General features: G+C 42.7%; 2 protein-coding genes across 5 annotated transcripts in view; both read right to left on the reverse strand.

The window, feature by feature from the left end:
• Positions 1 to 9,562: 9,562 nt before the first annotated feature.
• On the reverse strand, positions 9,563 to 74,301 carry PITPNB (phosphatidylinositol transfer protein beta). Of its 2 annotated transcripts, XM_035017263.1 has the most exons (12): positions 74,214 to 74,301; positions 69,677 to 69,707; positions 66,696 to 66,841; positions 54,820 to 54,911; positions 54,174 to 54,181; positions 53,588 to 53,662; positions 51,908 to 51,991; positions 31,755 to 31,832; positions 18,156 to 18,266; positions 16,407 to 16,529; positions 12,753 to 12,838; positions 9,563 to 11,577 (listed from the first exon to the last, which is right to left on the reverse strand). In XM_035017263.1, exons 1-11 carry the CDS (start codon positions 74,231 to 74,233, stop codon positions 12,791 to 12,793), a joined length of 816 nt encoding a protein of 271 aa, XP_034873154.1. In that variant the 5' UTR covers positions 74,234 to 74,301; the 3' UTR covers positions 9,563 to 11,577; positions 12,753 to 12,790. The 2 variants fall into 2 exon arrangements, with proteins under 2 accessions (XP_034873154.1, XP_034873153.1); XM_035017262.1 differs by lacking the exon at positions 12,753 to 12,838.
• A 53,747-nt stretch (positions 74,302 to 128,048) lies between these two features.
• The window catches only part of TTC28 (tetratricopeptide repeat domain 28), a 628,656-nt gene continuing 612,525 nt past the window's right edge, over positions 128,049 to 144,179 (reverse strand). For 2 of the 3 annotated variants that reach the window (XM_035017264.1, XM_035017266.1), the window contains 7 exons: positions 143,312 to 143,436; positions 140,965 to 141,196; positions 140,374 to 140,450; positions 138,769 to 138,792; positions 137,863 to 137,992; positions 134,642 to 134,749; positions 128,049 to 133,456 (listed from right to left, as the gene is read on the reverse strand). In XM_035017264.1, coding sequence (XP_034873155.1) covers positions 131,820 to 133,456; positions 134,642 to 134,749; positions 137,863 to 137,992; positions 138,769 to 138,792; positions 140,374 to 140,450; positions 140,965 to 141,196; positions 143,312 to 143,436 — 2,333 coding nt within the window. In that variant the 3' untranslated portion in view covers positions 128,049 to 131,819. The remainder of the gene's footprint in view (positions 133,457 to 134,641; positions 134,750 to 137,862; positions 137,993 to 138,768; positions 138,793 to 140,373; positions 140,451 to 140,964; positions 141,197 to 143,311; positions 143,437 to 144,179) is intronic. The other variant, XM_035017265.1, reaches the window with a different exon arrangement.

A 144,179-nucleotide genomic window follows, 5' to 3' on the forward strand; every position in this document is an offset into this window, starting at 1 on the left:
TTACCCTTGGCCCAGCTTGTTTTCTGGGCTTCCTGGTCCCCCCCTACCCAGCCTGGAGAACTCACACTTGAGTCCGTCTTCATGCACAGCTATGATTATTTGGGGAGCTGCAGACTTCCAACATTTGAAGGCACTAAGGGATGTTGAGCTGTGATAATCAGGTACAAGGCATCTGGCCTCTTGTACTTTCTGCCTGCAGAAGCTCCCGGGACGATCAAGGAAGAAAGAACGATTCCATCGTAGAACATTCGCAGTTCCTGTCCATTCCATTTTAGAATTTCTTAGATCTAATTTCTTATTTGTTCCATCTTGGGACTTCCAAGGTTTTTCTTCCTTTAAAAAATATCCTAGATCTAATTCCTGCCCTAACTAGAATTTCCTTGATCTAATTTCTAATCGAGTCCACCCCAGAACGTTGGAAAAGTATGTGGGAAACAGGTCTGGGTCACTTTCCCTACCATGAATATTTGCTTGTATCTAATTATTCCTCCAGTCTGTTTGGAGTGTCGATTGCGGGCCAGGCACAGAGCTGGGAACTAAGAATTCAAAAGTGAACGGGGCAGAGCCTCTTTCTTCTCTGGAGGGTCTCACTGTCGGCGGGGAAGCAAACACTCTACAGAAGTAAACGATGATGGCGTTTGGTGCTAAATTCATGCAAAATGTCCTATACATCCAATCTCTGCTGGGCACACGAGGGAGAGAGCATGGGCTCTGTGGGCACTTGAGGCTTCCAGCTACGGTTCCCAAGTTCAATTGTGCACCAGCGTCTCTGCTGGAAACTGATCAAAATGCAGAACCCTAGGCCTGAGCCCTCAGGGGTTCTCCTTCTGCAGGTCTGGAGTAGAGCCAAGTAGGGTGACCAACTGTCCCCTTTTGCCCAGACCTTAGGGGTTCTCTGGGACACAGGACTCCAGTTCTAAAACCAGGACAGTTCTGAGCAAACTGGGATGGTTGGTCTCCCATGACCCAGGAGTATGCATTTTTAAAACACTCCCCAAGTGATTCAAACGCAGGTGTTGCACAGGGTCTCGTGGGAGCTGACAGGAAGCCCTGAGCCCCAGTCCTCCCTGGGATAGGTGGGGTAACGTGGCCCACCTCTGAAGTCCAGAGGTAGAGTAGGTGGGGAGTTTACAAGGGCAAGTTTAGCTGGCAGGGGCGGGGGGGGTGGTGATCCAGGCAGCAGGAGCAGTCAAGACCCCTGGGAGTAAAAGTGCCAGTGGGGTCAAAGCACCCCGAATCTGCTGACCTAGATCTCCTTCAGAGCATTCCCAGCGTGGCAGGCTAGAGTGGGGAGAAGCAAAAATGAAAATGGATTGATTAGCCCAACTGGGCGGAGATGACTGAGCTTGTTGATACTGCTGAGCCAAATTTCCCAGCGGCCCCTAGCTGGGCACAGCTGAGCTACGGCTTCTGTGAGCTGCAAGATATTTGAAGGAAAGGCTCAACCTTGAAGAAATATTAATGAAAATGTCACAGGCACTAAAGTCAAAGCAGATGCGAAGCCGGCTACACGGGCAGACGTAGCTGATAAGAAACAGCCCAGGAGAGAACAAAACCTCTTGAGATTAGGTCAAGGGCAGACCAAAAAAAAAAAAAAAAGACATCCGGGGGTCCCCCGTGGCAACTCGGAGGAAGGCTGCCACTCCCATGAAACAGGCTGACATTTTTGTGCTGCTGTGTTATATACTGACATCCCGACAGGGCAGCGTTCGGAGGCCTCCACATCAGCAAATAAATATTACGTCTCCATCTTCAGCTAAGCAGAGCTGTGGTGCATTCCTATTACTTCATGTGGATTAACCATCTGGAAGTTGAATCAAGCCACAGAGTAAAGAATGGGATCCAATTTTGCATTCACCAAAATAAGCCGTACTAGTCTCAATTTATGGCAGATGGTTATGCAGTCTCAGCGGGCCAAAAAATCTCTCTGCAAAAGAATAAAGTTTATGCCAATTACCGTAATAGGAACCAGCACAACAACTGCGTGGGGTTGACTAAGATCGCAGATATCGCTGTACAGCTCGTAAACTCCGGGGGGCCGGGGGAACGATGGGGACCCAGTTAATTCATTAAGATAACGTGAGAGAAATGAGGAGCAGAGTTAGTCATAAAACAGAAATATTTCCTCGCCAAGGATGGGAGGGGATCGAGGTGGAAGGGGTCCTACCGGGATGTGGCCTCAGCCGGGCTGCTGGCGGGGGTCAGGGGAATGGTTGGTGGTTAATGGTTAAGAGAGACGGCCTGGCTGCTCCGTGGGAAAAGGCGTGGGAGGAGAGGGGTTAAACGTGGGGCTTCTCTACTCCATTCATTCAGAACGGATCTGCTCGGTGGGCAGACGCCGAGCCTGCAACGGTGGCGGCTGGTGCTTCTGGCACCTGCCCTTAGAGCACCCGGGAGGGATGCTGGCCTCGTCAGAAGGTCAAGGGAGGGGTCTTCGAGGACCTGGACCCTGGGCTGAGGCCGAAGGATGAACGGGGGAGGGAAAGGGACTCTGGGCCTAGAGGACACCGTGGCCTTTGGTCACGAGATCCTGGATCATGGAGGCGAGGGGCTAGGGTGGAGAGGGTGGCCAGGCCCAGTCAGGCACAGTGAGGAGGTTTGTCCCTGTCCTCAAAGCAAAGATGGAATGAGGCGATCCACCTCCCTTTTGGAGAGCCCCTTGGCTGCAGGAAGCTCTGCCTCTTTTCAGCGGAGGGCAGCTTCTTGACCGGTGTGCGCCCTAGTTTCCTCAAGGATGGGGAAATGTGAGAACTCCCCGCTCCCCGGGGCTGGTGTCAGGGTGGAAGTGTGAGCCATAGCAGGGGATGTTCAGGTGGAGGAGGGATTCACGCTCTCCCCCATGGAATGGGCCAGCCTGAGCCAAGTGCTGCCGGGGCCCCCAGGTCAGCAGCTCCTCCGAGAGCGACTTCCACCCAGTCTGCACACCCTACCCCGAAATCTTCTGTGCCCTATGAAGGCTGGAGAGAGGATTAGGCAGCTAGTTCGGGGGCACATCAGGCTACAAAACTAAGTTGCTTGTCCCCCATACTACGTTCGTTCGGCTTTTGTTATTTGTTTTTAAATGAATGCTGCCGGCTTAAGAATGTGGACATTTGGGGCTGAAAATAAGGCGACCCGCTGTCCCCCGTTTGCCCAGGACTGTCCCGGTCCAGCCTCCCAGGAAACTCCCCTATCCCGGGTGAACTGGGATGGCTGTTCGTCCTCACTGATTAGGAGACCAACTAAGCAGCAAATCCAATGCTGGAGAGATTTTTCACCCATTACTTATACATTTCTTGTCTCAGGGCCGTATTCCGTGTCAGTGTTAGTACCCCAACCTTCGTGGGCAGGACGCAGGGGCTCAGAGGGGCTGAGACGTACTCACTGGCCTGCGGCTCAGTAAGTGGACGTGGCAGACTCGGAATGTAGGCATCGGATGCCAAAACCCCCATGTCCATCGTGGCCTCTCGGAGGGTCGCGGGGAGACAGCAGCAGCGACCGTTAGTAAAACCCGGTGGCAGCAGTCATGGCTGCCAAGCTCCACATTCTCTGGGTAGGCTGGCAAGGAAGGGAACGAAGTTCTTCGCAAGCAACAGTCATCCCACTGTTCCTCACCTGGCCAGACGACTCCTCCGGACTCACACAAAGGCCTGAGCAAACACAGGGGCCAACATTGCATCCTGGTGGCCCTGAGCCAGGGCTGGGCCAGGCTGTCCTCAGCCACGGGTAGAGCGCCCCCCGGATCCTGGGGGCCAGGCGGCGCACAAACAGCCCCGGGATGGAGAGGACCAACGATGGGGGGTGAATTCCAGGGCAAGTGGGAGAAGCCCCTGCTTGAGGCCTGGCGCTCCCATGTGTAGGGAGCCCGCCAGCCAGAAGGCAGGCGCTGACCTCAATCACACAAGTGGAAAATCTGAGCCTGTTGGGTTTGGAAGGGGCTGGGAGGAATCCTGAAATCCCTCCCGCGACGGCTTTCTGGCACGCGCCTCGGAAGAGGAGTGAGCTCATGGGCCACCAGCTGCAGAAGCAAAAGATCTTAGCCCCAGTGATAAAAGGCACGCCGGGCACTCGCGTATGGGGAAGGCTTCCCAAGGCCTGGCGCAGTACAAATCGAGTTTTCAGTAAGATTCTCTTGTAAAGTGAAACACCGAAGACAATTCGGGGGGGTCGGGGGCGGTGGGGGAGAACTACCCACAATCGTGCCATGTTAACAAAACCACCCCGGCGGCTCCCTTCCAGATGTTCACAGGCCTCGAGATTTCCTGCAGGTGAGGAGTGACTGCAGCTCTGATTTCTCACCTCGACGTTGCAGACAATGTTTGTGTTTGCACACGCATTTCAGAGTTCTCGCTAAACCTTTTCCCCCAAATACTCTGAGGTGACGTACACAGGAGGCACGGAGACAGGAGAGCAAAAACCTTCCATTTGCATAGCGCCATCGCACAGACCAAGTGTGGGGGCTGAGAAGGGGGGGCCGGGTTTGGTGGAGGGGGAGGTGAAGGAGTTATGCCAGGAAGACTGCCTGGAGAGGTTGCCTCAGCTGGACACAAACTGCAACATGGGAGCTGCCTGACACCAAAGACTGAGGGGGAAATTCGACACTGTCTAGGAAAAAATGTTTTCTTGGCTCTGGGCTCTGGGAAGAATCAGTCATGGAAGGTTGCTCCTAAGGGGTGTTTAAGAACAAAGGGTCCTCGATAGAATTTTTATCATTAGGGCTGCTCCTTCCTTCGACTCTTGGTAAATGCCACAGGCATGGACCTCAGCGGTCCTGAAAGACAGGGAGGTGGATGGGCAGCGGCTAGGAGTGACTCCGGTGTGACTCCCTGGGTTATAACCCTGGCTCCGCCGCTTTCGGTAATGGGACGTGGCAACGTTAGTCTGGGCCTCAGTTTCCTCATCTGTAGAAAGGGGGGTGATAGCAGTACCTAGCTCACAAGGCGGTTGTGAAGATTCAGTGAGGTCATTTATGTGTCGTGCTCAGAACAAGACCTGACATGCACTCTTAAGTGCTGGCTGTTTTTTGGGGCAAGAGTCCGGAGTAGGGATTGGCAAACTATGGCCCTTGGGCCAAATGCGGCCCACCACCTGTTTGTGTAAATAAAGATTTATTGGAACACCACCACACTCGTTCGTTTACATTACATCTAAGGCTACTTTCATGCTACAGAGGCAGAGTTGAGTAGTTGCAACAGTCTGCATGACCCACAAAGCCCAATATATTTACTTATTTGGCCCTTTATAGAGAAAGTTTGCCGACCCCTCACCTAAAGAAAGGAACGGAAGGGCTCGAGCAATGTCTGCGCATGGGTGTTCTGGGCCTGATTCTAAGCCTCCCTCCGGCCTTACTTGGGAGAAGTCTCTCGTCCTACACAGTGCCTCTCTGGGAATGACATTTTGGAGTGATGGCCACAAAACACTCATAGAACCTCTTGGTAGGCTGAGTTGTTTCAGGGCTTCCCAGGCCATGGGAAAATGGGAGTCAGCTCTGAGAGAACAGGCCATCAGTATTCCAGGCTGCGGGGAGCCGGCATGCAACGGGATGCCCAGAGGCGAAGCTTTTGTTTAGCACATACATTAATAAACACTGTAAGCCACTCCTCCGTTCCACTTCATGAACCTCCCTCGGTCTGGAGTGCAAGGCAATTCTGCTATTGACTGATTAGCAGGTGGTGTCAGAATATATAAGGGATCAACAAGGCGGAGGCATGTCATGGTGCTTTACCGCTTCTCAGAAATTCAAGGAGTAAACAGAGTCGACCCGGGGTTGAGTGTCACAGACTCTGGGAAAACGGGGCTGATTTTCTAGGCAAAGGCCTGGCTTTAGCGTGCCCCATTAGGAGTCACGAAGCCAAGCTCGGGTTAACCTGTTAGCAATGGTATCTAGAGAGCCAAATTCTAATCGCGGAAAACATGTAGGGCATCTATGAGCTTTTCCGTGAGCACAGCATTCAGTTTAACAGCCACAGATGGTATTTTCTGGACAACAGACGACAGACAGTGAAGTTAACACATGCCAGTTGAGAAGTTTAGCTAACCAGCATTATCTTCATTGTATTTCAGACACCAACAGCTTTTGTTAGCCCATCACGGCTCTTACCCTTCAACTTTCGGTTGGTATGGGTTGGCAATCTGATGGCAAACAACAGCAACTGTCTTCCTATGCTGAGCGCTTTCCATGGGCAACATCCACGCTACGCACGGTCCCTTCCACCCAGGCCTGACCACCCAACGGCCAGGAGGTAGACGAGCAGTGCTGGCCCCACTTCACAGACGGCAGGAGGCGGCTCTCGCTGGCCGCTGGCCTTGGCTGCACTGCTCCGGGCCTCAGAGAGCCATGCAGGTGTTCAAGGAGGGGTGCGGCACAATCAGGGGCGTCCTAGAAAGTCACCTGTAGGTGGCACAGCCTGATTAAGGGTATCCGGGCTCTAGACCAGAGCTTGGCAAACTTTGGCCCCAGCAGCCAAATCCAGCCCACCACCTATTTAATAGTGTAAATAAAGTTTTATCAGAACAGACACACTTACTTGTTTACATACTGCCCGTGGCTGTTTTTGCATTACAAGGGCAGAGTTGAAGAGCGGTGCTACACCCTATGGCCCCAAAAGCCTAAAATATTCAGTGTCCAGCCTTCGACAGAAAGTTGGCGGGCCCCTGCCCTAGAGGAGAGGGTGGTTTGGGCCGGACCCCAGAGAGGAGCGCGAGGTGGTTATCACAGACACTGGCGGGCACTTGGAAGACTCAGGGACCACAGGCTTCCTGGCTTGGGCCGTGCAGCCAGAGATGCAGGTACCTGATGGAAGACAGTAGGCCTGGGGGAAGGAGGAAAGACCTGAATCTGGTTTAAGACTTCTTGAGTTGGAGGAGCCTACCAAAGCTCCGGTTTAGATGTCTGAAGAGAGAGGGGGAAACGCGGACCTGGAGCTCCCTCCTCTGTCCTCTCACCGTCAGCTTCCACAATTACTACATCCTGTTGCAGCTCATTGTCACGCTTTAATTCTCCTACAGCAGACATTAGACCTTGCTGATGTGGGGGCTATACTCCCCTCCCCTCTGACCCCCAGACTCAAAAGGGGCCTTGTACAGGGCGGGCAGGGATGCGCTGTGGGCGAACAGAGCAGTTTCAGAGTCCAAGTGCCCATCAGGGGAGGCGACCGGGGTTGTGGGGGGGGGGGGGGGACAACGGCGGCCCCTGCCCACAAGGAGGTCCCAAGCTAACTTGGGATGCAAAACACACAGACTCAGAAGATGACAGCATCGATTAATCTACTGAGGCAGCACGGAGTCCACAGGTGCCACATGAGGGGTGTGGGCTACTGCAGAGACTCCATCAGGTTAAGGCCGGCTGCGTGGAGCAAGTGGTACTTGGGCTTTGTCAACCGGGTAGGAGTCTGACTGCTTGGAGACAAAGCGGTCTTCTCAGTGATCTCCTAGGAAGAAGGTGGGAATTCTCTGGGCTCTCTTTCCCTGTCCTTTGAAAACAGGGCACACTGAACCCAAGCCATAGAAAAGGCAACTGGTGGGCAGCCTATACTTTAAAAGGCTCCCCCACGTGACTCTAGGGTGCTGCCAGGGCTGAGAACCTCTGGTTTACATGCACTGAATTTTTTCGAACCAGTAACCCTAACAGGACAGAACAAACACTCAAGAGATGGGAACCCCTCAGATGCCTGGGGAGAGAGTCATCCAGGGACAGATTTTAATTTGTGATTTAACTCGATGGAGGAGAAACCATGAGGAGGTCAGGAAGCAGGGGTCCTCCACTCCCCAACCCCCACCACCCTAGGGGAGTGCAAGCGATCTTGGGGAGTTGGGGAAGCAAACCGAGTTAGTCCTGAATCCCTTTTAAACAGTAAGCTGGCAACATGGCACTTTCAGAAGGAAAAAAGGGATGGGCATCGAAGCATCAGGTGCCTCCAAGTGCTGAGCACCGCTTCAAATGCCTAGCGTGGCCTCGGATGACATGGCCTTGGAATAGCCGCAATTTCTACTCTTCCCAACCCAGTCTAGTTGAAGAACTGGTTTTGAAGAGACCTGCTGTTGCTTAGCATTTCCAAGTCAGAAGACATAACCTCAAGTGACCCTGGCAGGATTCCTAGGAAGCACTCCCTGTGGGCAGTGGATGCTTGCTCCAAGCTCAGCGGGATAATCTTCCACCTGTCTCCTAGCGCTTTCCCTCCCTCCCAACCATTCTAAGTCCCAAACTCTACAACTGCCAGTGAGGGCAACTTGAAAAAAAATCCTAAGTCATCAAACATCGTAACATTCCATGGCTCTCCGAATGTCGGATTGGAGGGTCTAAGAACAGGCAGAACAACATTCACCTTTCCAAATGGTCAAGAACAGGGTATTACACACTGACCTTGTCAACGCAGCTGAGAGGAGATGAACAGTTAAGTGTCTATTCCTCAGAGACAAGACATGAGGAGGAGGCGGGGCTGTGAAACTCTACAGCTTAGCAAGTTGGAAATGGGGAGAGAGGTGAGCTTTATAAAAGCCAGGTGTTGGGGCCACTGTGATTTTAGATCAACCAGGAGGCAGTCTGGTAAAGCAACTGAACAGGAAGGGAAAGATCACAGTGAGTGAGGGCGCCCCATATGCTCAGGGACACTGACCCTGAACACCGCAGCTGGGCACTCCAGGACTCAGCAAGAGGCCAGAAGGGGTGATCCTGACCCCAGGCCCCCTGCTGGCAGTGCCCGCCCAAGAGCAACACCCTAGGCTCCTTGGGTCCCCGCCGCCCTGCCCAGCCGCCTTCGGCCTCAACGTTTGCTTTCGCATCTGCACGATGTGGATGACGTCTAAACTTTCAATTATCCTACTGAACTGTAATCGTCTGTGCGTGTGTGTCTCCCACACTGGACTGTGTGCTTTTATTCATCTTGCTGCCTTTGGCGAGACCCGAGTGCTGAGCTTTAGCGCTCAGCATCCAGAATGACAGACTGGCCCTGCAAACACAAACGCTAACTCTGAGATAAACACTACGACAATCACCTCAGGAAACAAAGATCACCTGGAAATATAACATTCTGTATGAACCCATCCATGCAGCTGGCCACCTCTCCTAATGCTGAGCAGCTCTAGAATGTAAGATGGGACCATGAGAAAATAGCTGTGAGGTGTCCCAGAACAAGAAGAGTGGAAATGACAAGGTCTCAGGAGAGGTGAAACGCCGTCCCAAACCAAAAAGCCACCATCTTCAAACAATCAGAGGCTGATGACAAAATCCTCACTGAGTGCTTCTAGAAATACTATGGGTTTTCCCTATTTTTCCCCTTGAAACATAATTAAAAAAAAAAAAACCTCTGAGACTGCTAAGAAATAACCCTTCTTTAGTTTTCTGCTTACTTTTAAAAGCAGAAAATTATCTAAGAAAGCAAATGTAACAGGTTAATATGGTATAGACACATTTCATGAATAGGAGTTTGCGGTGAAAAAAGTTTAAAAACCGTGTTTTTCCTTTATTTTTCCCACAGTGGCAGGGCCGCACAACAGAGACTTCTTGAGAAAGCGGCAGAGAAGTGGCCCGCAGCGTGCTGAACCTAGACGTGGCACTGGGGAAACAACCACTCAAGCACACAAGTGGCATTTTGTGATCAAATTTATTTTTTGTTTCAATTTCATTTACTTTGTTTTACTGTAATTTACACAAGAGACTGCCAAGTAAACTAGATATTTTACATTCACCACGCATTCCCTCAAATCTCCACAGTTGTTAGGAAAACATTAGAATCCGTGCGCTGGGCATGGATTTCCATGTGCGCCCAAGCTCCCAACGAAGCTACAGATGCCAGTGAGAGTTTAGTCCATTAAAAGAAGAGGGCGAGACTCTTTATTTCACAAAATTAGCAATAATCTTCCTTGCACCAAACACTTTGCAGACAATGATTATGCTTTGACAACACCTATCTTATAACAGTGCCCAGAGAGTAAACATCAGTCTTGATCCTGAGTACACAGAGGACATATTGACGTGGGGTTCGGAGCCAAGGCGAAGAGGGCATCGCGGTGCGGCAGTGATCCTCAACACCCTCGTCTGACTCACTGCCACCACCTCAGTGGGGACACAGGGCGCATGGGAAAATGAGGAGCAGGGCGGGCAGGACTGTCAGCAAATCAGATTACAAACGTGATAGGACTACAGGGGCCAGTGTGTTGCAGGAAGGACGAGAGGTTAAAGAAGACAGTTTGTGACCAGAAGGCTTCAACAGTATCTTTCTAGTCAAGCTTCCAGGACTCACGGGAGAAAAACCGGATTTGGACAGAGAGCTGATAAAAATCTTACCTAGCTATGGCTCCTTTCTTAAAGAAGGAAGGAGGAGGAGGACAAGGTGGCAGCGGCTGCCAACCAGCACGTTCATGATGCTCACACGTGACAGGTTCCAATGGCGTCCTACTAGAGAGCACCTCCCCATGGGCGGCGGCGAACTGGTCCCTCAGCAGGGCCTCCCAGGCAAGGAGACCAGCCTGTGCTGCCTCTGAAATTCCGCTCTCTCAAAGGCGGCGCCTCCCCCTCAGGGCATATTTCACTATGAAAAGCACAAAAAAACCAAAACAAAAACAAAACCGTCACCACTATCTGTATTCTAGCGTGTCAGCTGTGAGGAATCTAGATCATTTGCATAGTTTCCAAGCTCTAATTTCAGAAAACAGTCATTTCAGAAACAAGACTCCATGGAAGTGCTCTACTTCCAAAAGTTTTCCTACAGCCTACAATGCTATTCATTTCTTCATCAATTTCTTTGTTTGCCTAACAGGAGCCTGAAAATTGTGTAAGTGTTTATTATAAATCACAAACCACCATCTCCATTTTTGCTAGGTTTGATGTAGAAAAATATCGAAATTTAAAATACAAAAATCCAATAAAAACCAGAATTTTTTTTTTTAAAGGATTTTTTCCCTCAGGGCAAACAAGTAAAAATTGGCTGGTAACTATACTCCTTACTAATAGACATTGTCCAATTTGAATTTAAGATAATAACCATCCAGAAATAAATCGTTATAAATACATTCAGAGTTTACATTCCAGATTCACTGGAATACCAAAAGATTTTGAATAAATTTTTCTGTGGGAGTCTGTTGCTTATGGGACTAAAATAAAAATTTATAAGATTTAAAAGAACAGAAAGATTTGAAAGAACAGAAAAGTAATAAAAGGCTATATATATTGGTCCACAATTTGACATTTATGAAACATACCAGCTAGTATTACATTGCAGTCAATTTGTCCATTAATGGTATTACTCTGATAATTATTAAAATCTGTTCCAGGTATATATATTGAAAATATTTTCTTTTGCATTCTTGAAGATAGGTACAGTACTTTGGAGAAATTGTACTAATCCTTTCAGTATGTTTGTATGTACATATATACACAAGTGTGTGTATCTTGATCTGTAGCTCTACATGCGTTTTATATACAGCTACAGATATACACACACACACACATATATATACACGTGGTTGGGAACCTGTGCGTGTGAGTACATCATCACAAGCACACATCTGGGAAACGTCAACACTGCAAGATACTGGTCAGATTCTTCTTCACTCATCACTGGCGGCACTTGTTCCCCTCACTTGACCTTGATTACGTAACTGTAAAAAAAAAGCAAAAGACAGGGCAATATTAAAACAGAGACGCACAAAAAATGTTATCGTGTCACATACATTCTCCAGAAAGAAAAAAAAAATCCTCAACATGGCAAAACTTTTGCAGAAAACGTACCCCAACTACCACATTTAAAAAATTTAATCTCTTGAAGATTTTGGTTTCACTATGACATAACATTTTGTTTCAACAGGGAGAAAATAAATTGGAAGTGGAAATAAGTCACAGAACTTGGAAGAACTTAACAAAAGTAACAATAATCTTTTTTTTTTTTTTACAGGAACACTGTATTTAAAGACAGGGCTCTGGAGGAATCCGGGCAGAGTTTCTTCATTCTTATTTATACAACTACTTGTGTTCACAACTGAATACTCCATTTCTCCCCTGTTCGATAATTAAAGAGCAGGTAGCACAGTAAGGGGGCAGCAAAGAACCACAGTGAGTGAAGAGAGTGTTCTGTTTTGTTCTTTCCCTCAATACTGTAGCTCAACAGTAACAACGGGCAGCAGTGGACTGTCCCCTTGTGTGTACTCATGCTGGTTTTGGTATGTGGGGTAGATTCTGAGGCTCTTTTTTCCCCTCGAGGAAAATCTCTTATCTGAGCATATAAATTTGTGTTAGGGAAATAAAGCCACAGAAATGTTTTATATTATAGTGAAAGCCAAAGTGTATACTGTAAAGGTAACTGAAGATTCAACGTGAAGGAAGATACTGAGATGTTCGGAAAAAATTTCAACTACAATGAATCACTAAGGCTGCCCTTCTGGTATGGGATGGAGGATCTCTGGTTTAAAATGCTTTTACGTATTTCCTTACTAACCACATACGGTTCTATTGAGAAATAGGTCAAATAACTGGACATCAACGAAGAATCAGCTGGCTTCCAGGACAACACTACGTGATGAATGAGTATGCCTGGCAGTTGGTCTCTGGCCCTAACACTAAGAACTAACTGGAGATTACTAAATTCAACCTGTTCCACAGATAAAACTCTTACAGAATAATAACTTAAGTGTTCCATGTCAATCTCTAAAATATGTATCTCTTTAAATTCTAAAAATTAAACCACATTTAATACTTAGTCTCTGCTCAGCAAGTTAACTACCCATTACCAACAAGGTATTGGTTTTTAAACATTCTTTTTACCCAGGTCTTCACTTACACAGTTTGATATTGTCTCTGACCCTACAGGGGACTCATCTAGACATCAGCAGCCGACGTGCCTCGGACGGAACCCTTCTTACGCATCTAAACGTAAAATAAAATCATGAGCTGCTGAAATCACAGACTCTAAATTGGGTTAGTAAGCGAAGGCAGAAAAAAGATCTAGGAAAGATTGTGAATGACCACTGCCTGTTCATAACCACATCCACACTGAGAATGAAGTTCTGAGGCCCCTCTAGTAAAGTTGGTTATGTAAGGAAAATCCTGCAAAAGGCTTTTCTTACAACAACACAAAAAATGTGTATCTATTCTTGAATCCAGGAAACAAAAGCCTGCAGAATGATGGTATGAAATTATCAAAGACAGCCAAGGGTAAATGAACTGTTGTTCACTAATACCATGTGAGAAAATGCCCTGATGGTCTGATTCACATTTTCCTAGTCCCTAGACCAGACAGGAAGACACAAGGTGTGGCCACCTCTACTGCTTCTGAGACTAGAGTCCCTGAGAGGAGTTCTTTATGGGAAGTTTATTTAAAAGAGGGAGGACAAAAGGAAGAACAAGTGAGCATGGGAACAATGTATGAGAAACAACAAAGGACATAAGGATGCATCAGAAAGGACAGGCATTCGTAACAGCAGACCACAGACAATTCCAAAAAAAACTCAATGAGAAAATCAGAAAAGAATGGACAGAAAAAGGAACAGATGTAATAAACACATTTCTAAACCTCAACACTTCTCCCCGACCCCCAGAAGTGCCAGTTGTGAACAAACAGGCAGAAAGTTTACCCCCAGTACTTCTTTAGCAGCTGGGCCTTAAACCCATATTTCTCTTTAGGATTCCAGGCAGGGGCATTCCTGTCATGCCTAAGCTTTCAAGATGCTGTTCCTTTTCTCCAGAGCCAAATCCCGTATGAACAATATCCAAGTCTTAAAATATTTGCAAATTAAGAAGAGAATTACAATGTATCAAACTCTATCATCAGGTGTCAGGGAAATAGGACCTCAAGAAAAGGGGAAATTCCCTGGGTGGTGGAGAAGACTTGGAAGTGTTAAGCCTCGTCATGAGGCAGGTGCTTTCTGGGTAGGCACTTTGGCCTGCAGGCATGCTACTGCCCAGAGTCTGAAGATACTAACAAACCAACTGTTAGGGCTCGAGGCAGCAGCAATGTGATGGGGAATAAAGCACTCCCCAATGACCCAGAGCAAAATAACTTAAATGGGATTTTAAGTTACAATGATCAGCACAGAATGCTGAAAATGCCCTAAAATGTTTTTCAGATCTCTAATAAAGAAACGGCCATGTACCCCCAAACCCTGAACCAACAAAAGATTTCTACCAACATCATGTGGGAATCAGTCAGGCTGAGCCATGTAGGCACAACAACGATGGTATCTTCTAATAAACGGGGCTTCTGTGTAACTACTTGTCTACCTTACGGACCTGCACGGAGAAGAAAGGAGCTGAGCCTGCAGGCCCTCGGCAAAATCCCCACCTCCTCATCGGGGCACTCACTGTGTTTACACTGGGAATGCTCTGTGTCCTGAGACTGAGAACTTGGGATGGAAGTAAGGGCACTCTCCTAAGGGAAGAGGTCCCAGCCAAGTTCTGTCCGAGAAGTCCAGAGGTAGGCAGGGTTCAGAGCTCCAACCAGGGAGGGCTCCATCCCTCACCCTCCAACCATGACCTCTTTTCCTCATGTTATGGACAGTCCTCTCAGCATAAAAATCAAAACCAGGGGCGCCTGGGTGGCTTAAGTCGGTTAAGCGTCTGCCTTCAGCTCAGGTCACGATCCCGGGGTCCTGGGATTGAGCCCCACGTTGGGCTCCCTGCTCAGCGGGGGTCTGCTTCTCCCTCTCCCTCCGTGCTCATGCTCACTCGCTCTCTCAAATAAAATCTTAAAAAAAAAAAAATCAAAATCAAAACCAAAACCAAAACTCCTTCTCAAGAGCTCAAACCAAGAAAAGTTAAGTATGTTTTGTTTTATCTCAGCACTGGCAAATCCTTTTTGAAGACAGCAAGGCTATGCGGTGAGCTCAGTGAGAATGAGTGTCAGCATGCTGCTTTTTTTCTAATGTTCAGCTGAGCCTAGCAGCTCAGAAGGGCTGGGGACAGGGGTAGGTATCTCTGGGGCCTGGAGCACGTAGAGGGAGCAGAATCAGGCAAGACAGGGGAGAAGGGACTAAAACTGGGCAGGAGCAGGGGTGCTTCTTAGAGAAGGGCACTGGACTCTTGAAAAAGGGGAGACAAAAGTGGGAGAGGGGCATGGGGGAAAAAGGAAGTACCCATGACTTACTCTTGCCGGTTTAAATATTAGGGGCCAGCCTAAAACTATGGGGGTGAGGGAGAGCCCTCTATGTTTGCCATTCTATCACCCTACTCCCGAGATCCAGAACTCAGAGTCATACTATTAGTATGAGAAATGGAGGTCAAAGAGGCTTCTATTGTCTGGCCTAGAAACCGAACTCCAATTTATTATGTTGTCTCCATGGTAAAACATGTCCCAAATGCCAAAAAATCAACTTAAAACTTTTGGAACAAAATCCATTCATAAGTTGGAGACTGCCGAAAGTTTACTTTCTGTATAAGATAAGGTTAAAACATTTTATTGCCTTATAAAGAAAGTAAGTCCTAGTCCTCTCAGAAGGTTTGTATAAAGCTAATTAGAAGCAGATCTGCTGTAATCACCAAAAGTAAGCAATTTTAAACACAGATTCTTTATGATGCTGTGTGCCAGACAAATAGATTTCCTTTTGTGCCAAAGAATGATTTGCCGCGATTCTCCTGTGATTAAGTGGGGGTCCTGCCTCACACACAGGCGTTTGTCAAACACTCCCCGCCTGCAGGGCTTCCAAAACTGGGACTGCTGGCGGGACTCTGGATGACTGCATGGAAACCACTAGCCTATCCCGGACATTCCTTGGGTTCACTTGCCCCCAGGAGGGCCTTACTTTCAACTGAAAAGCAGTGTAGTCCGGAGCAAAAGCAAAACCAGATACTTAGAGGAAGTGGGAAGAATCCATCCCTGGCAGAAAGGGGGTGCCCACACGATGCAGCTGCCCTGCTCACTGGTGGTGGGCGGGAGCTTTAACTGTGAAACATGGCATGCTGACCTCCGGCCCAAGCATCACCTCAATTTCTGCCTAAAGCTTATGAAGAGCTAAGGATTCAGTGCTAGCTGTGGGAGGGAAGGAGGCATTTCTGGCATCTGTGACAGTATAGCTAGGCTTATCTTTTCTACAGAAGAGGGAAGTAGGACTTACTGTGCGAACATCAGTAACTTACAATGATAACAAAATGAGCCAAAGGCAACTTGGTCTGATCAAGTGTATGCCTAAAAGGACTATGAACCAGGTACCATCAGAGAGAACTGATGCATGACAAAGAATACAAAACCACTGGGCATCTTAGAGGTAACCAACTCTAGATCAATAAAGCTCTATTCTGCTTTCATGGAAGATGCTCAAGAAAAGAGAAATCAGAACATGCGAGGAATGTTAGTGTCTAAGAAACCAGATTTTGATGAGGGTAAATATTAAAAAACGGCTTGTAATGACACTCTTCTTAATCCTAAATCTACACTTACTCAGCACACACACAGTTTTAGAGAGTGGCAATGAGAGAATTTGCACAAACAGGGAAGTCTTACTGTTTCTAGTTCTTTCTGAGTTTCATCCTCCATTCTCCTAATGTCTTCCATTGTCAGATCAATCCACTTGTCAATCCAACAAAAAAGCTGGCGATGAAAGTTTGTAAATATCCTTTTTTCTTGCTTTTAAAACAAAGAAGAATAGTAGTGTAAGACAGCAAAAATCTAAGATTAATAACATACTAACTTTCTACGTCCCAATTAACCCATGCAATCTCCATATACCTGGTTTGAAAAGACCACTTTGTCGATTAGTGACAATCTTAGTTCCATCCCATTATCATTTTATAAAACAAAAGAAAAAAAAAATCTCCCTGTGAAATGTGAATCTTTCCTCGCAAAGGTAGCACAATTTAACAGGAACGGAAAAAACCACGGGGCGCACATTCTGATCCAACATCAACTCCTGCTAGACCTGATCTATTTTTACCTTTTTCTAAATCTCAGTGACCAAAGGTCAACTCGATTTCTTCTACTATAGACTATCCACGGTCATTCTTCTCTGCAATTCAAAGGAATACTGTGAGGTTGAATATAATGTGTACTGAAACTAAAGAATCCTGGTTCTTTGGAATAAGATGTTTATTTAAATCAAGAATTATTACACACTCTCCATCAATTTTTATACTCCCATATTACTGTCACTACACACAAACACACACAACCATGTACATAATGAGTGGTTTTAATTGCTGCATTATTTAAATTTTACTAAACTTTCCCAAGAAGAGAGAAAAATGCACTGAACAGTGAGTACTTTAATACTTTTGGACAATCTTCAACTCTAAAATTTTTTTCCACAAACAGAAGGGACTTCATCAATTACACGTGTGATGAACTAGTTGTTAATCTATTACTATGATCCAAGAGGAAGGAAGGAAGCCAACATTTACAGAGTGCCTACTGTGGGCCAGCTGTAAGCAGGCCCAAGAGTAATCAGTTTCCAGCACATTAGGACCCTTTTAAAAAAAATGTCAGAGCGGATCCAGCTTAACAGCAGAAAAGTTATGGTGGAACAGATACAAGCAGTTGTGGGTTCAGAGGCGTACCAGGGGTTTCTTAATAATGGTAATAGAAGAAATAGTCATACTACAGGAAAAGTAGACACCGAAGAAACTTTTCATGTTCCCTATGTGTTTTCAACATGTGTACCTATTTACACAGCTCCAACTCTCCCCTTTCTAGATCAAATTGTCCATGTTACTTTCACTTCAATAAAGAAGACATAAAAAAGAGGTAATCAGAATTCGGATCCTCAGATTCTGTCACCCTAGGTTCAGAGTGTAACTATTCTCAGTAAGGACCTCTAAAGAAAACACCTCACGAGAAAATGTAAAGGATGTAAGAAAGTGTATGTCAAGAGAGAGATGTGTGGAGGGGGTGAGTGAGTGGCCAGCTGAACTGGGACAGAGGAGCCCCTCAGCAGGGAAGGCCTGGCCTCTCCCTCCAGCCGATGCCAGGACACCAGGTCCCGCATGCTGTACGTGGAAAGGGCTCTCTATATAGCTGGGCCAACCATGGGGAAAGGACTTGGAACAAAAAACTCCTATGCTCTTCCCCAAAGAAAGCCCCTTAAAACCTGCTGGCATTTGTCTTTGCTGTTTCTAGGGAGAAAAAAAAGAAACACAGAGAGGAACTATACAGAAGCAATAATTTTTACCTCATAAGTGAGAAAGAGCGGTGCTAACAGAAAATACCCCATTAATAGCTACCTAAATTTAAGTCACTGCATTTTGAACAGCCCTTTACCTTCTGAATGAAGTTTTCTACTTTGCTTTGCAGTCCCCACCACTTGAATTTGATGGTCACCAGCTTATAGGCACACATCTGAGGACAGTCAGGGTTGTTTGCCAGCTCCTTCTAGATGAAGAAAATCGAAAAGGAAAAATCGTGACTTAAATATTTATGTTTTGATGAAAATTGACTGCTGTGTAACGACATCACAGACATACATGAAGAAAAGTACAATCTCGTATGTGTTTAATTCGGGTATCTGGAAATTCAAAATCATTTTAGCAAAAGCAGCGGTACTCCCCTGCTGCAAACCCTCCTTCCACAGACGAAGTTACTTCCTGGCTCTGCAGTTTAACAGGTGCATTGTTGGGACGCCTGGGTGGCTCAGTCCTTAAGTGTCTGCCTTCGGCTCAGGTCACGATCCCAGGGTCCTGGGATCGAGTCCCACATCGGGCTCCTTGCTCAGTAAGGAGCCTGATTCTCCCCCTCCCTCTGCTTGTGCTCTCTCTGACAAATAAATAAATAAAAATCTTTAAAAAAAAAAAAATAGGGGCATTGTTGTGTCTCCAACTACACTGTTCAGATTTCATATTAAATACCCAATGCGATCCACCTCGCGCCAACAGTGAGCTCGGGTGCGTCAGGATGCTCCTGACGCCATTATCACGTTCCCGCCGTGGCTGTGCTGAGGCTCCACGAAGAACCGTCGGGAAGCGCAGTCAGCTCCTGTGTCTTCTAACACTGGCACAGGGAACGGCACTGTTTGTTAACTGAGGTTGTTACGGTAAAAAAAAAAACAAAAAAGGGGGGGGACTATTAAAAAAAAAAAAAAAGGAACAAGGGAGAGAGGTGGGGGCTATCTGGATTAAAAGACTAAAGAAGTAATAAAATATAATGTCTATAATGTACTTTCAGAAAACATTAAAAAGCAATTAGAATTTGGAACTTCAGATTATGTCAACCTAGGTTCAGCCAAAAATCTTGTAAATATAATGCATTTGTGTAGAGAGAGGTGGAGAGGGAAGGAGAAAAGAGAAGAGGAGAGGGGACGGTGAAGCGCTAACAACTGGTGAATCTAGGTGGAGGTGCTCGTTGTTCTTCCCAGTTTTTTCAGCGAATTTTGAAATTTTTATTGTAAAAACTGGGCAGGGAACTGCAATCTATGTATTACTGCCCATTTCTGTGAAACTGAGTCAGGCTTCTGCTTTGGGAAGTTCAAGGCACTAGCATGTTTATTTTGAGGGAAGGGTTAAGGAGGGGGTGAGCCAAGAGCTTCATGTGGGTCTTCCAAGGTGTGTGTGCAGGAGAACGAAACCCTCCTGGGCTGAGCCAGAAGAGCGCCTGGGACAGGCTCATGCCAGTGAGCAAGAGCAGACACGGTCCTGCCTCTGGAGCTCACGGTCTGCATGGAAAGGACCATTCAGTAAACACTAAGTCCCAGGGCTGGTGTACTTACAAGATGAAAGCTATGTCTCAGGACCCTTTTGCCAAGTCTGAGTAAAACAGTGTGAGCTCCATGCTTAGCTGGGGGAACTCATGGCTTAATACATATTACTTCTCGCTCTCCTTTATTCTTCCATAGAGTAGGAATTACCAGTTTGAGTTTGCAAAACAATTTTAAATAAAATTTCTCAAAAGGGTACAAAGTCATGTGCAACACTATGGGGGCACTTTTTATAAACACTGAATTGGTGAGTGAAAAGAGAAATGCAGTCTTCTATACAAGGGTTCTTCCCCCTTCTTCACCACTGTTCTCAGCTTCACCCCACACTCAAGACACTACAATGCCAGCATCGGTCACACTGTGTGCCACTGTCCCTTCTTGTCAGCTGCAACCCATTTGCACATCCCACTTTCAGGAGGTTCACTGTCTGTGGCAAATATTCGTTCCATTCAGCCATATGTACATACATTTAAAAAATCATGAATTTCTACGTCATGTTCTAAAACCTCAAAATTATTCTTCATTTATGCAATCATAGCACCAGACCACATTTTCCCCCAAATCCTCAATAATGTTCCAGTTTCAAGGGAATTCTAAAGACAGGATAGATGAAAAAATTCTTTCTTGGTATTATTATTAATATGATTCCACGTTTTATAGAGTCCTGCATGACTGATCAACTTTTCTCAGAAAATCTGTCATAACATTTCATCCTTTTTTTTTTTTTTTTTAAAGATTTTATTTGTTTGACAGAGAGAGACACAGCAAGAGAGGGAACACAAGCAGGGCGAGTGGCAGAGGGAGAAGCAGGCTTCCCGCTGAGCAGGGAGCCCGATGCGGGACTCGATCCCAGGACCCCAGGTTCATGACCTGAGCCGAAGGCAGATGCTTAACCAACTGAGCCACCCAGGCGCCCCACATTTCATCCTATTAATGAGCTGGTACATGGGTTAAATCAGTGAGGTAGCACCATTTGCATTTAAATGAAAACATGATATATACAGCAAACTGTCCTTGTACAGGTGAGTTCTATGTCAACAAAAGAACTTGGTTAGCTGAGTTCCATTTTCCCTCCCATAAAAGAGTACTAATGTTAAAAGTCAGCATGGATGTGTATACAATCCCATACACTTTATGAACAAGCTTCATTCAGCAAGTATTAAGAGGGTGTCGTTTACAACCCTATCTGTCCTAGGTGTTGTAGAGGACACAAAAGTGGCCAGTAGAGAAATTACATGTGCATAAATAACGATAAAACCACTATCCTTGGTGCTAATGAACTCTACCAGAAGGGACACCTTTCTGTTGCTGTGGCCCTGGCCTGAGACATATTTGCAAACCCCGCACCCCCCCCCTGCCCCGCAGGCCCCACGCACTTCAGCTGGGCTCCTGTGTGTGGAAGTAGCCAGCCAGCCAGCCTTCCACAGGACACAACTAGCTTCTGAATGCCCAGCCTCACTGAAATTATCACAAGACTGGCCTTTCACATATCATTTTTTTCAATAAGCCACAAGCCAGTGTTGAGGTACTCTCTAATCCAATGAGTGTCACTGAAAACCTTCATATGAAACACAATTTTGGTATATGAAGAATATAGTACTTAAACACCTGTTAAATAGTAGTGTTAGACTAGGAATAAGGGGACATGGGTTGCAGTTCCCATTATGCAAAGTAACTTTCTATGTAAGGCAGGTAGGATCCTTAACCTCTCTGGGCCTTACTTCTCTGTCAGTAAAAGGAAAGGCTCAACTTCTCATCCTCCACTGACGTGATACTAAAAGCAAGGATGAGTGAACTCAGTTTGTCCGGGGTCGGGGGTGGCCCAGTACTGCAGGCGGTAAGCACATGTCCTTGACATCTGATAGCCTGTCTTGTCTTGCCATTTCCTTTAATTTTGCACTTGATTCTATAATGGGCTTATTAGTGCAATATCCCCCGCCCCCTCCATGCACTTGGGCTAAATTTTCTCTACGGCTGAGAACCTCTGATGCACCACGATTAGCCCTAAGATACCTTCCAGATGGAACATTCCAAGGTCCTATTAATTACAGGCTGCTGATCCCTTCGTTCCGAAACTCCGAATCATTGCACACCTCGTGCTAAACGAAAACCTTGGGTGTTTCCAACAGAACACCAACTCCTCAGAATTCTCCTACCATTTTATAAAAACAGCAGGATGAAGCATGGTTCTAATTAAAGAGTAAGCTAAATTTAATACAAATATGCCCATACCACACTTGGGCTCCAAGAGCAGAGCATACACACATGACTTTAACAATTACCTAAGTCTATTTCTCATTCTTTCTAGTGACTCTGGCAGTCTGTTCAAATCAATCAAGGTAATACTGGTAATTTACAAACTAACACTGATCTATAAAATTTAGTTTAAGTGATGGGACAAAATGAACCTGTTCTCTGAACTGTCTTCCCCAGATTTAAAATGTGTATTCCAGTCTCACTGGTTTTTTGTTTTCCATAAAACTTGTAACTATTAAAGAAAAGAAAAATTCAGGGAATATGTACCAATTAAAAAACAAACAAGTAAACAAAGAGCCTGCTGCCTTTATTTCTTGGCCTAATTCTCTATAGTATCAACACCTTACAACATAAGGCACAGAGGTGACTTACAGAAATATAATCTCAAATAACCAGAGCAAAAAGCTGAGAACAAAGAAGTTATGTTATTTTTTTCTTCAATTAATATATATGTGATATTTAAGGTCTCATTCAGTTCTTAAAATGACTCACGCAATTCCCTCTTATCTTGAGCTATGTATGGCCTTAAGACTAATGGTTAAATTTATTTGCAACGACGTGGATGGAACTGGAGGGTATTATGCTGAGTGAAATAAGTCAAACAGAGAAAGACATGTATCATATGATCTCACTGATATGAGGAATTCTTAATCGCAGGAAACAAACTGAGGGTTGCTGGAGTGGGGGGTGGGGTGGGAGGGATGGGGTGACTGGGTGATAGACACTGGGGAGGGTATGTGCTCTGGTAAGCGCTGTGAATTGTGCAAGACTGTTGAATCTCAGATCTGTACCTCTGAAACAAATAATGCGATATATGTTAAGAAAAAAAAAAGAAGAAGAAGAAGGTAGCGGGAGGGGAAGAATGAAGCGGGGGGAAATCGGAGGGGTAGACGAACCATGAGAGACGACGGACTCTGAAAAACAAACTGAGGGTTCTAGAGGGGAGGGGGGTGGGAGGATGGGTTAGCCTGGTGGTGGGTATTGAGGAGGGCACGTTCTGCATGGAGCACTGGGTGTTATGCACAAACAATGAATCATGGAACACTTCATCTAGAACTAATGATGTAATGTATGGGGATTAACATAAGAATAAAAAATTAAAAAAAAAAAAAAAAGACCAATGGTTAAATTTAAAAATGGCTTAAAAAGTCTCCACACTTAGGGGTGCCTGGTTGGCTCAGTCGGAAGAGCAAGTGACTGTTGATCTTGGGGCCCTGAGTTTGAGCCCCACATTGGGTGTAGAGATCACTTAAATAAACTTAAAAAAAAAAAATGTATCCATACTTAATGGTGAAACCAAAAATAGAGCGATTGCCTAGATGTGGTTAAGTAAAGGCTGAAACGATACTTTTGGCACCATCTTCTTGGGGTAGAATCTGACCACACATCATTACAGAGCCTTAAAGCTGTTCGTGTCCTATGTATACCACACATCCTTTAACCTGGTAATTCCACTTTCAGAGATGTATCCTAGTTCATCAGGTAAGGAAACAACAACACTACGGATTTATTTATAATTGCAAAAACCTGGACTTAACGGTGAAGTACTTCATAAACCTTCCAAACAATGGGCTACTACACATACAGCCATTAAAAACCATCTTTTCAAAGAATGCTTAATAATGTTCAAAAAAAAAAAAAGGCCTAATATGAACAGAAACAGGTATCTGTGCACGGTATAAACACTTATTAACAAAACTACATAACTCAGGAAATGTAACAAATAGCAATAATTAAATGGTGAGACTATAAGAATTTTTACTTTCTTCTGTGTACAATTCTTTATTTTCAAAACCTAATAAATATATATCATTTTGTAATCAGGAAAAAAAACCAATATGCTTCAAAAATACACTACAGAAGTTTTTGCCCTAAGTTGAGTATTTTAGGACAAAGAATTACTTTGCCCTAAATTATCTGGGTACTATTTCAAATCTTCATTCTTCTTTGACTATAAACAATCTAAATGTTTTCCTGCTTCTTTTCGTTTTGATGTTTAATAAATAAAAGCTACACAAAATCAAGCTAAAAGCTAAATTAAGATTTAAATATCTAACTTTAGTCCGGTCCATGCTACATTTTTCCTAATCTTAAACTTCTAAAGTAAAAAGGAGGTACACATGAAGAGTAAAATATGATACACTCCTCAGAGTATTATTAGAAATATTCCTGTGAAAAAATGTGTAACTTTTAAAATGTGAACAATCTCAACGGGGCAAATATTTGGGACTCCACATTCAGATGAATGTTCTAGGATCCACAGAACTCAAAGGAGCTCCAGCTTGTCTGCCCGGCTCTCAGGAGGCTCATTGGGGCCGAGCAGAACTTCCTCTCTAGCCTTAAACAATACAAATGTTTTCCAACTCTTTCCTCTTCCACCAGGCAAAAAAAATAACCCCAAGGCAAATAAAGCCAAAATCCAAATTCAGATCATTCACACATAATTCCAACGCAACTCAAACTTAACATTTCCTAACCTAAAGCAAAACAGGATTCACTCTTTCCTAAACCTAGAAGTAAATACAATTATTTTGCTGATAAATATGAGTCGTATGTAGATTAAAGCATAAAAACTTAAAAGAACAATTGAAAATAAAAGGTATAGACTGTTGGTCACCAAAAGACCAGAAAGGTCAGAAGTTTTAAATGAAAACCCTGAGCTAATTGAAGAACCCCAAATTATGACTCATCTCTACAGAATTTAAATTTCATCTGTAAAAGAGCAAGCACAAGCTAGTTGCAAAAACGTTTCCAAAATTTTATTTAGTTTGTGTATTCACTGAATTCCTTACATTTCATGTTTCTAACCATAAATGAAACCCCCAAACTCAAATTGTGTTTTTAATTTAACGATGTGTATTAGGTTACTCTGAGGTATGCGGACTGGGCCTGAGGGAGAGTAATGTATAACTGGAGCCACGCAACAGAACCAAACAAAACGCAGCGTGTCTGACTGGAATGGTGAGCAATCAGGCCACGTTATCCACAAGAACTAGTTTCTTGTATCTGTGACAAACAAATATAAACAAATGTAAAAGACAATTAGAAAAAAACAAAACAAACCCAAAGGCGCTCTGGAAACTCATGTTCTGACAATGTGGTCCTCTCATAGTTCCATGCTACACGGCAACTCCACACATACTTTTCCGGCTTAAAATGCGTTGGGATGAAGATGAAATTGGCATGTGCTCCAGTTAATCAGAATTAATACTTTGGAAGGACACAGCAGTTTCTGGTAGGCTCACACTGCCTTCATATTCTGATTTTTCAATTTAAGGCAATCTGAATGCTCAACTTCAGCTGTTGATTTCATAATGTAAGTTTCCAACCCAGATTTCACTAAGAAAGTCAAAAATAAACGCACTGCTGGGGCTGTTGCCAGTGCATCCATCAGTAAATATCAACAGAAGATTAGAGAATATATGTGAAGTATGTGTACTGAAATTTCAAGCAAAACCCAATTCCTCACTCAGCCATACCATTCCCTCAATTTTGTTTAGATTTTGGTAGCCATCTGGACAGACCTACAGTGGGCATTATATTCTTTGTAAGTACACAGCAAGTCCAACATTTGGTTGTGTTTTATTTGGTTTAAGGCAGTTAACTTGAATCCAGCAAATACTTACTAAGCCTCTCCTAGGAGCAAACCTCTGTGCTAGGCAGTGCCCCATTTAAGTAGGTCAGACACAGAGCCTATGGCTGAAAACTCAGTGTGTACCAGGGGACAAAGGAGATGGGGAAGGAAGACAGTGTGAGCACATAAACCACTACCCTGACACGAGACACACAAAGTACCATGAGAAAGGTCACCAACTAAGGACTTCAGTAGGGCTCAGAGGTGGAAGATTCCTGTCTGACTGGGCAAATGGGAAATGTTATACGGAGTAAGCAAATGTGAAATCAAAGTTCAAAAGAGTAATCACGGGTTAAACTAGTTTCATGAAAATAAGACACGAAAGCTTCCTTCCTGTGGCAGGACAATCAGTCACATTTTCCATGTCTCCAAACTTAGTGTTTTTGTAGCTCACACCCATTTTACTAATCAGAACTATGACATGTGCTTCGTGCTCGTGTCCAATTCCTTTAGGAGTGACACTATGTAAAAGTGATACCACAGGTTCACCCTTCAGATAATACTCATGAAGAAAACATCGTCCCTGACAGAGTCAGTAAGAACTCTGCAAGGGGCCCATCCTGTCAAATCACCTCTCGAACTCAAGTAAGGCACTCCACCTGTCCAAGCCTGAATCCTTCGGTGCTGCCTGAGAACAGAGGCATTCAGTATCCAAGATAAGGTTAGAACTAATCATGTATCACTCCTGGGGTGCTCAGCTTCTTGAAGACATGGAATAGCTTTTTTGGTGTCCTCTATAGGTGTTGGGTAATTCATACATACCAAGCGTTACTTATTTTTTACGATGTATTAAAAACCTAGTTTCCAAACCAGATGCTCAACAAACAAAACAACCATGTTTTAAGGTCTGCTTTATTATAGATAATCCACAATGTGGTCTAACCAGAAACTAATTATTAAGCCTCTTTATGCCACCCACTATAGGTTTTTGAAAGTGAGATTATAGGGAGGGAACACGTTTTAAACATCTTCACATCCTTCCTGGGACTCACAGCAATATCTAGATGAAGACAGGAGAGCACCCTCAGTCTCTCTCCTTGGGGGGCTATCAGTGTTCACCAGCCTCTTGAGGACTCTCTGGGCTGTTTTCTTGTCAACCTCTATCTCAAAGAGATTTCCACAACTGAGCTGTAACTTCTCCCACACCCCCACTTCCATTCTTCCCATCCCTGGCCAACAGGACCTTGAAGTATCTTTACTTCAGGCCACTGACAAGCAAGGCTTCCACCTTCTTTCCATAGATGTGAGGCAGGAGGAGAAAGGAGTCTTGGTAGCAGGGCAGGGAACAAAAATTAGCGTCCCTATACCCCACAAAGATGGCTACCCTCCACTAGCTTCAAGGATCCAGAACAGCCTCTCTGGTAATTCAAAAATGAGTCTAGGGCGCCTGGGTGGCTCAGTTGTTAAGCGTCTGCCTTTGGCTCAGGTCATGATCCCAGGGTCCTGGGATCGAGTCCCACATCGGGCTCCCTGCTCGGCAGGAAGCCTGCTTCTCCCTCTCCCACTCCCCCTGCTTGTGTTCCTGCTCTCGCTCTCTCTCTCTAATAAGTAAAAATCTTAAAAAAAAAAAAAAAATGAGTCTAAAGCAGGACTGAGCAGGTAAACAGCATGACATAATGTTATGAAAGCTCCAACTGCCAGAGCTTTTGCTCCAGAGTGGAATTAGAACATTAACCAGACATGCCTTTATGGTTAGAAAGAGCACATGATACACATATAAAGATAACATAAAAATCCCAATTTCTAGATCAGTATCCTTATTTGACCTGATCCCCTAGACCGCAATGTTCAGACACTAGATGAATCTTCCGAGACATGTCAAGCATTCTAAGGGCCAGATACTTTGGCAAAGCCTCCTACAAAGACCTTCACAGGCCTAATTATTAACTACCTCATATACGTAGACACAGAAGCTTAAGTCTTCATGAGGCGTCTGGATTAAATGAAGAAAGAAATGAGGCCTTGCCATAGGATAAAAATGACACCATAATCTTCAAAGATGGTGTTTCAATTTGTTAAAATGACAACTCTTCAGTTCAGAGGAGGTAAACTGGAAAGCTAAAGGAATCCACATGTACATTGTTTTTGATACACCATTAGAATAGGCAGCCATACCAATGTCATAATACACAACAAAGCCCTCAAAACCAAAAGAAACCAAAGCATGTACACACACACGCATGTGCATGCAGTGCCACAAAGAAATAAACATTTAAATCCATAAGAAATGCACAAATCTACCTTGAAGCAAAAATCTTTATCAGGTTATAAATCACTCTATTCGTATGCACAGAATCACTTAAATGTTGAACCCTACATAACAAAATAGAATTCATGTGCTCAGATTTTAAAAATTATCTTTTCAGAGGGAAAATGAATATATAACTAAGGCCCACATCTCTGGGTCTGTAGTTTTCAAAAAACAAAAGGTATGTATCATACCACAAGGCAAAAAAAAAAAAAGCCTGTACTCTAACCTAATTGGAAAATATGAAAATCTATTCCCTGGCATCCCCATGATCCCCTGCTAGCAAAGACTCCCTAGCCTTTATGTGGCCTCTGCTTCATGGCTGACCTAGGCCAAGCACTCATTAAACATACATAACCACAAGGGGTAAGGAGGGGTGAGTCAAGATGAGTTTGACAAACCCAGATACTAAAACGAGGGAAGCCCTGGATACTAGATAGAGACAAGGAATATCTGTGTCATAAATAGGGTAGCTTATGCACAGATGTAATCAACCCCAAGACATGAAGAGGCTTTTCATTCCCAAAGACCCAAGCTTCCTGAGCTGGGAATGTGACATTCATTACTTCATTCAGTCCTGGCAACAACCTTCTGAGGCAGTTACAACGTCCCTCACATTTTAGAGATGTGGAAACCCAGGCCCAGAGCTAGGATTAAGTTACTGAAGTCACAACTTGTGACACATGGGATAAGGGAATGGATTTCACCCACAGACTCTCTGACCATTGGAAATGTACAACTGATACTAACAGGAATTAACAAATTCTGGCTAATACCATGAATACAGAGAGCCACAAGTGCCTTGATGCAACAGGGCATAAAAGATGCACTAGTGATTGGGGAGTCACAGGCAGAATTCTGAGTCAGAAACTGCCATGTCTCCGCGCATTACACATCTCTGTGCTGAGCACTGAATCAAGTGCTGTGGAAACGGGAGGCGTCCTGCTGTGTTTCTCTGACCAAGTTTCCCATCTATATAATGAAGCAGTTGCACTTAGCTCACACGAAGGTCGTGAAGATTAAACACATCCTTGCATAGTGCCTGGCACCAAAGGAGAAGTTTCTTTTCCACTCTCCAGTCTGGTGCAGACAAGCAGTAAATACTGCAATAATTCAGAAGAACACACCAGTGTGGGATAAGTAAGGAAAAGTCTCAAAGAGATCACAGAGTTTGCACTTAGTGCTGAATACACTTTTGAGTTTGTTCTTGTAAGGGGAGTTTCTCCTGAGGGGCAATAGGAAGGAAGACTGAAGGGTGAGGGTGGGATGGCACATGGAAGGCCTCTGGAGGGCTGTGGAGCTACCAAGCAGCTCTGACACAGCAACATTCTGACATACACTCTGGGGTAAGTGGGTCCAGAACAGGATTTCTTCGTCCTTTCTGCCCTAATTACCGTGTATTCCTTGCCTCTTCTCCTACTTCAGAAGTATAGAAATCTGCAACTATCATCCAGTGCTGCCCTCAGTGCCATGAGGAGTATAGTTACTGACAAACGGGGCCTCCTTACAAGAGATGCTGAGAAGATCAAGTCAGTCCACAGTTTTCTATATGCTGAATTAGCAGTTATTTGTCATCCTTTCTACTCTTTATTTTCCTTCAGGGGAGTAAGCAGATGGTGTAATTACAGCAGGTCCCCTTTATCCATGGGGGATATGTTGCAAGTCCCCCAGTGGAGGCCTGAAACCACGGGCAGTACTGAACCCTATATATACTATGTTTTTTCCTACACGTACATACCTATGATCATGTTTGATTTATAAATTAGGCACAGTGAGACATCAACAACTAATCACAAAACAACAATTACAACAAAATACTGTAATAAAAGTTACACGAATATATATATATAGTAATCCTCTATCTGGTCTTTCTCTCTCTCAAAGTATCTTCTTATACTGAGCTCACCCGTCTTGTGACGATGTGAGATGATAAAATGCCTACACGGTGAGATGAAGTGAGGTGAACAACACAGGCACTGTGATGCAGCTTCAGGCTACCACTGACCTTTTGACCTCAGAAGGAACAACTAATTCCAGAATGCAGTTGACCACTGATAAATGAAACCTCAGAAAGAGAAACTGCAGGGGGGCGGGGGGAGTGGACGACAACACACTACTGGTTATTTCTGAGATCGTAGTAATTCAATGAAATTCAGTTAAGCAGTAACTCCATTTATAAGAGTAGCTACATCCACCATCATTTGGCTGAAGTTAATAACCAAGAGATAAAGGGGTGGGAAGGGATCACTATCAGCCAGCATCCTGTCAGAGAAATAATAAGCAACTGTCTCACACGCGCGCACGCACACACACAAACACAATGGGGGAAGAATGCTATAATGCAACCTGAAAAAATATAAATTTCACATTATTTCTAAAAACTAACTTATTCTAGAATTTTAATCACTGATTGATGATAAAAGACAAAGCAATGTTAGTTAAAAGGGTAAATCATAGGGCACCTGGGTGGCTCAGTTGGTTAAGCGACTGCCTTCAGCTCAGGTCATGATCCTGGAGTCCCGGGATCGAGTCCCGCATCAGGCTCCCTGCTCGGCGGGGAGTCTGCTTCTCCCTCTGACCCTCTCCCCTCTCATGCTCTATCTCATTGTCTCTCTCAAATAAATAAATAAAATCTTAAAAAAAAAAAAAAAGGGTAAATCATAAATAAAAAGGAATAAAAATCAAATTCCAAGTTCCTAAAAGGTTGGAAATTAGTCTTAACTTTGCGCTCTATTCCCTGTAAAAGCATCGTTAGCTAGCATTAGGACTTAATGGAGCAAGACGGCCTTCTAGAAGATAGGGCTGCCTTTGAGGTGGCCACCCATCTACTGCTCCAACACGAGACTCTTTTTTTGGAAGGCCAGGTTAAATCTCAAAGGGAAAAGACTTCTCCTCTGACTCAGTGTGAGTTCTAAAGTCCACAGTTAGAAATCTGCAAAAGGGTGGGGAAATTCTTTAAATCCATTCAATGAAATTTAGATCACACATACTGAATTTGTTCCTTAATTTATAAGTGACATATATCACTTCCTGGGAATTAAAGTTAAAAGTCTCTGGCCATGACCATTCAATTGGGAGAATCTTGAACTGAACTCTACTCAGAGAACAAATGCAAAATTAAGATCATTACGAATCATTTCTTATAGAACAAAGTCAGACTCATTCTTCATTTTAGCTGATGTGCAAGACAGTCTGCAAAACAGTCCAACACCCATGGAGAACCACTCAATGGGTTATTTGTGGTGCTGTTACAGTAATCCTCTATCTTCAAGCAACAACTAGCATGCAGATAACTTTTATCAATGATTGGTGACTGGATTCACCATGAAGAGATTGGTTACCAAGTAAAACACGTTGGTGGAAATCTGCTTTGGGCATGTTTAGGTTTTAATATTCCCCTGCTCCTGTCAAATTAACTGTAATAACTTGCCATCACCACATTAAGCCTTCTTTAAGGGTCTGTCGTTTAGTTTAGTGGCTATCTTTAAAATGCATTATATTTCTATAGCAATTTAAATGATTACCTTGACATTGCTTTTCCTACTCCCATGAATAAAGTAAGGATGTGTTCTTTGTTAGAAAATGACTATTTGCCATCAAAATTGTTCTCTGGTGTCCTGGTTTCCAGAACGTAACTACTAAAAGGCCAGGAACATGAGCTCAGGTGAATACAACTTGTTCAGTTTTTACTAAGACTAAATTAAACTATAAACCTTCATTTAACATGGACTTCTGTACTGCTTCAAGTCTCAGAAGAGAACATTACAATCCCCAAAGACTACATCACTTGTCTCTTTTAAGAGTGATCGGAAGAGCGTTATGCTGAAAGTGACAGTCTGGCTGTGTTCTGTTTGTTAATACAGCGCACACCTGCTGGCCAACTGCAACTGGCTCTAAGTCCTTATCACAAATAAAACTATTTTTGTGCCATTTCTATTTTTCACTTAAACATCACCAGCTCTTCCAGACTAGGGACCTGTCAAGTGGTTTGTTGCCAAGACTCTGCCTGTCAGAAAGGTCAGCATCCAGTACCTTCCAGTTGGGTCCCAAAGGGCCTCTCTTGGTCTTGACTGACTGGAATAATGCTGGGTCTTCATCAGCTTTGTAGTCCTGCAAAGCAAAACAAAGTCAGAGGCAGAGAAGAAACTCAGAGAAAATTATTTAACCTTGCCAGAACAGCTCTTTGCAGCTACTAAAACACAGGACAGAAACTGATTAGACTTACTGTGCTTTTGTGTAAAAGGAGCAAAATGGTTCATTACATTAAGTTTTTGGTTTGGTTCTCTTTGCTTTACACACTTTAACGTTAAGGCAAGACAACTACATAATATTTAGTCATGAAAGTCTCGATGAGCAAGCCACTGGTTACTGAACAGCTACCTCCAAGAACAAATATTCCCGCATTTTTTTTTAACAGTTTCAACATTTTGATACATATATAGTCATATTCGAGAAATAAAAGGTACTCATCCTAGTCTTGACAATACCCAGAGGTGATGACCGAGAGCGACTACTCTGGCTAGGAATGCAAACTGAACTACTAATCCTGCAACACCCCCATCTCTTCCATGGCTGGGTCTGTGCCGGATGCCTCAATGACGAGGCCAGCCTCTCCAAACCCTTGTCCAGAGACCCATCAAGCGCAAATCCCTTGGCCTGCTCATAGAGGGACTGCACTCATGGCAGCTCCTCGTTGTCACAGAAGGCGAGGGAAGGGTTTACGACTCCGTGATGGGACTACCTCAGTTATATCTTGTCACAGGGGAATGGCCCTAAGACTTAGGTTTTAAGCAAAGTTCTATAGTGTGTGTCAATTCTATTTCCCTAACATCCTTTTCCATACAGAATGGAGAAAATGAAAGAAGTAAATCTTTTTAAACCTGTCTGCTTTACCAAAGTTCTTTTGTCACTGCACACGTATCTATACACAACCCAGCAATAGGAAAAAACTCCCTTTGAAGAGCTTAAGTCCAGATTTAGAAAAACAAATGAATTTTAATGGTACCAGTGAGCAGAGGTCAGTTGGTGAGTTGAAAATCCTACAAAGGGAAGCCCTTGCCTTCTCGAGTAGAATTTCTGAGCCAAGGGTCCCTCATGACATTCATGGAAGGACCAGAGACTTTCGGGGAAATGCCCAGACCAGTCAAGTATGAAAAATCATTGTTCTAGGGAAAACGGCAAGCACTGAACATACTCTAAAGTAGAAGACAAACTTTCATAAATCAAAGAAAACATGGTGAGAAGCAGCCACTCAGGATTCAACACTTACTTAGGGAATGCACATGACATGTCAATAATTACTGACAAAGTTATAGGTAAATTGTGTGAAGAAGGAAAAATGTGAGGTTCAAGTACAAAACAAAACTTCAGAAAGGCCCCCAAGAGCACACCATAATTATTAAACAAGCACACTTAGCTGGCTACACTGGATCTTAGTGCTTTAAAATACACCGTGTGGTGTAGCCACAGGCATTAGGTCAGTCAGCATTATCCGGGAACGACAAACCTGGACGAGCCGCCTGCAAGGAGTTGGAGAACTGGAGTTACTCATGTGTCTGGGCACATCAGCAGAAAGTTCAATTACTGTCAACTAACACAAATTTTTAAATTCCGATTTAGAGCTACAACTTCAACATTAACAACTTCACTGCTGAGCAAAGAACCAAGTGGGCAGGTGGTCTCAAGACCTGGGTTCACAGTGCAAAATCGGCCCTCCTGCTAACGTAAATAATCACGTAGTGCCATCAAACATTTTCTCTAGCTCGGAGGCTTGGAACTGAAACCTGGAGACAAGCTCACTTTTCCCCAGAATTGAAAATATTGAGCATTCTATCCAAGAATCACTTTTGACACCATCTGCCTCCATCAAGGTCTACTTATCCCATAGCCACCACACGTAGAAAGCAGCACACAAGATGCTATGAGGTAGTCCAAGGGCTCCGAGGGTGTAAGGAGAACCAACACACCTACCTGGTGCCAGCTAGCTCCTACAAAGTCACAGTTGGGCTGGGAGAAAAAAAGAGAGGCAAACAAAGAAAAGATAATGGAAACCCCAGAGAGCACAGGTTAACTGCCAACAGAGAATGGAGAGAACTGTACTCAGAATCGAAATCAACCGACATAAGCCAAGGAAATGTATTCTTAAAAGGAGTTTTAACAGTATGTTTAAAGGTAGAAGAACCTTAACTGCTAAAGTATATGTTAAAAATTTTTATGATTAGGGGTGCCTGGGCGGCTCAGTCGTTAGGCGTCTGCCTTCGGCTCAGGTCATGGTCCCAGGGTCCTGGGATCGAGCCCCACATCGGGCTCCCTGCTCAGCGGGAAGCCTGCTTCTCCCTCTCCCAGTCCCCCCTGCTTGTGTTCCCTCTCTCGCTATCAATCTGTCAAATAAATAAATAAAATCTTAAAAAAAAATTTTTTTTATGATTAAATTGTAATTATCTCTACAATGCCCAGAGGCCTGGCAAGTGTTCTATATTTCATCCTGTTTAAAGGGAAAATACTTTTTTTTTTTTTTAAACCGTCTCAGGTGTGACCTCACTGTGGGTATGCCATTCAAAATGTTCTTTTTAATGCAAAATCTGAGATATTATGGAGCCTGGCCTGTGCTGAACAGTAAATATCAATTTCCCAAATCTGAGAGGCTGTCAGAGGATGCTCCACCATTTTATGTGCCATTAAGAAAGAACACACTCAGCCAATAAAACATGCCACAACTGGAAGACAAACCCTCATTTTGAATGTATTAAAATGTGAGGAAAAGAGGGCAGGGGAACCTTAGAACTGATGAAATGGAGCCTACAGAACTACTGCACGATGATGGCACCAGGGAGGGTGAAAACGAACAGATGGATCAGGCAGGCTTCATTGACGACACTCCTTCAGGCCCTTCCCAACCCAGCTCCATCCCAGGGTGACAACTCAGGGCTTCTCAATCCATATTTGATAAATTAATTAACTGAAGAACATGGAATAATGCTTCCAAACTTCTCCACTCTCTACCCAACACACTGTTGCAGTCTACTTGCCAGCCTCCATCATTAGTGCCAGTTATTCACTGCGAACTAAGAGCTCACAGAATTATACAGGAACACCCAACCTTGAAGACCATCGGAGCTGCCTCTCTGCAGATGAGGAAGCCATAGTCCCGACAAGGAAGTGGTGAGTTGAAAATCTCTCCTGCCCTAGGGCTTCAACTCAAGCCTTCTTAGCCTCTGTCCTTGGCTCACTCTAGTACACCACAGAGCAGGTGGCAGAAGAGCGTCCACAACTGCCAGATAAGCAAAACACATTTCAAAAACACCAAGCAGCAGCAGCAGCAGAGGTATCAAAGTAGATCTGCCTATAAGGCAGGAGTGTGTGCATATAAAATACTATACACACATACACAGATCTCCCAAGGTAAATCTTCCTGGCTTTTTTTCTCTTGACTAAAAAGCAGCAAACATTAAAGGTATTACACTGAAAACGTAACAGAACCCAATTATTAACAATAGCACCTTAACCCTGACAGATGAGGATAATGCATCTTGTCAAAACCTAGGAATTTTTGTGTTTTTTTATGTTGGTTTGAATACGTAAATGTTTAATCAGTTGAATTAAGTAGCAAGGTATTAAAAAGCGGGAAGCAGGTGTAGTTTTAACCACCTCAGTTTTGTACCTTTATAACAAACATTTAATTTTTTGGAACAGAATCGTCTTTGCTACAATTTTATTGTTGGGTATCTAGTTTGGTCTTTCCATATTTGAAAACTGGCCGATTTATATCTGTATCACAATGAACAAATATATTCCTTCATGTATGACAGTTTCAGCATACAGAATGCAACCTCAGCTACCAATTATAGCTGCAAATGAGCAATAGTGTGGAATGAGACAGCCTGCTGGCTTTGTTAGTATTCTGTCTCCTTTGGGATCCCATGGGGAACGGGGAGGCTCTGATGAAGAGAAGCCCTTGGCTCATGGTTTATTGTGCTTGCCACCAGCTGCAGACTTCTCATCTCATTAGTTCTTTTAGAATACTGTGGGTGAAGACAGCTGTAGCCTACTTGAGTCTTCAGCTCCTGGGTATTCTGAAGGCTGAATTTGCTATGCACTTTCTGTAATCCTTGGGAAAAAAAGAAAGCAAATTCACTAGGCCACGGAAATGTATTTTTAAAATCACTTTTAAAAGTAGAAAAATCCTATTGCTAAGGTGCACTGTGTTTAAAATTTTTATGATCAAATTTTAATTATCTGTATAATGCCCAGAGGCCTGGCCAGGATAAGGGCTTAGTAAAACCATCATTATCAAGTTAGGTGTAATGTCCCTAGACACGGCTCGTTCCACCAATACTAGTGGCCGAACAACAACAAAACACAACGGTATCAGCATAAGGTAGATTCGAATTAGTGTTAATACAACTCTATTTAATTGAAAACTCTTATTTAAGTAAAAAAAGGAGGCAAGTGAAAGTCAAGACACCCTATGGAGAACAAATAAAATATAATATGGTAAATAAATGGCTTACTGAGTCTCCATGCTGGAGCCACAAAATACATTCATTAAATTCTCATAAATAGCTGTTTTCTGTCACTCGAATACAAAAGTTGTGCTACCTCTTGGGTGTACATCTGTTACTCACTACAGCTCTCAATAGAAACTCTCAACAGAAACCAGATTCATTCTGAAGACAAAGAATATTAGTTTTATGAATCTTTTAGCATAGTGGCTGTCCCCCAAAATGCAAGTATAAAATCTGTGCTGAGCCAACCTAAATGTCCTTGAGCCCAGATTTAACTCATGATTATGAATGGGGAAGTGAGTAGGAGGTGGGGGACTTGGTAGGAGTTTCTTGACAGCTTGTGGAAAAATCGAGAAGAGCTCCAGACACCAGAAACTGCTTAAAGAACCATACATGGGTTACCACAAGTGAAGCTAAATGTAAGCTGAGGAAAAGAGTGCCCAAACCACAAGCATTAGCAACCCCACCACACCTGCTTAAAAAAGGACACACACACACACACACACACACACACACACACACACCCGCACCCCTGCAAAAAGAAACAATTCTACAGGGTAAAAATAAAAACTTGAGAGAGCTATTAGGATCCTGCAGCATGCTGTAAAATGCTTTCCTTTAGCACAAGATGATTAATTAGGTGTCTATTCAAATAGCTCAAAGATAATCACGAAGTTTAGAATGCACGGGTATTGCTGCTCAACCTAGCAAAGCGTATTTTCTCTAATCACATCCTAAAAGTAAAGACCAGGATGAGGGTGAAAAGACCAAATTAAATATGAAGATAAGTAACAAACATCGTCTATTAGCACTGCCCTTCATTTTTCAGTACATACTGTGGCACTTGGAACACAAGGAGTTCCTGGATCCTATCACCGTTGACCCTAGTACGTAACTAATTGGAGCTGACAAAATTCAAGCCAGACTGCAGAGGAGAAGCCCATTAAGAAAAATGTTTGCATTAAATTTTGCAACAGCAAGTAACAAAGGTGTAAAGACAAATAACATTTACGAACTTGTTTAAGAAACTCATTTCAACAGTTATTTTCAAATAAGCAGCTTTCTTTCCTATTTTTAATTACATCTCCCCAAGGACTCCTCACCCTTTCAGGTTCCCACAGAGCACCATTAATATAGTATAAGTAAATCTCATTAATTCAGGTCCTACCACCTTGGAATTCATAATTCGGACAGGGGCTGGACTGAAGTTTATCTTTGCGTGATCTATGAAAAAAAGATTTGCTACACAAATTAATAGAGTAACAAGATCTCAGGAGGGCTGTTTAAACAGTTCAGAAGTGTTTTAGAGCAATTCAGAAGCATTCATTTGCATATAATTATTATGCTAATTACAAATCATTCTTATCTATTCATTAAAGCAGATTCCCAAAGGACCACTAATTGTCAATAACTTGTTGGCCTAGTTTCTGTTACTGAATGTACCTCAGAGGAACAAAACTGCATTAAAAAATATTCTCTAATTCAGCCCTCTCATTAATCCTTACCGGCTTCCCACCAATGAATCCTAAAAGGAGAATTTTTAAATAACTGCACTGAGAACAGAAATGCAGTCAAACCTACAGGGCCGAAGAAAACACTTTTTTTGTGATCTTTTTAATCTCATAGAGACCCTGCATAGAGATCTGGGGTGGGGGTGAGGATGGTGTTGAGCATGGGAAGCAGGCAGAGGCTGTCAACAGAGCTCTATGTTAAAAGGTGGCCACAGCCCAGAACACAGTCTGGCTAGAGCACAGCGAGGTTAGAGCACAGTCAGGCTAAGCGCCTCTTGCATTCTTTCTCATCTTATCTGTATCTTAGTCTGAGATGGCCGACACTGTCATGCTTATGAAGGCAGACCTCCAAAGCCTCTGGAAAGTTACAAGTTAATAGAGAAAGAGAAAGAAATCAGAATTCCAGCCCTGAAAAGAAGTTACAACCAAAAGCCTAATGTGACAGGGGCACCTGGCTGGCTCAGATGCTAGAGCATGTGACTCTTGATCTAGGGGTTGTGAGTTCGAGCCCCACGCTGGGTGTGAAGCCTACTTAAAAAAATAAAAATGAAAGTTAAGAAAAAAAAAAAGCCTGATATGACAAATCCATCTCCCACAACCCAACAGGGAAACCAAATAGTTGTGCTCTAAATGAAATGTGGGCAAGTGGGAAAGGGGGTTTCTGGATAGCCCAAGGCTGGTAGGCTACTCCTCAGCCCTGCCCTCAGAGTAGGTGGGCTACTTACTGGTTTGCACAAATATACAATATGTTTGTTACAAGATATTTTATTATTATGTTTATATACTTATTAAAGCATTTTAAAATGACGATATTTTAAACTCTTCACACCAACAAGTTTTAACACGTTAACAAGTCAATTTTGTTAAAGGGGCTTGTTAAACATCACATATTTTAAGATTAAATTGCAAATGCCCGATATGTAGTATGTTCAAAAAAGTCTTAACACAAAATGTATTTATTTCCTTAAATGACAACAGATGATAAACCTATCATATTAAATTCCTTAAACTAAAACAAGGGGAAAGTCCTAATGAATATTCAGGTGAGCCCTTTCCAGCAAAATGTCCACGTTGGTCTATGAGCTAACCTTCAGACACAACTGCTCCTAAGACCCAGGACTCCAGTTAACCCATAATCACCAATTTAACAAACATTAAGTAGGAAATAATTGCAGAAAAAAAATACTTTTTTTTTTTAACAGCAAGAGCAAAATCCAATAAACAGCATCATTCTTGCTACTATTTTTGGAGAACTTACTTATGTGCCAGGCACACACATTCTCTCAGTTAACCCTCACAATGTTGGAACAAAGGTAATACCATCACTTCCGGGGGTGGGGAAATGAAATCCTTTGCCCTTGTGGAGCAGAAAAACCAAGACTCAGATGCTGCTCTGTCAACACCCAGGTCAAACACCATACTTTAACTGCAAATATGATGTGATTTACATTTTTATCATTTGGTAAGACTCAAGTACCTGAAAGGATTTTTGCTCCCTCTCTGCCTGGAGAACTTTCCCTAAGAAAGAGTAACACTGCTTTAAAAAAGAAAAGGAAAAAAAGGCGGGGGGGGGGGGGGGGGGGGGGGGGGGAGGCTTTTATAAGGAATACACTTTAAAAACTCGAGTTGGAGCCACTTACGCTAATTTCTTTCAGCTGTTCAAAAATGCATGTTCCCCCCCCCCTTCAGAAACTGGAGCAATTCTACTTCACACACACCTCACCACCTCTACCACCCTCCCTACGTTTTTATTTTTAAAATATGGAAGAGATCAAAAATAAACATTAATAGGTTCTAGTTGAAAAAGTATTTTATGCAAAACATACTGGTTCATGCAGATTTTTTAAGATTTATTTGAGAGAGAGAGGGCACACAAGCACTCTTAAGATTTAACCAAGCCATGAAATAAGGTCATGGGGTGTGGGGGGAAGAGGGAGAGAGAGACTCTCAAGCCGACTCCAAGTGCTGAGCGAGCCTGATAAGGGCTCCATCACCTGACCCTGAGATCATGACCTGAAACGAAACCAAGAGTCAGACGCTTAACCTACTGAGCCATCCTTCATACATTCAGATTTTTTTTTTTTTTTTTTAAAGATTTTATTTATTTATTCATGAGAGACAGAGAGAGGCAGAGGGAGAAGCAGGCTCCCAAGGAGCAGGGAGCCCGATGCGGGACTCGATCCCAGGACGCTGGGATCATGACCTGAGCCGAAGGCAGACGCTTAACCATCTGAGCCACCCAGGCGCCCATACATTCAGATTTTTAAGAGAAATTTAAAAATCCCTTAAGATTTAACCGAGCATGAAATAAGCAATATGATATTCTCCCACAAGAGGGCACTGCCATCCAACTATGCCTTCAAATACACTAGCACATTCTCTAAATCCATGACTGGATGTAAATCTTTTAAGAGTTCCAAAAGCTGACCATGTAAGGTAGCAGAATAAAGTGGGAAACATTTTTACATTTCTTTTTAATAAAAACTATGCTTATGTTTATTTATATCCCCTTTAAGGAGGGGGGAACCTCTATTACTACAAAAAGGATTTCGACAGTGGCTTGCTTCACAGCACAGAAAAGGTGAAAGGAGACGAGCATTGACAAGCGGAAATTTTGTAAGCAAATGCAAAATCACTGGTACCTGAAAACCTATATTTGTTTTGTTTTTTCTTTTCTTGAATTCAAGGGGGCTACCATTACAATTCGGAGCTGGGTCAGATGTCTCACCTCTTTATTACGCACACACTTTAATAAAGAGCTTTTGGCGCTCTCGCACATACATCAGAGACATGTTACAAACTTTCAAGATAGAGACTGAATGCCTCGCTTCATTTATGGCAAAAGGAAGAGGTATTCTACTAGATCAAGTCTGCTCACGCCAAAGAGAACAACTGAAACAGCGCTGGCAACCACAGGCTCTCCTCGGACTCCATGGATCTCAGCCACGGACTTCTAATAAACAAAAGCTCTCTTCAGGGCTAAAGAATTAGGTAGCCACTGCACAGCTCTAAGAAGTAGAAAGCCCTTCTTAGGAAGTAAGCGGCAATAGCTGGAATGAAAGTAACATCTAGAACTGCAGAAGCTTTTTGAAAGCTGTGAAAGATGATGAACCGGTGCTGACCACTAGCATTATCATCCATCAAAGATTAATTTGGAAGGTCTGTTAGGTTGACTCCCAAAATGTCATTTATGTGGCTCAAAAGCTGACAAATATTAACAATTCCACAAAGTCTGACCTAATACTTAGTTTTTTCCAGCCAGATTTTATGTTTTTAATTTTAAAGAAAAAAAATTAATCTTAAAAAGGTTTAGAAAGCATATTTTATGATTCTTGCATTTCTTTAAAATTACGAAGCTTTTTCTAAAGGCAGTACAGTAAAGCATATGTTGCCAAGACTATATACTCAAATGTGTAACATCTGGGCACCGTCTCACGGAATGTCTGATCAAAGAAAAAGATATGCCCAAATCCTTCCTAGAGCACCAGAAACAAGCATTGCTGAAGGTGTGACCAAAACTTACATGCCTAAATAAATTAAACCAAGTTTCATCAGCCTTCCAAGGCTGACATTCAAGAAGTCTCTTTTAAAAAGAGCAATAACTCGGGCGCCTGGGTGGCTCAGTTGGTTAAGCAACTGCCTTCGGCTCAGGTCATGATCCTGGAGTCCCGGGATCTAGTCCCGCATCGGGCTCCCTGCTCGGCAGGGAGTCTGCTTCTCCCTCTGACCCTCCTCCCTCTCATGCTCTCTGTCTCTCATTCTCTCTGTCTCAAATAAATAAATAAAATCTTTAAAAAAAAATATTTTAAAAAGAGCAATAACTAAACACAATATACACTCATGGTTTAAAACAATTAAAAAGTGTCAGACTGTTCAACACTCAAACAAGGTAAAGATGTGTTCAAAGTAAAAATGGCTAAATGCAAGGAAAAGCAGGCCTTTATATATTCATTTACAAAGGCAAATGGGATTTCAGATAATCAGGTGTTGCTTAGCATTATTTCGGCTCTCAACTAAATTGCAGCATTGTTCTGCCTACCAAAACATACTAAACAAAAGGTTCACAAACAAAGAACAAATGGGCAATGCTAGAAAGAAGCAAAAAGCACAAACTTTAAAAACCAACTCATTTGCTTTGACATCGCAATCCTTAAAAAAATTACCAAGGGATTTCTACAAATGGCTTAAGTGAGCAGTTTAGAAGAGCCCAACAATTCCATTATTATGTACAATTAAAATGGGCCAGGGCTCTTCTTTTAGTGAAGTACAAAACTCCAAGCTTCCAGGTTCTAGTCAGCCCTCGAACTCCAACTTTGGCTGCAGCCTGGAGCCCAGCACTGGTTTGTATCAGTTGTGATGGAAAAGAAAGAAAAAAAAGAAAAGGCCCTTTGGTGCAGGGGAACTTAGCACTGCACGCTACACAAGCAACCAACTCCAATTCACTTAGAAACACTTTAAAGTGTTCCATGATTAAGAATCTTGCAATCCCTTCAGACAGATACAATTATTCCTTTATCTGGAAAAATATTTACCATACCAACACAGAGCAAACAGCAAGTTCCAACAGATGTTTGCTAAGTGAACATATGAGAAAACACATGAGGGGTGTCCTCTGTTAAGCCGTGCCCAGACCAAAAGACACCTTAGTGGCTCCAATCCTTTTAGTATTCTATTGCATATATGCAAATTCCAAAATATCCCAGAGTCTAGTGGTTATGGGAGAGGGTGACCAAGGCCACTGCTGCTTTTTCGGGGAACCAGGGGAGATGGAAAGAAGAGCGGGTGGTTGGTTGTTTTAAATAAATTAAGCATGCTCTTAATATACTGTAAAGGAAGGAACATCATATGGTGAGAAGATGCTCTAGAAAGACAAAAATTAGCAGCCCTGCTTTTGAGTCCCCAACTTCCCTTTCCAGAGCTTATGTGGTTTAGAGAAGTTACAGCACTTCCCCTGGGCTCAAACTCCTTAACAGTAAAAATAAAGGTTGAGGTGAATGTTTTGGATCCTGGCCTCCAACTGAGATTCCCTCCGCTTTTAAAATCTTCGAAGAGTGCCCACTGTGCAATCTTCACCACGTATAGTGTACTAAAGCATGTCCCAAGTGAGCATGCACAGAAATCGCCCAGAGAGCTGGATGGAGCCCAGAGTGCCGCCTAGAGACTGACCAGGGTGGGAGCTAAAACTCTGCATTTCTAACAAGCTGTCCCTGGGCAAACCTAGCTTGAAAGGAAAGGGCCCCAAGCGTTTTGGCCAGAGTCCTAGCTAAGGCTCTGAGAAGCAAGCTTGAGAGTTAGTCACAACGCTCCCCAGAGGGCCTCAGGAACCCTAAATAGAACCTCTTTACTTCCAAGCAATGTTCAGAGAACTGGACCTGTGGGCAGATTCAGCCACAACTGGGATTCCCACATTTACAGACCTGCCTTCTAGCCACAGTGGGGATGTTCTCCAAAGGAAAATAAGCAAGGGGGGGGAGGGGTAAAGCCGAGTGGGCTGGACCGAGGAAAGCAATTCCAGCTACTTCGAGGAAGGGTGAGCTTGATCAGCAGCCCACCCCCTCACCTGGGATGCCTGTGTCCCGTGAGGTATCAAGGAGAAGGGCTGTGCTGCCAAGAGGTGGCACAGAGAGTGGTCCAGAGTTCAGCAGTGTGATGACCCAAGGACCACAGCTCAGGAAGTCTGGCTCCGCAGGGCAGGCATCGGGGCTGCAGGGTGGCTGTAGCACTCAGCGACCACACTGCAGGACACAACCCCCCAACGCTCCCCAGGGGGGTATTTGCAAAGGAGAGGGGCTGGGAGAAAGGATGGAGACTTGGACTAAATATGACTTAGTAACAAGAGGGTAACAAGAGGTTAAAAAGAACAAAAGAAGGAAGAGGTAGGAATCTGAGGTTTCTCTTAAGAATACAAGCGTACTGGGTCACTCACATTCAAAGGGCCCCTTCATGCTCTTCGGGGAAGTCCCCAGGAAAGACCCTATCAGTCAGAGCACACCCTGCACAACCTTTCTGTGACCCAGAAATGACCGGCAGAATACCATCTTCAGTGAAACACCACTACAGTTTCATATCATTAGTATTTCCTTATTACTGATGTTTAAAAAACAGTTGGATGTGAAACTATATCACTTTTAGACTTGTGAGCCTTAAAAGCTTCAATTAAACATTATTTCTATGAAAATAAATTCTTGGAAATGATAAAGTCACACATCACACACTGCAGAGGAAGCATACACTATGGAGGAAGACTGATAGAGTCCTTTCTGGTTACACATAAATACCTAAAAATGTGGTTCCAATTTCTTTCTTTTTTTCAAACCGTGCTCATTTTCTTTCAAATTACTTCCAAAAACGAAGGTCTCTCTCATGTTAATTGTGTGTACACTTCGGCTTACACTTTAAAGAGTCTTCCTCTCCTGGGAAGTGACTTTTGTGTACAAATCATGAAAAGCTACTTAGACAAAGTGCTGGAGATGATTAAAAGAGGCCAGATTCGCATTTATACCTTTAAAAAAAGCAGACGCAGATGTCAACTGACTCATTTGTGTATATTTTGGAAATAAGCTGAAGATATGCATGTGCAGTTCATCAGGACATTTAAAGAATTCTCAACTTTTTTATTGTGGTTCTGTATGAAAAACGACTTTAGAAATTAAGGAAGTTATATTCTGGTATCTTTTGTATGCTAGATAAAACCTTGACTCATTACAATTTGGTCTAACTAAAACACCTTTTAATATGACAAAGCTACTTGCTCATTAGAAATGAAATTTTAGAATTAAAGGCATATCACATATGCTTCATCACCTAGGATAAGTAAAGAAGGAACTAGAGTAGCATTTTGTTCATCTAATACCAGAATGACAAAAACTTCAATTCCTCCAAATGGTCTTCTCCCCACTCCACCTTTTTTTAAACACAACAAAGGAAAAAATTGCAAATGCTTTTTGATTCACCAAACCTTTATTGAAAAGTTCACTTGATGTCATGCACTGAGCATCTTGCTAGGTCCTGGAAACACAGAGATGATGAGGTACAGTATAGTCTGGGCCCCCAGTGGGTACCCAATTTATTGAGGAAAAGAAGAAGGCTTTTCAGGAACAATTCCTGGGTTAGATTTGAAATGGAGGAGGGGCCAGGAGGGTGTAGGGGCTCAGGGATGTGTTCTGCTGGAACGCCACACCAAGCAGGAGCCTTCCTTCTTAAGGGATATAACACTTTAACCCTTCACTACAACGCTGCTTTCCCCCAAAATAAGAAACCTGCTTTGTATAGTGGCCAAAGGAAATTGAGTGGCAACATTTGTGCAGAAATCTTAGACTCCTCAGCTTGTTTCATTAGGCAATCACACATCTTCTAGAAAATTACAGAGAATGGTGGTTACAGTAACAGTTCTATACAGACTTTCCAAAGTAACCAACAACAAAAAAAATGAATAACCCATACATTTAAATATATATATGATTTCTGAAGCAAACTACTGTGACCCTGGGTCATACTGACAAATTTTTACAACAAATCCTTGTTCCTAGAGTTACTGTGACAATGTCACCCTTTGATTATGTACATATGTCAAAGCACCCACTTAAATATTTAGTTACTCTGTGGGTCTAATCACATCCATTCTATGCATGGTGAAGTACAGTTCGTAAGCACGGCCAAAAACCAGCAAGTCTACAGCGAGAGTGATATACGAGCTGTCTGAAACAACCAACCCAGCAGAGAGTAAATCCTAAAAGTAATCAACAGTCACTCTGAATTAAAATGTTTAGGGCTGTATTTGAATTAAATCCACCTGCAGTGACAGAAAACCCCCACCAGGTGGAGTTAAAAGATGCAAGCTTCACTTCCAAATTCTTGGGTTTCCTGAACTCCCAACTATTTCACATTTCTCCTGATTGAGAAGGAGATTTGGCTACTTATCCTCTCAAAATTACTAATTAACGGCTTTTATTTCTTTTAAGGCAAGTAATAGGCAGGAAAGAAATTCAACCATTTAAGAAGTTTTGGGAAAAATTAGCTCATTCAAGAAAAATCGGAGTTCATTAACAACCAAATGAAAACCAATGGATTCAGTCAGACTGAAACCAAAACCTCTGGGGATTAAGGTGCCACAGTCTGAACTCTGATAGATCACCACATCTTCACAAGGTCTCCCTACCAAATATCCACCTTGTTGGTCCAGTCAGAGTTACCAAGTTCTCAATTCCAGCATCCCTCTAATTCCTGAAGAGCAAGTTTTAGGTACTAAAAATTGACCAATGCCATGGCAGACATCCCCTAAGATGACTCCCATATGAGTCACACTCCTGTATAAGCTCCTCCCCTGAGCACAGATGGAACCTGTGACTTGCTTCTCACCAAGAGACTATGTATGGCGAAGGGCTGTCACTCCTTTGATTAGGTTGCATTACATGACCACTAAATTTGTGATTTGTCATGCAATAGGAAACCGATATGCTAAGCGAGAAGAGGACATTTAAAATTCATTGCACACATTTCTGACAGACCTCAACTCTTCCACCCCGTTCCCCAGACATCTAGCTCCCTCACCACCGTTCATGAAGGAAATCACTCTTCCGACCGTCTTACACATTCTTCTCGAGCAGCTGTACATGAGCAATCAAGTACGTGCATACAGATATATTTTCCCCCTTTTATAATATTCAAATGGAAGCCTCCTATAATACTCTTTTTTATCTTTCTCCAACCACATTACCTTGTGAATGTGGCATTGTGCTCACTCCCTTTTAATAATTCAACTTAACTCCATCATACAGAAGACCCATAACGTTTTTAGTCCTTGTTGATGGAGACATTTAGACTCCAGAATGTTTCCAGTCTTATGTTTATACATTTCGCACTTCACACCTAGTAGATCAATTCTTAGAAATGGAATTCTGCTGGGTCAAAGGGCATGTACATTTTTAATTCTGCAAAACAGGCTGCACTGATTTACACTCCCATGGGCAATGTATATGAGTGTCTGTTTCCTCACCCCTTGCCAACCCAGGTGTTACAAGTTGACATCAAATTGATTTTATACAAATTCTTGACTCAAAAAGGTTAGTTTCATCATTATCCTCAAGCTCATCAGGTTCACTCTACAAATACTGATGAAGTACTCACTCTGAAAAGGGGATGGGTTTCTAACATGGAGAACAAGATACATCAATGAAACGAGTAAGGGCAGAGAGGTAGATGATTCCAACATGGGCAAAATCTCCTTGGAGGAAATGGAATCTGACCTACAGGACACACAGGCCTTGGGCAGAGAGGGAGGCCCAGAAGGCAGGCCAGAACAAACAGTGAGGAGAGGAAGATGGCAGCTTGAAGAGCAACAAAGCAGGGCCTTAGCTCCGAAGGAACCAAGAGTCAGTAGAAAGAACACTGGATTGAAGAGTTAGAATTTCCACTTCTGGCACTGGTTGAACGACCTTGAAAGAAACTAGTTTATCTGGGCTTCAGTTTCCTCACGTATAAAACAGGGTGGTGAGCCCTGAAATCAAACTTCCTGTAGCTGCAGAACTAACTGTGTTGAAAGTAAATTTATAGTGAAGACTAATGTCAGACAGACAGAACCGTGCTGGGAGAGGGGGACGGAGGGAATTCCTCAGCCCCACTTTCTAGTGGCTCCATCCTGACAGCCTGAGAAACTGGTAAACTCCAAGAAATTCTTAGGATTATGCAAAGTACAGTTCAAAAGCAATGAGACCTGGATAGCTCAGGTCCCCTTCAACTCTAAAAACGATTCCAGCTTTCCCTTCAGTGTTGGATAATGCACCTGCAACTCTGCCTGCCTACACTGCATTCATTCACTGAGTACCTACTATATATATAACTCAGGCACTCTTCTAGGAGCTGGGGAGACAACAGTTAAGAATACAAAGATTCTTCCCTCTGAGGTTCAATCTCTACTCAGGGAGAAGAGAAATAGAAGTAAACAAATTTATAGTATGTCAAAGAAATGAGGGTAAGAGGGAAAAGTGTAACGAGGATGGGGGTGGGCTGTTCCATCCATTAAATCCTACTCTCCCTCATGTTATGACTCTTCAATTCAGTCTTTCCAGATTTCTGTCCTCACAGATCGTTTTTTTCTTTCCTCTGAAATCCTGCAGCACTTTGGACCATGCATTAAGCCTCTGCCATTTGTTCACTATTTCACTGTGCTGGGCTTGTTTCACCCAGATTGCAAGCCTCTCAAAGGTTCTATCCCAATCTTGGATAGCTACAGCAGGACTATTCCAGCAGCACAGAGCCCGCACTCAATACCTGTTAACTGCTATGAAAAACACTGTCATCTGAGAATTACAAATGTGTGCTTAACTTCCTTTTCCCAACACCATGGACCAAAATTTTTAAAGAACTTAAAAGAGCAGAACCAAGGGGTGCCTGGGTGGCTCAGTTGGTTGTGTCTGACTCTTGATTTCAGCTCAGGTCATGATCTCAGGGTCATGAAACTGAGCCCCACATTCGGGCTCTGAGCTGAGGAGTCTGCTTGAGATTTTCTCTCTCTCCCTCTCAGCCTGCCCCTCCCCATGCTCCTGTGCTTCCTCTCAATCTTTCAAATAAATAAAAACTTAAAAAAAAAAAAAGAGAAGAATCAAATGAACAAATTAATGCAACAGAAAACCAAATTGGGTCTAGTAAGAAGTAAGGATGGCCAGGTGGTCCAAGCGTTTGCATTAGACGTTAATTCCTAGGATAAACATTAACTACTCAAGGCCAAAAATAGATGGGGTGGAACCTAAAGGGAGAGTGTCAGAGTGAATGTCTGTGCCCAAAGTGTGGGAAGAAGAGGATTAGCAGAAGAAAAGGGCAGACCCAGAGTCCCTGCCCCACTATGTCTCTTCCCCACCTCCTTGCCGGAATGGGTGCTGGCCCCACACCCCACTCCCCAAACGCCCCCTCAGCCTTCACACATCCTCAGGCAGCTCAATGCTCTGTTCCTCATCCCCAGGCTTCAAAACTGCCCAGGGTACCCTCGCCTCCTAGCACACAGAGTTCCCTTTTGCACCAGTCAGTATGCATGTCAAGGTTCCTTTTTTATGTCCAAAGGTCTAAGAATCCATACATGGTATCAGTTTACTTTCAGTATTCACAACTGAGAAAATACATAAATAACTACTGTGACAGTTTTTCACAGCAGCACTAGCTACAATAGCCAAAAGGTAGAAACAACCCAAACCTCCCTCCCCAGATGGATGCATACACAAAGGGTGGTGTATTCATACACTGGACTGTTATCAGCCATAAAGAGAAATGAAGTAATGACACACACCACAGTGGGGATGAAAACGGGCTAACATACAAGAAGCCAACACTGTAAGTCACATACTGCTATGATTCCACTTCTATGAATTATCCTGCATAGATAAGTCCACGAAAACAGCTTAGTGGTAGCCAAAGGCTGGGGGGAGGGGGAAGTAGAGAGTGACTGTTAATGGGTACAGGGTGTCCTTTTGGAGCGATGAAATGTTCTTGAACTGGACAGTGGTGATGGTGTGAAGGTACCTGTACCAAATGCCACCGAACTGTACATTTTGAAGTGGTTAAAATAGTAAATGCTATGTGTATTTCATCACAATAAAATAAAGTACTAGGAATTCAGTCAACTTTAAAATAAGTTTGTATCTTACTGATCTCAACAATGTAATTGGCAAAAAGGAGCTGTGAACACTGAAAAACAAAACCACACATACCTACTGATTTACTCCCCAAACAATGCTTGGTGTGAAGAGAGTTCTCAAAGCTCCCGTACAATCGTGGCCAATCACGATGCCAACAATGGCGAACATTTAGTAAACTGGGCGCAGCTCTAAGTGCTCACACTTAATGCTGTGAGATAATTAGCCCCATTTTACACAAGATAAAACAGGCACAGAGAGAGGAAGCAACCCATCCAAGACTGAATAGCCAGCAGGTGGCAGAACCTCAGAATCTGAATCCAATCTAGTTTCAGAACGTATGTTTTTAGTCACAGCTCCACAGCCTCAGAATACAGACACTTCTCATTCGGGCCCAATCCCTTCTCTTTCCAAAACCATGTATCCAGCCCAGACAACGTTCCACAACAGGGAAGTACCCGCTTGACCTCTGCATGTGCAGTGCCCTTCACCTGGAGCACTGATCTCAAGTGCCGTTGTCACACCCCTCAAGGCCAGCAGCGCCTTCTCTCCTTGCTGGTCTAGGCTGGGGTGGAAAGAATGAGACCAGGGGCCTCCGGGGCTCTTACACAATCGGCCTTAACTGTTCCATCTACTTGCATTCATGCCTGCAAACACTGACCGAACTCCCATTTTAGCCTGAGAATAAGAACAAAGAACTCTTATGACCTCAGCAAAACCAAAGGTGCCTTGTATTCTGCAGGAGAACAACCTGGAATGCAAACCCATGAACCACAAGATCGGATTGTTTTGTCTGGCTGGCACAACTTTTTCAAACACCAACAATATAACCTGAATGCCTTCCCTGGGGCATCCATACTGTCACTAGGCATTATCTTGTGACCTGTTGGTCCAAGCACGTAGGCTACCCTGACCTAGCCCATTAACCGACTCACTCACTGCTCACTCCCAAGGATTTTTCCTCCTACCATCATTCTTTCACATGCAGTAAACATGGCTGGAAAAGACAGAGAAATAAAAGGCAAAAGAGAAATCTGAATATTATTTTTAAAACAGAATATACATTTACTTCTGAGGATTAAAAAAAAGTCCTATATAATTTCAAAGGTGGAATTATCCTTAAAATTGAAATAATGGCAAATCACAGCACAACTAAAATTTAAGAAGTTCTACAAGGATCCCTCATTAGTGTTCACATTTCTAATCAGGGACGGGGTCCTAGCAGAACAGGACCTAGCCTAGCAGAGGGTCAAAGCTGGCAGTCTCAAACCCAGTGATTTCAGAGAAAAGATGGGGGACCTTTGTTTTAGAAGGTTTATCTTTTTTTTTTTTTTTTTTAAAGATTTTACTTATTTATTTGACAGAGAGATAGAGCAGAAGTAGGCAGAGCAGCAGGCAAAGGAAGAGGGAGAAGCAGGCTCTCCACTGAGCAGGGAGCCCAATGCAGGGCTCAATCCCAGGACCCTGGGATCATGACCTGAGCTGAAGGCAGACGCTTAACCCAGTGAGCCACCCAGGTGCCCCTAGAAGGTTTACCTTTAAATTTTAACAGCAAAACCAGACATTTTGTTTGGGTTATTTCTGTTCAGCCTAGAACACTGCTCATGTTCAGACAATAAGCACTGAAAATGAAATGGAAAGGTCATGAAATAAAAATGCTAACTGAACACGCTGGGCTTTACCATGACAGAAGAACTCTTGTTCCAAAGCTTTTGCTCTCTACACCAGTATAAAGAAGGCCAATGGCTGTCATAACATAAAGTCCACAACTGTGCCCTGCAAAAACAAGCAGCACCAGCATACTCTAAGATAAGAACTGAGTTAATATTTTCAAACTGCAGCAAAGTAATACAAGGGTCTTACTTTGGGAGAATGCAGGTCTTCACTTCTGGGGGAGCGTGGGTTATTAAGTCAAAGCCTAGAGTATGAATATTTACATCTAGTAAAAATCAAGATTAGAAAGCTACACAACTGGGGGCGCCTGGGTGGCTCAGTTGGTTAAGCGACTGCCTTGGGCTCAGGGCATGATCCTGGAGTTCCGGGATCAAGTCCCGCATCAGGCTCCCTGCTCAGCGGGGAGTTTGCTTCTCCCTCTGACCCTACCCCCTCTCGTGTTCTCTCTCTCTCATTCTCTCTCTCAAATAAATAAAAATTAAAAAAAGAAAAGAAAAGAAAGCTACACAACTGTTAAGCTTTCTTAATCACACTTTAAAAGTATAAGGGACCCACATTATTTACAGAAGCCCAAAGGAGAATTCTTTTGTAAAATAATGTTGTTAGTCTTTTCCCCCCCGCAATGAAAACAAACCTCCATATATCTCAGGTATATTGGGATTTCTCAAGGGGATCATTTGTGAAAAGATGAAATCCACAGAAGGAAACAAATAACCCTCTCTCCTACTCTCTGGTCTTTTTGCTGCACAGACCCACACCCAAACTCCAGGCTCACTGCAGTGTAGAAATGCAGGCCATACAAGAGAGAAAGATCGTGTTTAGATATAAGAGGCAACAAGTTAAAATGTCACTGAGGAGTATGCAGTACTTACTGCTGGTTCAACTTGACTTCGATCTGCAATATCTATGTGGACAATTTCAACAGTTTTCCATGTGTTCGGATCTAAACCGTGTACCTATAAATGACAAAGAGAAATGAAACACAGCAAACTGTAGACTATTCTTATTAGGCAAACTATTACATATATAATCTTTATCTGAGTCTTTTAGACCACATTACGAGGAATAAAAAAATCCAAATTGTTACTTCATTAAATTAGCGGTCTGAAGTCTTAAGGGATCTAGAAATCTTTTGTTACCCTTGTATACCTAAAAAAATAAGTGTGGGGAGGGGAGGAGGTGTGAGGATGCTGCCAAATTAACAGAAATCTGTCACCATTATTTTCTGGTAATCCTTAGAGATGAGTTATATAACAAAATGTACCTAACCTATGTTTAACCCAATGATACAGGACCAAGTCCTTGTAACCTTTAAGTCCTAGACAAACACATAAGGTGACATTATAATTAGATTTCAAGAAGCTACACTGTGAGGTTTAAAACCTATCCTGAATTTTCAGTTTTGAAAGGACAGCAATTCCTCCACTCCTGATGTTAACTAATCATTTCTAAAACTCCCTCTATGAACCAATTAAGAACTGTTTACAAATGCCAAAGTTTGTCCATTTGGAAGCTAGAAAAGGCAGATCAACTCATACACAGACTAAAGCACACCCAATCATCTCATTTAGATTCTAAATTTTAGAATTACTGTGGAAAAAAAAACCAACATGAAATGTCAAATGATCACCCGGAAGAAAACTCAAGTCAAATACTACCAATTATAATTCAAAAGTTCTGTTAATTGGCACCAATCACATAAAAGCGAAAAATACCACAACATGAACTTAATCTCCTGTAACAGCGTAATGGTGAGGCTGGAACGGCAGTTCTCAAACTGGAGCTCTTGAGCTGGATCGTGTACCACAACACACAGCATACTGGGCCCCACCCCCAGGGATTTTAATTCAGTAAGTATCGGGTGAGGGCTGAAAATGTGCATTTCTAACAAGTTCCCAGATGCTGCTGCTGGTCCAGAGACCACTCTTTTGACAGCCACTGGGCCAAGGGCATCAATCCATACCAGATGGTTTGCCAAGTTCTCTAACACATCTTATCAAAAGTTAATGATGACACTGAGTCTTAAATGATTTTCTTGAAATTTGAGGGATAAATGTGCTCCAACTTGTAAAAATCAGACGCTTGTCAACATTTTTGTAAAACATTCACAGTTGCTCCTCCTCCTCGCCTTTTGGCCATTTCTCTGACATCAACCCAGCAAAGCAGAGTGGAGGTGAAAATTAAAGCAGTCAATTTTGCTTTGTAGAGTAGCTCTGACAAACATACAGAGATGAAAAGATGAAAGAAATCTAAAGTTAATGGCTAAAATCGGTTTGTGAATTTTATCTCTGCTCTCCCTGTCCCAGAGAGAGAGAGCTGATAAAAACAGCAACTCTCCCCACAGTCTGCTCTCGCACCAAGGCAAGGGAACTGAAAGGGAATGCCCCGTTTGTTGCTGGTTGCTGGCCTGCCTCACTGTAATCGGACATGCCCTGGTGTGTCCAGGTACCGGTTTCCCATAGGTGATATCACTCGGGTGATGACAGAGTGGACTACAACAGTATTCCCATTTCCAGAGGCTTCTGCACTGAAAGCCCAGAGTTGAAACTTACATTTTCTAATGTTCCCAAGTCTGGTTTGTGCCATGTTTCAATTTTAATGAAGAAATCATCTTTCATATATTCATTCTGCAGAAAACACAACAGCAAAATGACAGTGATCTTTCACTGGTTCTTTGCGGCTTTTGTCTGCAGGAGCCTTCCCCAGCATAAGCATCCGTGCTTTGACTCTATAAGACTGATCCTCAAGTGACAAAGAATCATTAGCTACCTGTTTTTATAAACTTGTCAGGCAAACCAAATGCTGCATGCTTTTAAATAATTTAAACAACCCTACTTGTCATGCAGCATAGAGGGCTAATATTAAAGAAGCTGGGAGGTTTGGTGAGCAAATACAGCATTCAAAGGAAGTAGCAGAAGCAAAATAAAGTCAACAGGGAGGTTTTGAGACAAGGCTGGAAAAAACCCACTAACACTGTGAACATGTGGTGGAGTGTAGGCTGGTGGAAAGAGCACAGAGGAGGAGCCATGCAGCGGTGGGCAGTTTTATTTTAAAAAGCAATGAATGACTGAAAATAATTATTATGTAAAGCAAAATTTAAAGATGAAGAGTATGTGACACAAAAATAGTTTTACTCACCGTTACAACTGAGGCATAATGGACAGGTGGGCAATAAAAGGGGAAAAATTTCAGAATATTAATCGAAGTCAAAACAATCTGTCATATTATTTACTGTCACGATGATTAAACTCCCTGAAAACAGAGCATTTAGTAGTTTATGTCTGCAAAAGTTTCTATACAAGTGACACTACAGTCTACCTTAGATTATAGAGTCAATAATGTAATTTTAAAACAATGGGAGAATAATGTCACAAAAGCAATATATCACTTTAAGGCCAAATCAGCAAACAACAGGAAACTGTTTCAGACGTCTGCCATATTCCTACCCTACTATATGTGGCAATATGAGAAAAATACTATTAAAACTACACCAAAGGACACTTCTGAGTGTGGATGACCTTTCAGGTCTCACCCCTGGAGCCAGTGAGGTCAGCAAGGACCTCAAGGTGCTCTCATCTGGGAATGAACCAATGCCCCTCACAAAGGTCTAGGGGGAGGAACACAGAGAACTCTCTCCTCTGCCACAGCACCTGCAGTGACTACCCAAGAACCCACAGAGGACTTCCGTGAGTGTCACCCTTCTCAAAGGCATCAGCACCAGGAGTCCCTCTCCTCCTCAGCAGTGGGGCAGAGGGGGGGAATGAATGCCAGGAACCAGGCTTACTTGTTCTACAGTAGGGGTACGCGTTCCAGGCTTTCTCGTGAAACACCAAGGAGCCCTCCGGAGCAATCATCCTGACGAACGCAGGAACTTTGCTGTGAAGTGAGAAACAGTGAACGTTATTTTCAGTAGTACCATCACTTCTTTGTTGGCATCTGCTGGGCAACCTCAAAGAGTACTGTCATCAAAGGTGATTATGTTCTAAGTTTCATCAACTCAGGCTGACTGTTAGCAACATGTTTCATTTTCAATCCCAAAGTAATCAAGTGGAAAATTAATGTAAAACTACAACATGATTAAGAACATTTAGCTGTATACAGGATTTAAGGGGCAAAAAAGAAACAATTTTGTGTTGCGCTTCTGCTCTATTCCCCTAAGGTGAAATCTGAAAGTTAACTGAGGCTATTTAAGCTGCGCATAATACAACACAGAAATTCTCTCATGTGGTTAGACCACATTCACTGTTCAACACAAAAGAATCCCTAGAATATAGGAGTATCTCTGAATAAAAGTCTTTAAATACATTTTACAGAACAAACTTAAAGAAAAGTAACAATCTGAGGAACCCAGGTGGAAATGAGATCTTAAAACATATCCAAGTATTGGGGTGCCTGGGTAGCTCAGTCATTAAGTGTCTGCCTTCGGCTCAGGTCATGATCCCAGGGTCCTGGGATCTAGCCCTGCACTGGGCTCCCTGCCCAGTGGGAAGCCTGCTTCTCTCTCCCACTCCCCCTGCTTTTGTTCCCTCTGTCGCTGTGTCTCTCTCTGTCAAATAAATAATAAAATCTTAAAAAAAAAAAAAAAGCATATCCAAGTATAAAATTTTGTATGTTTGGACGATGAATGGCATTTGCTGCCTCAAGTATAATCGGAAAAGGGATAAGTATATAATACATGAGGAGTCTGTGCCAATTCATAAGGTAATCAGCAAAGATGCCAACAGGTAAGTAGGCAAAAGACATCCCCAGACACGTTACAAACAGAAAACACAACTGGTTAACAAACAAATGGAAAAAATCAGTCTTTTCAGCCTTCAAAGAAATGCAAATAGAATGACCACTTCTAATGATTGTAAAGAAATCAGTTTTACATGCATAGGCTTTTCATACAGATCAGATTCAAATCCCAATGTTAGCACTTAGAAGCTGTGTGACCTTGGACACATCACTTGGCTCTCTGAACTTCCCCACGAGTTGAACACAGTTCCTATGACCTACTCTGCAAGGTTATTGGGAGGATTCAGATTAATACCTATAATGTATTTATTAGCACATTGCATAATACAGTAAAAGCTCAATAAACAGTAGGTACTGCTCTTTAATTATAATTTGACATGAAGCTGAGTACTTTCACGTGCCTTTCTTCACTTACATCCTCCAACAGCACTGCAAGCTACACATTCATTTATTATTCTGTGTAACCAGCATTTAAGTGGCTAAATAACTACATGTCAAAACTATAACCTCCAATGTGAAGCCCTACATACTTTTTCTGTATCAGAACGGCTTCTCTGAGAACTGTCAAATACAACTTAACTTCCTAAGCTAGGAGAAAAAACAAACTAAGGAGGAGACCTGGGCCCCAGAAAGGACTTATGCCTCCATACTAAGATGGAGCAGGAGCCAGAGGCATCCCTATGAATTTTGGAGGCTAAGCAAGATGAATGTAAGGAAGCCCCACCAGCCAGAGAGCCGTGCAGCTATAAAAGAGGTAGTGTGGATAGCCCCTTCGTTGCCTCCTCAGTACACAAGAACATATGTATGTCTTGGAGCTTCCGCTACTGTGGCAAATTAAACCACTGGAAAAGAAAAGCTGAAGCACTATTATACGTGACATTATAATCAAGATTCCAAGGGCACAGAGATTTGCCTGTGCCTTTACACCCTGAAAAGATAACAATAAAGGAGAATTCTTTGAGCATCCATTCTTTGCAAATCTAGAAGATTCATGCAAAGGGGCATAACCTCACAAAAATAAAGCCAAGATACCTGAAAATACTTTCATATTAAAAGTCAAAGACTATCTGAAGTCCACATTATTTCTTCCATTGCTCAAGAACTGAAACCAAAATCCCTTTAACTGGGAGAGGTCTCATCAGGGTATAATGTAATACATATGGGTGATTTTTAAAATATACCACAGGATTACCTATCCATCTAGAGTAAGACAAACAGATCTATCACTGGTTCATGTGGTCAAAGTAGAAAAAGGCAGGCAAAAGGTGCCTGTGTGGCTCAATTGGTTAAAGGTTAGACTCATGGTTTCAGCTTAGGTTGTGCTCTCATGGTCCTGGGATCCTGGCTCTGCACTCAGTGGGGAGTCTAGGAAAGATTCTTTCCCCTCTCTGTCCCTCCCCCACAGGCCCATGCATGCTCTAAAATAAATAAATAAATTCTTTAAAAAAAGGGGGGGGGGACGCCTGGGTGCCTCAGTCCGTTAAGCACCTGCCTTCAGCTCAGGTCATGTTCCCAGGGTCCTAGGATCGAGTCCCACATCTGGCTTTCTGCTCAGCAGGGAGCCTGCTTCTCCCTCTGCCTGCTGCCCCCCCTGCTTGTGCGCACACTTGCTCTCTCTCTCTCTGACAAATAAAATCTTCAATTTTTTTTTTTAAAAGAAAAGAAAAAGGCAGGGAAAAAAACAGCTGCATACTAGCTCAGAAACATATTTTAATTATCCTATTTATTCCCATAGTGCCCAATAGTCTAAAAACCTTAAACATTCATCAAAAGCTCTAAAATTTGCTGACCCAAACAGAATACTGGCAGTCAGTCACTAAAGGTCAACAAGAACCAAATCTACAAGAAAGTTTTAACATGTCTTCATTTTGCTCCCAAATGCCTGTTTTCTTATTTCCAGGATACTTTTCCACTATGTGAATTCCAACAATCAACTTTTTGACTTAGTTAAGAATGACCAAACCTCTGAGCCAGTTATTTCAAATTGACTCGCTTTTTACATTTAACATGAGAACACTAACAAACATCTCTCCTCAGTGAATCTAATTATGGACTAAACACAGGGAAAATGCATACATGGAGTAAATATAATTAAATTTCAATTCTGCTTTAAAGGAGAGAAATTTTCTTTAGTGGCCAACTTTAAAATATTCCTAACAAGGTGGTTCAAATGAACCACTTATATAATTAACAGCATACACATTGGTTTTCTACTTCAGTATCACCTACCTAGGAAGTAAATTCTGTTTTGGAAGCTTAGTGTCTCAGAAAAAGAATAAATATTAACTGAATTAACAAAATGGAGGTAGGTCTTCAAAAATAAATGAACAAAGACATTCCTCCTCTTGTTCTCCCAACGATCATGAAATGTTCTCTCATGACAAACCAACACTCATAACAGTGCTTAACTCAAGGTAAACACTTCTAGATTTGTCTAAGAGTCAGATATAAAATAATGTCCAAGAGCACAAAAGGTTCTTTGCCATACATAGTCCTTTTCCCACCCCAACTCTGAATGCATACAAAGAACATTTAACTTCAGGGTAAAATTCAACCAAAACGTTCCATCAATTGTGTTGACAGGAAATAAATATTAAGATTTAACTTCTATAACAATGGCTGTGAACCTGTTAAGTGGTAAGACAACTTTGTATAACAGTGGTAGATGAAAACAAAGGGTTTACATGGTTAAAAAATATGTAATAAATGACCATAATGTACACTGAACTTCTGATCTAGGAGCATTCTTTTTTTAAAAAATCTGTTCCTGAGATACATAACACCTTGGGAAATCATTTCAAACTGCACTTTTCCCGTGGAAGTTTTACATCCACTTGTAAACAAAATGAGCAAACTGCTGAGTTCTATTTTTCCATCCTACAACCTACTGTAAACATCAAAATGTAGAAAAACATATGAAGAATCTGAAGACGAGATTAATTTGCCATAAATAATCTTTCATTTTATAATCAAATAAAATATACCTTAAATACACTGGGCACCTCATTCATTCACTCAAGTATTTATTTACTGAGTGTCCACTGTACCAGGGGCTACGTAAATAAATGTGTAAATGAACAATTCCTATTCTGAGCTCACCTTCCAGGGAAAGAAGCAGGAAACAGAGCAGTAAATACCAAGAGGCAGTGAATTACCTCTCCCAAAGTGCAGCAGTCAAGGAACAGAGCACTGCACAAGTGAGTACCTGGTTTAAGGGTGCCCAAGAAGGCCTCCCTGAGGAAGTGAAAATACAATGGCGATCTGAGGGTGAGGAGGTCCAGCCACATGAAGACACAGGCCCCAAAGTTCTGAAATAGCTAAAGACTTGGCCTGCTTGGGTCACTACAAGGCTTCCAACATGGCTAGACTGTAGTGAAGGGGGAACAGAGGGACAGACACAAGATGAGGATGGTGAGGTGAGCAGGGGACAGGCAGATCACAATAAGACCCATTTTATAAGCCAAAGTGTTTGGGTTTTATTCTTTCTATGACAGGAAGCTACTGAAGGCTTTAAGAAGGAGAATGACACAACCAGATTTAAGTTTTAAGAACATTTTGACTCAATTTAGTAGTCATGTTAGTAAATGAAAATTAACTGGAGTGGGCAAGAGTGGATGGAGGCAAAAATTAACTCAAAATGGATTAAAGATCCATATGTAAGAGCTAAAACTGTAAAAAAAAAAAAAAATTTTTTTTTTTTTTTTGAGGGAGCAAGCGCAGGTGGGAGGAAGGGGAGAGGGAGAGAGAGAATCTTAAGCAGACTACCTCCCTGCTGAGCATGGAGCCCGACACGGGGCTCAATCTCATGACCCTGAGATCATGACCTGAGCTGAAATCAAGAGTCGGATGCTTAACTGACTGAGCCACCCAGGTGGCCCCTAAAACTATAAAATTCTTATAAGAAAATGTGGATGTAAATCTTTGGGACCTTGGATTGGATGATGGTTTCTCTGATAGGACACCAGAAGCATAAATGACAAAAGAAAAACAAGTAAATTGGGCTTAATCAAAATTATAAACTTTTTAGGGGTGCCTGGGTGGCTCAGTCGTTAAGCGTCTGCCTTTGGCTCAGGTCATGATCCCAGGGTCCTGGGATCGAGCCCCATATCGGGCTCTCTGCTAGGCAGGAAGCCTGCTTCTCCCTCTCCCACTCCCTCTGCTTGTGTTCCCTCTCTCGCTCTCTGTCAAATAAATAAATTTTTAAAAATATCTTTAAAAAAATTATAAACTTTTTAATGCCTCAAAGGTCACTATCAAGAAAGTGAGCAGAAAACTCAAAATGGGGGGAAAACTGCAAATCATGTATAGGAGGCTAGTATCTAAAATATGTAAAGAACTCTTAAAACAGACAACCCAATTACAAAACAGGTAAAAGATTTGAACGGATATTTCTCCGAAGATCTACAAATTAACAGTAAACACATGAAAACATCCAAACCTTGAAATACCACCTCACACCCATTAAAATGGCTATTACAAAAACAAAACAAAACCTGATAACAGCAAGTGTTGGCAAGGATATGGAGACACTGGAGCCTTCCTACATGGTTGGGGGAATGTAAAATGGTGCAGTCACTTTGGAAACGGGTCTGGCAGTTCAAAAGTGAGGAGTTACCATATGACCCAATAATTCCAACTAGGAGAGTGTGTGTATGTGTGTGTGCGTGCGTACATCCAAGAGAAATAAAAACATATGTCCATACAGAAACTTGTACACAAGTGTTCATAGCAGCATTACTTATTAAGTCAAAAGAATGGGTGGCAAGAGATCAGTCTGGAAGCAACTGGAAAAGTTCAAGAGAAAGAGATAATGGTAACTTGCACTAATGTGGTGGGTATGAAGATGGAAAAAATGTGTAGAATAACAGGAAAAATTTACAAAATGACTTCAAATCCTGATTTGTGGGAAAAGAGTAAAATAACCAGACACAAACTGGCTAACTTTCAGGAGATAAAACAAGACAAGTTTTAGAGAAATAACAAAGAGAGAGGGAAAGAAGTGCTTTCCACATAACAAAACAGATCAGCAATGAGAAACAAAATATACCATAAAAGGGAAACGCATTACAGAAGTATATCTGATATTCTTCTGGAATAGGATCACTCTTTATTTAGACAACTCTGAAATGTGCAAAACTGAAGACCTAGAACTATACACAAAGATAAAACTTTGCATTAATGACTAATTTTCGACTCACGAATGAATTACTATATTGAGCTGATATTTATCAATTTCTTATGTATACTTATTCAAAGATGCTCTCTGAAGTGAATCATCACATATGATCGATCTTTGCATTTTCAGGTGATTTACACTTTTCATTTTTAAACATGAACGTAACTTTAGTTCCTGGCAATGACTGAGCTCTTAACTGGAACCGCATGAAATTTTAAAACGATTTTCAATTAAACCTCTGTTGTTTCAACCTTTGGGGAACAAGACCATTCAGGAGTTGGCATAGCTTTATGAATTCTCCGTCATTCAGGACTGACTGGAGATGGTGAAGATATAATGCTGATGAAGAATAAAAGAGTAAAGCTGATTTTCCCCAAGAAGAGGAAAAAAAACAACAAAAGGATTGGTCAGTCAGTGCGTTCCTTACTACGAAGTCTCAGGAGAGCTGCAAGTTTTTCTCTAAAATAACCATCTCAAAGGTTGCAACACATTTCCTTGCCTTGCTTCAAAATTCTTTGCCCGATAAAGTCTGTCCTCCTTCCCCACCATCCACTATTAAGTGTTTAAGTATATATTGAACATCATAAGGAAACACTCAAACTTTCATGGTAAAAGGGGTATAAGACAAATATGTACACATGAAATACATAATCAGGTGTCAAAATGAATAGACATGACAAAAAGTGATGGGAGTTTAGGGAAGAAGAAAAGTAGTCAAGGAATGCCTCTGCACAGGACAGAGCTGAGCTATGCTCAGGAAACTGGGTTTATGGGCAACCCCACATCACAAGAAAAGGACCTAAGGGGCTAAACATGGCACTTCTAGAGGACAATGAAGAGTCAGGCTTGCTTAGAGCCAATAGTTTTTATTCTGAACAGTTATAACAATTGGAGAGACATGGATAATCCTGAGTGGCTTATTAAGTTTAACTTTATTCTGGAAGATGACTTGAGACTTTAAAGACTATGAGAACATGGGATACGGTGAAATCCATGGTCTTGGGAGAATTTCTCTGTAAACTCCTTTGGCATTCACTTCAGAAAATGGAAAATATTCTAACCCTCCCACAGGGCTCAGCAGTAAAGCAAAGCGATTAAGAGTCACAATGCCTGCCTGGGTTCATGGCCTATCTCTGCTACCAAAAGCAGTGACACAGGGGCTAGTTACTTATACCTTTCTGGACCTTCATTTCCTCACTAAAAAAGGCTGCTATGGGGAATCCCTGAGCTCCCACCTAGAGCATGTACAGTGACCAGTAAGGATTAGATCCTCTGGTTAGAATTACCATGGGCAACTACTTACCGTAAATTATCAAAGGATATGGAAAGATATCCTGTAAGATTATTACTAAGATTCAAGAGGGCAAAAAAGTCAATGGTCACTAAATTATGGGGTTTTTTAATACCTTGCCAAGATTGTTTCTCAATCTTCTGGTTAAGATGAAGTGTATCTTACACCCAGAAGTGTTTTTGCTGAAATGGGAAGCTTACTGGCCAGAGAACCCAGAGAAGTTGATTCCACTGGGTAAAGTGAATCTCAGAATTTCAAGTTATCTCAAATGTACAACAAGGTGTCGGTGGCCTCAGGCAACAAATTTAGCCAGCCAAGTCTGCAATTCTATTGCTGCTATACAGTGATAGTGCACACAGCACTAGAAGTTACCCAGCGGAGCCCAAGCTGAAAAAGAGAACATACATTACTGGACACAAACTTAACTTCCTCAGGGAGATAGCTCTAAAACTCTCTAGGAACGTGGGTAAGTCTACAGATGCTGAGCTTGCTGTCCCTGCAGGACACTGCTGTCTGACAAGCTGTGAGGCCAGCCCCGTGTCGTGATTGCTAGCTTTCCTACGGCACGCTGAAGGCCTCAGCACTCACTGCTAAATGATTCTTTGCCCTTCCATAATCTAGTTATCCTGTGGCTATTGGGCCTTCGGCACAACGCTGATGCCTTTGAGCATGTGGACTTCTGATTGCCGTGCCCTGTGACTGTTCCCTCCCTCCAGACTACAGCAACAGTTGGTCCTGGTTTTGTCTTTATTGGCTGACGGGTTTTTGGTTGTTCTTCACTGTCAGAGAGGCTACCACCCGCCACACTGCCTGAGATCCATTAGTGCCATCCTCTTTCCTTTGTTCCTTTCCTGTATCAGGCCTCTCCATGCTGTCCCCAGCTGCTATCTTTGTGTGACAAAGCCAACCTTCCCTGGGCATCAAACAGCTCTTCCCATCCAATCAGACCCCCTCCCCTCCCTTCTCATGGGACACCTGTGCTCATCAGGTCCTGAGTGCTTGTTGTCAAGGACTTGGGACTGCCTACTTGTGACCAAAAAGCATGGGATTAGAACCCAGAGAATCCAGGTCAGTTACCATTCTGCCACTTACTAGCTGTGTGACTTTGGGTAAACATGCACTTCAGTATCCTCTTAGGTACAAGAGGCGTATCACCTATTTTTCAACAGGCGTGATAAGGAGTAAATGAGTGCGTGAAAGGGTAAAACCAAAGGCTACTGGGAATGATTTCAGCTCCTTCTAGGAATGAAGAAGTCATGAGAGCACTGGGAGGCTGGCCTCCAGAGAGCCACGATTTTCCTTTATTTAATCTATTAAAAGCCTGAGAAGAATTCTGAACCTTGTCCCCAAATAAGCTCTGCAGAATAATAACATCTCTTGAACTAACCATATTTATATAGCCCTCTTCAATTTAAGAAATTTATCATTTATGGTTGGAATGTCATCTGAATCAGATGTCTCAAATATCATTTTTCTAATTAAAAATGCAGATTAAAAAAAAATTAAATCACCCATAATCCCACCACCAAGAAAAAAAAAAACATTAACATTTTAGTGAATCTCTTTCTATGCCTTTTCTGATTAGTTTTTTAAAAATACATGTAATGTAGTGCATATTTATATTTATGTACATATTTGGCAACTAATCTTTTCCATGTAATGATATATCAAACATTTCCCCAAACTTCCAACTCTCAGTTTTCAAAATGAAGGGTATTTTGAATCTATTTCATGATTATCACATATGGACATAATACACCAACAGAAAGTTTTATATATTGAACTTTCTGGCTAATTTTAGAATCCCCAGAGAAAGTTAAATGTTTACAATAAAAAAAGTTTTATGTGGGGCGCCTGGGTGGCTCAGTTGTTAAGCGTCTGCCTTCGGCTCAGGTCATGATCCCAGGGTACTGGGATCGAGTCCCACATCGGGCTCCCTGCTCTGCGGGAAGCCTGCTTCTCCCTCTCCCACTCCCCCTGCTTGTGTTCCTGCTCTCGCTATCTCTCTTTCTGTCAAATAAATAAATAAATAATCTTAAAAAAAAAAAAAGTTTTGTGTTGGTAAAATTCAAGTAATGAGTAAATGTAAGATACTAAAGAATAAAACTAAGTATACATAAGCAAATTCAATAGTATAAATACTATGTAGATCATACCGTCTAGAATGCCACATTTTTCTCCAACTGACACATTTTTTTAGATATACTTAGGGTGCTAACAAGTTAACAGGAACCATGAATAAGACAGTCTTATGGGTAACTGATTGATCAGAATTATTGCCTTCATTCAAACCTGCATCAGAAATACAGAAACACTGTGTTCTAGGAGGAAAAAAAAAAACACAATAAAATTTAAGATTCTGTAAAGTGATAATCTACTTTATATTCATGTGTCAATATAAACCAAGCAGTGGTCTTAAACTGAAAAAAACAGGAAACACTGATTGTCAGAGCTCACCTACAACTTTAAGGAGCTCTACAAAAACATGGGTGTTACTCGTTTCAATATGAAGACAATAAAGGCAAGAAAAGACCAAAGATCTTTCCTACCTTTTTAAAGATTTTATTTGTTTGAGAGAAAGAGGGTGAGCACGGGAGCACAAGCAGAGGGGGAGGGGCAAAGGGAGAGGGAGAAGCGGACTCCCCTCTGAGCAGGGAGCTGGATGCAGGACTCGATCCCAGGACCCTGGGATTGTGACCTGAGCTGAAGGCACACACTTAACCAACTGAGCCACCCAGCCGTCCCGATCCCTCCTACTTTTAATAAATTTGAGGGACTACTGACAAAATGGACTCTTAAAAACCATTACTGATCTTTTGCCCTTAGACAAATACTGGTATGCATTTTCTGTTTTAAAATATTTATGCCAGGGGTGCCTGGGTGGCTCAGGGCAAGATGTGTCGTAGGATCGAGCCCCATGTCAGGCTCCATGCTCAGCACAGAGTCTGCTTGAGATTCTCTCTCTCCCTTCCTCTGCACTTCCCCCCACTCACTCGCTTTCTCTTAAGTATTTTTTTAAAAATATTTATGCCAAAGAGAGAGATCAGACAGCCAAACTCAGGAGAACTTCTATAAACCAAAGAGAGAAAAACAATGAATGAAAGATTTCAACAGTCAAGTCACACAAGAAATTCAAATGGTCTACTAATAGGAAAATACATTCAACATCACTAATAAGGCCTGCAAATTTTTTTTTTTTTTAAAGATTTTTTTTTTATTTGACAGAGAGACAGCAAGAGAGGAAACACAAGCAGAGGGAGTGGGAGAGAGAGAAGCAGGCTTCCCGCAGAGCAGGGAGCCCAATGCGGGGCTCGATCACAGGACCCCAGGATCATGACCTGAGCTGAAGGCAGAAGCTTAACAACTGAGCCACCCAGGCGCCCCTAAAGCATGCAAATTTAAACAAGAGACTATTTCTGCATATCAAATTGGCAAGAAAATAAATGGAGAAAAATATGGAAAATGAACACTACCAAACACTCGGAGGGCAATCCGGCAGTAATACCAAAATTTTAAATAAGCATGTCCTTGCAGCAAAATCCCACTTTTATATATTTCTCCTAGAGAAATAGTAACCTAAGGCATGAAGATATGTACAACCATGTTCACAGAAATATTATTTGTAACCTGCAAAAAGGAAAATATCTGAAACACCTAAATCGACTTATCATTTAGAGAATAGTTACATCACCTATGCTTTGTTCACACTATGAAAGGTCACTCAGCCTTCAAAAGGAGGACATGGACATTAAATAACACAGCAGGGTGTTCACAATGTGTCACTCCATGAAAAACAAAGCCAACTGCCAAACCATATGTATGGTAGGATCCCGTTTGCCGTAGAAAACAAAAATAACACAAGTGATAGTTTATTTTCATTTTAAAAACTTATTTGAGGGGCGCCTGGGTGGCTCAGTCAGTTAAGCAGCTGCCTTCGGCTCAGGTCATGATCCTGGAGTCCCGGGATCGAGTCCCGCATCGGGCTCCCTGCTCGGCGGGGAGTCTGCTTCTCCCTCTCCCTCTGCCTGCCTCTCTGCCTACTTGTTCTATCTCTCTGTCAAATAAATAAATAAAATCTTTAAAAAAAAAAAAAAAAAACTTATTTGAGTATGTATAGAAAATGATCCGGAAGGAGAAACTGTTTCTAGTGATTCTCCCTGGGGTTATGAATATGTGATGGCAAGAGACGGGAACTAAGTTTTTATTTTATAACTTTCCCTGTTGTTTGAATTTTTTTTATGAACAATTATATCACTTTTATAATTTAAAAAATTACCAATAAGGGGGGGTTCTCTCAAAAAATTAAAATGCAACATATTGTCAGAGTAAAATTTAAAAAGTACCTCAGCACACGGCCCAGGAAGTTAGGGAGTTATCTGCTCAATAAGTAAGCTGGAGAATTAAGGCATCATCTTCAATAGAATGACTAAGCATCAGATGTGAACAATCAGCTTACCTCTTTAGGTGATAGATTTTGTGTGTATACTGTCCCTTTTCTCCATCCTTCTCATAAGGTTCATTTTTTAAGACTTCAATTCCTTCTCCACCACCAGTTTCATTCTTACTAGCTTCTGCAACAGAGTAAAGCTGCCCAACCTGATACTGGAATTTCAGAGCACAGAATTTCATTAAGCCAGTAGTACCTGTGGAAATTTCCTATGCTAACATCTTACCATATATGATATAGAAAAGCTTGTCCAAATCATTCAGCACATCTGTTCCATATGAAAACATGACTCAAGTTAAAAATTAATGTTTAGGAAGATTAAACACTAGGTGATCATACAGTTTCAACAAACTCTAATATTTTACAAGATTTCCATGATTTGAGAAAACTGCTAGTTACAAATACTCTGGGGTGCCTTCATATGTACTACCCACTTATCAAGAAAACACCCTGATGCTTGGCCCAGCTTTTTGTATAATATATATTTTTTTCCAAAGCACTTTCATGTCTATTCTATCTCATTTAATTTCACAAAATTCTGGAAAAAAAAAAAAAGGCATGAAGGAATAGAATTGTTACTCTAATTAAGAAAGATGAGCAACCAGAATACCACTGTCAATGATAAAGAGGAGGTATATAAAGTGTAATTTAAAAGCCTGAAAATACAAAGAACCATTACAGTCCAAATTTTAGTAGACCTCTGGGGTCTTTTTTCCAACGACTTATGCCTGACATGCCCAATTTAGCCCTTGTCCACCTCAAGAGAATCAATACTGGATACCCAGGATCAAAACTGTTAACTGTTCTCCAATAAACAGAAACTGTTTTTAAAGTATTACAAATACACAAGAATTACTATAAAAGGCAAGAAATTGCTGACAGTGGCTTCTATTTCATTTTAAAGTGAACCAGAATCCTCAATGGCCTGAACCAATAACTGTGAGTGGGCAGTATTGTTCTGTGCCAATCTGGAGCTGCTAACAGTTCCAACAAATAATAAAAGGCAAAGTTCTCATGTTCTAATTTGTTCTAGTGACTCAACCATGGCATGGTCTCCAATCTCTTCAAATTTGGCTAAATCTCTTCCTCCAGGTGAGGACAGCCTGAAGAAATGCTTTTCTTTGTTTTTAAGCACATTTTCAAAGAAAAGCTATCTCTAAAAATGAAATTACTGAAAATGAACATTTTATTTGAGACAAAAAACAGGAGTAGTTGTAAACTCAGTAAATATTTATATTTATAAAGTCCATGGGAATATGACACTATCTTGAAGGTTAATTTAAACACACACTATCTCAATCACTCAATTTGGGTTTAGGAAGCTAGAACCAAACACACTTCTTAAAAGCAACAAAGATAATTTCTGTAGGGATTTTAGACTGCAGAGAGAGTGTATTTCTTCTCTGGTTTTTGTGATACAACACCAGATTAGTCCAATAATGCTACAATCCTTAAGTCCTTTAAAATGTACTTTTCAACACTGTCGTATTCTTAAAAGATGATTAAAATGTCTCTAAATCAAAAGGTAAATTTAATCTTGGTCAGGAACAAAGTAACAGAACTTTACAAAGAAACAACTAAACAACAGTATCCAAAAAAAATGTTATTAATGAACTGATATTTTGTGGCATGCCACTAGCCTTTCATTCTCATTTTTAAGACTAATTTAAATAGAGACAGAAGGCATGTTTAGTTAAGTCTGAATAGAAGAAAAAGCTGAGATTATTTTCAGTGACAACACCAAGTCAGAAAGATTTCAACAAGTTGATCCAACTAACTGAAACAAAAGAAAAAATTTAACAAAAACAAATGTCAATTTCCACACTCAAGTTCAATCAACTGCACAAGGAAAGCATAGGGATGCCTGGTTTGTCTTGAGTGTTTTAATATGGGGAAACCTCAAGCACTACTGAGATACATACAGCTAAGTTCAAGTCTACTTTAAGCTGTGCCAGACAGCTACTCATTTGTAGTTCCTGCATTTTGGGTTTGTTTTTTTTTTTTCTCCTTTCTGTCTTCTGTCAGCTGTCACTTCTTAGGTTATCAAGTTTGTTTTGTCCCACTTCTAATTCACTGCTTCTAATCTACTGTCAGCTCCAGGAAAACCAGATAACTGAGCAAATGCAAACTGTGTGCAAGTTACAGAACGACTCAGAGGGCTTTGTGGGGTTTGCTACACATACCACATACCTCAGTTTCTCTTTTATCTTCCTTCCCGGCTCTACCACAAATAGCTACAACCGAAGGACACGCAAGTTCTGAACAGGTAGTGTATTTCTGTATTATGTGCAGATCAAGGGAGACAATAATCTCTCACAGTTACATGCTGGTCAGACCACGTCTGGAATACTGTTTTCAGTTAAGAGCAACAACTACAACACAAGCGGTAGTTAGACCAGCTGTGAGGAAGTCTAGAGGTCATGTTATACTAGGCCAGATGAACATGCTGGGAATGTTTAACCCTGTGACCTCATGTAAAGAAGATGGAACAAAAGAACTTGAAGGCAGGAGAGAGAATGGCCGAAAGAAAACCTGAAGGGCTACCATATGCCAGACAGAATAGGCTTATTTCCCACTGCACAAGTGGAAGGAACTGTAAACAACAAACATTATAGGAAAGCAAATTTTGGCTTAAAGACAAATGTTTAAAATATCCAACAGTAAAACAGACTTCCTCTAAGCAGCAAGTTACTTAGCCCTGAAGTGCTTTGTTGAGGCTGGAACCTCCTTTCTCTGGGATACTGTAGCCAGAAATCCTGAACTGGGAAGAAGATTAAACTACATTCCTTAGAGCCTTCTGAAACAAGGCAGTGTAACAGAATTCATTTACAATGAATTATCTGTAATACACCACAATTCATTTTGTCACAAACTGGAATATAAAGGTAAGTAAATACAACTTTAAATTGTATGACTTTAAATATGACTTTAAATTAACATACTGAAATAAGCTGTATCAACAAAATAATACAGAAAAAAGCAAGACTTACCTCCTGAACAGAACATGGCAAAACCACACGGCTAAAACAACAAAAGAAAAAAAAATGTCACGTATGAAATATTTGGCTTTAAAACACAGATCTCTACACTTAGAACTTTTGCTTAAATCCAATGATGGCGTAATACAAGGATGTCATTGCTTTACAATGCCTACAGCTCTAAATAATTTTTAAATTGGGGAAATAAAACTACCATTTACAGGCCTCAATGATCACTCCCATTTAGTGTTCTCATTGTACCAGGACCCCAAAACGCAGTTGCAGAGATTCTTGTGAGGAGAAAACTCATCACTGAAAATTACAGGGTACCGAATACATTATTTTTAGACTGTCTAGTCAGGTTGCCCTCATGAAATTTTTAGTATGGTTTCATTCTCCATCTATATGCTACATATTTTGTTTTTATGATATTTCTCATAGAATATATGTCTTGAATCTCATGAATGAATGCTTCCAAAAATTGTTCCCCACTACCCAATTATTCCTCAGTTTTATTAAACAAGTAAAAGGTCCCTTAGATGTAACAAGAAAAAACTTTACCAAGGGAAATACTTTGAACCTTAGAAATAGAACCCCTTCCAGGGCAGACGCAATATAAGGTTGATTGGTGTTTGATCTTATCCAAGAGTTTGTTACTAGACCAACAAAAGGACTGAGATGGAGGCATAATGCCCCAGAATATATAATTCAAAAAAAATAATATTATGGTAAATTATATCAGAATATTGTACTTTATCACCAGATTTTTATAGGGAAGTACCTTCACTTATCTCTAGCATAAACTCTGAAAACCCCTGAATATCAATTATCTCACAATAATAGCTGGTGTCCAAGATCGCAACTTCTTTTTTTGGCCTGTTCTTTCTCAGACTTTTCCCTGCTAAAGGTACCAAAGCAGTGTTATGTAAACTTTCATTTTAACTCTCTATTATAATGAGAGGGAAAAAAACCCCACAACCTTCACCTTCATTTTCATTTTACAGAAAATTCCCAATAGTTTTTCCTCATTCCAACTTTTCTTCAGCTGCACTGTCCACCCACCCCTCTCTCCCTATTCTCCTCAAACATCTATGCCTGAGTCCTCACATCACCTTCATCTCCAACATGTATAAAACATGCCGCTCCTTCACTGTTATTCTCCCCTCCTTCACTATCAGGGGTCACTCATCACTCTTTGTCTTTCTGATAATGGTCACCTAAAGACAACGAACATTCTCAAACACCATGATTACTAATTCCTATTCTCATAAAAAAACCTGTTATACAAAAATCCTTGCATACCTAATCCTTTTAACTGTCTTCTCAGAGTACACACTGATTTGCTCACTGTCCCAGGAAGAGAAAATAAACTGGGGCCAAGAGGGTGTGGTGGGGGGAGAGGCAGACTAGGATATAGAGGCTGAGAGCTTATTCTGGAAGATAAAGAAAGATATAGACAGAGATATAGGTTGGGAGCATATTTTTAGGGCCTGGAATACAATGATAAGAAATCTATTACATTTATTAGGCAACAAGGAATCCAGGAAGGTTGTTCCAAAAGGGAAGTGACATGACTACAGCCAATCTAAAGAAGTCATCTGTAGCTGGTTAAAAAACATTGAGAGGCAGGAGTGTGGGGAATAACCATCTTTGAGGAGGCTGGGCAAGGGTTTACAAAGGCCTGAACCAAGATGACGGGCTGCAGAAGAAATGGAAGGAATAGAGAGGAAAGAGTTAAAGACTTCCCGGAACTTTCACAAAACCAAAGAATCACTGCTGAGTAATTTTAACAACTACTCACTAGTGGGAAGAACCTATTTTTATATAACAACACTTCAAGCAAAACTTATTTCACAAAATCAAAGTGACTGAAGAAGACATTCTGGATGAATAATGAGTCAAATAAATTCTTCAAGATCTGCTTAATGAAAAGTAAAAGGAACAGACTTTGATTTTTTTTTTTTTTCTCAAAGCCTTATTCAACTTTTACAACAATTTGAAAATTTTCAAAATTCTCTGAAAATCCTCAGGAAAATAATTTTCCAAATGGAACTAACAACTAGTTCTTTAGAACTAGGACTTTATACTAATGGCAACTTCATCTATTGCTTAAATAACAAATTAAAGGGAACTCCCCCACCCTGAAAAGTCATTTCTAACCTTTTATGTCAAAAATAGATGGCATTTTTTAAAACAACAAACATTTGCCAAAGTATTTTACAGTTTAACATCTTCACATAGGAATGACCTATTCATTGCTCCTAACCAAAAACGATTTTAGAAAGTTGACTTGAAAATAGGAAGAATCATTTTTTTCATTCAACAACACTGAGCACTTACAGGATGGTGGCCTAGATGCTATGCCGGGTACTAGAAACAAGATAAAAACAGCCTCTGCTTTCAAAAAGTCTAAAAGGAGAAGAAAAAAAAAAAAAGTCTAGGGAGACATACATGAAGAGTGAACATCAAGAAATGTAATTTATAACTCCTCACGAAAAAATTACATTTGGGCACATTTCAGCACGTGTTACCTTGGCGCACTGAAATTTTTATAATGAAAGTAACGGTTTCATAAAAAGCATATCATGCAAATTCCCAATGGGAACTTCTTTCCATGAGTTAGCTTGATACTCCTCACATAACCGTCAAAGGGATCTACTGAACACTTAATTCACATTTTAGGAGGGAGGAAATACTCTAATAAAAATGACGAGATCTATGATGTAAGATCAGTTCTGCAGCTCACTTGCTATGTGACTTGGGCCAAGTCAATTTCCTTCTGTCTTGTTTCCTCCATTTGTCTTAATATCTGCCACCTACCTACATTACAAAGATGTCAGAGTAAAAAATAAAACTTTCATGATACATTGTATAAACAGCTTGGAAGAAAAACTTTATATAAATCCAGAATTCAATACTATAAACTTTATGCAAAAATGTGTCTTTTCTCAGGATCCCTGTCACTGACTAAAGTTGTTAATTTTTCATTAACTTAACAAGTACTTATTGAGCCCTTACTATGCTCCAAGGACTATTCTAAGAGTTGGGAATATGGAAGTGAACAAAGTAGACAAATTCATGGAGCCCGCATGTAGCAAGAGAATACATGCAGTAAAACAGAAAAAAAAAAGTGACTGTATTGTATGTTAGATGGTGATAACTGCTACAGACAACAATAATGCGGGAAAGGCAAATACCAAACAGTGGGGGTTGCAATTAGGTCTTCAGAGGGACTCCCAAAGAAGCTGATACTTAAGCAAAGACCTGAGGGAGGTAGGTTAGTGAGATGAGGGAAGGGCACTTCACGCAGAGGGAACAGCAAGCAGAAAGGCCCTGAACTGAGCTTTTTCCCTGAAGTAATGAAATAACTATAAGGAAGCTTGAGCTTGAAATGGACACGGGCACGTGCAGGGTAGTAAATACGACCAGAGCAGAAGAGAAAATAGTGTAAGACCTCGTGGGCTATTTTAAGGACTTTTTTAATTCACAATGAGATAGGGAGGCTTTGGAGGGTTTTAAGCAGAGAAGTGACAGTAGTGACTTTCTAAAGGAAGTTTGAGAACACTAAAGATAAGGTGTCTTAAGATAACTAAATGAAGCCAAAATTTACGTTTAAGAATTGAAAGTGAGAAGAGCATTTGAAAAACCAAAGAACAGGCCATACTCGAAATCCCTAGCTGCCCACAGGATGCTGACGATACGAACCAGCTGTGACAACTCAACATCATGGCTAAACATTTCCTGTGATAGTTAACAGTGCTTGCCGGTGGGAAATGCCGTAACTTTTCAGTAAAATCACTCCGCCGGTCTAATGCACCTGAAAACCCTTCCATTTGACAGGCCACGTGTTAACAATTCTTCACGTCAACCCCGTGAAGTAGGTGGAACCCAGTGACCCCATCTTAAAGATGGGAAAACTGAGACTCAAAGCAGAGAGACGGCTCTCCTGATCCAGTCAACTGAGCCGCCCTGAGGAGCGCAGTTTTTCCGAACTCCCAGCTCCTGCTTGAACTTCAGGGCGCCTTCGTCCCACCTCGAGTCCCGACACCGGGGCTGTCTTCACCTGGCAAACCCATCTTCCGCGGGCTACAGGTAAGCTCCACCCCACACGACAAATCACTGTCAGGCCCACCGCGCCTCCCCACCTTCGGGCTCCGACTCGGCCCCTGGCGCGGTCCTCCCGGGCGGGCGCGCGGGTGGGCCCAGGCTGGGACTGGAGGTGGGGGGTGGGGAGAAGGCGGGTCCCAGCGGAAACTCCCGGCCTCGCCTTCCCGAGCCACGCGCTCCGACCCGGACCCAGGCGCCTCCGCCCCAGGGGAGTGGGCGGCGGTATTACCACGGCAACGCCGGGGGAGAGAGCCTGGGGGCGCGCAACGGTGAGGCCTTCAGTGGGCCGGGGGCGCGAGCCGGGGGGAGGGGGCGCGCGCAGGGAGCGGCCAGCCAGAGGCTCGCTCCTTTCTAGGAATATTCCGCTTCCGCCACTTCTCAATCAGTGAGCCTCCCACCACCGCCGTTGGGTAACCTTGCTCGCGCCCACCGACCCACTCACAATTCCTTAATCAGCACCATCTTCCCGGAACCCCCTCACAGCTGCCGCCGCTACCGCCGCCACCGCCGCCGCTACCGCCCCTCACGGCGCCTGCGCGGCGCCGCCTCCTTACCCCCTTCCCCGAACCACCGCGGCGCCTGCGCGTCCACACCCTTCCGCCGCTACTCGTCGCGTCAGCGCGCGCTAAGGGCTGGCTCCGCCCTAGTCTCGCGCCCCACCCTGGGCTCGCGGAGCTTCCACTGCGGTTGCGCGTCTGGCTCATGGTGGGGGCCGTAACGTTTCTACCGCTGCTGCGCACACTAGGCGCGCGCTCGCGAGTGCCCTTCTTGCGGCTCCTCCCTCCAGTCAAGTTCCGTCGGGGCGTGTGTGCAGCTTACGCTCTTTGGTGAGTTTTCCAATCAGTCCTCTGAAGTCGTTTCCTCGTGACCAGCGCTAAACTTTGTCCCACTGCTTTTGAGAAGAGGTTCTCTCCTTGAGCTCTCACTCCGAGGTCCACGTGGAAGACTTGTGTCGGGTTGGGGAGGCCGACGCCACCGCGTTCTGCTCCCGTGGCGGGCTCCGTCGGATTCCGGGGGACCGAGACTTAACTGGCTCGCAGCTCACGTGCATATTCCGGCAGCCTCGTGAGTGCAGCCATGTGACCGTTGCTCACCTGGCTCGGGCCAGCAGCTGTGGCCACACGAGCTCCCCAGCCCCCGAATCCACCCCAGAACCCAGTGATTCGACGGGAGGAGCGCCCTCCACTGGCGACGAGGTCCCCTGGGGGGGCAAGGGGTGCTCGCCCGTAAGACCCAGGAAGGGGACCCGGCTGGGAGGGCGGTCGCGCAGCCACGGTGAGAGCCCGCGCGACCACCCTCACCCAGGCTCCTACCTGCCTGAAAGCCAAAAAGGTGGACCTTCGGATGAGTGGTGGCCCCGGGGGTCACTCGCTTACTCTGTGCCAGGCACGGTTCCAGGCACTGGAAACAAAATCCGCACGGTCCCTGACCTCCCTTGGGAACAAATCAGGAAGAGAGGATTTGGTTTAGCGGTAAGCGCTATTCCATGAATGAACGAAACAGGGTAATAGAGGAGGCAGAGGCGTCAAGGGAAGGCTCTCAGGAGGCCATGGCCTATGGTTATGAACAGCCCAGCCTGTGAAGGTGGTGGGGGAGACACTCCAGTTGGAGGGAGATAGCCCCTGAGGCTGGAATAAGTTTGGAGTATTTAAGGGGCAGGTGGAGGGTAGGTGTGGCTAGAACATTTTAAATGAGGGGGGGAAGATAAGTTGGGACTAAACAGGTCACTAGGCCATAGTAAAGAACTTGAATTGTATTCTGAGAACCATGGGAAGCTGTTGGAAGGTTATCAGAAGAATAAAATAAACATTAAAAATGTTTGATATAAATCTGTGTGGTGTATCGGGTACTAGAAGACACCCAGTGGAATTAGGGCCACCTCAAAAGTAATATAAACGAGATACTTACCAAAAAGCTGGAGATTTCCTCCTAAGGCAGTATCTGGGGATCATTTCTGTGATGCGTGAAGCACTTTGCTAGTTATAATGACGACCATTCAAGGAAACGTGCCCTTTCCGGATGTTAGAAGTTGGGAGTAGCTTCCATCTATTGGGCACCTATCCTATGCCAGGTACTGTGCTAGGTAGTGGAGATGCTTTATCTCATTTCATCCTGAGAGCAAGGCAATGAGATAGGTATTTTAGCATGTTTTAGAAAGGGAAGAAAATGAGGTTCAGGGAGCCAAATAAAGTGACCTATGCAGAAGTCATTCAGCCAGCTTGTTTACAGAACCAGGTTTCAAATCTGGGTTTTAACTTCAAAGTCTGGTCTTTCCACTGCACTGAGGGTTTTTTTTTTTTAGAAAAAAATGAATAGGAAGTTGGGGCATGCAGACAATGTATGACAAATAATTGTTCTCAATTATGGGAAGAAGGTGGTTATGGTCAAAATCTACAAGTTACTTAGAATAAAATACAAATTTGAATAGTATGTCTGTGTGTGTGTGTGATATTTTTTAAGGTCGAAGGAGGTAATATTAATTGTCAAACTTGTAAGTAGTCATTTTATGTCATAATTTCTCCCAAAATGTTATGCAGGGTGAAAATACAGCTTTAAAAACTTCGTGGATGAATTCGTGGTTGACGTGCTTTATCAATCATTAAGAAAAATTTAGGATGTTGTGTAACTTTTCTTGAAGTTTTCCCACAAGTGTTCGTTAATTCCACTGTCTGCATAGCACAGTTGCTGCTCATAGTTAGTACTCAAATGTTTGTAAAATAAAGAGACTGTGCTAGATGGAGCATAACTCTGAACCATTATACAGTGTGGATAATGTTTCCCTTTGCCATCCAAAGATTGATATTAAAACATTCAGGAGCACCTGGCTGGCTCAGTGTACAGCATGTGACTCTCGATCTTAGGTTTGTGAGTTCGAGCCCCACGTTGGGTGTAGAGATTACTTAAAGGAAATAAAATCTTAAACACCCAAGTTTCTGGGGCACCTGGGTGGCTCAGTTGGTTAAGTGTCAGACTCTTGATTTTGCTCAGGTCATGATCTCAGGGTCGTGAGCTGAGCATGGAGTCTGCTTGGGATTCTCTCTCTCCCTCTCCCTCTCTTCTCCCCTCTTGTGCTCTCAAAAAAAGAAAAGTATAAAACATTGAATACAAACTACAAGGATAAATTAAGAAAGTAACCAGTTTAGACATATTTATTGAGGGGGAAAAAATACTAATTCAAAGTTAGCTAGGTTGGTAGAAAACATGAAATCTAGTTATTGTGCTTTCTATCTGCCTAGGAGATAAAAGTGGGAGAATGAGGGAATATTGAAGAGGACTAGAGAGCAGCAAAGACATGAACCATTACCCCAAAATGAGAAAGGAGGACATACAAAGAAAAAGATCATTACAAATAAAAAATAAACTAACGGATTGTGTGGCATGTTCTTATTTTAAAACTAAAGATGTTAGATCTTGTGCATTTTGCAAATATGGGCATAATATGGGATATAACTTATTAGTAATTGTTTCTGGGTATAGAAAAAAATCCAACATCTTTTAAGCCTAATGTTTCTTGTTCTTTGTTCTAACTTTCAGCCCTCAACAAAGGTAACTTTACACACAAGATGTGCAATTGCATTTAACTAATTCTGCATGCCTTGTATAATCAACAATCTCATTTCTGTCATTCTGGAGCAAAGAGGTCATTATAGTAAGAATAATGGTAGATTTATTGAGGCAGATCAAAAGATTTCTGACCATGAGCGATGTTTGGAACACTTACGCACTAGTTGATAAAGTACGACTCTGGTCAAAGAAATTCAGACGGTCTTTCAAATATTATAATTCAGTTTCCCCCCTTTTTCTTTTTTTCCTAAAGCAGACGTTCTTAGCCAAAGGCTTTTTGGTGGGTGTTAGGGAATTTGTGAACCAATGAAATACATAATTTTATGTCCATCTTTCCGGGGGGAGAAGTCTATAGCTTACATTGTCTTGCTTACTCTGCATTTTGCCATCCTATTTTTACCTTCTTCCCATTCTAGAATTATCTTGGTTGAGACTATTTCTATGAAAACTAGAAATATTCCCAAGAATGCTTTAATTTTGTCAAACCCTAGGGCATCGGCCATAATATTTTGCCACCTTTGGGGACATAGGATTGGGCTTTGCAGTAGGAAACCCTTGGCCTGAATCCAGGCTCAGCCACTTGCTGCCTATGTACCTTGAGTAAATTATTTAATCTCTCAGAGACACTATCTCTACAAGGAATATCTATAACAGATTTGTTGTGAGGAATAAAAGTTATGAAGTGTGAAAAGAACCTCTCTCTTACTACCTGATACATAATAGGTGTTCGATGAATGGGAATCATTTGAAAGCATCTAGCTTTCAGAGAACAGAACACTAAATTAATATATAACTAAGTTCCTCCCATCCGTCTCCCTTCATTCCTAGAGGTAGCTACTATCTGTAATCACTGTTCATCCTAATGTATGAATAAGAATGCATATATGAATGCATATATTCCTGTATGTATGCATAAATGACTATAGTAACTTACCCTTTCATCTGCAGAGTATAATATAGATTTCTGTTCTGTATCATCACCAACATTGGGTATTGTCAGAATTTTTCATTTTTGCCGCTTTTATTGGTTTTAGAATGCTATCTCACATATTCACTTGGCATTTCCCCGCAGTGTCAGGATCTCCATGCTTACTGTCCATGTTCTTATTTGCTCATTTTCCTATTGGTTTTGTTTTCCTCTTTTTGATTTATAGAAGAATATATACATAGCCATTTTGGATTTTTAATTTTGTTTTGATTATATGCACTTTGTATACATATTTTCTATCTGTGGATTGTTATATCACTTTGTAGCAGGGTTTCTCAGTCTCTACAGTACTGACATTTTGGGTTAGATTATACTTTGTTGTGGAGACTATTCTGTGTCTTGTAGGATGTTTAGCAGCATCCCTTGCCTCTATTCACTAGATGCCAGTAGCATCTCTCCAGTCATGACAATCAAAAATTTCTCCAGACAGTGCCGAGTATCCCCTGGGGGGCAAAATTGCCCCTGATTGAAAACCACTGGTTTATAATGACTCTGTTGTGCAGTTATTTATCTTTAAGAAAATTTTATCCCACTAACATTTTTTTGAATATATATTATATCCCAGTCCCTGTGTGTTTCGCATGACTTAACCCTAAACTATTTACTCATCACAGCACATGTAAAATAGATACTATTATTATCCCTATTTTATAAAGGAGAAATCTTGTTTATGTCTTATAATGTGCAGAAAATGTTAAACAACTGTACTAAGCTATAATTTACATACAGTAAAATGCATCATTTTAAATATACAGTTTTAAGAGTTATGTCAAATAGATACTTTGATAATACAGCAATCAAGGTGCAAGACATCTCCATTTCTATAAAAGGTTTCCATGTGCCCCTTTCCTGTCAGTCACCCACACTCCCAGGCCCAGGCATGTTTGGAACTGCTTTCAGTAACTATAAATTAGACTTGTTTTTGTTTTTGTTTTTGTTTTTTTTTAGTATCATATCATCGAATCATATAGTGTGTACTTTTTTGTATCTGGCTTGCTTCATCCAGCATAATGTTTCTGAGATTCATCAGTATTGTTGCATGCAGTTAACTCCTTTGCACAGCTGAAATGATACTCCTCTATATAGATCTATCAGATTTTTTTAAAGATTTTATTTATTTATGAACAAGAGACCACACAAGCTAGGGGTTGGGGGAGCACAGGGAAAGGGAGAAGCTGACTCCCCACTGAGCAGGAAGCCTGACATGGGGCTCAGTCCCAGGACCTGATATATCAGATTTTGTTTATCCATTTATTTGTTGATGGACTTTTGAGTTCTTTCTTGTGTTTGGCCATTATAAATAAAGTTGCTATGAATATTTGTGCAGAAGTCTTTCTGTAAGGGCGCCTGGGTGGCTCAGTTGGTTAAGCGTCTGCCTTCGGCTCAGGGCATGATCCCAGAGTCCCGCATCAAGCTCCCTGCTCAGCAGGGAGTCTACTTCTCCTTCTGCCCTTCACCCCACTTGTGCTCTCTCTTGCTCTCTCTTTCTCAAATAAATAAATCTTTTTTAAAAAAGTATCTCTGTAGATATGTTTTCATTTCTCTGGGGAAGATTTTCTTGGATAATAAGGGAAGTATATGTTTACCTCTAGGAGAAACTGCCAAATTGATTTGCAGAGTGGTTGTGCTATTTTACATTCCCACCAGCAGTGTATGAGTGTAGTTCCTCTACATCCCCACTAACACATTTTAGCCATTCTAGTGGATGGATATGTTGTGGTATCTCATTGTAGCTTAATTTGCGTTCCCCTGAACACTAATGACAGTGAGCACTTTTTCGTGTGTTTATTGATCATTCGTATATCTTCTTTTGTGAAGTATCTGTTCAAATCTTTTGCCTATTTTTAGGGGCGCCTGGGTGGTTCAACTGGTCAAGCATCTGCCTTCAGCTCAGGTTGTGATCCCGGGGGCTTGATCCCAGGACCTCAGGTTGGGCTCCCTGCTCAGCGGGGAGCCTGCTTCTCCCTCTCCCCACCCCACTTGTGCGTGCTCTCTCTCCCTCTCTCTCAAATAAATATTTTTTAAAACTTTGCCTATTTTTAAATTGGTTTATCTTTTTATTATTGAGTCATGACAGTTCTTTATATATTCTAGATATGAGTCCTTTCTCAGATGTAGATGTTGCAAATATTTTGTCCCAGTCACCTGCTTGCCTTTTTCATTTTTTTGTTGGTATATTTTAAACAACAGAAATTTTAAATTCTGAGGAAGTCTAGGTTTTCAAGTTTTTTATTTTATGATTCATGTTTTCTGTGTCCTGCTGACGACATCTTTGCCTACCCTACCCCAAAGTCCCAAAGACTTTACTATGTTTTTTTCTAGAAGTTTAAAAGTTTTACCTTTTATGTTTAGGTCTACAATCCATTTCAAATAAGTTTTTCTTTACTTATTTTTTTATTGTAAAATACACATAACATAAAATTATCTTAACCACTTTTAAGTGTACAGTTTGGTAATGTTAAATACATTCATAATGTCATGCATCCATCTCCATAGCTCTTTTCATCCTGTAGAACTGGAACTTACATTCCCATTAAACAGTAACTCCATTCTCCCCTCTCCCTAGCCCCTGGCAACCATCATTCTACTTTCTGTCTCTATGATTTTGACTACTGTAAATATTATATAAATGGAATCATTCAGTATTTGTCCTTTTGTGGTGGGTTTATTTCACTTAGCATAATGTCCTCCACGTTCATATTGTAGCATGCATCAGAATTTCCTTTCTAAGGCTGAATAATATTCCTTATATGTATATATAGACTATGTTTTGCTTATTCATCTTCCTGTTGATGGACACTTGGGTTGCTTACACCTTTTGGCTATCGTGAATAATGCTACTACAAAAACAAGTGTACAAATACCTCTTAGAGACCCTGTTTTCAATTCTTTTGGGTTACATATCTAGAAGTGAAATTGCTAAATCATATGGTAATTCTATTTTTAATTTTTTGAGGAGCCACTATACTGTTTTTCATAGCTGCTGTACTATTCTATGTTCCCACCAATAGTGCGTAAGGATTCCAGTTTCTTCACATCCTCTCCAGCTCTTTTTATTTTCAGATTTTTTGATAGTAGCCATCATAATGGGCATGAGGTGGTATCTCATTGTAATTCTGATTGACATTTCCCTAATCAGTGATGTTGAGCATCTTCCCATGTGCTTATTGGCCATTTGAATATCTTTTGAGAAATGTCTACTCAAGTCCTTTATTTTCAAATTGGGGTTTTTTTTGTTGTTACTGTTGAGTTTTAGGAGTTCTCTGTATATTCTGGATATTAATTCCTTATCAGATAGAAGATTTGGAAATATTTTCTCCTAATCTATGGGCTGTGTTTTTACTTTATTGAAACTCTTGTGATGCACAAATTTTTTTAATTTTCACGATGTCCCTTTAATGTTTTTTCTTTTATTGCCTGTGCCTTTGGTGTCATATCTAAGAAATCATTGCTAAATCCAAGGTCACGAGGCTTTTGCCCTGTTTTCTTCTAATAGTTAAGTTTTAACTCTTACATTTAGGTATTTGATCCACTTTGAGTTAATTGTTGTAGGTGATGTTAGGTAGGGTCCAACTTCATTCCTTTGCATGTGGACATCCCGTTTTCCCAGTAACATTTGTTGTAAAGACTGTCCTTTTCCCATTGAATGGTAGTGTACCCTTGTCAAAAATCATCTGACTATGTATACAAGGGTTTATTTCTGGGCTCTCTATTCTATTTATCTCTAGGTCTGCCTTTGTGCTAGTACTACGCTGTTTTGATTACTGTAGCTTTGTGGTAAGTTTTGAAATTAGTAAGTGTGAGTCCTCCAGCTCTGTTCCTTTTCAAGATAGTTTCAGCTATTTGGGATCCTTCTGTATGAATTTTAGGATCGGTTTTTCTATTTCTGCATTGGTATCTTCATAGAGATTGTATTGAATGTGTAGATCACCTTGGGCTGCTTCATTGTTTTTTGTAGGTATATCATGATTCCATTGTATAGTGCACTATAATTTCCTAACTGGTCTCTTATCAGTAACCACTTAGGTTGTATCCAGTAGTTTGCTATTACAAGAGTCCTGCAGTAAATAGCCTTTTACATTTCATATGTATAGAGTAGTAACCATAAGGTAAATTCCGGAAACTGGAATTATTAAGTCAATGGTATGTGCACTTGTAATTTTTACAGATTTTGCCTAAAAGTCCTCCATAAAGACTGTACCAGTTTATGCTCCCACCAGCAATGTATAGGAGAGTACCCATTTCCCCAAACTATTTGAACATATTTTCAAACATTTTTTTAAAAACTTTTAATTGGGGTGCCTAGGTGGCTCAGTTGGTTAAGCGACTGCCTTCGGCTCAGGTCATGATCCTGGAGTCCCAGGATCAAGTCCCGCATCGGGCTCCCTGCTCAGTGGGGAGTCTGCTTCTCCCTCTGACCCTCCTCCCTCTCATGCTCTCTGTCTCTCATTCTCTCTGTCTCAAATAAATAAATAAAAATAAATTAAAAAATAAAAACTTAATTGTAAAATATAGTACAGATACAAAAATTTTACATAAAACAAATTACCAATTAATTATAGAGAAAACAACACTTGTTCTCTCTGCCAGATTAAGAAAGAGAACATTGCCAGTCTCTTCATATTACAGCTACAACTCCCTCTTCCCTTCTTGACTTTTCTAGGAATTACTTCTTTGCTTTTGTTTATAGTTTTGATCACCTTAGTATTCCCCAAACTCTGTTGGTTAATATTTGCTTCTTTTAATCTACATGTAATCCTATCCTGTTACCCTCCAACCCCATGCAATTTGTTCCGGAAATTGGGTTTGATCTGTAGACTTTCCCACACTCTGGATTTTGTTGCTGTCAGATCTATAGGGTTGACCAGGTTCAGTTGCAATATTTTTGGCAAACTTAAATTCATAGGTGGTAGTATGTTCTTTCATCTTTCATCATTTTATCTTTTTGTAGTGATAGTAGTCATTACCATTATTGCTAAATGCTTAGATCCATTAATTTATTAGGGAGTGCCAAGTGGTGTGTGTGTTTTTGTTTTTGTTTTTTTATTCTATCATTTCTTGATGACTTGGCTGGAATGTTTCTATAAAGAGAAATTGGCCATCCAGTGGCACAATTTCTATAGGAAAGGCAGAATAAACCTTTGATTTTTGTCCATTTTTTAAACCAGTTTTCAAAATGAGAATTTGTTTTCTGTCATCCTCTAAAAGTAATCAATTACTATTTTTTAGTGTAGATTTAAACAGATTTGAAGTACTGCTTTCTATACTATTTGTATTGTTGTCCACACTGTCCTATCTGTGGCCAGTCAAGCCTCTTCAAGTTGTCTGAGTCCTTTTGAGTGTTCCTGATAGTCGGATAATTTCCTTTGTATCTGGTATGACAGGATCTAGCATGAAAAGACTGATCTTGGGGTGCCTGGGTGGCTCAGATGGTTACGTGTCTGCCTTTAGCTCAGGTCATGATCTCTGGGTCCTGGGATCGAGCCCCAGTGGGGTTCCAGGCTCAGTGGGGAGTCTGCTTCTCCCTCTGCCTCTCCCCTCTGCTCTTGCGTGCGGGCTCTCTCTCTCTGTCTCTCTTGCTCTCTCAAATGAATAAATCAAATCTTAAAAAAAAAAGAAAAGACTGATCTTGCACATATTCTGCTGCCCCAGACTGAAATGTGCCATTTCACCAAGAAACTTTGATTTCTTTTAGTGGCAAATAGTATTTCTAGAGCAGAATCTTGTGCTAGGTAAGTAAGTCATGGCTAATGGGTTGGTAATTGGTTTTTTTTTTTGGCCTTTTTGGTAGCTAGAGCTGAAGGACTTTGTACATTTAAATACATAGATCATGTGTAAATATATAAATCATGTAAATATAGCATGAACACTTATTATAATCATTATGTAAATAAAATGTGTACGTCTTCTAAATATGATTTAACATTTTGTTATGAATAGGTATTATGTATAAGTGATAAAATTTTCAAGCACACAAATTATTTTATATAAATATAAAAATGGCTTTTTGAAGATAAAGTACATTATGAATTTATACTAATTCATACTAATTCAAATCCAGGACTATAGAGTCTTTAACCTCTTTTATATCTTTATCTTCTCAATACTGAAAATCCTGGTTCCTACTGAAGAACTTATATTTTTCATTCCCATCCTGCTTACAGTTCTCTTCTACCAAATTCTATTAGTTTTCAGTTTTATTACTTTTATGATTTTTAAAGGAATCAGAAGTTTTGTTACTATATTATTTAAGTGTATATTTCAGGTATACTACTTTAAAAATGATTGAATTTTAAAAGTTTTAAAGGGCCTCGGAAATACCTGCTTCAGGTTTTCCCAATTTAGAAGAGTGGTACCAGTGGGGGCGCCTGGGTGGCTCAGATGGTTAAGAGTCTGCTTTCGGCTCAGGTCATGATCCCAGGGTCCTGTGATAGAGTCCCGCATCAGGCTCCCTGCTCAGCGGGGAGCTTGCTCCTCCCTCTGCTTCTCTCTCTCTCTGTCTCTTATGAATAAATAAATAAAATCTTTAAAAAAAAAAAATCACCTGGAAATCTTAGTGAGCTAGAATGAAGGTGGGAAGACCAGTTACAAGGTTTTACATGCATATGTTCATTTTCTTTTTTATTGTTCCACCCAGGAGACACTTACTGAGGCCCTATGTCAGTAAGTACCAGCAGCATCTAGTGTACATGAAAAAGGATTCAGATCACTCTATTTTATTGAAGGAAATACTCATTATTATTGAAATGGATGTTGCTTAATGTGGCTTAAGATAACTTGTAGTATTATGAGATTTAGGTAGTACTTCACAACAGGGGCAAATGATACTTAAAATTGTAGCTTGCGAAGTTTTATTTTTTTCTGCAGAACTATGCTAGGTTGAATTACCTCCAAAATCTTGTGAATATTTGGTTGAGGCTGGTTGTGCAACTAGATCCCAGTGAGATAACTAATACTATTGTGCTCAAAGACCTATAATTTTTGTTGTATGCGAACATCTTTTATTTTTTTTATTTTTTGAGAGAGCGCGAACACAGGAGAGGAGCAGAGGGAGAGGGAGAGAATCCCAAGGAGGCTCCAAGCTCAGCAGCACAGAGGCTGAGGCAGGCTCCATCTCACCACCCTGAGATCATGACCTGAGTTGAAACCAAGAGTTGGACGCTTAACCGACTGAGCCACCCAGGCACCCCTGCAGACATCTTTTAAAGACTAGTTGAGGGGCGCCTGGGTGGCTCAGTCGTTAAGCGTCTGCCTTCGGCTCAGGTCGTGATCCCAGGGTCCTGGGATTGAGCCCCGCATTGGGTTCCTTGCTCAGCGGGAAGCCTGCTTCTCCCTCTGCCCCTCCTCCTGCTCATGCTCCCTCTCTCCCAAAAAGAAAAAAAAAGACTAGTTGATGATCATGCGTATATGTGCATTTGTGCTAGCTTTCACTCTGGACCATTTCTGTTAATGCCAGCATGTTATGATGGAAGGAAATACTGGCTTTGGAGCCAAGAAAACTCTGGGTGCACCATTTATGGTACCTGAGTCCTATTTATAATATAGTAACATGGTAATAATGTATAATTTGTTACATCAAATTAAAACTACTCAAAGACTTGATTTCTCCTTCTCTTAGCCTCCATATCTGAAGAGATGTTCTTTTTTTAATTTTTAATTTTTTAAAGATTTTATTTTATTTTAGAGCATGTGTGATCCTGGGGGTGGGAAAGTGGGGGGAGGGGAGAGGGAGAGTGGGAGAGAATCTTAAGCAGGCTCCATACTAGGTGCAGAGCCCCACATGGGGCTTATTGTTGCAACCCTGAGATCATGACCTGAACAGAAATCAAGAGTCAGATGCTTAACTAGTCAGTTAAGTATGCAAACGAGCCACCCAGGCGCCCCTGAAGAGATGTTCTTAATTACTCCTACTTCCTCTATCTTCTAACTAGGATTTCCTTTAAGTTTTTTTTTTACATTGTTTTCTTTTCCATTTACCTAGATACTATCTAATCCATTTCACCTTAATCTCGTGATTGAACTGTTACAGTATGTATTGCATAGTGTAGACAAGTGTTTGTTTTACTCTTAAGAATTCGTTGTAAAGGGGCCTGGGTGGCTCAGTTGGTTAAGCGACTGCCTTCGGCTCAGGTCATGATCCCAGAATTCTGGGATGGAGTCCCGCATCGGGCTCCCAGCTCGGCAGGGAGCCTGTTTCTCCCTCTGACCCTATCCCTTCTCATGCTGTTTCTCTCTCTCTCTCAAATAAATTTTAAAAAATCTTAAAAAAAAAAAATTCCTTGTAAAATACTTCTGGCATGAAGAATAATAAAGAATAATATAATGAATATCTTTGTGCCTACCAGCTAATGAAGAAATCATTGCCAGTGAAGTGGAAGCCCTCATGTATACTTGTATGATTGCATCTCCCTCTTATTTCTTGCCTTCTACCCAAAGAATCACCATCCTGAATTATTGTAGATTAAGCTATTAGTATATTATTCCAAAAATAATACACTTATCTATCCAGAGATGATAAAGATATTCTAAAAGTTTTAAAGCATTTTATATTTGGGTTGTTAATCTACCTGGACTTATTTTTTGTGTATGGTGTAAGGTATAGGGATCCAATGTTTTCTCCCTCACATGGGTAACAATCTTGCCATAGTTTATTTGAACAGTCTTTCCTCTGATACATATGCTGATGTATCAAAAATTTTCCAAGATCTCTCTGCATGTGACAATTTTATAAAATGTGTGACTATTCTTGAAAAACCTGTTTTCTCCAGTATTTGAACTATTAGGCCAACTTTATTCTTTGTGTTCAAATTTTCTAACTCCTTAGTGGTGTGTGTGTGTATTTGATACAATTTCTGAAAGATATGTGTTAAAATTTCCCAATATAGTGATTGATGTATTTTTTTTCCTCTCCTGGTAGTTCTTTCCATATATTTTTGCCATATAATTAGGTACATAAAAAGTAGAACTTTTACATCTTTCATGTGAATTTATGCTCTTATTATGTATAATACCCCTATAGCAATGCTTTTACCTTTCTTCTGATACTCTTGTAGCTATACGAAATTGCTTTGGGTTAGTATTGTCCTGGGATATCTTTTCCTGTGTCTTTTTAAACTTGTTTATTATTACAAAAGCAATTTTGTAATATCCAAGTTGGAATACTGTAATGAATTCTCATGTGTCCACCCATCTTCAACAATCATCAATTTGGCATTCTTGTTTCATCCACTCTCCCTCCCCAGGTTACTTCTTTTGGGAGATATTTTAGAGCAAATCCAAGATGCCATATAATTTTTCCTACAAGTGTTATTGTTTTCTGTTCCCTGACTTTCAACCTTCTAAGTGTGGCTCTTGTTAATGGATTATAGCCAGATTTTGTTTAGCCTTCATTTTCTGATTTTTAAAATACATTCTGATACTCTTACATGGTAACATTTCATTTTCATTTTTAGAATACAGGTCTTTCACCTCCTTGGTTAAATTTATTGCTGGGTATTTTAATCTTTTTGGTAAATTGTAAATGGTATTGTTTTCTTAGTTGCTCTTTCTGATAATTCATTATTAGTTATAGAAACACAACAGCTTTTTTGTATATTGATTTTATATCCTGCAACTTTACTGAATTTATTCATTCTAACAGTTCCTTGATGGAATCTTTTGGGTTTTCTATATATGTCATGTCTTCTGTAAATAGTGACAGTTTTAATTCTTCTTTACCAATTTGGATGTCTTTTATTTCTTATTGCTGTGGGCCAGGACTACCAGTACTGTGTTGAATTAAAGTCATGATTGACTGTTGAATGAAGAGTAGGCATCCTTGTTCCTCATCTTAGAGGAAAAGCTTTCAGCTATTTACTGTCAAGTTTGATGTTAGCTGTGGGCTTGTCATGTATGGCTTTTATTATGTTGAGGTATGTTTCCTCTATACTCCCCTTGTTGAGGGTTTTTATCATAAGTAAATGTTAAATTTTGTTAGATGCTTTTTTTTTTTTTTGCATCTTTTGAGGTGATCATATGATTTTTATTCTTCATTTTGTTAATGTGGTATATCATGTTGATAGATTTGTGAATATTGAACCATTCTTGCATCCCTGGAATAAATGCCACTTGGATCATGGCATATGATCCTTTATTGTTGGATTCCTTTAGTATTTTCTTGAGGATTTTGCATCTGTCTATACTTACCAGGGATATTGGCCTATAATTTTCTTTTTTTGTAGTTTCTTTGGCTAGTTTTGGTATCAGGGTAATGCCGGCCTTATAGAATGAATTTGGAAATGTTCCTTCCTCTTCAACTTTTTGAAATAGTTTGAGAAAAATAGGTATAAACTCTTTATTTTTTTGGTATAAATTCTTTAAATGCTAGGTAGAATTCACCTGAAGCTGTATAATCCTGGACGTTTGTTTGTTGGGGGTTTTTTGATTATTGATTCAATTTCATTGCTAGTAATCAGTCTGTTCGGATTTTCTGTTTCTTCCTGATTCAGTCATAGAAGATTACCGGTTTCTAGGAATTTATCCATTTTTTCTAGGCTTTCCAATTTGTTGGCATATAATTATTCATAGTAATCTTTTTTTTTTCTTTCAAAGAGTTTTATTTATTTATTTGACAGAGAGACAGCAAGAGAGGGAACACAAGCAGGGGGAGTGGGAGAAGGAGAAGCAGGCTTCCCTACCGAGCAGGGAGCCCATTGCGGGGCTCGATCCTGGGACCCTGGGATCATGACCTGAGCCGAAGGCATATGCTTAACGACTGAGCCACCCAGAAGCCCCAGTAATCTCTTATAATCCTTTGTATTTTTGTGGTGTCAGTTGTAACTTTTCTTTCATTTTTTATTTTATTTGGGTTCTTTGTGGGGAGGGGGAGCAAGAGGAGGGGTGGAATTTAGCCAGAGATTATCAAATTTGTTTATCTTTTCAAAGGAGTCCTTAGTTTGATTTTTTTTTTCAGTCTCTATTTCATTTATTTCCATTCTGATCTTTATTATTTCCTTCCTTCTATTAACTTTGGGCTTTGTTTCTTCTTTTTCTCATCCCTTTGGTGTAAAATTAGATTTGATATTTTTCATTTTTCTTGAGTTAGACCTATATAGCTTTAAAATTCCCTCTTAGAACTACTTTTGCCACATCTCATATATTTTGGAAGGTGTTTCCATTTTCATTTGTCTCAGGGTATTTTTTTAATTTCCTCTTTGATTTCTTTATTGACCTGTTGTTTAGTAGCATGTTTAGCCTCCCCATATTTGTGTTTTTCATGTTTTTTCTTGAAATTGATTTCTAGTTTCACACTGTTGTTGGAAAAGATGATTGATATGACTTAAACTTATTGAGACTTTTTTTGTGTCTAACATGTGATCTATCCTGGAGAATGTTCCATGTACAATTGAAAAGAATGTGTATTCTGCTGTTTGGGAGTGGATTATTCTGTGTAGATCAATACAATTTATCTGGTCTGATATGTTGTTCAAGGCCATTGTTTCCTTATTGACTTTCTGTTTGGATGATCTATCCATTGATGTAAGTGGGATGTTAAAGTCCCATAGTATTGTATTACTGTCAGGGTTTTTTTTTTAATAAGTGTTAATACTTGCTTTATGTATTTAGATGCTCCTGTTTTGGTGCATAGATACGATTATTATATCCTCTTACTGGATTTATCTTTTTATCATGATGTAATGCCCTTCTTTTTCTTTTGTTACAGTCTTTGTATTAAAGTCTATTTAGTCTAATATAAGTATTGCTACTGCAGCTTTCTTTTCATTTCTGTTTGCATGGGATATCTCTTTTAATCTCTTCACTTTGTATGTGTCTTTAGGTCTGAAGTGAGGCTCTGCAGGGAGCATATGGATGAATCTTGGTTTTTTTATCTGTTTGCTCACCCTGTGTCTTTTGATTGGAGCATTTAGTCCTTTTACATTTAATTTTTGATAGGTATGTACTTACTGACATTTTGTTGTTTTCTGGTTGTTTTTGTAGCTCTTTGTTTCTTCTCTTGCTCTCTTTCCATCTGATTTGGTGACTTTATTTAGTGTTATGTTTGGATTCCTTTCTCTGTGTGTGTGTGTGTGTGTGTGTGTGTGTGTGTGTGTGTGTTGTGTGTAGGTATTATAGGTTTTTGGTTTGTGGTTACCATAAGGTTCATCTCTAACACCCTCTGTATATAGCAGTCTATTTTTTGATGGTTGCTTAAGTTCAACTACATTCTAAAAGTGCTACATTTTTAGCCACAAAGGGTGGACACTTTGTATTTTTGACATCATATTTTACATCTTTTTATTTGTGTGTTAATTATTATAGTTGTTTTTACTACTTTGGTTTTTAATTTTCATACTAGCCCTATAAGTGGTTGATCCAGTACTGTTATATGTTTGCTTTTACCAGCAAGATTTTTTTCTTTCACAGTTTTCTTACTTCAAGTTACGGCCTTTTCTGCTTAAAGAAGCCCCTGTAACATTTCATGTAAGGCCATTTAGAGGTGACGAACTCCTTTAACTTTTTTTCATCTAGGAAACTCCTTATCTCTCCTTCAATTCTGAAAGATAATCTTGCTGGGTAGATTATTCTTGGTTTTAGGTTTTTTCCTTTTTAGTACATTGAATGTATCCTGCCACTCCCTTTTGGCTTGCAAAGTATCTGCTGAAAAGTCATCTCATAGTCTTATGGGTGTGCCCTTGTGTGTAACTAATTGCTTTTCTCTTTCTGCTTTTAAGATTCTCTGCCTTTAATTTTTGACATTTTAATTTCTATGTGTCTCAGCGTGGGCCTCTTTACATTTATCTTGTTTGGGGCTCTGTTTCCTGGACCTGGTATCTGTTTCCTTCCTGAGTTCAGGGAAGTTTTCAGCTTTTTCTTCAAATAAGTTTTCTGTCTTTTTCTCTCACTTCTTCTGTGAGAAGTTAATAATGTGAATTTTAGTACACTTGATCTAGTAGTCCCAGAGATCCCTTTAACTATTCTTAGTTTTTAAAATTCTTTTTTCTTTTTGCTGTTCAGCTTGATTTTCACCATCCTGTGTTCCAGACTGCTGATCAGTTCTTCTGTATCATCTAATCTGCATTTGATTCTATGTGTTTTTTATTTCAGTTATTGTATTCTTTAGTTCTGATTGGTTCTTTTCCATATTTTCTTTTTCTTGAAATTCTCACTGTATTCATCCAGTCTTCTCCTGAGTTTGGTAGGCATCTTTACAACTGTTACTTTGAAATCCTTATCAGGTAGATAGCTTATCTATGTTCATGTCGTTTCTTGTTGTTTTTTAATCTTGTTTTTCTGTTTGTTTGGAACATCTTCCTTTGTCTCCTCTGTGTCCTCCTCTCTCCTCCTCATCTGTCCGACTCTGTGTGTGTGTTTCTGTCTGGTAGGTAGGTCAGTTATATCTCCAGGTTTTGAAGGAGTGGCCCTATAGAGAAGGAGTCCTGTGGGGCCCAAAAGGATGACTCCTCTGGTCACCAGAACCAGGTGCTCCAGGGGTGGCCCTAGTGCGGGCTGGGTACACCATCCTGTTGGCTGGGCTGTGACTGTCGCAGACATGCTGGTGGGCGAGACTGGTGCCCCAGCATGCTGACTGCAGTGCCCAACAGCACCTGCTGCACACACACTGGTGCGTGGGGCTGGCTCCTGGCACAGCCAGCTGAGAGGCTCCGACTCCACTACTGTGGGTGTGCTGCAGGGCTAGCCCCTGGTGTGGCTGTGTGCTGGGTGAGAGCCACTTTGGGGGTGCAGGAGTCCCATCCAAGGCTCCCTGCTGTGTCCAGTAGGGTGGGAACCACATTGGAGGGGTACCTGCTAGGGTGGGTGGGTTGTGCAGACAGGTCCAGAGGTGAACATCAGGGCAGGAGAGCAGTCTAGCAAGGTGGATGGAAAGTGTCAGAAATGGCACCCACCAGTGCTAGAACAGCTAGGTAGAAGGAGGGTAAAAAAAAAAAAAAAAAATGGCTCTCACCAGGGCACCTGGGTAGCTCAGTCAGTTGAGCGTCTGCCTTCAGCTCAGGTCATGATCTCTGGGTCCTGGGATCAAGCCTTGTGCTCCCTGCTCAGCAGGGAGTCTGCTTCTCCTTCTCCCTCTGCCCCTCCCGCCCCCACTCATTCTCTCTCTCTCTCAGATAAATTAAAAAAAATTAAAAATGGCTTTCACCAGCACTTTTGTTTCCAGAGAAGGTTCCTACAGATCTCAGTACTATCTGCACATGCCCTAAACTTAATAAATCTTCACATACGACTTAGGTGCTTTACAAACTGTTGGGTCTGTGCTAGGTCTAGGAGCTAGTGAATTTGTGCAGGACCCTTTAAGAGCAGAGTCTTAGTTTCCTGTAGCCCTCCAGCACTCCCACAGTTAAGACCCACTGATTTTTCAAAGCAAGAAGTTATGGGGGGCTTGTCTTTCCAGTACATGTCCCGAGGACAGGGGTCCCCAATGTGGGGCTTGAACCCTTCACTCTTCAGGGAAGACTTTTGTATCTGTCGTATCCCTGCCACTGTGGGTTGTTGCACCAGCGGTGTCTGGTCTGTAGACCTTGTGCTGCCCCTCCTACCTGTTTCAGTGTGTCCTTTGTATCTCTAGCTACAGGAGAGCTGTCCTGCCGGTCTTCAGGCTGACCTCAGAAAGAGTTGCTCTGTAAAGACTTGTAGTCTTAGTGTGTCCATGGGAGGAGGGCAGCTCAGGATTCTCCTACTCTTCCATCTTGATCCTCTCCCCATCTTTACTGTTTCTGAGAAGAAATCAGAGATTTTGAATCATTCATTCTTTCCTTATGTGTAATGTGATGTTTTCCTCTGGAAAACATTCAAGATTTTTCTATTTAATTTTGGTTTCCATCATTTTGCTTGTGGCTGTGCCTATGCATATTCTTCTTTGTATTTATCTTGGGGTTTTCTGAATTTCTTACAAGTTAATGTCTTTTACCCGATAGAGTGAGTTTTTGGCCATTATTCATTCATTCAGATTTTTTTCTTTCTTTTAGGAATCCAGTTTTACCTTTTCATTTTGTCCCAAGTCCCCAAAGCTCCATTCATTTTTAAAATATTTTTTTCCCTGTAAATTTTATCTAGTTTCTATTGATGTCTCTTCAAGTTCATATATCCTTCTATTATCCTCAAACTGATATTAAACCATCCAGGGAATTTTTTCTGTTAGATACTGTAATTTCAAATCTAAAATGTCCATTTAGTCCTCTTATATAGTGTCCACTTCTCTGCTGACTTTATTTATTCATTCCTTACAAGTGTTTTCTCCTTGTGTCCTTGAACATAATTGTAATAGCTACTTTAAATTCCTTGTTTGTAAATTTCAACATGCGGGGTCCTGTCAGGGTCAGCCTCCATTGAATGTCTCCAAGTATGGCTTGTATTTTCCTGTTTCTAGTTATGTGAAGTACATTTAGATTGTATCCTAGACCTTGTGAATGATGCCAGTATAAAGACTTTGGATTTTGTTATATTCCTCCTAAAGGTATTGGGATTTTTTTTTTTTTTTTTTTTTTTTTTAATTTAGTCCATTAGGTTGGCTGAACGGGAACTGGAAACTCATCTCCTCCACAGTGTGGAGCAGCTCAAAATTTTGTTCAGTTCTTTTAACCTCATTTGGGCTAGTTGGAGTCTGCTGTTCATGTGTGTGCTTCAGGGGTTAGCCAGAGACTTGGGCAGTGTTTATGACACAATTTGGGGATGCTCCTCTCTTGTTCTCTCCTTTGTAGCATTTTCTTCCTCACCAGCTGCTGCATTTGCCCTGAAATCTTTCCTCTTGGACAAGGAAGACTATAGATTTTTTTTTTAAATCTGCATTTTTTCTCTGTCTCTCATTCTCTCTCTCGCAAATAAATAAAATCTTAAAAAAAAAAAAAATCTGCATTTTTGCCTCTTGGCATGGCATGGATTGAGGTCTGCCCACAGTAGAAAATGCAAAATCCACCCCAGTGCTCAACACTCCACTGTAGAATTTCCTTTCTTTTGATTGCTCTCCAGTGCTTTTAGGTAATTTGTAAAAATAAATTTTGTCCAGAGTTTATAATTGTTATATGTGGAACTGTTATTCCTGTAGGTGTTACTTGGCCATGATTAGAAGCAAAATCTCTGGGCTCTTTTTAATGACTTAGTTTTGCAGACATTTGGGAAGAGCAGTTTCACATGGACTCTCATGAGTCCCTATTTTAAGACCTGAATTACATGATAGGCAAAAGTATTAGCCACGACTTTACCATAAGCTTTGGCTGTGAGATTTGGCAGTAGTAATTGGACCAGGAACCCTTTATTAGCATTAGATCAAGTTGAGTTATTTCTCTGAACTGTATGTCATGAGGATGCTGCAACATTATAGGGCGAGAAGTTTCAACAGGTCTTAAGTTTCGTATTCATCTAGAGTCCAGGGAGGGAAAAGTCCATTCCCTGTGGTCAGTAAATGTTAAATCATTATGAGAAACCACTTCAGTCTTGTAAATGATTCAAAATACTATATAATTTAGAGCAGTGATGGATTTGGGTGTGCCCAAGGAAAAGAAAATTGCCTACAATATGAGGAAGTTTCAGATACATAACCATCTGTGACTTGATGGAGGGGGGTGTAACATAAAGATGTATGATGCCATTTGTAAAACTAATTTCTCATTCCATCTAATCTCCTGTTGCCTAAGAAAATGCAGCTAGTAATTAAGATACCATTTTGGTCTTGCTTGTAAGTGCAGTTGCCTTCATTAAATTTCACACTTGTGAAAAGGAGCTATTAAGAGACAGCCTAAGGTAACACTTTTGAATAGCTAACTTTGTTAAAAATACGTTTTCCAAATTTCTTGCAATAAAATGTAATTGCATTTTCTGTTTTCACTGGTGTAGAATCTTCTCACATATTATCTAGTAGAGATAAGACTTGGTGCTGGAGGGAATATTCCGCTAAACTGGAGGAGCACAGTGACTTCTGAGTTCTTTGCTTGCCATTTATAATAAATAAAGTTTTCTGGTTTCTCTAATTTTTCTTACAGTTCACTTCTCATAAGGTTAAGCGGTGTCAAGAGAGAGATTCCAGGATACATAGTATTTTTAAGTGACAAGTTTTTAAAACATTTGTTATTAAATTAAACTGGTTAGGAAGCAATCAATAATCACTGAGCCTGCACTGCAACACTAGAGTACCTTGATGGCATACCTATAAGTGAAAAACAAACAGGGTGGGGAAAGAAAAAAATAAAAACCATACAATTTTTTACTGTTCATAATAATACCAAATCATAGCCAATGAAAACATGTTCTATATAAAAATGGATACATAGTAAAATTATTGCTGTTGTTTATGTCAACAGTGAACTTCTTATATGACATGCTTTTACTATTAAATGTGTTGTGATTTTCCATTGGAATTAAGTCCTCGTTTCTGTGGCTGGTTGACAGCCGTTTTTGCATTAAATGTTAGTATAACATCTCAATGTTCTGTGTCAGCTTAAGACAGATCTTAATTCAAATACCTTTTTTTTAAATTATGTTAGTCACCATACAGTACATCATTAGTTTTTTGGTTTTTTTTAAAGATTTTATTTATTTGACAGAGAGAGACACAGCGAGAGAGGGAACACAAGCAGGGGGAGTGGGAGAGGGAGAAGCAGGCTTCCCGCCGAGCAGGGAGCCCGATGCGAGGCTCGATCCCAGGACCCTGGGACCATGACCTGAGCCGAAGGCAGACGCTTAACGACTGAGCCACCCAGGCGCCCCAGTACATCATTAGTTTTTGATGTAGTGTTCCATGATTCATTGTTTGCTTATAACACCCAGTGCTCCATGCAATACCCATCACCGGGCTCACCCATCCCCGCACCCCCTCCCCTCTAAAACCCTCAGTTTGATTTCTGGAGTCCATAGTCTCTCATGGTTCATCTCCCCCTCTGATTTCCCCCCCTTCATTTTTCCCTTCCTTCTTCTAATGTCCTCCATGCTATTCCTTATGTTTCACAAATAAGTGAAACCATATGATAATTGACTTTCTCTGCTTGACTTATTTCGCTTAGCATAATCTCCTCCAGCCCCATCCATGTTGATGTAAAAGTTGGGTATTCATCTTTTCTGATGGCTGAGTAATATTCCATTGTATATATGGACCACATCTTCTTTATCCATTCATCTGTGGAAGGGCATCTCGGCTCTTTCCACAGTTTGGCTATTGTGGACATTGTTGCTATGAACATTGGGGTGCGTATGGCCCTTCTTTTCATTACATCTGTGTCTTTGGGGTAAATACTCAGTAGTGCAATTGCTGGGTCATAGGGTAGCTCTATTTTTAAATTTTTGAGGAACCTCCACACTGTTTTCCGAAGTGGCTGTATCAACTTGCATTCCCACCAACAGTGTAAGAGGGTTCCCCTTTCTCCACAACCTCTCCAACATTTGTTGTTTCTTGTCAAATTTTGCCATTCTAACTGGCGTAAGGTTTTGATTTGAATTTCCCTGATGGCTAATGGCTAATGATGTTGAACCTTTTTTCATGTGTCTGTTAGCCATTTGTATGTCTTTTTTGGAGAAGTGTCTGTTCATGTCTTCTGTCCATTTTTTGACTTGATTATTTGTTTTTTGGGTGTTGAGTATGAGAAGTTCTTTATAGATCTTGGATACCAGCCCTTTATCTGTAGTGTCATTTGCAAATATCTTCTCCCATTCCGTGGGTTATCTCTTTGTTTTGTTGTCTATTTCCTTTGCTGTGCAGAAGCTTTTTATCTTGATACTTTTATTAGTATCTCTGTCACACAGGAGAAACACTAACTGCTTCTTTCTCTCCACTAATTGAAGTCCACTGCATGTTTTTTAAAAGTGACAATATTAACATGCTTACTTCTAAAGTTCTTTCTTCACACAGGTGATAATATAAGCATTCTTCTCTCTATATATTAATTTTAATCTCAAAAGACCATCTTAAAGAAAAGATGTCTAGTTTTCTTTTAGGTTTATTTTGTCCTTAGCTGCTTCTTAGAATTATTAATAGAATGTGCAGCTGTTATGGGTGATTTTGTGATGTAAATGCTTTTCTACAGAGAACAAGATGAAAACTCTAAATTTGCTGACTTCAAAGGTAAAATGCTTTTGAATTAATTCAACAATTTTTAATCTAATTTGAAATAAAATTACTGTAAGTTATATAGTTCAGAGTATGTTTTCTTCAAATTAATGCACAAAAATCTATAACCTTCTCATAAATGTGATGACCACCTAGATCAATGAAAGAAAAATTCTCATTTTCAAAGACAATAAACTACTGAGGAATGAAGTTAATGAAATGTTTAAAAGTTATATGAAGACAACTTTATGACATTCTTGAAATATACAAATGTAGACTTGAACAAATGGAAAGATATTGTGTGTTCTTAAAAAGGATGTTTTAGTATCACAAAGATGTCAGTTTCTCTCCATGTTAAAAAATAAGCACAATCCGGGCGCCTGGGTGGCTCAGTTGGTTAAGCGACTGCCTTCGGCTCAGGTCATGATCCTGGAGTCCCGGGATCGAGACCCACATCGGGCTCCCTGCTCAGCAGGGAGTCTGCTTCTCCCCTTGACCCTCCCCACTCTCATGCTCTCTCTATCTCATTCTCTCTCTCAAATAAATAAATAAAATCTTTAAAAAAAAAAAAACCTAAAAAAAATAAGCACAATCCTAGTAAAAATACAAGTTTTTTTTTTTTTCAAGGAAACAGATTATTTATAAAATGCGTATGGAAAAATAAGCAAAAATAGTGAGGAAATCCCTGGAAAAGAAAGGTAATGAGTGGGCTGTGGGTTAGCCCTACCAAATATTGAAACTTACCATAAAACCTTTACAATTCAAAAAGAGATGAGGTAACAGAATAGACATATTGGTGGGACAGAAGAAAAACTCCAAAAATAGTCCCATAAACATGGAGATTTAGTATATGGATGTTGCCATCTCAAATCAAATCAAAACTGTATTTTTAACAAGTAGTGTTGAGATCACTGGATCACAATTTGAGAAAAAAATATTGGATCTAAGCTTCACACTGCACACCAAAATAAGTTCAAATAGGTCAGAGATAAAATGTAAAAAATGAAACCATATAAGAGCTGGAAGAAAAAAATGGATGACTTTCCTTTATGACCTGGTAGTGTCAAAAGCCTTTCTAACTCTGGCTCAATCTGGCTATTAAAGAAAAGGTTGAGGGGCGCCTGGGTGGCTCAGTCGGTTAAGCATCTGCCTTCGGCTCAGGTCATGATCCCAGGGTCCCTGGATCGAGCCCCGCATCGGGCTCCCTGCTCTGCGGGAAGCCTGCTTCTCCCTCTCCCACTCCCCCTGCTTGTGTTCCCTCTCTCACTGTGTCTCTCTCTGTCAAATAAATAAATAAAATATTTTTTTAAAAAGGTTGATAATTGTGACTCTATAAAAATTGAAGAGCATCTGCATGCCAAAAATACTATAAAGTCAATAGCAAATTGGGAAATAGTATTTGCAACCTATGTTGCAGGGGCTAATCTCATTAAACTACAAGAAGCTCTCAAAAAATGAGATCAGAGGGCGCCTGGGTGGCTCAGTTGGTTAAGCAACTGCCTTCGGCTCAGGTCATGATCCCGGAGTCCCGGGATTGAGTCCCACATCGGGCTCCCTGCTCGGCGGGGAGTCTGGTTCTCCCTCTAACCCTACCCCCTCTTGCGCTCTCTCTCTCACTCTTTCTCTCTCTCTCAAATAAATAAATAAATAAAATCTTTAAAAAAAATAAGATCAGAAACCAAGTAAAAGACTGGGCAGAAACTTGAACATCCGGTTCACAGGGAAGAGAGTCAAACGGCATTTGAATGTATTTAAAAGATGCTCAGCCCCACTCACAGTAACTCATAGTAAGTTCAAATCAACACCACGATCTGTGATACAATAGAATACTACTCGACAGAAAAAGGAACAAGCTATTGATATTATGATATTGATATTATGAACAAGCTATTGATATGAACAAGCTATTGATATTATGATATTGATATTATGCTAAGTGAGAGAGGCCTGACAGAAAGGCTACATACTGTGATTCTGTTTCTGTGACATTCTGGGAAAGGCAAAAATTTGGGAAATCAGATCCGTGGTTGTCAGGGACTAGGGGTGGTGGGATGGGACAGGAGGGAAATGTTTGGGGTGATGAAAATGTTCTACAGTTTGGTTATGTTGGTGGTTACGTGACCATGTTTATCAAAACCCCTCCAACTGTACACCAAAAAAGGTGAATGTTATTATTGTATGTAAATTCTACCTCAAAAAACCTTGAATTTTAAAACAACCAAAACCACACTATGATGTCATTTCTTTCTTACTAGCTTAGCAAAAATCTAAAAATTTTATAAGACTGTTGGAGATGCTGGGGAGAAACAAGCGCACGCACACGTAACTGGTGGTGGTGCGTAATGGCAGAACCCTCATGTAGGGGAATTTGGTACTATCTAAAAAAAAATACATGTGCATTTATTTATTTTATCCACTGACCTAGAAGTTCTGTGAAGAGCCTCAGAGTATATTCCATTGAGTACATAATTTATTATGTAACTGGTCGCCTTCTGGTGGACATTAAGATTTTTAACTTTCTCTTGCTATTACAAACAGTGCTGTAAGGCAAAACCACTTCACATGTATGCAGTATATCAGTAGGGAAAATTCCGAGAAATAGAATTGCTGGGTAAAATGAAAGGTACATGTTTAGTTTTGAAGAGTAGTGTTAGCAAATTGCCACCAGGACAGATTGTACCAATTTACACTCTTACCACTGTTGCATGAGTAGGACTATTTCCCCTCAGCCTTGCCAACAAAATGTGTTACCAAGTTTCTGGATTTTTACCAAAATTACCTTATTTCAGTTTTATCCTTTGGTTAGTTTTCTATTAAGTTGCTGGTCTCCTATATTAGAGAGATTAGCCCTTTGCGATGTGAGTTACAAATATTTTTCCCACTTTGTTTATTGTGTTTTGAGTTTGCTCTTGGTGATTTTTTTTTTCCTGTATAGAAGTTCTTTTGTTTTTATAAGATTAAATATCCTTCATAGTTTATGGATTTTGAGTCTCGTTAAAAAGGCCTTTCCCAGTCTAGAGTTATTACAGAACTTTGCCATATTTTTTCTAGTGTCTTTATCAAAGTATTTTTCCATTTACCTCTCATTTCATATGGAACCCTGGTGTATAGTTTTTTAAATAGTGAATATTATCCTAATGTTGTTTACTGAATGGCCTGTTTCTGCCCCAGTGGTTTGCACTGCTACCTGCACTGTGTATTAACTTTCCATGTACTAGAGTCCAACTCCGTTCTTTCAGTTTTGTTTCATTTGTCTGCCTATTATGTGCTAGAACCATACTTTCTTTTTTTTTTTACTTTTTTTTTTATTTTTTTTATTCTTATGTTAATCCCCATACATTACATCATTAGTTTTAGATGAAGTGTTGCATGATTCATTGTTTGTGCATAACACCCAGTGCTCCATGCAGAATGTGCCCTCCTCAATACCCACCACCAGGCTAACCCATCCTCCCAGCCCCCTCCCCTCTAGAACCCTGTTTGTTTTTCAGAATCCATCATCTCTCATGGTTCGTCTACCCCTCCCGATTTCCCCCGCTTCATTCTTCCCCTCCCGCTACCTTCTTCTTCTTCTTTTTTTTTTCTTAACATATATTGCATTATTTGTTTCAGAGGTACAAATCTGAGATTCAATAGTCTTGCACAATTCACAGCGCTTACCAGAACCATACTTTCTTAATTGAGGCTTTTACTTTTTGGTACGGCTAGCGCCCCGTTCCTTCATTCTTTCCTTCTTTCCTTCTTTCCTTCTCAGCAGAGTTTTTCTACATATTTCTACCTTTTTTACTTCCAAATGAACTTTTGAGTTGTCCCATCTAGTAGAACGACAAAACCCTCCAAAGTAGTGCTCAGTACTAATCAGAAACATTTTTTAAATTAAAATTGTCTTAAATGTGTAAATTCGCAACAGGAAAACATCTATTTTCTTCCTAAGTAAGCACATAGCATACTTCACACTTTGAATACTAGAATTTTCAGCTTTACATTTGAAGGATTAAAATACTCAAAATAACATTGTGTAGTAAAACAGCAATCGCTATCATACAGTTATTACTAATGTAATAGCTCTCACAGTGTCTATAAAAGCATTCACAATTATATTCATTAAAGTGCTTTTAGTAATGTGTCCCTTTTTGTGTATAACTATTTACTTCTCTGACTAGTCTCCCATGTGTTCTAATGAAGCAAAGTTTCTTGTCATAAACATTCTTTTTTTTTTTAAGATTTCATTTACTTATTTGACAGAGAGATAGCGACAGCAGGAACACAAGCAGGGGGAGTGGGAGAGGGAGAAGCAGGCTTCCCGCGAGCAGGGAGCCCAATGCGCAGGGAGGCTGATGCGGGGCTCGATCCCAGGACCCCGGGATCATGACCTGGGCCAAAGGCAGACGCTTAACGACCGAGCCCCTGTCATAAACATTCTTAAGTATTGGCTTGATATTATGATACAACTCTTACCTCCTCCTCCTGTTATCTCCCTCTATCCCTTATCACTTGTTTAGATCAAATTGCATCATTTAAACACAAATATTTTATGGGTACTTTGAAAATCCAAATATTTTATGGGCACTGCTTCGAAGAGCAGTAACACAGCCAAATATAAGCAAATTAAAAAAAAAAAAATTACCCGTTATTCTATACACCAGAACAGTTTAGAAAATATCATACAAGAAAAGATCCCATTTACAATAGCAGCAGAACTATAATAACCTAGGAAAAATAAATTTAACAAGAAACAATATTTGAAGAGAATTACAAAAGTTTAATAAAGGAAATGAGAAACGTTTGAATAAATGGAGAAACAAATTGGAAAACAGTATTATAACACTTTCCTAAGATAATATTTGTATATAATGCAATTCCAACACAAATCACAATGGTATTATTTGGAAGTTTAAGAGTTTATTTTAAGAAAAAACAAGGTATTTTTAGTTTAATAAGTTTATTTTAAAGTTCATCAAGAAGAGGGGCACCTGGGTGGCTCCGTGGGTTAAGCATCCACTCTTGATTTCGGCTCAGTCATGATCTCAGGGTTCTAAGTTTGAGCCCCATGTTAGCTCTGCACTGGGTGTGGAGCTTGCTTGAGTCTCTCTCCTTCTCCCTCTCCCCCCCCCCCATCTCTCTCTCCCCCCCCCCCCCCCCCCCCCCCCCAGAAAGAAAAAAGTTCATCAAGAAGAGAAGAAAAAGCCTGGAAATTTTTGAAGAAGAGGCATGCAAAAGACCTTCCCTGTAAGATACTGGAGTGTACTATAAAACTGCAGTACATAAAACAGTGTGGATCTCTTTCAGGAGCATTGGATTAAAAAAGAAGAAGCCACTAAAATACCAGAAGCATGTGTTGGTTTTTCCCCACCATTTTTTCTAAGATTTTATTTGTTCATCAGAGACCATGATTGAGAGAGAGAGGCAGAAGGAGAAGCAGGCTCCCCCTGGAGCAGGGAGCCCGATACAAGACTTGATCCCAGGACCCAAGGATCACAACCTGAGCCAAAGGCAGATGCTTAACCAACTGAGCCACCCAGGTGCCCCTCCCCACCATTTTATTATGAAAATTCTCAAACATGCAGAAAAGTTGGAGGAATTTTACAGCAAACACTCATATGCCTAAACCTAGACTCTACCATTGACCTTTTAGTGTTCTTGCTGTATCACATATCTATCCATGTAGTTATCCTTCTATCTAAATTTTTTAATTCAAAGTAAACTTCAGATATCAGTGTTCTTTCCCCTTTAAACACCTCAGCATGTATATTAACTGGACTTTTTTGAAAATGGAGCTTTTATGTTTACAATTTTAGAATAGATTAGGCCCTTATAAGCATATCATAAAATTTTAAAGGGAGAAATCAGGTACATTAATAAAGAGGTGGAAATTATAAAATACTATCAGATTGCCAAAGATTAAGATTTGAAACATAGACGGGGTGCCTAGGTGGGTCAGTTGGCTAAGCATCCAACTCATGATTTTGGCTCAGGTCATAATCTCATGGGTCATGAGACTAAGCCCCGTATCACACTCTGCACTCAGCGGGGAGTCTGCTTGAGATTCTCTCCTTCTGCCCCTCCCCCTGCTCGTGCTTGCTCGCTCTCTCAAGCACCCTCAGTGGTTGTAGCAGTATTAATGAATTAGGCTTCTTTGGAAAACAGTTTGCTAATAGATACCCATATATAAAATGTGCAAAATTTTTGACCTAATAATTCCATTTAAATTCGTTTCAAGGAAATATATATACTAGGTTGTTTAATATCTTAACATCATTTATAAGAGTGAAAAATTGAAAACTCAAATTAAAATAGGGAATTTGATAAAGTAAATTATGGTCATTTATACTGTTGAGTCTCTGTATCTTTTAGTGATAATGTTGAGTCATAGAAAACGAATAACAAATGGGTACATGTAAATCTAGCCATATCAGTAATTACATTAAATATGAATGGAATAAGTACTCCAACCAAAGACAAGGTGTCAAACTGCAAGATCCAAAATATATACTATATACAAAGGACTTTAAATTCAAAGATACACATAGCTTGAATATACAAGGATAGAAAAATGTGTGCCATGAGGACAGTAACCACAAAGGAGCTGGAGGAACTACATTAATATCAGGCAAATAGACTTTTAAAAATACTGCTAGAAATAATGGAGAGAGATGTTTCATAATGATAGACAAAACTTCAGATAGATTTAAAAATCATAAATGCATCTACTAACAGCACTAAAATATATGAAGGAAAAATAGACAAAATTCAAAGGAAGAAGAGACAAATTCAACAATTATAGCTGGAGATTTCAATACTCTTAGTAATTAATTTAAAAAAACTAGACAGGAAGTCAGTAAGGATATGGGAAACTTGAGCAGTATTATCCCAACTTTGTTTAACTGAAATATATAGAACTCTCCACCCAGCAATGGCAGAATATACATGCTTTGCAAGTGCATATAGAGCATCGTTAACAAGCTTAAAGGGTTGCAATTATTCAAATCATATACTAGGTGCAAGAGAATTAGCAAAAAGTTACATTCTTCAACCACACATAATTAGAGATTAACAATAGAAAGAAATTTGGGCAATCCTTGAATACTTGGATAGTAAACAATACACTTAAATCCATGAGTCAAAGAAATCACAAGGGATATAAAACATCTTGAACTGAATTAAAAATGAATACATAACATGAAAACATTATGAAATGCAGCAGAAGCAGCGCTTAGAAGGTTATAGCTTCAAACACATTAGACAAGTCCAAAATTCATAAGCTAAACTTCCACCTGAAGTTAGACACAGAAGACCAAATCAATCTCATGTAACTAGAAGGAAATACAGAAGTCGATGAAATAGAAAAAACAGAAAACCAGTGGAAACAAAAATTAGTTATCTGAGGAGATTTTTAAATATTCTTTTCCTAGACTAACCAAGAAAAAAGACAAGACACAAATTACCAAAATGAGGACTGAAAGAGGAGACATGATTATGAACCCTAAAAGGAACTGAAAGAGAATATTATGAATTTCTTTAAGTTCACAATGGACATTGGACAACTTAAACATCAGAAATTAGATAATTTCAATGGAATAGATAAGTTCTTACACACAAATTACCAAAACTGACTGAAGGAGAAATAGGAACTCTGAATATGTGTATATCAAGTTAAGAAATTGAATTAGTATTTACATGTCCAACAAGGAAAAGCCTCAGCCCAGATGGTTTTGCTGATGAATTCTACCACTTAAAAAAGGATTAATATCAGGGCGCCTGGGTTGCTCAGTTGGTTGAGCTTCTAACTTTTTCAGCTCAGGTCATGATCTTGAAGTCCTTGGATCGAGCCCACATTGGCCCTGCATTGAGCGCCATGCTCAGCACAGAGTCTGCTTGTCACTCTCCCTCTACTCCTCCCCCCATGCTTGCTCTCTCTAATAAATAAGTCTTCTTTAAAAAGGGATTAATATCAATTCTTCACAAACTCATCCAAAAAATGGAAGGGAACAATTCATAATGTGTTCCGTGAGGCCTTTGTTACTTTGACACCACAGACCAGTATCTCAAATACAGATGCAAAAATCCTCAACAAAATGCTGGCAAACCAAATCCAGCAACATGTAAACGTATTATACACCAAGACCAAGTGAGAGTTATTGCAGGAATGCAAGGTTGGTTTAACATCCAAAAATCAATTAATGTACCATTCCATATGAATAGAATAAAGGACAAATAGCATTTCGGCAGATGCGGAAAAGACATTTGAAAAAGTTCAACACTCCTTGATGATAAAAATCACACAGGATACTAGGAGTAGAAGGGAACTTCCTCAACATGGTAAAGGGCACCTAAGAAAAACCCACAACTAGAACCAAACTTAATGTAAGAGACTGAATGGTTTCTCCCTAAGACAACAAACAAGGCAAAAATGTCTATTCTCCCCACTTCTACTTAACATTGTGTTAGAGGTTCTAGCCAGGACAATTAAGCAAGAAAAATAAAAGTCCTCCTTTTAGAAAGGAAGAAGTAAGATTATCTTTATTTGCAGATATCATGGTCTTGTACATAGGAGGAGCACCTGGGTGGCTCAGTCAACTAAGCATCTGACTTCAGCTCAGGTCATGATCTCAGGGTCCTGGGATCAAGCCCTGCAACAGGCTCTGTGCTCAGTGGGGAGTCTTGTCCCTCATCATCTCCCTCTACCCCTTCCCCTGCTCGTGCTCACTCTCTCAAATAAATAAAATCTTTTTTTAAAAAGTCCGCTCTCTCTCAAATAAATAAAATCTTTTTTAAAAAAGTCCTAAGGAATACACTGAAAAATAAACAAACTCAACAAGATTACAGGATACAAGATCAATATACAAAAATCGGTTACATTGCAATTCACTTTCAGTGAACAAACCAATAATGAAATTAAGAACCTAATTCATTACATTTATAGTAGCATCAAAAAAATAAAAAATAAAATAGGAATAAAGTTAGCCAAAAAGGTGCAAAACTTATGGTATTAGCTTGACAGGAGTGCCATAATAAAGCACCACAAACTGGTTGGATTAAACAACAGAAATTTATTTTCTCACAGTTCTGTTGGCTACAAGTCCAAAATGAAAGGGTCAGCAGGGTTGGTTCTTTCTGGGGGCTGTGAGGGAAAATGTGTTTTATGCCCCTCTTAGCTTCTGATGGTTTGCTAGTACTCTTTGGCATTCCTTGGCTCCTGCTGTAGCACCCTGATCACAAGGTATTCTGTGTATCTGTTTTTGTGTCCAAATTTCCCTTTTGTAAAGACACCAGTCATACTGAATTTAGGGCCTACCCTAATGACCTGGTCTTTACTCAGATCTGCAAAGACCCTGTTTCTAAATAAGATCACAATCACAAGCAGTGGGGGTTAAAACTTCAGTATCTTTTGAGGGGACACAATTTAACCCACAACACTTACACTCTATAAGTACAAAACATAAAAGTTATAGAAGACATAAATATATGGAAAGACTGTAGGAATGCTGACAACACTGACTCCATCTTTGGCCCTCCATCTTGTTCATGCCCATGCAATGACCTGCCTTGGGGCTACATGTTCCAGGCCCTATGAAGGTTAACGTATGTCCTGACTGGAATGCGGGAAGGTTTGGTTTGATCGTCCCTAAAGTAATGCACAGAAGGGAGCACTTGAGGTAACTAGTAGAAGTGACTGGTGCACAGAAGGCCCCACTTTGAATAACTACCCTGTGACCTCACCCCTATGCCCCTCACTCCTTAAAAGCTGGGGAGTAAGGTCCAGACTGGGTAGAGAATAGCTGTGGAAAATGGCTGTGTACTGGCTGGATCATCCGTCTGCCTGCCTGATCCCCCACCAGCACGTTACCTTGAATAAAATGTGTAAATGGTATGGAGTGGCTTGCTTCCTTTTTCAGGATTAAAGCCTTCTCTCTCTGGACAATACATTAATGCCCCTCCTCTGCCTTCTAACAAAAGACAGTCATGTTTATGGATCAGAAGACTTACAGTAATACTATGAAATCAATCTACAGATTTAATCAATCCCATTCAATCCCATCAGTGGCGGCTTTACAGAAATTGGCAAGATGATCTAAAACTCATGTGGAAATTCAAGAGATCCAGAATAGCCAAAACAATCCTGAAAAAGAACAATGTTGGTGGACTTGCATATCCTGATTTCAAAACTTAGTACAAAGCTACAATAATCAAAGCGGTGTGTTACTGCCAAAAAGATAGGCATATAGACCGATGGAATATAATTGAGACTTCAGAAATAAACACATATATCAGTTGATCAATTGATTTTTGACAAGGGTACCAAGACAAGGATAAAGAATGAGTTCAAACCCCCCATTATATACAAAAACTAACTGAAAACGGATTAAAGACCTAAATGTTAGCTAAAACTATCAAACTCTTAGAAGAAAACACAGGCGTAAAATCATCATGACCTTGGATTAAGTAGTGGTTTCTTAGACATGATACCAACACACAAGCAATAAAAGAAAAATACACTGAACTTGATGTAAATCAAAACATCTGTGCTTCAGAAAGCACCGTGAAGAAAATGAAAGGCAACAACCCTACACAGTTGGAGAAACTGTTTGTAAACTACATATTTGATAAGGGGTTTGTATCTAGAATAAAGTACTCCTACATTTCAATAATGAAAAGGCAATCCAAATTTTAAAAAATGAGCAAAGGATCTCAATAGACATTTCTCAAAGAGATATACAAATGGCTAATAAACGTGAAAAGATGCTCCCAGTCATTAGTCATCAGAGAAATGCAAATTAAAACCACAGTGCCACTTCCCTCCCACTAGGACGGCTCTAGGGAAAATGACAGTGGCAGGTGGTGGTGAGGATGTGGAGGAATCAGAACCTTGTCCACTGCTGGTGGGAATGTGAAACAGTGCAGCCACTTTTTAAAAACAGCCCAACATTTCTTCAAAATGGTAAACATAGTGTTGCTGTGTGACCCAGCAGTCCTAGTCCTAGGTATAATTCCCAAGAGAAATGAAAACATACGTGCACATAAAAAACCTGTCCATAAATGCTCATGCCATCATTATTCGTAGTAGTGGAAATAACGGAAATATCTGTCAGCTGATGAATGGGTAAATAACATGTGGTGTATCCATGCAACTGAATATTATTTAGCAATAAAAAGGAATGAAGTACTGATACATGGATATACCATGGATGAGTCTTGAAAACATGCTAAATGAAAGAATCCAGTCGCAAAAGAACACAAATTGTATACTTCCATTTATATGAAAGGTCCAAAACAGGCAAATCCATGGGAACAGAATATCAGTTGGTGGCTTGTGGAAAGTGGGGAGTGAATAGTCATGGGTATAAGGATTTTCTTGGGGGTGATGAAAATGTCCTAAAATTGTGGTAATGATTGCACAACTCTGAATATACTAACAACTATTGAATGTATACTTTACATGGGTGAATTGCATGGTATATGAATCATATCTCAAGGTTGTTACTAAACAATTAACATGAGTCACCATGTTAATAGAATTAGGGGAAAATAGGGTCATCTTAGATACAGAAAAATCATTTGACAAATCTAACACTCAAGTTTGATAAAAACTCAACAAATTAGGAATGGGAGGGAATTTCTTCAACATGATAAGGCATCTTAAAAAAATCTACAGTTAACATATTTAATGATGAAAGACTGAACAGAAAAAAGATAAGGATGATTTTCTTCTCAATGTTGATCATAATTTCATGGTTTTTCACATGCCTGATCATTTTTGTTGGATGCCATAATTAAGTTTACCTTTTTGGGTGCTGAATATTTTTATATTAGTGACATATTTTGAGCTTTGTTGTGGGACACAGTTTAAATACCTGGAAACCGTTTGATCCTTTTGGATGTTGTTTTTGAGGCTCGTTACACATGACCAGATTAGTGGTCAGCTTCCAGCTAATAATGCCCCACTACTGAGGCAAGACCCTCTTGTTTACCTGGTGTTTCCTGAATCGTGAATCTGGCTGGCTGGAGAGAGCAGGCACGGTTCTTGATCCTGTATGGGCACTGTTATGTCTAATCCTGTCAGATGGTGCTCTCCCAGGCCTCTTGTGGCTTCTTCCACATGCTTGTGCTGATCATTACTCAGCTGAACGCTCAAGGGGGTGGTTCGCAGATCTCCAGAGGTCTCTCTGTGCAGCCCTCTCCTCTTTGGTATTCTGCCCTACAAGCTAGTCACCTTGTTTTTCCTACACCTGGAGTTTTCCCAAACTCCACTAGCTTTCTACAACCGGTATCATGTCCTGGAAACTACCAAGGTAGTATAAACTAGGACAGCTGGAGAGCTCACTTCATTTGTTTCCTGTCTCTCAGGGTCACTGATCTCTGTTGCCTAATGTGTAGGGTCTTGAAAACTATTGTTTCATATATTTTGTCTGTTCCCTGGTTTCAGGCGGGGTGGTAAATGTGGTCACTATTACTCCACATAGGCCAGAAGCATGTGGTATTTTAAACAAAGCTGACAAAACAATTCACTGGGGAAAAGCTAATCTTTCCAGCATATGGTGGTGGAACAGTTGGATATTCAGATGCAAAAACAACACAAAAACAAAAAGAAGAAGAGAACTTAGAACCTAGACCCTTACCTAATACCATACACTACAATTAAATGAATCATTCATAGACCTAAATGTGAGAGCTAAAACCATAAAACTTCTAGAAAAAAAATGTAGGAGAAAGTCTTTTTGACTTTCAATTAGGCAGTGATTCTTACATATGACCCCAAAGCACAATTCATAAAAGAATAATAAATTGGATTTTATACCTAGCAAGTCCTAGGTATATACCCAAAAGAATTGAAAGAAGGGGCTCACACAGATAGTTGTCATCCAGTGTTCACAGCAGCATTATTCACAGTAGGGCGCCTGGGTGGCTCAGATGGTTAAGCATTATTCACAGTAGCTTCAAGGTAGAAATAACCCAGTGTCTGTCAACAGATGAACAGATAAACATTCATCTGTGGTCTATACATACAATGGAATATTATTCACCCATAGAAAGGAATGAGATTCTGATTCTTTCTACAACATAGATGAACACTGAAAACATGCTGAGTGAAATAGCCAGACACAGAAAGAAAAAATTCCACTTATATGAAGTACCTAGAACAGCAAACTCATAGTGACCAAGTAGAATAAAGGTTATCAGGGGTTGGGGAAGTGGGGAAGGAGACTATTGTTTAATGGTGTATTTATTTCCAAGGGCTGCCATAACAGAGTACCATAAACTGGTACTGGCTTAAAAAACAGACATTTATTGTCTCTGTTCTGGAGGCTGGAAGTCCAAAATCAAGGTGTCAGCAAGTCCATGCTCCCTCCGAAACCTGTAGGTGAATCTTCCTTGTTTCTTTCTAGCTCCTGGTAGTTTGCTGGCATTCTTTGGTGTTCCTTGACTTGTAGATGCATCACTCCTGTCTTCCTCCTTCGCATGGCATTTCCTTGTGTGTCTTCACGTCATCATTCCTCCGTGCATGTCTGTGTTAGTCCAAATTACCCTTTTAAGGACACCAGCCATACCAGTTACACCCCCACCCTGATGACCTCATTACCTCTGTAAAAACTCTATTTCCAAATAAGGTCACATTTTGGGGTACTGGGGCTAGCCCCTCAACATCTCTTTTTGAGGGACATAATTCAACCCATAACAAATGGATACAGAATTTCTCTTTGAGAGGAAGAAAAAATTCTAGAAATGTGTAGTAAGAGTTGCACCACATTGTGCATGTCCTTAATGCTTCAGAGTTGTATACTTAAAGTGATTAAAATGGTAAATTATATTATTTATATTTTGTCGCAATTAAAAATGCTTAGAAGGACATTCAGCAAATGTTAAAAGTTTTATCTAAGTGATAATAGGATTTGGGTGATTTCCCCTTTCTCTTCTGTAATTTTGTTATTTTGAAATAGAAAATATATTTATTTTTTACAGTTAATCTTAAGAAGAGCATATATAAGAATCTATTTCCTGCCACTCAAAGTTCCACCTTTAGTGGAAAATGAAACCTAGTTTCAGGACATCCAGTTTGATAAGACAGAAGAAGCTTAGTGAAACTTTTCCCACCTGCAAGTGTTTTTGTTTTTCTTCTTTAAGGGGTCTAGATGTTTATTTCGGAGAGAGAGAGTGTATGAGCACAAACATGAGCCAGGGTAAGGGCAGAGGGAGAAGCAGGCTTCCCGCTGAGCAGGAAGTCCAATGCAGGGCTCTTTCCCAGGACCCTGGGATCATGACCTGAGCCAAAGGCAGACTTAACCGACTGAGTACCCAGGCGCCCCAGGTCTGGATACTTGTAACTCAAAACTTGGAATGTTTGAAGATAATATCTTCCTCAGAATGAGAAACAATTTTTGTTAGGTATTAGTAGAGGGTACCACTTCTATGGGCCAGTTTACTGTGTTAAAAATGTAACCTAAAAATAATTCCAAATTTAGATTCTCATTCTTTACCCTTAGGGAATATCGAGGGAAATGCCAAATTTATTTCCTTCAGTTATGATAAATCCAACCTCTGGAACCACTACTCTGTGCTTGGTTGTGCTAGAGAAGTTTTACAGAAAAATACTTCTCTGTTGTCAGTTTTTAGGCATAATTACAGATTTAGAATTAGTTGACAAAAATCAGACTTGAGGGAACATCATGTTGATTTGGTTATATTTTATCTTTCTACATATGCATTTATAAACATGATTTGACAAAAAAGAGTCAGTTATTATCTCAAAGGGCAGTGTTATTTCTTTTTCATGATCATTGAGGAAAAAATTCTCTACTTAAGTATAAGTAACATTTCTGCTTTATGTCACCTGTGGACCAGCAAATCCAGAGTGCCTCTCACATTAAGAAATTTAGAATATCTTGATGTTTCCTTAAGTCATGCCGAATGTTCTTGTTGGCAAATTGTTCTATGATACGATGTGTTAAAAGAGAAATACTAAACTAATCTGGAAAATAATAGTAAGAAAATGTTTACATGTTAACCATACTCTAATCTGATGAGTTAAACATTTTACTTTTATGATAACATTTTAAGGTTCAGCTTAATTTTCAGAAAATTGAAAGTGGAGACACTATTCATTGGCATTTTGCCCTTTAAAAAAACTTAATACAAGATTAGCAAGATATTAGAGCTGTGGTAATTGGGTGTCTTTCAGGGTAATAAACCATTAAAGTTTATGAGTCACGTTAACAGAAAGTCCTCCCAGTTCCACCATTTCCCTTTATCGGTTCATTCTACAATAAACATAAAATCCTCTTCCTGGAGTTCAGAGCACACCAAGGGAGAGAGGAAAAAGCCAGAATAGAAACTCCAGAAAGTAATAAGGGGGAAATGTTCAGTAACCTTTTGATCCTCAAGCTCATGACGAATGTCCAGTGCTTAGTGTGCTGCTGGGACCAGCAAAACTTGACTGTGGCAAGACTTCCTCTCGAAGTCTTAGCAACTTGTCTGTTGACTTAGCAACTTGTCTGTTGTCTCAAGGATGCAGGGACTCCCCAGATATGTTTTCTAGAAGTCCTCCCAAAGCCAAATTAGTCATGCAAAAAAAAAGATGAAGAAAAGGTAACTGAGCAATGTTAAAAGCTCTGGCCTTTTTTATGGAGGAGTCATTTGATCATTGCTTATTGGGGCTGCTGGTGGAAGCCTCGAGAAGGAGCAGGGTGTGGGCCACAAGCCAAGTCCCTGAGCACGGAGAGTATTGCCACTTTCTGCCAGTGTTGACTCAGTCTCTCAGAAGAGCACCATGCTATGTCTGCTTCTCTACACCATCCCAACTTAGAGGAGCCCTTGGGAAGAAGCTTTGTGTGACTGATCACAGACCACCATCTGAGAAAACCCTCTAGTGTAACTCATTTTCTTCCTTCACCCTCCTCATTACTTGACTCTTCTGTGTCGATGGATTATATTCTGTGCTTTTATTTACAGCTTCTCAAAATCTTTCGGAAGTTGAAGAGTATGTATATGTGTTTCTGCATGTGTGATTTAACAAGAACATCCAAATTAATATACACATAAAAACAGGTCTTTCACGATTTATGGAAGGCATTATGCAAATCTTATTGCATGTGGGTTTTCTTTCAAAAGAATTCTTTGATGGCCAATATTCAAATAAAAAAGCCATTGTTTGCATCTTATTTTTCAAAAAGAATATGCTAACTGCCAGATGCTGTTTTGTGGCCAGAATGATGCATCCAAAACATATCCTTCTGTGGAAATGGCAACATCCTTCTGTGAATTCTGAAAGTTTGAAAAGCCACAAAGGAGTTCTCTGTGTGTTAGGATCCCGGTAGCAATGGGGTATAGAGGGTTGGGGATTGGGATGATCTCAGAAAGCAATCTGGTATCTATTCAGTTGTGAAATCATTGGCATTTTCAGAATCTGTACATATAACCACTTTTAAAGGTTTTTTTTTTTTTCTTTTTTTTTTAAAGATTACAGTGAAAGTAACCATTCTTAAGCCTATATGGCCAGCCCAGAGGAATTTTTCACTTCTCACTCAGTTTGTTTTTGCCCAAAGGCTAGGAAAGAAACAGCTCTACCCTGTTACCTCTGCCAGGAAACTTGAGACTCCAGAATGTTCCCTTATCCTGTATACTCATCTGGTGTGTGTTCACGATCCCTCATTAAAAATACAACTTTTGATTGTTAAATTAATGTTTTTTGATCAAGTTGAATGTGTATAGCCATCTATATCCACATGGCAAATGTCCTATATACTACTACTCATCAGTGCCATCCCACTCAGCCTTTCAAATTGTAATAAAGTTTTGTCAGTTATTCAAATCTGGACACTTATCAACTTGGACAGGTTCCAAATTAAATTGATAACCTTGCTAACTGTCAAAATTAGCCAGATGTTTTGGGAATTGTTAATCTGATGAAAGTTATCTGATAGTACCTACATTGAACTTCCTTGTGAGTACATTTTCCAGAAAACCCATGATAAATGGAACCATTTTAGGAATGTTTTATTTTAAGCTCTTTGGATGGGAATGTTTCCAACTTAGATTAGCAACAGTTTTCAATAAAGTTTCAGTCTTAAAGAGAATAACATAATGAAAACCCATGTGTACCCTCTATCCTATGAAATGAAATATTATAAATACAGTTGAGACTGCTGGCATATTCCAGATCATATTTCCTCCTCCATACCCACCCTGTAAATCCGCTGTCATAATTCCCATGCATGTCTGTAATAGATTATTTTTACTCATCGTTGATGGGATTTACCCATGTTGGTATGTGTAGCTCTAGTTCATTCTTTCCCAGTGCTATGCATTTCATCATTCTCTTCTTGGTATTTAAGTTGATTTTCATGTTCTGCTATAATAATACTAAATGGACGTTCCAATAGGTCTCTTCCTGTGCACATGGATCAGTTTCTATAGAATATGTACTTAGGAGTCAAATTGCTGAGTCATAGGCTATAAACATCTTTCATAATTATTACCAGTTAATTTCCAAAATGTTTACACAGTTCACAGGTCAGTTGTGTTGTTGAATGTCTTTCAGTTTGAGTTTGTCTGATGTTGCCTCATGATTAGATTCAGGTTTGGCAAAAATATCACAGAAGTAAAGCTGCGATCTTCTCAGTGCATCCAGTTGAGGACCTTGTTATAAAATGGCACACGATTCCAATTTGTCCCATTTCTGATGATGTTTGCTTTGGTCACTTCATTAGAATGATGTCTGCCAGGCTTCTCTATGTTAAGTTACTCTTTTTCTCTTTGTAATTGGGAGATATTTTGTGGAGAGGTCCTTTGAAACACTGTAAATACCCCATTCTCCACATCCACTTTCTAGCCATGACAGAATAACAGGGTCCAAACTTACCCTGCAGTCTTAAAAAAATAACAGAAATCTAACAGAATATGCGGAACAGTAGTTTTGAGACGTTGGATGCTAGGCAGTGTTGGATATGGACCCTTCAGATAAGGTGAGTCCCATGATTGCCCCAACTGCTTGCCTAGAGAGAGTTTCCAGACCTCATCACAGCGAAGGGGAACCCATACAAGCTTAGTGGTCTCTGTGGGTTGAGGTTGAGAATTTTGGGAGGTCAATGTGGCTAGAATTCACAGAACAGAATAGCAGAGAGGAGAGAGGCAAAGAGTTCTCAAGTCCCTGACAAGTTTGTGAGAAACTACACGAGGCTGGGGATAGAACCACCAGAATGAACAGGCGGAACCATTTGTAGGGCTCACAAGGATGGGAATAGAAATACTTCACATTCCCAACAGCCAGAGTGGAGAAACCTCAAGATACATGGCACTGGATAGAGTTCTCAAGATGATCACCTCAGTGGTGTTGCTGAATTAGCCTTGGAATATAGGCTGCTCTGGTCCTAACCTAACGAAGATTAAAAGCAAGCCCTGAAAAGATAAACCTGTTTCCAAGTAACCTAACGATGTCCCAGAACAAAGTGCAAAAAATATTTACAGAGGAAACCCTCCCCCCGCCCCAGCACCTACAGTATAGAAATTACAACGTCTAGCATCTAACCAGTAATCACCAGGGATGCAAAGTAGGAAAATAAAACCCTTAATGAGGAGAAGGCTCATTCAAAACTGACAAAAAATGGCACAGATGATAGAACTAAAGAAACAAGGACATTGACACAGCAATTATAAGTATACTTCATATGTTCCAAGGTAGAGGAGAACATAAGCATGGTAAGGGGTAACATGGAAAATCTTAGAAAACAACAACAACAAACAGAAAAACAAGCCAAAAAACTCCCCAATATTTCTACAGATAGAAACTATCTTATTCCTCATTAACTTTCAATTTATTCATTTTTTGTACTTTTTGTATAGACTCAGCTTTCCATTTTATTTAAGGGATTATGACTTGTTACTAGCATTATTTATTTTGATACTCCAATTGTACTTGATCTGGCCAGTGGAAGTGCCTAAAGTTGTCATCTGTGTAACATTCTGAAAATCAGCCTGAAATCAGACGTTTTCCAAGGAGCTCTGGTTTCTTTGAGGGAGGAATAGTATTTAGAAGCCAAGATCTGAATGTTAGGTATTTTCATTCCTCTGAGGGTGTTGCTGCTGCCGAGCCTCCCAGTCAGAACTAGAGAATATATATGTCTTTCAATTAATTGATTCATCAGTTGATAGATACATCAGTCAGTAGATGTAAACCATGAGTTTATATCATTGGTTCCAATTTCCATCCAACACCAGAGAGGGTTCATTCTAGTTTTTGATACTTGTAACTCCAACAGGGAGAAACCAGACAATGAACTAATTATCATTTAATATATTACCCTGTAATAATAAGAATGAAGATGAAAACTAAAGCTGGAGTAAAGGGGATTGAACATGATTGCAAGGGAGGTTTAAAACATTATCAGGGAATTGTGAACAACGCTGCTGTAGACATGGGGGTGCATGTACCCCCCTTCAAATTAGTGTTGTATTCTTTGGGTAAATACCCAGCAGTGTGATTGCTGGATCGTAAGGTAGTTCTATTTTTAACTTTCAGAGGACCCTCCACACTGTTTTCCAGAGTGGCTGCCCAGTTTGCATTCCCACCAGCAGCCCAAGTGGGTTCCCCTTTCTCCGCACCCTCGCCAACACCTGTTGTTTCCTGCAGCATTATCTGCAATAGGCAAGATACGGAAGCAGCCCAAGTGTGCATCAGCTGATGAATGGATAAAGAAGATGTGGAATCTATATACAACGGAATAGTGTTCATCCATGAAAAAGAACACTGTGTGTTAACCAACTGGAATTAAAAACTTAAAAAAAGTTGTCAGGGAAAGCCTCTGAGGAGTGACATCAGAGCAGAAAGCTGAGGGGTAGTGAGCCAGCCATGTGGATATCAGTGCAAAGGCGCTGGGGTAGGAGTGTGTTTGGCACATGCAAGAGGGTCTCTGGCTGAAGTGAGACACCACTGAGGAGACCATTACAGGAGTCCAGGCGAGCGATGATGGGGGCAGTCAGTGGGGGGCGGGATGTTGGGCCCGGCAGTTTGCAGGGGACTGTGTGTGGCGAGTGAGAGAAAGGGAAAAGCTGAGCACAGCCTCGTTGACTTTGTCCTAACAACCGGGCAGGGTTGCCATTTTACTGAGATATAGAAGATTTCAGAGGGAAGAAGACCCGGGGAGAAAATCAGGTGGTTTGGTTTGGTTTGGTTTTTAACTTTATACACGTTGATGCATAACACACATACAGAAAAGTACACAAATCATCATTGTACACCGTGATGAATTCTTACTAAGCAAGCAAGCAAGTCGACTCCCACCACAAGTGTAAATGATATCTTAACTTTTAACACCATACATTCCCTTTGCTAGCTTTTGAACTTTATATAAGTGGAAATATACGGCATGTATTCTGTCCGGCTTCTTTGGATCAACATTTTATTTGAGATACTCGTCCCCGTTGTTACACATGGTCACCGTGTAGTATTCCATTGTATGCATACACCACTTTAATTTGTTCTTTCTATCACTGATAGTCCAATTTATCAAATATTTCCTTTATACTTACTACTTTTTATATCCTGTTTGAGAAACACATGCCTACCTTCAGATCATGGAGACAGTCTCTTGTGTTTTCTTCTAAATGTTTTCCTTGGATTTTCTGCCTTTTACTTTGACCTCTTATATTTGGTGGTACAATCCACCAAGAATTGATATTTGTGTGTGGTATATAGAGGTCAAGATTGATTTTTTGGAAAAATTTATACCCAATTGACCCAGCTCCATTTATTGAAAAGTCCATTCTCTCTCCACCGATCTGTAGTGTCATTTATGTCCTAGATCAGGTGTGTGGGTCTGTTTCTGGACTTCCTGTGGTATTTCACTCATCTGTCTGTATTTGCTCCAATCCCACATTGTCTTCATTATTATAGCTTTATAATAGAGCTTAATTTCTGGCAGCAGAACTTCTCCAGCCTTGTTCTTTTTCTAGACTGCCTTGGATATTCTTGACCCCTTTGGATTTCCATATAAAAGTTAGAATCAGCCTGTTAATTTCTACCCAACTACCCTCCCCAAGTCCCTTCTGGGGCTTTTTATATAATTTACACACAATAAAATGTATACATTTTAAGGGTACAGTTTGTTGAGTTTTGACAAATGTATACACTCACGTAATCAACACTGCAGTCAAGACACAGAAGAATTCCGGGCGCCTGGGTGGCTCAGTCGTTGGGCATCTGCCTTCGGCTCAGGTCATGGTCCCAGGGTCCTGGGATCGAGTCCCACATCGGGCTCCCTGCTCGGCAGGAAGCCTGCTTCTCCCTCTCCCACTCCCCCTGCTTGTGTTCCTGCTCTCACTATCTCTCTCTCTGTCAAATAAATAAATAAAATCTTAAAAAAAAAAAAAAAGATACAGAAGAATTCCATCACCTGAGAAAGTTTTGTCTAGCCCCTTTCAAGTCAATCCCCTTTTCCTCCCAGAGACAACCACTCTTTCGATTTGTAGCACCATAAGTTGGTTTTGACTATCCTAGGACTTCATATAAATGGAATCTAAGTATGACCTCATTTATGTTGGACTACTTTTGCTCACCTTAATGTTTCTGGTAATCACTCATGTTGTGTACCTCAGTTCAGTCCTCCTCATTGTTATGGAGTATTCCATTGTATGACTGTATCACAATTTGTTTATCCTTTCAGCTACTGATGGCCCCTTGGGTTTCTTCCATTTGGGGGCTACTATGATTAAAGCAACTGTGAACATTATTGTATCAGTCTCGTTTTGGGCATCTCTTTTCATTTCTCAGGGGCAAATACCTAGACATGGGATTGGGTGGGTATCTGTTAAGTTTTATGAGAAACTGCTGAACAATTTCCCAAAGTGGTTGTATCATTCTACACTCCCACAAACAAGGTATGAGAGTTCTGGTTGTTCTGCAGACTCACCAGCATTTGGTGTGGCTGATCTTTTTAATATAGCCATTCTAAAGGTGGGAAGAGTTTCTTCATTTTGGTTGTAGTTTGCATTCCCAGAGGACTAATGATTCTGAGCACATTTTCATGTGCTTGTTGACCATTTGTATATCTTCCTTTGTGAAGTGCTGTTCAAATCTTTTGCCTTTTTGCTTGAGGCAAAAGGTCCCAGATAAAGGACTTTTGTCAGGTAAAGTTACCACAAAAAATTTTCATGAATATCTTCTAGGCTTCACTTGCCTTTTTATTTTCTTAGTGGTATCTTTTAAAGAGAAGCAAGCTTTAATTTTGGTAGATTCTAATTTATTAACTTTTTTCTCTTATGATTAGTGCTTTTTGTGTCTTAAGAAATCTTTGCCTGAGTCAGGATCAAAGATATTCTCCTATGTACAAAGTTGTATTATTCTGGGTCTAGGTTTATGATCCATTTTGAATTCATTTTTGAGTATGGTTTGAGGTAATTGTTGAGGGTTTGTTTTTCTAGATGACATGTATTTGTTTCAGTGCCATATTTTGAAAATACTGTTCTTTCCCCTATTGGATTACCTTGGCACACTTTACTGAAAATAAGTTGACCATGTATGTCCGGGCTCTTTTCTCTCCATGTATTTCTGACTCTGTCCACTCATCTACTTGTTTATATGCCAAAATGACACAGTCTTACTGTAGCTTTAAAGTAAATTTTGAAGTCAACATCTTCAAGTTTGTTTTGACTTTTTTAGGTTCTTTGCATTTCCAAATAAGTTTTGGGTGTAACTTGTCAGTTTCTGATAAAAAGTCTGCTAAGATTTTTTTCCTGCCAATACTTTGATTGCAATTATGTTAACTCTATTAAATATCTCATCCGTGAACGTAGTATCTCTCTCAATTTATGCCTTACTTTCTCTCAGCAGTGTTTTGTAGTTTTCAATGTAGAAGTCTTCTCTTTTATTAAAGTTTATCTCTAAGTGTTTTTTCATCAACTTTACTGAGGTATAATTTACATATCATAAACTATGCCCCTTTTAACTAGACAGAGCAGCGTGTTTTAACTGATTATTTTATGTTGACTGACGTAACGGTAAGCAGAACAGGTTTTATTTTCCAACGTTTGTTGCTAGTTTACAGAAATACAATTGTATTTACATTCGGTTGTGGTATCTCTTAAAATTCTTTTATTCTTGAAGAGTCCCTAGCCTCTACTTTTTCTTTATAATATTGGCTTGTTTATACATACGATAAAAATTCAGATTCTCGGTCACACCGTGTTCCAGTTGCTCAAGAGCCACATGTGTCTAGTGGCTGCTGTGTTGGATACCACAGATTTCCTCATTTCAGGGAGATGTAATGAAAGGCTGTCAGGTGGGCCCACCTGGATTCGCCTCATCGTTTTCTCATGACGCTGTGTTACACATTCTAATAATCTGTGTATTTACAGTAAATTGAGAGTGATACACATGTATTTAAAAGCTTAATGAAATGCAGATTCAGCGTTTAAGACTACCTTGTGAGTGATGCTGTGGCCTTTTTACCGCATTACAAAGAACTAAGAATTGACTATAGATTTTGCAACATGGATGTAGCTATTGATCCTGTCCTGGGGGTGAAGTCTTGATTCAAGGGGGTGGTTCAAGAGAGAAGAGGAGGAGTGGAATTTGTGATACCAACAATGACAAAAAGTAGGAAGCTTTTGGTTCTGAAAGAGGGGCAGAGAAATAGTGTGTTCACTGGATGGGGATATGGGGCTAAATTGGAGAGATTACAGCATGTTAATGTTCTGATAGGAATGACTCACCTGTGAGGAGAAATCTGACAGTGTGGGAAAGGGAGGATCACTGACACACTGGTTGTTGATAGGCAAGTGAGAGTGGGTCTGGCTAGTGGAGCTGTTGGCCGGGGAGAGGGGCCCAATGGCTCTCCCCCAGCAATAATGGGGGCAGGCAATCATGAGTCTTAAGAAGGTACATGAGACTTGTCTTCTCACTGATTCTATTATTTATTAATATTCACACGTCCAGAACCAAAGAGAAGTACTGTATGACCTCAGGCTTCCATATTTGTTCTTCCATATGTGTTCTTCTATTTCATACACATCTTAACTCCTTTACTATCACTTCTGTCTTCAGTTGGTCAGTTTGCCTTACTCTACAACTTCCCTCCCCATTCCACTTCCTACTTTTATTATGCCATAAGTTCAAACATCCAGAGATATGGCTATAAATCAAAAGAAAAAAAGTCCCACTCAAGTCACCCCAACTGGGAGGAACTGCGTGGAACTGTATGGCCTGGAACGTGGCTCCCTCAGGGAGTTTCTGTGCTTCCAAGGTGTCTTTGCTTCTGTTCCTTTCTCCTTTCTCTACCGCCGGCTTCCTCTGCTCATTCATAGTTTTAGCACCTCAGTGAATCTTGGCTGCATGCACGTGGCCATCTTGGCCCCACGGACCACAGTTTACAGCATCCCCTTGCAGCTGTCGCTGCAAATACCTGATCTAGGCCTGGACTGAATTCCTGAGAAAAGGAATCTGATTGCAGGGACTTCTCCTAAGGCTCTGACCTCCCACGGTTGCCCTGCTCAGGCCAGGACAGTGGGGACATTTTTATTCAGGGGGTATTTGAATTGTGTGTGATCCAGGAGAGAGTGGTATCTAATTAAGTGAAGCACACAAGCTTTATTTTATGGACTTGTAAACATCTTTTTTAACTTTCTGTTTATTTTTTATTGGCTACATTCTATTTATCATAAGAAACCCTCCACAAATACTTGTAGAATGAATGACTTTTGAAATGATCAGTAAGAACTGCCCTTTTTTTTCTGAATTACATATCAGTTTTAATTTACTTTTGCATTTTTCGTTCAAAAAGAAACTGCTGTACTTCAGAAAGCTCCATGTATGAAAAAAAATTAGACATTTGGCAAAATGCTGCCAAGGCAAATCAGAATTCAGATTCATTTACCTGTCCCAATTAGCGAAGAGAGTAGACTTTGGAGTTCTGCCACAGGGATTTAAAGTTATTTTAGGATTTTTTTTTAAAGATTTTATTTATTTATTTATTTGACAAAGAGAGAGTTAGTGAGAGCAGGAACACAAGTGGGGGTGGGGGGAGAGGGAGAAGCAGGCTTCCCACGGAGCAGGGAGCCCGATGTGGGGCTCGATCCCAGGACCCTGGGATCATGACCTGAGCCGAAGACAGATGCTTAACGACTGAGTCACCCAGGTGTCCTATTTTAGAATTTTAAAACATTTTATTTTATATAAATATATTGAAAATATTTATATATTTAAGAATATTATTCTCTGAAGCCCAAATGCACAGTTGCTACAAATTAATAAATATCTTGAGATTGGATGCAAATTCAGTTGAGAGGCAAAATGTTTCCTTAATGCTAACTTGTCCCTTTAATGGGTTTGGATCCAGATGTTTCGACCTCATTTGCTGGAGTGGATGCAGCATTAGCCTGTCAGTTCCCTGCTGTTCACCATTATTTAGTATTATTAGAGACTGTAAGTGTGCATGTAAGAAAGGCTTTAAACTGAGAAAGGTACTAGGCTGCAGTCCATGCCCAGAAATTCTGAGGTGAAAAACAACAAAACAAAGCGACTATGAATAAAGCTTTAGAATACTAATATTGAGAAGCAGCTGCAGTGGCCACGAGCAGCCTGCTTGTACCTGGCTTTAGATTAGCTGTCAGCTGAGGTCCTTGAGCACATCACCAAATCTTCATTAAGGGCCATTCTCTCCTTCCAGGAAAGCATCTAACAAGCCATATATTCCACAATTGGATATGCAGATTTTTTAGCAGTAACAGAAAACATAAATTGTGTTTCCTAAGGTAATAGGGACCACACTATTGTGCTCATAAATCCTTATATAGTGCTTAGATTTACTCTATAGATCATTGTACTAAAGTCAATTTCTACTTCAATAGTAATACAGGATATAGTTCTTAAGAAATGGTGGAACTGCTGAGAATTCCCTTTATACTGGGGCTCCTGGGTGGTTCAGTCAGTTAAGCATCCGACTCTTGGTTTCAGCTCAGGTCATGATCTCAGGGTCGTGAGATTGAGCCCCACACTGGGCTCTGTGTGTGTGTGGAGTCTGCTTAAGAGTGTGTGTGTGGAGTCTGCTTAAGATTCTCTCTGGCCCTCTCCCTCTGCCCCTGTCCCCGCCCTAAAAAAAAAAAAAAGAATTTCCTTTACATTGACGTACATATTTCATTGTTCTTGTAAGGGGAGTATAATAGGTTTGCTTCTTGTCTAATTACAATATGAACCATAGAATCCAGCCTCTCCAGTTCTCAGGATACTCGTGTTCTCCATAGTCTAATGGTTACTGGTTGTCCATTTGTGAGAGTGTTTATAGATGCCCTTAGCTCAGAGCTCTGGCCCGTTGGGAATACCATGCATGTGTTCATCAATCAGCAAAGACTCATGCTCCAGTAACTAATACAAAGATCCACTTTCAGTTTGTTTTCCTACTTTTAAAAACACAGGGATTTAATGGCTAGTATTTTATTTAGGATATTTATGTCTGGATTCATAAATGAAATGGGCCTATCATTTTCTTTTCTTATACAATCTGTTGTTGATCTGAGAACTAAGAATACCATTATGAAATGATTTAAATAGCTTTTCTTATTTTTATATTTTCTTAAACAATTTGAAAAGGTAAGAGATGTTCTGGCCCCCAAGAGTTGCTGGAACACGGGGAAACCATCTGGGCCTGTGTGGTTTGGAAGAGTCACGTAAAAGGCACGGGGGTGTGTGATTGCCATTTTAGTTTCCTGGCCTTTGATTTCTTTTTCTTTTCCTTCTTGCACCAGAACTTTTATTCATGTTTTTCCTAAAAGTTGAGAGAATCTGATTTATTGTTGTACCGTTGGTACTTTGTGCTCCTTCTGAAATTCCTCGTGAAGGAGTGCGCGCTTCGGAGCCAGCAGCGATGTGTGGTCAGGCACCGCGCAGCTGGAGCCCCTCGTATTCACTGCTTCTGACCAGAAGCCATGGCTTCCGTCCCCAGCAAGGCACCGCCGTCCTGCAGTCCCCATTCGTCGGTCCCCATGTTTCTAGACATCTCAGCCAGGTGTGTGTGCCTGAACCATATTAGGTGCCACTTTGTATTTTCATGTATATTGCCACAAAATTGTTCATAGTATTTCATTTTATTTTTATTTTTTTTAAAGATTTTATTTATGGGGCGCCTGGGTGGCTCAGTCGTTAAGCCTCTGCCTTCGGCTCAGGTCATGATCCCAGGGTCCTGGGATCGAGCCCCGCATCGGGCTCCCTGCTCGGCGGGAAGCCTGCTTCTCCCTCTCCCACTCCCTCTGCTTGTGTTCCCGCTCTTGCTGTGTCTCTGTCAAATAAATAAATAAAAAATCTTTAAAAAAAAAAAGATTTTATTTGTTTTTTTTTAAGATTTTATATTTATTTATTTGACAGAGAGAGCGCAAGAGCGGGAACACAAGCAAGGGGAGGAGGAGAGAGAGAAGCAGGCTCCCTGCCGAGCAAGGAGCCTGATACAGAACTCGATCCCAAGACCCTGGGATCATGACCTGAGCCGAAGGCAGATGCTTAACGACTGAGCCACCCAGGCGTCCCAGTATTTTATTTTTTAAAGGTTCTTTTTTTTTTTTTTTTTTAAATATTTTATTTATTTATTCACAAGAGACAGAGAGAAGCAGAGGGAGAAACAGGCTCCCAAGGAGCAGGGAGCCCGATGTGGGACTCGATCCCAGGACCCTGGGATCATGACCTGAGCCGAAGGCAGACGCTTAACAACTGAGCCACCCAGGCGCCCCCCCCAGTATTTTATTTTTTTAATCTGTGCTGCACTTTTAGCTATATCCACTTTTTCTCTTTTTCTTTTTCTGCCTCTCCTACAAATACATGTTCACATAGTTGATCAGTCCCTAGAAATGAGAGTATTTTATCTTTTTTGCAAGGTTTGCCCTTCTTGATCTTCTTCTATATTGCTTTTTATTTTTTTTATTTTTTTATTTTTTAAGATTTTTATTTATTTATTTGAGAGAGAGAGAATGAGAGATAGAGAGCACGAGAGGGAAGAGGGTCAGAGGGAGAAGCAGACTCCCTGCTCAGCAGGGAGCCCGATGTGGGACTCGATCCCGGGACTCCAGGATCATGACCTGAGCCGAAGGCAGTTGCTTAACCAACTAGCCACCCAGGCGCCCTTCTATATTGCTTTTTAGTTTCTTACTGTTCTTACTCCCATTCTTCTTTTCTCTCTGGGTTTATTCTTCTGATAATTTCTTGGGTTGGTCACCTAGCTCATGGGTGGTATTCTTTCCTAACATATACCGTGCACATCATTGCTCAGGCTGCTTAGCTTGGCACCCCTCCTTACTGGTTGGGGCTAACGCATGTACAGATTTTGAATGCTACCTGTGAATATAAACATTTTCGGCTACAAGTTTTTCTTTTCAATGCTACTTAACTGCATCCCACTAATTTTTATGGGATGTTAAATTAATTTTATTCTTAAGCTATCCTGTAATTTACATATTCCTGAAAGCACGGAAGCAGAAATAAAATTATAGGTTGTACTTTATTGGGTGAAAATGAGATTGTTTGTGGTCCACTGCACGAATTTCCAGTCTTGAACAAATAAGAAACATTTTCGTTGTTAATAAAGGAAAACCCACAAACACCCAGGGTGGCTTTGGAGGCACCTATCAGTTTAGATATATAGTATTTTCTCATTTCTATTATGAGCATTTTTATGGTTCATGTTGTTTAGTGCATTTTAAAACATCTAAGTGACTAGAAACTTCCATTATTTCCTTGTTATTAGTGCTAACTGAATTGTACTGTTCTGTGATATGGATTCCTCCATATTTGCGGAGGATTGCTCCGTGGCCTGTACAGGATCTGTTTCCAGAATATATTCCAGGTGTGCTTGGGAAGAATGTAGGTTCCTGTCAGGGACCAGGTTCTCTGCAGTTCCATTTCACAAGCCTGTTTGCTGAGTTGTTTACATCTACTGTATGCTTACTGCATTGTATCCTTCATCTGTCAATTTCTGAGAGTAGAAGGTGAGATCTCCCATTATAAAAGCACAGTCTTGGGGCGCCTGGGTGGCTCAGTCAGATAAGCGGCCAACTCTTGATTTCGGCTCAGGTCATGATCTCAGGGTCCTGGGATCAAGCCCCAGGTTGGGCTCTGCGCTCAGCAGGGAGCCTGCTTTAGAATTCTGTCTGCCCCTCCCCCCATTTGCTCTCTCTCTCTAAAATAAGTAAGTAAATCTTTAAATAATAATAGTGCAGTCTTCCAAACCTGTAGTTCTGCCAATTTTTATCAATTTTGAAACTGTATGATTAGCTGCATACAAATTTAGAATTTTGCCCTTCGGCTAAGGTTTTTTAACATTAGAAAATGGATCTTTGTTTTTTTTTTTTTTTTAAAGATTTTATTTATTTATCTGAGACAGAGAGAATGAGAGAGAAAGAGCACAAGAGGGGGGAGCGGGAGAGGGAGAAGCAGACCCCCTGCTGAGCAAGGAGCCCGATGCGGGACTCGATCCCGGGACTCCAGGATCATGACCTGAGCCGAAGGCAGTCGCCTAACCAACTGAGCCACCCAGGCGCCCCTGGATCTTTGTTTTTATTAGTGCCTTTTATAGTCTATTTTATTGATCCTTTTGTTGTCAACCATTGGGCCTTATGCTTTGGTAGGTTTGATTTTTCTTCTCCCCCCAAAGAGGCATATCGTTTTTTAAAGAACATGTGGCATGTTACCATCATCATCATTCTTTTTGTTTAGTTCGTTCAATTACATTTATAATTACTAGTAATCTTCTTTCTTTCATACTATATTTGTCCTGCTTTAAAAAAATGGTTTCTGTTGCTATTCCCTCTTTTTTCTATTCCTTTAGATCAACCAAGTTTTTAAAACTGTTTTTTTCCCCTCCACTAATTAGTTTGGTATAACCCTTTATTTCTATTTGTGTGTTTTGATGTACTTAACTTACACTAAAAATAATTTTTGTTCTCTTCCTAAACAACCTATAACACTTTAACTTCCTTGTTTTACATATTATTGTCCAGTATTTTAATTTTTTATTGCTATTCCAACGAGATGTTAGGGTTTTTTTTTTAAAGATTTCATTTATTTGAGAGAAAGCCCAGGTAGGGGAGGGGCAGAGGGCAAGGGAGAAGCAGGCTCCCCACTGAGCACAGAGCCAGATGTGGGCTCGATCCCAGGACCCTGAGACTATGACCTGAGCCGAAGTCAGACGCTTAGCCGACTGAGCCACCCAGGCGCCCTGGGATGTTAGTTTTTATACAATCAGTATTTGTTGTTGTTGTTGTTTTAAGGATTTTATTTATTTATTTGACAGAGAGAGTCACATTTACTTATTTGTCCACTAGTCCTTCATGCTTCTCAGACTTTTACACAGAGGATTGTTTTCCTTCTTTCCGGAATACTTTCCTTGGAAGTTTCTTTAGTTACAGGGATCTGTTGGTAATGAACTCTGGTTTTGTCAGCACGCTTACACAACTGTGGATTTTCTGGTCCTCCAACTATGATCACAGAAGCATTCAGTCTTCTAATTCACCACCCAGCCCAGGTGCCCTGTGCCTCAGAGCCGCAGAAGCCTGCCTGCAGGTTGGCTCTGTGCGCACTCTCTTGGGTTCTCCTCCTGGCAAACTGAGGCTACGGCGTACGTATGAGACTCCAGATTGACTCACTGCTCGTTAGCGACACACAGCCATTCTGTGTACTGCAAAGAAACCTAGAAAGTGTGGGACGTGTACAGAAAGTGATTCAGATACAGCACTTAAAACCGAGGGAACTCATGCTTTAATAGACACTGAAATCACAAAGGAAGGCCAAGTGCCTTAACAATCTCAATAAAAATATGAAGTTCTTTTTACATGGTAAATTTCGTAATATAAAAAGTTTAATGCCATCTGGAAACTGTAATTTACAAAAAAGTCCACATAGGCCAAAGATGGCTAACACTGCATACAAGGGGGGTGAGTGCCAAGTGGGGAAGGCATCTGAGAAGGGGAGAGGGGACCGCCTGTGTCCTTACATGGAACATCTTCGAAAGATCTGTTACAAACAAGGGCCCAGTCCACAAACCACATATACAATCATTTTAGGTAAAAGAACAAAATGTTTGATGAAAATTATGCCGTTTTCACCTTTTGCCTACTTACTAAAAGCAACCAGAGGATTGCCTGGTATTTTTTCCAAACTGAACTGAAACTAACAAAGTCATCATGGGAGGCAGTGGGACAGGCACCTTTCGGGGGACTTGCTACAGTGACCACCTGCTGAGATCCACGATAGCTCGTGGGATAGCACGAGCAGGATAAGGACGGCGTGTGCAGCACCTCATCTCCTGCCGAGACCCCGAGAGCATCCGTGTGGGCCATGACACATTTCAAACGGGATGGAGGTGAGAACGTTTTCGTTTCACTACACACTGATGTGGACTAAAATGTTAAGTTTTAGTAAGAGCTCATTTTGTCTTGGCATTTTGATTTAATTGAAATCAGTGAAGTAGTTGAGTAGTTCGCTGGTACCAATTAAGATAGGATCTACTACCTTACTTTGTGGTCATACCAAGGTTTCTAGGAGAGGGACATTTTATTGCTTGTGTTGAGTGTATCTGCATCCGATGGGAGTGGCACAGGGGCAGGGCATTCCAGTTTCCTGAGCTGAAAAAGAAATCTATCCAATGCTATCTGCATATAGTGAGGAAGAGATATTTTTGTAAATTTTACCCACGTCCATTGGCTCATCCAGATGGGGCGAAGAGCCACGGACTATGCAGGAGTCATTTGCTTCTCTCCGCGTGGCTCAGGGTTCCCATGCATGCCAGTTTTATCCACAACTTGACACTCACTTTCCCTAGACTATAGAAACAAAACATTCTAACTGTCTGTCCCCTATACCAGGAGTCAGCAAACTTTTTCTTAAATGGTCAGGTATTAGGTATTTTAGGCTTTGTGGGCCAAGAGGCAAAATCAAGAATATGATGCCTGTACTTACAGAACTATTTAAACGTGTCGAAGCCATTCCTATCTCATGGCTATGAAAACCCAAGCCTCTGACCAGATTTAGCCTGTGGGTCATCATCTGCCAACCCCTGATCTGTACAAAGAAATCTGTGAATTATACAGTTTCACATCATTTTTAAGTGCATACGTTTTTCAGGGGAGGAGCCTGAAAAAGTTACTTTGATTTGACATCCATTTCACTCATAAAGAAAACACCAATACTGACAGTAAACATAAAGAAGTGGCAACTCTATGGTGATTTTTAGGTTGGTCCTATCATTTTTGTCATGTTTGCTTTCCTTCATCAAAGCTTCTATCTAGGACCAAAAAAAAAAAAAAAAAAATCACACCATTTGGTTTGGTTTTCCAACATGAAACCTAAAACAACAATGTAGTTAGGACTAAAACCAGGTTGGGGTCCATGAGTCCTCCTCGCTGGCTTGGTAACCGTGGGGAGCGGTCTGGGTGGCAGCGTGCACCGGAGGTGGACAAACGGGTGCACTCACATGGGGGGCACAGACCCCAGGCCTGTCCTCCAGGGCTCCTTGGCACTTGGGAAAGAGGCTGAGATTGCTGAGAAAGGGACAGCCTAACTATCTACATAGGGATTCAGAAATTGAGGTTTCATTTTTGTTGCTGAGGACCTGATTTTGCTATCTAAATGCACAGTGCTATAAACTTGCTTTCATTTGCTACTCTGGTACTTTATTACGGTTTATGTGTTCCCTACTGACATAAAGAACCTCATAAGTGCTTGCTTCTTTATAAAGGATTTGTCTTCCAGTGTTGGGGTCAGGGCTAGAACGGGACATCCTTAGTTCTTCTTTCGCCAACATGGATGCTGGGGTAAAGGCAAAAACCTCCATGACATAGCCAAATAAATATTCTCCTTTCCTCTTTTCATGGTACACCAAAGAACAGGGCAAGTGGTCAGGGTATGTTTAGAAAGTAAGATCCTACCCAAAGTTAAAGACTCTACTTGGAGGTCTCCTGCCAGGCCTTGCCGGTCTATTCCATGTGGTATGGGCCACATGGCTGCCCACCTCTGTGGGACACCCCCTTGTGGGCAGAGTGGTCAGGTTTTCATTTTAGAATTATGTAAAAAGAGTTTATGTCAATTCTCCCACTAAACTTAGTACTAATAGGATTTTTAGCATTTCATTCCTTTATAAGTTAATGCTCACCCCTACCCAGACTACCTTTTGTCTCCACCCAGCTGGTAACTTCTGTGTACGGTCACAGCTGGAGGAAAAGTCCACCCCCGTTTGTCCAGGACAACACTTTCAGGAATATCTATTTCCCTGCCCAGCCATAACTCGGATGTCAATCCCCGCAAAAGCCCCCCGTTTCTCGGGCCATGGACACGAAAGTCCTGTGGGGAGGGAGGGGGCTGGTCCCCACTAAAGGTGAGGGTGCCCGAGCGGCTCGCAGCCGTGCGGCGCCGGGGCCTGGGAGCAGGGGACAGATTTAGAGAGGAGACGTGTTCAAGGCCTGGAGTTGGGAGAAGAGAATAAAATGAAGCAGCTGCTTAAAGGGAATGGGAGCTGTAAGTTCCATTCTGGTCAAGTCGAGTTAGCCGTGGGATTTTTTTTTTTTTCTTTTATGTTTACAAGGAAACGGAGTATTTCAACCTTTCCCCCCCAAACTTGATAGTTACTTATTGATGACTATTCAAAATCTGACATTTTAAAAAATTTGAGCTTTTAAAAATAATAGCTATAAATGCAAAGTACTATTGATAATAAAACCGAGTTTATCCACGTACAAAAAAGGTCAGTAATGTTTTAAAAGCACAAAGTTGCATTTTAAATCACAATTGCATAGTTCTAAAATGCCTGGAGAAGAGTTACATAAAATTTTTAAGAAAATTCAAGTTTGGCTGACAGTGGGGCCCCAAGGCATCTGTAGAGCTCGATGGAGCAGAGCCAAGTTCAGGAAGGCAGCGCTGCTGAAACGTGAATTATTGCATTGCTACCGTGCTGGGACTCGGATCAGGAGACCAAAATCGCTACAGTTTGGTGACACATGACTGGCATTTTAAAAACCATTCTGTTTTTGCCTAATATCACCCTTCCATGTAGAATTCAACTTAGATTTTATATATCCCACCCCCAACCAGCACCTGAAAGCCTTAAAAAAAAAAGCCCTCTTTGTATTTCTGTGTATAAAAGGTACTGCATATCTACCTCTTAGCAAAATATGTGCTCCCCCTTTCCTCTCCCCCACCCCGGAACCATGGCCGTTTTTGTACAAAAAGTCCTGTTGAGGAATCACATCAAAGATGACAAGCAGGGAGTTCAAGGTAAACATTGGGTGAAGTGTGTAGAAAACTGCCTGGGCCTCCCGTGCCAACCCCACAGAAGTCCTGGCTCCCGGTGAGCGTGGCCCACAGTCGCCAGCGGCCGTGTGCGTGGTGGCCCGCGCCCCCAGGGCGCGCCCAGCGTGAGGTGGCTGGCGGTTGCGTGGGGTGACAGCACTCGGCCGAGCGGGGAGGCCCCCTGCGGCTGCTGCACCCTGAGTCCGCGGGTACAGAAGACGCTTTAGCATTTGGAGGAAGGAAAAAATCTTCCAGAGGACAGAAACTTGTAGCCGTTTCCAGAAGGCAGTCTCAGCGGGCGGGCGGGCGCGGGGGCGGGCGCGGGGGGCCCGGCGGGCAGGGGCAGCGCGCCCAGCGCCGTGGTCTCCGTGCGCCAGTGGCCGTTGGGCGGGGCTTTCTGGGGCGCTTCTCCGGGCGGCTGCAGGGACAGCTCCTTCAGCTCCAGCTTGTCCGCGCCTTCCTCCTTCTTGGTGTGCCGCGGGGACAGATTGAGCAGACTGAGCACGTCCCTCTTGGACGTCATGGTGCCGGGGGCGCCCCGGAATATTTTCATGGGTCCCGTGGGAGGCTGGGGCGCGCTCTGCCAGAACATCTTGAGGTTGTGGACGGCCTGCACCTTCTCGTCGATGGCCGCCATCTTCAGCCTGTCCACGTCGGGGGCGTCGGCGGGGCTGGAGCGCGCGGAGCCGGCCGAGGAGTAGGAGAGGGCTGGGGACGGCGCGCTCCCGGCCGGAGACTGATGGCCCGAGCTCGGGGACGCGTTCCTGGGGGACTTGGCGATGTGGGCGCTGTACGGGGAGCTGGGGTACTTCAGTTTGAAGAGAGGCTGGTCGGGGAGGGAAGTCTGGGAGTCGGAGGCGGGCGACGGGCGGCCACTGTGCCGGCTCGGGCTGTCCTTGACGGACGCCTCGGAGGCCGTGGGGCTGCTGTAGCCTGAACTCACCTTGGGGAGGGACGAGCTCCTGGCTGGGGGCTTTGGTTTCGCGGGGACCGGCGACGGCTGGCTCCTGGGGTGCGAGAGCGCCGGCCTGCTGAACGCGCTGGTTTCGGACGCTCGGAAGACGGCCGCGCTGTGGGGCGCGGGGCCACCCTCCTCCGGGCTGCTGCCCTTGCCGGCCTGGCCGCCGCCCCTCTGCAGGCGCTCCACCGCCATGAGATGACTCTGCGTCTCCTCCAGAATCTTCTGCGCCAACTCCTGCGGGTCGAGCTTCGGGTTGCTTTCTTCTTGGGATTTCACGGTACTGTCCGTTTCTGTGCTAGACTGGTCTGACTCCCCTGTGTCCGAACTGGCCAGCTTCCCCACCTTCTGGAAGGGGGAGTTTGGGCTGGGAATGAGAGTCACTTTAACTGGAGAATTTGGTGTGCTGACGCTGCCCTTGGAGCTTACGGACACTTTCACACCCGCAGCCGGCCCCGCGCGGGGCTGTTTGTGGTCTGGCGAGAGGCGCGTCGGCCTGTTTGCCTGGGAGGCCGCCAAAGGCTCCGTGCTGATGATGGAAAAGCCCTCGTATTCGTCTTCGTCTTTGCCGCCGGCAGGGCGGGCCTGGGGGGACAGCTGGCCCCGCGGCAGGGTGCATCGCTGTGGGTAGGCGTTCTTGGACCGCTCGTAGTCCTGCCGGCCGCGGGGACCCCCCGCTTCCGACCCAGCCTCGGGCTTGGAGACAAAGCTCATGGAGGAGGCGATGGAGCTCAGGCTGTACACGGAGATGGCGTCCGAGGCGATGCTGTCGGCGCCGGTGGGGGAGAAGGGGGGGTGCTGGTAGCTCAAGGGCAGGGCGTTGGAGACAGACTGGGCGGAGGCCAGAGACTCCAGGGAGGACGAGCTGTCGAGGCTGAGGCGCTTGGGGAGCTCAGTAGAATCTAAGACAGAACATAGGTGCCCAGAGGGCGGTTAGAATGCTCTACGGTTTATTCTTTCAAAATCGCAAGCATCCTCATACGCACAGAAGCTAGTGGGAGCCGTGCAAGTGCTACTCATGCACGACTTGCATTTATCTCATGCTCCCCCGAGCACACGGTCCTGCTGGAGAGAGTAAATGTGACGCAGGGCCCAGAACACTCGGGAGAACTCCAGGCCCAGCCAGCCGCAGCCTCAGCCCCCTACCACGCCGTCTCCACCGCGTTCTCATCTCACCCGACCCCACGTCGGCCTCGGGCTCCGACCCCGGCCTAAACCCACAGCCGCCACCCTCCACGTTTCAGCGGCTCCGCGCCCTCACTTACGCTCACTGTCCGCACTGCCTGTCCTCCCACCTTCTCTCAACCCGCTCCACCCGGGCCTCTGCCCTCCCCAGACGTCCCGGGGCAGCCGTGCTGCCAAGCCCAGTGTTCACCGCTCAGGTCTGCAGTCGGCTCCCCGGCCCCCGCTGACCACGCCTTCCCGGCCCTGCTCATCCCTGTGACCTGTGCCCCCCCCCCCAACAGGACACCACCCTCCCCTGCGGGGCCTGCACCGCTTCTCCGTCTCCGCGCTGGCCTCTCCCGGAACCTCGGCCTCACATACCCAGCTGTCGGGGGAGCTTGTCTGATGGAGATTTCAGAACGGAACATGTCCAAGATGGAACTCAACCCCCGCCTCCTGCCACTTTCAAGGTCTCAGCAAAAGGCAGTCCCGTTCTGGTCTTTGTTCCCCAAAACAAGGGATCACCTTTGACCCGCCCTCTGTGTCTGACTCACAGCCTTCAGCGGGTCGCGGGAGTTCTGCCTTGGAACCGTGGCCCCCGCTGTCTTCATGCGGCAGCCGGCCGTGCCCCCGGCGCCCCGAAAACTGCCTGTGGCCTGAGCCGCGGGGCACCGCTCCTCCCTCGTTCGTCGGCCCGCTGCCACCCCGTCTCGTCCCTTCCCCCGCGCGTCTTCACGGCCCTCGGCAGCAGCCCGTCTCTACCGCACGTGTCGTGAGTTCGCCAGAGCGGGGTTTTTGTTCACTGCTCTTGCACGGTCCCGAACACAGCCACACAAAATGCTTTCCGTTTCTCTCCCCCTTCCCCAAACGCAGCCAGATGTGTGCCGACGCCTGTCGCGTGGGGGCGCGCGGGGGGCGCTTACCGAAGAGCGCGAGCAGAGACTGCAGGGCAAAGTGCATGGTTCGCCGGTTGGCCTGTTTGCCGGTTTTCAGGATGACCTCCTCCTGACCCACTTCACAGAGATCGAACCCTAGAGGAGCAAAGGCTGTCGGTCTCCGCGGCCACGGGAAGGGTCCCTGTCCTGGAGAGGAGGAGCGCCGCAGGGCTGCCCGCCCCGTCTCCCGGGAACCCCCCCCCCCCCCCCCCCCCCGCGCCCGGCCCGGGCTGCCCCGGGGGCCTGTGAACCTCCTGCCTCCCGCTCCCGGAGCACCCGCTCGCTCCGTTCCTGCTCCCGGTACAGCTCGGGAAGGTGAGCTGCCTTCTCCATTCTTTCCCAGACTCTGAGAAGGACAAAAACTGGCCACTCCCCTCAGCGCGGGCTCCGACATTTAAAGCTGGTGCCTGGGAAGGTGGAAGCTTCTCAAGGGCACGGACGGTGTCCCCAGACACGGCCAGCGTCTGCCCCCGAGGGCTCAGAAACGAGCGGGCTCTGCCCACGGAGAACCGGGCCTCTCGGCTGAGCCACCTGCGCGGGCCGGGCGGGCACTCACGGTTCCGCCGAGGCTCGGGCCGGGCCGGCCGAGGGCAGGGGCCGCGAGCGCAGGAGGCCGGCCCGCCGGCGGCCGCCGCACTGAGACCAGGAGCCCGCAGAGCGCCCGGCACCCGTCGCCCTGGGCAGCGCCCAGGCGGAAGGCGCCGAAGGCCGACGCCACGGCCTGTGTCCGCAGACGGGATTTAGGGCCGGAGGAGCCCTGGGCCCTGCACGCGTGCACTTCGCCTGGAACAGTGGAAGCCCTTGGCGCTGACGGCCCAGGGGGCAGGACCCCTTCCCCCCTCCCACGTGCGCTCTGGTGACAGGGTCTGTGACGCCCGACGCTGCCCGTGCGGTTCCTGACAGAGTCGTCACCAAAGGAGAAATGTGTCTCTGTTTTTATTCTCATGCAGGGATGCTGGTGTTGGTCTGAGGCTGTCATTCCTCTGGGAATTTGGTTCACTCCACCAGCTACCTCAGCCTTCCCGTTGCTATGGGATATTTTCCCCTCTGACCTCAAGCAGAAACTCTCCCTGAAAGCAACAGGAAGGTCTCAGAGAACTCAGCATTTAAAAACAAATAACTAATATAAACGTTTTAGTTTCTCTAACTAAATGATGACTCGGTTACGCCAACAGAACGGCGGTGACGGGTTGTGTTGGTCCTGCTGGGTGCTGAGGGCTGGAAAGGGGGCACTTCTAGGAGCCTCAGAGCCCTCAAGAGTGAGGGGGTCACTTCTCCAAATGCCAGGCCTGCAGACACGTTTCCTCCCCCCGCCCCCGTCTCAGGCCACGGGATTTAAGGATAAGTATGTGCAGACTGACTCACCCCTTGAGTATCAGTGGATTTGGAAAACGTGGAGGCCGTCAGTGAAAATAACCCACCATCCCAACACCAGGAGAGCCAATGACACATCTGGAAATATCCAGTTCACAGGCGAGGGGGGGCTGCCTCTGTCGCACCCACACCGAAGGGAGGTGTAGGCCCTACGTGAGGAACACAGCTTTTCCTTTACAAAAAAAAAAAAGGCCTTGGCTCCGTCTTCCCTCACCTGTGTCCTGTCACGGCCCCAAGGCCAGCCCTACAGCCCGTTCTGGAAGGGAAAGAGATCCCTCTTGGGTCTGTTGGTCCAATCGCTACTGACTACGTTTATCTAGATATAAATGTACTGTGTTTATGGCAAGAAGACTACGCTTTAAGCCAACAGAAACAAGCACATAGTTCAAATCATAAAAGGATGTGAGAACATCTACTTAGAGGGATTCAGAGTCCCTGTGGGGCTTTGGGGGTTCGCCCATCAAAAGCAAATGGACCGGCCCTAAGTTGTGGTGGGCTGGGAAAGGTCATCTGCAAAATGGGTTAGAAGAAAGGCCTAATGCAATGAAATCCAGATTTCACAAGCAGAAGAAAATTCCTTTTGAAGGATTGGCTGCCCTGCCATGTCGGACGGCGACTGGTCCCCCTAATAGTGAATTTAGGCTGTGTCATCCTCCAAAGAGTCCCCACTCTCTGAATTTAAGAACCCACAGGATTTGCCCCTCCTCTGCCCCTGTGCCCCACACCAGCGTGTGGGCCTGATACCTGTGCTCATGGACAGCTCTTCCCTCGGCCTGGATCTTTCTTCCTGAAGACACCCTCAGGCTCTCCTGGTCTGCCCCAGCTCCCGGCCTCCCACCCGTCCAGCAATCACCGTGACCCTGATGCTCCTCTCTATGACGGTACCCCCTCACCTGAGGGGCTTCCTCCCCTTAGATTAGGTACTTACTAGACCCGAAAACTCTAAGAGGGCAGGGCTTGTCCTCTGCTCAGTGCTGCGTCCCCCGTCCTGGCACAATGCCTGACACATAACAGGTGTTCAGAGAAAAGCTTGGGAAGTGGTGAATGGCTCCCAGGCGAGTCGTACCGGCACTTAAGTGGGACAGGAGGGCAGCTCACAGCCCCTTGTGGCATTTTATCAAAAAATGCATCTCTGAAAGCAGCAATTAAGCCAGGAGCTGCCTCAGCCACGTTACGATGTCAAATAAGGAAAAGTAAGTGTCCCGGATGAACAAGGATCCTGGTGCGTGCAGTTCTAGATCCCTGGTTTCAAATCAGACCTGGTTTCAATAGTACGGCAGAGACTGACCTTGAAACTGTTATTTTAGGACTTTGTTTTCTTTTCTTTTTTTTAAAAGAATTTATTTATTTATTTGACTGACAGAGAGAGACACAGCCCGAGAGGGAGCACAAGCAGGGGGAGTGGGAGAGGGAGAAGCAGGCTTCCCGCAGAGCAGGGAGCCCGATGCGGGACTCCATCCCAGGACCCCGGGATCATGACCCGAGCCGAAGGCAGACACCCAACGACTGAGCCACCCAGGCGCCCAGGACTTTGTTTTCTTAGCTTTTAATCATAGCTTGACTCCCAACAATGCTGGCATCTAGCAGCTTTCTATCAAGATGAGGACTAGAAATGAGAGAGATGAAACCAAAAGGTCGGGAAATGGAACAAGGCAGGAGGGCCATCTGTCAAGTGTGCTAAAGTGCTGGAATCTCCGAGTCCACCATCTATCCGTGATATCTAAGAAAACACCGAGGCCCCTGAGACACTACCAGCTTCACCCAACAGAAAACCAGGAGAGACGGAGTTTTCCAAAAGGGAATTGCAGGAAGCAGTTAAGGACGCTCTGCCCTACCTAGAGCCGCCAGGAATTCATGGCAGCCCGGGAGGCGCCACAGCTGCACGCTGATGGAGACCTGGATGGGGGCCGAGGCGAAGTCCTGCTCCTTCTCGCCGGCCTGCAGCTGGACCAGCACCTGGTGGAGCTGAGCGAGGAGAACAGCGTGAGCGCGCCGCCTTCCCGGCGCCGCCTTCCCTCTGGCCCGCCTAGGATGTGTCCCCGCGTTACTCCTGTGTCACCTGCTACCGGCATCCCTGGTGACCTTAATGTGTATCACACTGCAAATCCCTTTTACGGTGCCTCAGGCCTGCTGTCGTGTCTCCGCTCGGGAGGCTCGGGGCGGGGGGGGGGGGGGGGGGGGGGGGGGGGGGCGGGGGAGTATCACAGGGCAGGGGAGGCCTCGCCTCTTCCCTGGCACACACTGGTGGCGGGGCTCGGGGACCAGAAGAGGGGTGGGCTGTAGGACCGGTCGTCTCCCTCTTTTTTTCTGAGTCCCTTGATGCTCTTGAGTTACATGGTGTAGTGGAGCCCGGCGTCCTGTCCCCGAGCCGCAGTGCTCGGGGAGGAACCCACACACCCCCTTCGAGGGCCCCGGGCACGTCGGGTCCCCTGAGTCTACTCAGGGGCCCTGTGTGGTGGGTTCTCAGTGTCACTCGCTCAAAGTCACTTCTGCCCCTGCTGTTCTGGTGGAACTTGAGAGGTCAAATCGAGAACACAAGAAGGGTGGAGCAGGAAAGGGGGAGGCAGAGCAGAGGAAGGGGGCAGCCAGCCGCACGGGCGGCCCGGAGCGCGTGGGGGGCGCGTGCACGCGGCTCTGAGCGACAGCACGTGCGCCCGAGCTCAGAGCACCACAGGGGACGCAGGGGGTGGGCGGGTTGAGGGGCTCACCTGACAACAGTTGCTACTTAAAGTCGTACTCACCATTCCAACCATATTTTTAACAGCCTTCGGCGAGCAGATTATAAGAAAAGAAAGAAAAAGAGAGAGAGAGAAGAGAGTTTAGACTCAAGCACAGGTTGTTATGCACACGAGCTGACGACTGCTGTAGGAAGCGCCGCGGCGGCTCCGACTGGGAGGGGAGAGGAGCGAGAATCAGCAGGGACACGCAGGAGAAACAGCCACACCAGGCCAGACGCTGTCAGGGGCAGCCAGGCCCTCCCTCCCTTGCCAGGAGAGAGGCGGGGCAGGCAGGGGGCACAGAGGGCACGGAGAGGCCACTCTAGACACTGAGGGCCAGGGTGCCAGAGTGATTCAAGAAATAGCCCAGCACCTGCCGGCCCCGGGCGGGGGTGGGGGTGGGGACGACGGGCAGCCGGGACATCTGCCTGCGGCCCTGCGGGACTGTAGGCAAAAAGGCCCTGTGATGCCGCCAGATGTAAGAAATTAAGCAGCTGGCTTTTCGGACTCAGCTTTGCCCTGCAAATGTAATTCTAACGTCCTCTCTTTGTAGAGCGCAGGCTTCCAGCCCTCCTGGGTTCAGGATATCTTGATATGCCATGTTCTAGAAGGGCCTTCCTGATTCTCGTCCACAAGGAGACATAACCCGCTCATTGCCAGATGAGCAGGAACTCAAGAAGGGGCCAGGTCATTGGGCTATGTTCCAAATCTGGGGTGGAAACCACCCCGGGTAGGTGGGAGGTTCCAGGCACCACTCAGATTTTCAGAGGCTAATCCCAGACACAGCAAGCTTTGTTTCCACACAGAAATATTTCCATTTACAATGAAATCTGATCAACAATAATGAGGTGTATTGTTTTTTCAAGTTATTACACTATGAGACGACCAGAGGGAATTGTTCCGTGCTCCTCAGGGTTGCTATACCAGCCAGAAGCCCTCCCCGACACAGCGGTCACCCCAGGGTTCACAGTGTCCCTCCTTCCCCTTGTTCCAGACCCTCACTGGCCAGTAGGAGGAGCGGGAGCTCTGAGGTCAAGCTGGGAAGGGCCTGCGTGATGCTGAGAGAATCCTCTGGATTCCTGAATTAGACCTACATTCCCTTAAAAGAAAGCACGTTTTGAGAAACGTGCTAAGCAGTATCTTGCATTAGAATTGACTCTCTGTCCACTCCTGCGCCTCAGTGGCTAGTCTGTTTCAGGCAGGGCCATCCTCCGAGCTGGGCATGAGCATCAGAACTCTGCAGGGGAGCCGGCCAGGCCCACCCCTGCTGGCTGAGTGTGAGAGCCACTTGTCGGTGGAAAAAGTTGGTGGGGGCGGGGATGACAAGGTGCAGGAGGCCACTGAATGGAGAGTTCAGGAAAGGCCCTGAGACTGCAGCTGACAGAGGCCTCCGAAGGCCCTACTGCTCTCAGCACCCAGCACCCAGAGAGGATGGGCTCTTGCCCCCGGACGTGCGCGTGAGGCAGGGGGGCTGTTTCGCCTCCAGCCCTCGTCTTTCCCGTCTAGTCACAGAGGCTGAAGGCAACAAGAGCGTGTCACTTGCAGATTCCTGGGTAGGGCCAGATCACCCTGTCTCTCCAGCTCGGCCCAGTGCTCAGGCCTGGGCTCAGCCACCCTGGCTCAACTCACCCGGCTGATAAGCTGCTCGCCCGTCTCTGAGGCAGTGATGAGCTTGCAGAGGGCTTGGAGGGCAGGGTTGGGCAGACCTAAGGCAAGAAGGCGGCGGGTGTCACCCAGAGGGGCCCCCGTACCCACGGCCCCGCTGCCTCCCCAGGAGAAGAGCCTGAGACACTCCGCATCGGTGGCGTGTGGGTCTCTGTGTAACTTGAGAAAGGAGAGAGGGGTCCCAGAGAAAGGCCAGTCCTCCAGGCGTGTGGTCCCATCCCCAGGAGCCCGGCTCGGGCCCGGGCCGCATCGCCTCCTCGGAGCAAAGCACAGAAGGCGGCCGTGGGTGCCCGCAGCCTGCCCGCCCCCGGGTTTGGCCCCACGGCTCTGGCGGATCCGGAGCTGCCGACTGAGCACGAAGGCGCTGCCATGTGCCCAGCATTCCTCCGTGGCAGCCGGGGGGAGGCAGGCCCTGCTGCTTCGGCTCTCCTCCAGGCAGGAGAGGTGTGTGTCGGCAGCTCCTCGCTCCTGCCCCGCTGTGAGATCCAGCCCCCCGCCGCCGGGACGCAAGCACCACGCTGCCGGCCAGCCCCTCGGCGCCCGCCTGGTGCTCACCCAGCAGGGACTGGATGGCGCTGCTGCACTGCTGGAGCCGGTCGCCGGGGTCGGAGGTTGGGAAGAAGACGGCCGCCGGCAGGCCGCTGGCGGGGGGGTCCAGCCGGAAGCCCACGGCGGTGAGCAGGGCCTGCCAGCCGGGGATGCCGCCCACTTTGTTCTCCACGCTCTGCTGGGATGTGTACATGGCGTTGCGCTGCCCGTTCTGGATGCGCTGCAGAGACTTCTCCACCTGGAAGGGAGGGGGGCAGTGAGGCGCCGCTCCAGTCAGCGGCGGGCCCCGTTTCTCTCCCGGCGCCCCTGGGACATACACAGCCCCGGGTGTGAAGCCAGGGCTGCCACCTGGACGCCCCGGCCTGACGACCGGGACCCTGGAGCAACGGCCCAGCTCACGAGGGAGGGGACCGAGGGAAAGGCTGTCACTGTCCCAGTGCCTGCGAGGCTGGGAGACTCAGAAGCATCCTGGCCCTTCCCTAGCCCACGCCGCCCGCCCCAAGCTCTCCTCCCCAGACACTAAGACCCACTGTCAGGCCAGCACCTGCTCCAAACCACGGGATGGCTCCCCATCACTAGAATAAACCTTCAGGCCCTCCAGAACCCCCCTCGTGGCCCATAGCCCTCACGTACACGGGCGGTACCCATCCCAGGGCTGGGGCCGGTGGTGCCCTTCTTCCTGGGGCCCCTGACTCACCCTCCATGCCACAGAGTGGCCTCTGGAACCTTCGCCTCCCCCTCCGCCTCAGGTACCCCTCCCACCTGCTAGGGCCTAAACCCGTGCCTGGCACCTATGGGCTGAATTTGCCCAAGGAACCACCAAGTTAACGCCCCCGTGAACATTCCACGGCACTTCTGGCGGCCTCGGGCCTTCCCCACGGTTTCTCTCTCTAGGGGAGATCTCAGGCCGTCCTGGGAGGCCGCATGCCCTGGGGCGCGTGGGCCATCGCTAGAGGGGCAAAGAGTCACCGGGGTGTCACCTGAGACTTCTCTTACAGTGCAACCTGGGATGCTGGGGGCTGACCTCACAGGCGGGAGGAAACGAGTGGTCCTGGGCAGGACAGACAACCTGCCAGGTGGCTTGCCATCAGGCTGAAGGTCCTCGGAGATGCACTGCCCACTGGGGTCGAGGGGTCCCAGGGCAGTTAGAAGGAGGCTTTTGCCCCACGGGCCTGGTCTTTTCTAAGAAAAGCCGCCTGGGAGCTGCAGCCAGGAAGGAGGGGACTCTAGGGTGACAGGGACCAGAAAGGGTCCTAATATTGAGCAGCCGAATGGCTCTGTGCAGTTTCTAGGCACAGGTTAAAATCAGTTAAGAGAGTCTCGGCAGCTTCTCAAGGCACATGAGCACAGCTACCCCGGAGCGGGTGCCGTGGGCCACCTCACGTCTGGCCCAAGAGCTGCCCGGGGTTCTCAGGTGACAGATGCCATCATTCCTACTCAGTCACACGCCGGTTTCAGGCAGAACCCCAAGCTTAAGAGATGCACAGGACTGACCTACCACCAGGAGTGCACGGAGCCCCAGGCTCAGGGGGCAGCAAGTTTGCCCCACAGAGGGGACATGCCCCCTGGAACCCGGCCCCCAAACTAAACTGCCCAGCCGGGGCCTCCAGCCGGCTCCCAGAGCCTGTGTGGAATTCGTCCCCACGTCCTCCCTCTGGAGCTCAGACATGTCCTCCGGGGCAGGGCAGGGCAGGGCAGCTGTTTGCATCGGGTCTGGAAGGAGCGCGGATGCCACGTGGACCCCAGCCTGAGGCTGGGCCGGTCTGCATTGCGCAGAACACTCCATGGAGGCTAACGATCCTCAGTTGTTAGAAATTACCTTCCCAGTTATCAAAGTGGAAGGGTGCAACACGTTTTCCGTCCCTGCTGCTTGGCTTGATTTGTAGCTTCTGACGTGTGGATGAGGATGTGAAGCCTCTGTCTGTACCCTCGGCCCCGTCCCGCCAAGGCTGGAACTGGCCAAATACTGCGTCAGCTTTGGACTCTTGCTCCAACCAAAGTTAGGGGAAGCCTGGTGCCATCTGACTTTAAAATATCCTTTCTCAGCCCCTAAGACCCTCCTGAGTGCCAGCTACTCTCACCTCTTCTCTGAGCCTCACGATAACCTGGAAAAAGTGGTTTTATCCGCCTTCCAGAGGACAAGACTGAAGCTCAGAGAGCCAGGTGACTTGCCCAAAGCTTCACGGCCCAGGAGCAGCGGCAGCGTAGGCCCCAGGACACACGTCGTCCACACTGCTCGCATGCCCAGCTCCACCTGTGGACGTGCGGGCACAGCGTCCCCGGCTCATGCCCGCCGGAGCCTCCCCCTCTCGGGCACCTGCAGTGGCTCTCGAGGGCAGCGGGCCCCGCTCACCAGGTGCAGCAGCACTCGCAGGGCGTCGCGGGCACGCTCCGGGTGCTGCAGGATCTCCGTGAGGGCCTGGCCGATGAGCGACGAGGGACTGTTCAGCTTCACGTCACTGCCGATGAGCATGAGCCCTGCGAAGAACACAGGAGGGCATCTCGGAGCCTGCCCTCACCTCCACCGGGCAGCTCTGGCTGTTCCCCACCCCCCGCAACTCCCTGAGGCCTCCCGGCCACCCTGCCCCCAAGAGGGGCCTGCACAGCAAGGCTGCTCCCCAGAACGGCCTGCGAGAGGCCTCCCTCCCTGGGGGGCCCGCCCGTGCCCTTCTGTCCCCTCCCCTTTAAGAATTAACGCCGTTTCACAGCCCGTGAGTGGTGAGCTCGGTTCTGCGGGGAAGTAGCTCGGGAAAGTGCCTCTGTTCTCCCGCTGCACAGGAAGAGGGGCTGCCCCCCACTCCCCCAGGACCCTTCCCAGGCTTGGCCACCATCCCAAGGAACGATCCGCCCTGTTTCCCCGGAGACGCACCTGTGTCCGTCTGGAACATGCCTGGGGACAGGGCCCGCGGATGCGGGGCGGGAGGGCGCGCGCCTCTCTGGTTGTGGGGACGGGCAAGCGGCCTGGGCTGCGGACGACCCACCCATCTGCCCGGATCCCGGCCCCCCCGAAGGCAGCGCCGGGGGAAGGCAGACAGCAGTCTCCTCAAGCCACCAAGCAACTCTGGAACCACGCTGCCCCCAAATAATGGCCACAAGGGGTTTTCCAAGAGCATGAGTGAGCCTAGGCTGTTTTTAAGGCGAGCGGGGCAGCACGACTTAAACACCATCTCCAGTAAGCCGTGACTCGTATATCGCCTGTCGCTCAAACAAGGACAAAAGCG

The sequence above is a fragment of the Mirounga leonina genome, unplaced genomic scaffold, assembly GCF_011800145.1.
Source record: "Mirounga leonina isolate KUSES-001 unplaced genomic scaffold, KU_Mleo_1.0 Mir_171, whole genome shotgun sequence".
NCBI lineage: Eukaryota > Metazoa > Chordata > Mammalia > Carnivora > Phocidae > Mirounga > Mirounga leonina.

Excerpts from the sequence above, each read along its gene's own strand:
- PITPNB (XM_035017262.1), bottom strand. The coding sequence starts at position 74,233 with ATGGTGCTGATTAAGGAATT. Across the intron at positions 69,708-74,213 it reads ATGGTGCTGATTAAGGAATT|CCGTGTGGTTTTGCCATGTT; the intron begins GTGAGTGGGTCG and ends TTGTTGTTTTAG. Across the intron at positions 11,578-16,406 it reads CTCAGAAAGAACTAGAAACA|TTACGTAATCAAGGTCAAGT; the intron begins GTAAGACTTCCC and ends TTTTTTTTACAG.